This window comes from Diadema antillarum, unplaced genomic scaffold, assembly GCF_040938485.1.
Source record: "Diadema antillarum isolate AM-2024a unplaced genomic scaffold, OU_Dant_1.0 seq00000106_RagTag, whole genome shotgun sequence".
NCBI lineage: Eukaryota > Metazoa > Echinodermata > Echinoidea > Diadematoida > Diadematidae > Diadema > Diadema antillarum.
The window spans coordinates 158,030-279,925 of NW_027271192.1; the positions used below are offsets into that span (position 1 = coordinate 158,030).

Genomic DNA, 121,896 nt, shown 5'->3' on the forward strand with positions numbered 1-121,896 from the left:
ACTGCCGTATAAATCCTGTAGGCCCTAGCTGTAGTCTGTACAATTCACATCTGTTGGTTCTGAGCGCGATCAGTAATTTGATATAGAGAGTTATGATCGATCAGCATGTAAGGTCCCATATCATATGTATTTGTAGTGATGGGGCCTATTTCACGAGTAGATTGATCTATGCCTCTACTAGAGACTAGACAAGTAGACTCGTCTATCGCTAGCTATCTCGCGATACACAAAATACCGACTGTGGCTAAGTCAGTGGCTGTGCGAGCGATGACTCGTCGCAAGAATAGCCACTACCTCAATAATATGCTAAGTCTTTAGATCTACTGTAGTTTGAGTTTGTCTAGATCTCTATCTAGACGTGGAACACCATTCTATTTTTCTAAAAAAACGTCATTTGCATTGCGTAAACCCATCCATTTGTCCATTTGCATTTAACAAAACAAAAAATGACACTGGAGTGGACCGTAAGTACGTAACAGCACAAAAATATACAATTTTTTGGACAGCCATTATGACTGAATTTCATACCGTTTTCAGTATTCACGTTGCGTACATGACATGTCCAGCTGCCCTGAAAACTACCCTCTCTTTACTTGACCTTTTGGACAACCCTTAGATCTATACCATTTTCAGATTTACAGTGGGCTCGTGAATTCCATATAAAATATCAAATATATGTAAATCTTCTGTATCTGTATCCTCTTAAATCATTTTAGGACACCATTTAACTGTTACTGGAAGCCTCACAGTACAATCATATAGACGTCAGCATGGAAGGGCCTCTGGAGAACAAGTCTGATGGTAAGGGTGAAAATGCCATTTAAAATTGATCCATCGTTTGTTGCCGGATATATTCAATTTCAAATGTTAGGGGAGGGGAATGTTATATGACATTTCCATGTCATGATGTATAAGAATGCTATTCGCTCCGTCTTTTAATTTGTAATAATTTTGTAATATTTATAACATTTGTGATGTACTTTAGTATGCAGCTAAGTGGCTAAATGTAATTTAAAGTTAAACGGAATATCTATGTGTTTATTCCTTGGCATGAATGCAGATTAATATCTATTAATTTTAGAGCAAATAACTGAAATGAAGTTTGGCAGAAACTATTAACCCAATTACCGTACTCTAAAAGTACTCAAATACTTGTATGTTTCACTCCTCCAGTTCACCCTGGACCTGAAACTGACTTGTTGATGTATGTTGAATGGAAAAGTAATAAATCCCGCTATTTTTACTTGCACATTCTCAAGTCTGCCTGAGCATAATTATAATACAGGACTAGAGCTTGGTGAAACCTATCAAACTGCTTGTATTATAACTTGCTGAGAGAAAACATTCTAAATATTGCCAGTGTTTTTAGTGATTTATTGCATATTCTTTCAGAAATGAACCACACAGCCCAGCCCAGCCAACTTTTCGAAGGCCCACTTAGGGAACCTTGTACTACCGATGCCAAGAATGAATCAGTGCTTCATCGTGGTGACAAAGACGACAGCAGTGACGACGACGATGACTTGCCCCTAGCAGTATTGATTAAGCCAGGTATATACAGAAAAAACCCCAGCTACGGTAAAGTGGTAGAGAGTAACGTGTTTGTAAATTCCCTCTTAAAAAAAAAAAAAAAAATCATTGACAGATATGCAATTCCATTTTTAAATTACCTAGCTTAATTCTTCAAGGTATGTTGATTACAACGAATTGCAGGATTGGAGTCGATCTCGTCAATTAAAATTTGATGTATAAATAAACATAGCCAACTTCCGTAATGCTGATGAGTTGCCCTTTGGTAGAATTTACTAAACAGGGTGTGTAATATACATAAATTAGCACTTATGTAGAGATAAGTGAGCGTGAAATTGAAAGTTCATTTAATCTACATTATCAGGGACAAGTTCATTATACCATTATTACTGCATATTCTAAAGTCTTCCTGAGCATGATTAAAATAAAGGACTAGAGCTTGGTCAAACCTGTCGAACTGCTTGTATTATAATTTGCTGAAACAAAACATTCTAAAAATTGCCTGTGTGTTTTTAGTGATTTGTTGCATACTCTTTCAGGAAAGAACCACATAACCCAGCCCAGACAACATGGTAGTGACAAAGACGTCAGTGGTGACAGTGGTGTTCACCCTGGACCTGAAACTGACCTCTTGATGTATGTGGAATGGAAAAGAGATAAATCCCGCAATGTCGTCAAACTGAGTGAGGTGAAATGTATCGGACTTCCTCTACCAGGGAATACAATAGAAATGAAATGTGGTAAAAGGAGGAAGGACATCTGGAAGGCGACAATTATAGACACTGAGGAAATTTATGATGATGACTGCAGTGATGATGAAGCCCCAAGTACCAGCTCCTACATCGAAAAAGAAGAGGAGTCTCCTCGTGCTAATTCAACCCAACAAGGTTTGTAATGATTTGTGCGAGATTGTATTGGGGCATCCCATATCAACCAATGTATTTCTTTAAAATGATAGGATAACGAAAACAAAGGATTCAATATTAATGGAACTAATCTCAGTCACCTTCGGTGTGTTGATGTGATTGTAATAATTTGAAATACAACTAGCTGAGACTGAGATGTTGTCACAGCTTGATAAGGAGAGTAAAGTGAGTATTACAATTAATATGTTCAAAACAAAAGTCATCGGCCAGTGTTAAGTAAAAATAAGATTTGAAATGGTAGAACAAGAAATTTAATAAGAATCCAAAAAAGTTGATTGTTAAAACCAGAATTGTATAGTTCGAACAATAACATGTGTAAGGACCGAGTGCAATAATTTCCTGAACAATTAGAACACGTATGGTCTGTGTACCTTGGTTAACGTTGTGCTACTCTGCCAATATTTATTTACACACTTCTCTTCTGATATACTCTTTCAGAAATGAACCACACAGCCCAGCCCAGACAACTTTTCGAAGGCCCACTTAAGGAACTTTCTACTACCGATGCCAAGAATGAATCAGTGCTTCATCGTGGTGACAAAGACGACAGCAGTGACGACAACGATGACTTGCCCCTAGCAGTATTGATCAAGCCAGGTATATACAGAAAAAAAACCCAGCTACGGTAAAGTGGTAGAGAGTAACGTGCTTGTAATTTCCCTCTTTAAAAAAAAAAAAAAAAAAAAAATCATTGACGGATATTCAATTCCATTTTTACAACTCTACATTATCAGGGACAAGTTCATTATACTATTTTGACTGCATATTCTGAAGTTCTTCCAGAGCATAATTATGATAAAGGACTAGAGCTTGGTCAAACCTATCGAACTGCTTGTGTTATGATTTGCTGGAAGAAAACATTCTAAAAATTGTCATTGTTTTCGAGTGATTTGTTGCATACTCTTTCAGGAAAGAACCACATAACCCAGCCCAGACAACATGGTAGTGACAAAGACGTCAGTGGTGACAGTGGTGTTCACCCTGGACCTGAAACTGACCTCTTGATGTATGTGGAATGGAAAAGAGATAAATCCCGCAATGTCGTCAAACTGAGTGAGGTGAAATGTATCGGACTTCCTCTACCAGGGAATACAATAGCAATGAAATGTGGTAAAAGGAGGAAGGACATCTGGAAGGCGACAATTATAGACACTGAGGAAATTTATGATGATGACTGCAGTGATGATGAAGCCCCAAGTACCAGCTCCTACATCGAAAAAGAAGAGGAGTCTCCTCGTGCTAATTCAACCCAACAAGGTTTGTAATGATTTGTGCGAGATTGTATTGGGGCATCCCATATCAACCAATGTATTTCTTTAAAATGATAGGATAACGAAAACAAAGGATTCAATATTAATGGAACTAATCTCAGTCACCTTCGGTGTGTTGATGTGATTGTAATAATTTGAAATACAACTAGCTGAGACTGAGATGTTGTCACAGCTTGATAAGGAGAGTAAAGTGAGTATTACAATTAATATGTTCAAAACAAAAGTCATCGGCCAGTGTTAAGTAAAGATAAGATTTGAAATGGTAGAACAAGAAATTTAATAAGAATCCAAAAAAGTTGATTGTTAAAACCAGAATTGTATAGTTCAAACAATAACATGTGTAAGGACCGAGTGCAATAATTTCCTGAACAATTAGAACACGTATGGTCTGTGTACCTTGGTTAACGTTGTGCTACTCTGCCAATATTTATTTACACACTTCTCTTCTGATATACTCTTTCAGAAATGAACCACACAGCCCAGCCCAGACAACTTTTCGAAGGCCCACTTAAGGAACTTTCTACTACCGATGCCAAGAATGAATCAGTGCTTCATCGTGGTGACAAAGACGACAGCAGTGACGACAACGATGACTTGCCCCTAGCAGTATTGATCAAGCCAGGTATATACAGAAAAAAAAACCAGCTACGGTAAAGTGGTAGAGAGTAACGTGCTTGTAATTTCCCTCTTTAAAAAAAAAAAAAAAAAAAAAATCATTGACAGATATTCAATTCCATTAACATCAGGGACAAGTTCATTATACTATTTTGACTGCATATTCTGAAGTTCTTCCAGAGCATAATTATGATAAAGGACTAGAGCTTGGTCAAACCTATCGAACTGCTTGTATTATGATTTGCTGGAAGAAAACATTCTAAAAATTGCCATTGTTTTCGAGTGATTTGTTGCATACTCTTTCAGGAAAGAACCACATAACCCAGCCCAGACAACATGGTAGTGACAAAGACGACAGTGGTGACGACGACGACGACTTGCCCCTAGCAGAATTGATTAAGCCAGGTATGGAAAGGAAAATTTGAAATAAAAATTAAAACACATTGCACTTTACCAATTTGTAATTGCCTAGCTTAAATCTTCCATGGATGTTGATCACAACAAAGTGCAGGTCTGGATTTGAGTCATTCTGGTCAATGAAATATGATAAAAATGAACATAACCAACTACCGTAATGCTGACGAGCTGCCCTTGGCAGAATTGACTGAACAAAGTGTGTTTATATAAATATAAATTAGCACACACATAAATTTAAATGAACGTGAGAATTTATCTGCATTATTTAAAATACTTTTAGGGACAGGTTCATTATAGTATTCTACTGCGTATTCTAAAGTCTTCCTGAGCATAATTATGATAAAAGACTAGAGCTTGGTCAAACCTATCGAACTGCTTGTATTATGATTTGCTGGAAGAAAACATTCTAAAAGTTGCCATTGTTTTCGAGTGATTTGTTGCATACTCTTTCAGGAAAGAACCACATAACCCAGCCCAGACAACATGGTAGTGACAAAGACGACAGTGGTGACGACGACGACGACTTGCCCCTAGCAGAATTGATTAAGCCAGGTATGGAAAGGAAAATTTAAAATAAAAATTAAAACACATTGCACTATACCAATTTGTAATTGCCTAGCTTAATTCGTCCATGGATGTTGATCACAACAAAGTGCAGGTCTGGATTTGAGTCATTCTGGTCAATGAAATATGATAAAAATGAACATAACCAACTACCGTAATGCTGACGAGCTGTCCTTGGCAGAATTGACTGAACAAAGTGTGTTTATATAAATATAAATTAGCACACACATAAATTTAAATGAGCGTGAGAATTTATCTGCATTATTTAAAATACTTTTAGGGACAGGTTCATTATAGTATTCTACTGCGTATTCTAAAGTCTTCCTGTGACATAATTATAATAGATAACAAATGACTAGCACTTGGTCAAACCTATCCAATTGCTTGTATTATAATATACTTAAGAGGAAACATGAACTAAATGCTAGAGTTTTCTGTAACATTTTTTTTTAAGGAATGGATGACATTAACCAGGCCACTGAGCCCATGCAACTTTCTGAAGACTCAATTGAGAAATCAGTGGGAACAGCCAATGACAAGGATGGTGGAGATAAGTCACCTCTACCAGAATTGACCCCAAAAGGTACTCAATTAAGATTAAGAAATGTTAACCAACATATAACTTGCGAATAGCCTGAATGAGAGATTAAGAGTGGATATACGATGTTCAGAAATTATTATTGACAGAAGCACAACCGTTTCACAAGCATATGCCAGAGTTCCGGGAATTAGATAAATGTAAATGGCTTGAATTCAACTTGTCATGCTGCTTGAATAGAAATTATATATCTATTTCATTTACAAATAGGCCTGTATGACAGTATATGTCTTGACAAGAAAATATAATTGACACAAGTTCGGGTAATTCATCTACAATTTTGTTAGATTCCATTTATGATGATCCATTCGATGTCAAATCTGCAAACCCTAGTGATATAAATGTGATTATTGTATGGAGTCTGGAAACTGAATTAAGGAGCAAGATAGCCAAGCAGACACGATAAAGAATTCATGTATACGTTCTTACAGTTGGAATAAATATCACATGGTTATGATATCACCAACAAAATATTGTTCACATTTTGAAAGACAATGAAAGGAAATAAGTGGCACATGTAATTTTTCGATGGCTACCCCTTTTGTCTGGGGAAAGGGGCTTTCACAATTGGTTGTGCGATCGCTATTGCCATTATTTCTTGATAGTATACTTTGTACAGGATCGCAAGCAATCGCAAGCGATCACATGACCGATTGTGAAAGCCCCTTAATTAGCAGCAGTGCGTATGATAACAAATTGCTAGCACTTCGTGAAACCTATCCAATTGCTTTTATCATAATTTGTTGAAAAGGAAACATGAACTAAATGCTAGAGTTTTCTGTAACATTTTTTTAAAGGAATGGACCACATTTACCAGGCCACTGAGCCCATGCAATTTTCTGGAGACTCTATTGAGGAAGCGGTGGGAACAGATACTAATGACGAGGATGGTGGAGATGAGTCATCTCTACCAGAATTGACCCCAAAAGGTACTCAATTAAGATTAAGAATTGTCAACCAACATATACTTTGCGAATAGCCTGAATGAAAGATCAATAGTGGATATATATGATAAGAAATTATTATTGGCAGAACGCACAGCCGTTTTATGGGCATGTGCCAGAGTTTATGGGAATTAGAGAAATGTAAATGGCTTGAATTTAACTGGTCAGGTTGCTTGAATAGAAATTATATATTATTGCATTTACAAATGGGACTGTATGACAGTATGTGTCTTAAAAGAAAACAAAATCGACACAAGTTCGGGTAATTCATCTACAATTTTGTTAAATTCCATTTATGACCATCCATTCGATGTCAAGTCTGCAAACCCTAGTGAAATAAAATTATTATTGTATGCAGTCCGGAAACTGAATTAAGGAGCAGGATAGCAAAGCAGACACGATACAGAATTCATGTATACGTTCTTACAGTTAAATAAATATCACATGGTTATAATATCAACAACAAAATCTTATTAAAATTTTGGAAGTGAATTAATATGAATAAGTGGCATATGTCATTTTCCAGTGCTACCCCATTTTTCTTGGTAACGACGGTGGGGTATTATTTGTGTGAAATATAATTTTATGTATTACTTAAGCCATGAGTTGGTAACAGTTAGTTAAAACAATGTTGGCTGTCACATTCTACGTAATTACCTAATTCATGGTCATAAGGGAATATTGATTTGAAAGTGTAAGATAAAACAACATACAAGTCCTCTCTAACATATCGGGCGAAGAGGTTATAATTTCATTAGTGTGAAAACATGAAAATGAATCTGTTGTCGAAGACTTGAAGTAAGCCATCTCCAAAATGGAAATGAGCCACGCCCCCTTAAAACACAAGTGAGCAATAAGGCAACTGACATTTGATAATGTGTTTGGAATCATTCAAAGTAATTAGTTGTTTTACTAAAAAGAGGCATTTGATCAATTGAATGGAAATATAAATGAAAAGTTAAAGTGATTGGAATTCGGCAACGAGTGTTAACTTGTTTTCCATTTTAGGTACTTTCTTGGATATAAGTCAAGCATTTCCTGAGTCGTTGTATGAACTGCAACAGGGCCTACCTATGTTCTGTTGTAATAGAGGATGTACTCGTGAAGTTTACCAGGAATGTATGACATGTTGGAAGCTGATCTGCTATGAACATTTTGTCGCAAAGGATCCTTGCAGTTGTCACGATGGCAAAGCTTGGGAGGTAAGAGTTAGCACGTTAAGTCTAAGCTTTAATTTAAAAATATCAAAAAGAAACTAAATACTAACAGTTCACCAATAATTCCGCGTGAGGTTTCACATACTTGACATAGTAGACAGACCTTGACATACTATTGTTATTTTCAAGAACTTCTCATAAAAAATATTGTCATGGTGACTTACAGTAAGCTTGGAGCTCGTTATTCAATATACACATGCATACATGAACTTGAATGTGATAAACATTGCCAGTCAATATTTATTCTAATTCTTCAGAGACTGTACCACAACATATGATTATTTCTAATGTTTCTATGTTGTAATCAAAATCAAACAAAAACTTAAGTCAATGGAAATGAACTAATATTTCTAATATTGATTTCTTCTTGCGAACAAACTAATGCAGATAGCATAAGAACTAAACAAGAAATCTTCAACACTTCGTTCACATGTAAACGGAAATAGTGTCGGAATTGAAACCAGATATGTTTTGATGCATTGTGTGTGACTCGTACTAATTATAGATAATTAAAATTGCGTTTAGTTCTTTATGAGAATTAAATTTCTGTTTGATTCTGATATATATATATATTATATATATATAATTATATATATGTAGGATGTTACAGACTTCGAGCGAGAGCGAAGCGACCGTGAGCAGCAAGATCCAGAGGTCTCACTTAACCATGCAGACTTCGAGCGAGAGCGAAGAGACCGTGAGCAGCAAGATCCGGAGGTCTCACTTAACCATGCAGACTTCGAGCGAGAGCGAAGCGACCGTGAGCAGCCAGACCCGGAGGTCTCACTTAACCTTGATGATGCTGAACAGCAGAAGGTAATACGGATTTTTTTCTTCTCTTTCAAATATAAATCAGTGTGACAACAAGCAATCACACAATTAAAGACATATCGTCCTTTTTGCAGATCAGCAGAAAACCATCCAAACATCTGTAAACCCTAGAGCATGGTGGGCAGGTTGTATATTCAAAATGTGAAATAGTTAAATCATGTAAAATTCAAATAATGCACGTAAACAGTGCATGAGAGATAGTCTTGCTCAGACACTTGGAAGTTTTGTTTCTTGAAATAATAGTTATCTGTGTGTAATTTAAATTACAAAACACATTATGAACATAATGTACATTATAGAAGACATTATTCAATATTTTGTAAAAAGTAATTAAAAAGGACTGTGTCAGAGACTAATATATTTTTTCGAGGTTCGAAAAAATAAATTCAAATTATAACGGTAGTTTGTACTTCACAAATGAAGACCCTACAGGTCTAAAAACTACACAAAGGTTTTTGTAACAGTGTCTTCTTCATTATATACCTTATTGTTTTACACCAATTGTATACACAAATTCAATGCAAAAGGGACATAATGTCTTTAAGGCTCTCCTTATCAATAAGTCCTCTAAATCACAAACTTATTAAAACAATCATATCAATTGTGCTTGTACTAGCATTTTGCTTATTTCTCCTGATGGCATAACGGCAATTGACTAAGCTCCTTCAAATTTAGCCAGGCAGAACGATAGCAGCCTCTTCCCGTGTTTTGAATAAAAGCGATATTTTTTATTCTTAATTCATAGATTTGTGAATTTATAACATAGTTCCCTGAAGACAGCATGGGCTTTCAGTTAAAACTATTAACATGTCATCACAGGCACCTTCAAAGCTTTTGAAAGGCTAATGAAAACTTTGCTAAAAATTTAACCCCCTTTTTGTATTCTCTGTTTCTTTTTGTTTTACTGAGTCCAGTTAGATATTCAGATAATGCTCTTACATTGGCTTCTTGTCTCCATATATCACTCGAAGGATGAAATAAATGAGACGGAGCAAGATCAAGGTGACCGTGACTCCCTCGAGCATCAAGAGGGTCAGCATACCCAACATGAAGATAACATGCACGAGGTTCAAGACAGTCAGTCTGAGGTGATTATATGATATAAAAGGTGTCATGAATTATGATAATATGAGCAGTATTTCAACAACAAAAATCTCTGTCAAATCATTATCTACACTTAGTAACTGCTTATTTCGGAAAGTGTGATTGGCTCTTCATACACGGGTTATGTACTGTAGTTCAATTACAGACTTGCAATAGCTTACAATCAAGTCCATTGCAAACGCGCCAGAAATTTAGTTTCTAAATTCTAAATTCCAAAATTCGCTACAACTTGGGGCACACAAGGATCAGACTGGTTCCACTGTATGGAATAATCTCCTTTTAGTTAGATAAACTTTGCTCTTCATCAGAGTCCTTTAAAAGTAGTTTAAAACTCACTTCTTTAATGCTACCTTTTGATTACCCATGCCTTGTATTAATAATTTACTTTCTATCTTACTCTTCTATTTTCGCGTGGAGCATTCTACAGAGTGGATTTGCCGCATTACAAATCTCATCAATCATTATTATCATTATTACTTACTGTTGCAGAATTTTAGGGAAACTAATATGAGAACTGCCTCGTGCCGTTTTTTCGACCTCTAATTTACATCTGTAAACTCGCTGAAAAACGCATACGTTTTTAGACGCTAAACGGTTCAGTGTAGGACAGTACCTTTGTATTCACGAAACATGGCCCATATCTAATATTGACTTTTCACTTGCATATTGACATGTTTCTGTGGATTATTTTTGAACCTTCAGTATATTCCCACTTTTTTACAATAAACTTATGAAACAAATTTCCTTTTTACATTCTGTGTGCTACTTGTAGCAAGGAGAAAGAAAGAGTTAATCATGTGTTATTTTCTATTTCAGAAACGTGGGAGGAAGAGAAAACGGAATCCAGAAGAATGGAAGAAAAGACAGCAGTCAAGAAAACGTAATCGGGGAGAGGAATATGTTGTACGTAATAAAACAATCCCTGCCAGAAAGATAGGAAAGAAGTGTAACACAAAATGTCCCCATAAGTGCTTCTCTAAGTTCTCTGATGAAGACAGGAAAACATTGTTCGAGGATTACTGGAAAACGGGCTCCTACACCCGTCAGCGAGATTTTATTCATCACCATATTTCTCGGTCCAAAGCAATACCTAGAAAAAAGAGAAAAAGTCAGAAGCGAGTGCGTCACATGTACAAATACCATCTCCCGCTCACATCACAAAGGGAACGAGTGTGCAAACATTTCTTTCTCAGTACTTTGGGAATTGGTTCCAAGCTTATTGAGTATACATTGAAGAAGTATGAAGGCCCGTTTGCACGAGAAGACAGGAGGGGAAAGTTACCGTCAGTGAACAAAACTTCAGAAGAAGATGTTAAAAAAGTATGTGAACACATTGATTCATTTCCTGTTGTTGAATCACATTACTGTCGTGCGTCTTCAAAAAGGAAATATCTGGACCCTTCTTTAAGCGTTTCCAAGATGTACGCAATGTACGAATCGTCTGTATCGAAACCAGTTTCCTTCGCAGTGTATAGAAACATTTTCAATTCCCAATATAATTTGGGATTTCATCATCCGAAGAAAGATGAATGTAACACATGTGCTTCATTCAATAATTCAACTCCGGAAGAAAGGGAAGTTAAAGAGCAGAACTACAAGAAACACATTGCTGAAAAGGAAAGTGCAAGAGAAGAGAAACAAAGAGACAAGGAACGAGCAAAGATCGATCCAATCTTTAGCTCCTTTACTTTTGATCTTCAGCAGGTCTTGACTACACCCTATGGCCAGACATCTTCGTTCTATTACAAGCGGAAAATGTCTACGTATAATTTCACTGTATACAACCAGGCTACTGCATGTGGAAATTGCTTTGTCTGGCATGAGACTACAGCGAAGCGGGGAGCATGTGAGATTGGCTCATGCCTCTTAAAGTTCATGCAGTCACTTGATCCTGATACCACACACATAAGTTTCTTTTCTGACTGCTGTGGAGGCCAAAATCGGAACAGAATTATAGCTTGCACTTTGCTATATGCAGTTCTGCACACTAATGTTGCCATCATTGACCATAAATTCTTGATCAGCGGACATACTCAAATGGAATGTGACGCGATGCATTCCTGCATCGAAAGGAACAAAAGGGGAGTGACAATCCATCACCCCGACCAGTGGATACCAGTTATTCAAACAGCAAGGAACAGGAATCGGTATGAAGTTACCCACATGACGAAAGAGGACTTCCTTGATCTGCGTCAGTTGACAACACCCTGTGTGAAGTACATGAAGAAGGACAGGGCTGGCAATCCCGTCAACTGGTTGAAAATTCGTCAGATCCGCGTACAGAGGACAGACCCCTCTGTCATCAAAATAAAGTATGATTTCAACGAAGACTTCGTAGAAGTTCGCGTCTCGGGCTCAAGTCGAAGAAATGACATGCGTCTGCCTCTGTTGTACAAGCAACATCTCGCCCTCTCAAGGGAAAAGAAGCAAGATTTGCTTAGTTTGTGCAAGGACAACATTATCCCATCGATGTATCACAGCTACTATGAAAACCTCACGACAGAGGTACAACAGTCTCAGAGTGATGAATCCGAGGAGGAGGAAAATGATGGACACATGCATCAAACATCCGAACAGTGAATCATATTGTAGGCCTACTGTTGTGGCTTGAACACAGACGACAGTACAAATACATATACAGCTGTAGTACTCTTGTGCATCGTTTGAATTCTACACATCTTGCGACTTTGACATTTCACAGACATGATCCAAATACTAGTATCATTAGTTGTATACAGTGTTTGGTGTATTTAGGGAAGTCTGCAAAAGGACTTTCTAACTTTAAGGCGGAGATACACATACAGTATATAACATGAGCCAACCTGATGTCTGCATTAGAGCCTATTAGCATATGGAATGGAACTTTAGATTTCATACTGCCTTACTTTGGTAAAAGGAATCAAGAGACATACCATCCAAATTTGAGTAATTGACGTTTTTATATTACACCTAATGTGCTCTTCTTCCAAGTCAAATTTAATGCACAAACACTCACCTTGCTCAGAGATATAATAGGTTATACATTGTGATATTCCATTGATGCCCTTGCAAATTTGAGACACATTTTGGTCATTACAAGGAGTATCACTTTTGTCGCTTACTTCGTTTTGCCCAACTAGGGCACCACATTGAAGGGAGAATGCAATGACTTGGACTTGGACATTACTTAGATTGAACACGTAGGCCTGTACTTAGAAAATACAGTAAGTATGTACACATTTTTGGATAAATTAAAATGTATTCTAGGAATTCTGTTTTTCCATTGGTAATTCGAAATATTCAAAATTAAGTGCAAATAAGGACACTAACAATAATTACAGAAATACCTGGTATAATGTGTGCTTGTGTGACAATTGTATCATAATAAATTACAAAACGAATTGAATCGAATCTGCAAATCCTCAAACCTTGGGAAATTTGAATACATGTCTTCTTGTATTTCAAAATATTCCGATGAACTTGATGAGATTTGGGGTTTTTCGCCCAAAGTGAAGAAAATTTATGCTTAATTTACACCATTATCTTTATTTTTTGAAATGTAAGTATTGGAAGAATGTGACATGCCCTGCAAAATTACAAATGTGTTGTTTGAAAATTGATTTCTAAGTTGCAATTTGAAATGCCACGATTTCACTTTCTTAGACTACTTTCACAACATAACTAATAATTGTGATTAGCATTTGGATATTCTGCGATGCAATGACAGCAAGGAGAGCATGAATTCATATTAATGTAAATAAAGGCAAGAACAGTAAAAAAATGTCAACAAGTTTTGAAAAAGTATCATAGTTAGAGACGCGAGTATATACCTGGCAGAATGTCATCACAAGTCCTGCATAGATGCAACACTGTGTATTATTCGAAATGTATTAATCTAATTGTCGATTTCACTTTCGTAACTATATCTGCACAGCATGAACAAGAAAGTGAATAATATTTTGATATTTAGCATTGTTTCATATTTTATGCCTCCGCCAACGAAGTGGCCGCAGGCGTTATGTTTTCGGGTCGTCCATCCGTGCGTATGTCCGTCCCATTTTGTTTTTTTCAATATCTCAAGAACCGTGATGGTTTGACATCAAACTTAGTATGAGGGTATATGGGGGGGGGGGGGAATAATACTTTGGTTCGATTTTGGGGTCATTGGGTTAAAGGTCAAAGGTCACAGAGGTCATTTTGTGGAAAAATGAGGTAACTTTGAGAAAATAAATAAAATGAATTTAATTGTATTAACTGCCTTAAAGATGGTTCGTTCCTTGAATAGCTATGCAACATCGTAAGTTGATTAAAATGTAATTTTAGACAATCTGAAGCTTTCACGTTTGGAATCTTGATGTATACACGCAAAATATTATGCCGTTAAATTTCAAACGACCTTTTTTCATACCTCGAAACAAATATCAGTCTGTATTACAGTCCCTATTTGTAATTATGTAATGATGTGTGAAGTCCTTATTTTTACCATATTATTACAATATTTTCCAAAATATCTTCTACAATAATGAATAATATGTTCAACATTTGTTTTTTTTTTCAAATTATACGCAGAAACCTATTATTTCAACAAATAAACATGTCAATTGTCTGAGCAAGAACTATCAATCATGTATTGTTTATGTGTATTATTTGAATTTCGCGTGACTTATCGACTTCAAATTTTGAATATATAGCTTAAAAGTGTCATGTCAGGTAGACCGATGCCGCAATTTAAATGTTAATTGGCTGTATATATATATATATATAATAAACTCATTTGAACATACATGGTGTTTGATTTGATTTCATTGTTGGTATTTCATTGGTCAGCTACATTAGACCATTAAAGCACAAAGATAGCTTTGATAAATCTGAAAACCTTTGAAAAATACTTCTCAAAAAATTGTAGTATTAATTTTGATCATGATCATTGTGCCAAGTCATTGAGCAGTAGTAATTGCTCTAAATTTCTTCATTAATTTCTAAATAATTTATGTGAGTTATTTAAGAATGGTCTCGAGGGCATTCGAATGAATACATGCACATTATCAGCTATAGTTTACAAGGTGTAACTATGAATAAATCGTTAGTCTAATATTTGTTCAAAGCGTGAAAATTATTTAGAAACACTTGCGAGAATGTCTTAAGATATAAAGAGCAAGTTCTATTTTATTTTCTGTTTTTCATTCCCAAAACTATCTCTGTGCTTAGTACCAGACCACATTCAAAATTTTCTCGTACAATATACATGTATTATCTATGCGTAACTCTTGATTATTTTTTTCTTTAAAAATTATGAATTATGTACCAAATGAAATAACCAATGCTGCAAAATATTATCCCCTTTTGTCACGGGCAAAATATGTTGAAATAGCTTGCAGGAATTATCTAAAGGCAAAATAAGCTGCAAATCCTTAAATTGGCAACATAATTCTATACACTGTTGTAGGTGCAAATTGGCTACTTTTTCGATTGGAAAGGATTGCCACATGTTTTTATGCCATATTGTATACACAAAGCATACATTTTCATAGAATTGACTTAGAAATGAAGAAATTTATGTTGCTAATTTTAATACTAAAAAGCGATTGATGTCCTCTTAGGAATGTGGTCTGGTATGCATGGGGTTAATGCATTTCTCACAAATACAATATATTGAATCCTATAATTTAGAATTTTCCAGTAATAAAATGGGGATAAGGCCCCACTACAGTATATAAAAGACACGACTGATAAAGCCTAGCAGTTACGTTAAAATCACTATTGGGTACAGACAAACTTAATGCACACATGTTATGGAGTGACAGTACCCTTTCAACACCGTCAGTTCGTGCGATGTTAAATGGCAAGAAGGGGTTATCGACGCGCGCTTTAGCGTTAACCCCTTTTTGCCATTCAAAAGCACGCGAAGATATGGCTGTATTAAGGTTACTAATGGAAAAATTGTAATTACTCAAAGATTTAATGAGGATTATCGCTGAAAGTACGCTTGTAAAGTAATTAATCGTTAATGTACACTATATATAAGAAATGAAGGAATCAACCTTGATTAAACCCAATTTTGAAGCCAAAAAACCTTTAAAGTCGATTATCTCGAAAACTTTTTTCGCGCAGCCCCGCGTAGCTCGGATGCGTTAACCCCTTTTTCCATTGAGGCGACGAAATCAAGGACATCCCGCTATACATCGCAATATCAAAACAATATCAATGCTTTAAATGCAAAATAAATCTTTGATGATATTCATGATACACAAATTCACATTATTTGAAACAGGATGATACCCTTGCATAATAAAGGGATATCAAAATGACAGAATTTCCAACTCAGATCACAATTAATTTTCTTCAGAGATGTTGATAACATTATACTCCACAAGTGGTGAATAAAACTGTGACTTATTCATGATTTCTGACAAATGTTCGTGTGTCACTAGCATGGCTTACCAGGCAACAACAGCAGGCAAGATAACCAGCCACAAACAATGTACTGTACATGTACTCACATTTCACCCGTTTGCTCTTTAATCCTGTGACACCACATATTGTAGCCATCTGTGACTGTAATGGCTGAAGCCAGAAGCATGACTGACATCAGCATCGTGAATAGCCCTGTGATGCATGTCATGAGGAATGAACTGTGGAAGCAAGTCGTTCAAGAAAAAGTTCAGTTGAACTCACAAAACAGCACTTGATATTGACACTCACATGGACACTTAAATATTGATTTAGTTATAACAGTAAATGACTGTCAACAGACAGGGCAATACCAGAATCAATTTTAGATAATGAAAAAGGGAAAATTTTCAGTGTAGAAATTTCTGAGGAAACAGGGCAAAAATACATGCATGCAAATCTTTCGCTTGTTCATATGTAATACTGCTTTATGTTTTGATTCTGCAGAACTAAAAACATGTGAAATTCATCTTACCCAGCCAAGTGAAAAAAATATCATTTTTATATATTTAGTATCCAGAGAGTCATGGCAATACAAGCATTAATAACACAACATCAATGAGGGCATCTCAACTGTGTGCAATGTCATATTAAAACACAAACCTGTCTGTTCCATTGACGGCATGAATGGAAAGACGAATGGCCTGCCACAAGGATATCCCCATCAACCACACACCAACAAAGATGGCGAACCCACACTGGCTCCCATCAGACCAGTTATCTACAATGTAAGTGTCTGTTGTTAAGTTCTTGATTCCGTAGGAGAAGAGGATGCAATGTCCGTTGAATTTGCTCTGGCTGGCTGCTATCGGTGGGAAGATGAAGAGGGAAAAGATGACACCAAAGACGTATCCTGTTATCTGCGACAGGATCATCAAATTGCCCATTCCCATCGTGGTGGTTAACGTGTTGCCTTCCCCCTTTCTCTCAACTGGTGTCAAGTATCCTCAAGGAAGCCAAGTGTCGGTGGTGCCCAAAGGTGGAGTTCAGAGGTTAATTTCCTGCTATTCACATCCTGTAGGCATAAATGATGCAAATTCGCAAATGTTACAGATGCAGATGAGAACATTGTATAAGCAGGGCACAAATGTTCATGGTTATTAGACTTATTACCATACACTTTGGTCTGCTATTAAATTTGAATTTATATGATTGCAAGCTTTAAGTTGCTTAGAATTTGACAGGGATTATACAGCCATCAAATTATCTTAAATGCTAAAAACTAAGAGCTGATGTGGATGCAGCTTTGGTGACAAAGGAAGGTGAAGTGTTAGTTCCTTGGTAGGCCTACATGTAGATGATAGGTATTCCATTTAGTCAAGAAATCTGATGTGGCCCTTGATATATAACTTGCATACATTGTACATGTTTGGCTTTCTGGCCTTGAACTACATGTAACAATACTCTTTATCAAATGATCAATCAATCCATGTTTCAAGATTGCATCATTGCTGGTGACCAAGTGACAATAGACTCATTTATGTTGTGGATCACATTATTTGCACCTACAAACTATACAAAAATCAATATGATTGCTCTGAATGATTTCTAGACTAATAGTAACGCTAGAGTAATAGATTAAATTCTGCATCCATCAAACTCAAAGGGAAGGACATCAGTGACATATGTTTTCAAAAAACTTTGTTTTGAGTTTGTTTGGTTTTAGAATACATACGTCTACTCACATTGCATAATAATAATACATTTATTGTGTTATCAATTTCTAGAAGTCAAGTCCCAGATCGGGATTAAAAAAAACCAAAAAAACAAAAAACAATGTTTTAGCTCAGCGAGAGGTCGTTCTTAAAAGCTTAAATTCCATTTCAGAACCCAGCTTGCTGCCACCTTCCACAGGCCCAACAATACATGTTAACAGTTAGATAGTTCCAATTCAGAGTCTACAAAGCTAAAGAGCGATTTATTCCATTGATTGAATGAATGATTATTCTCAATCATGCAGTGCATACTAAAATATACTTCGTACTGAGTAGTTTGAGATTCATATCATACATGTAGCCTGTCCCAGAAGAAAACAAAAGTTAACCAAGTATCTATGTATTCTATTAGAAGTTGTCAAAATGCCTAATTATTGTTAAACAATCACACACAGTATTTTTATTTACCCTCAGAATTCTGGCGACAGCAGACCCACTTCACAGTATGCCTACTCAGCTCAGTCTCAAGAGTCGGAGCGCGCACGTCTCGATCACCGACAGACAACCCGAACGAACGCGAACCCCGATATCTGTTTACAACAGCGATTTGTTTGTAGTCAGTCAACAAAACCAGACAAATATCCGACGAACGGACGAACGTGTGTCCACTTTTACCACTAAGTATTACTCATGACAACAACTCCATTCAATTGTTTTCCCAAGTTCATCATCTAGCTAGCTCGGCGGAGTAGGCATGCAACATCAGGCAGGCGCAGCTTTCTTCGTGGGGAAAGTGATCATGTGATCACGCCCACCACACACCACCACCACCTAGTAGTAATACACACAGTTGCGTAGCTAGCCCACAGTGACGAGCTAGCAATGCAGCTAGCACATAACCCGGTTCACCTCGGAGGCTGAACAACTCGACCCCGAGACAATACGAACCGAACCCTGAACAGCTCGACTGGGCCCTGTTGATCGCAATGACTGGGCTAATTAAATTTGATGTTTCTCATATTCTCAGACGTATACTTAGCGGTATAGTTTACTTGACTTTAATCCAACGATGATGTAGGACAATGCCTGTTCATTTATCTAAACTTGTCAAACATAGAGTGTGTGAACGGACAGAGGTGTTCACAGCCAGGTACTAAATAGCAGCCTACACTCAGTGGTTCACCAGACAAGATCATGATTTTTCAGTGGACTAGGATGAGGACTTATAATTCTTGAAACTATAATTGTATACAGACATTGCTGAGATGTCATATTCAGCTAAAGGAAACGTTTGTTTTAATTGCATGATTGTGTTTTAGATCAGATGAGTAATGTAAGACAACATTTGGCCGAATTTCTTCTTGTTCTTATTGTTACTTTTGCGAACACATGAACTTCAACCCTATGGTATAGGCTTGTAGCTATCGTAAGTTTAGGGTTTCTAAAAGATGACGACGAACCGTCACATAAATCATAATATGTAGGCCTAGATAGATCTTTATCTCATCCTCTTTGTCATTTCTATAAATATAGTTAGCCCGACCAGACGCCGTGTCGAGCACGGCGTCTGTCGCGTTTTTACAGCGACTGGGCTCATAAAAAAGTAGTGGGATCATTTTAGCAATTGGCATAGACCTTCGCTACAACTTCTCATCCACAGGTCTCGAGCGCCACTGATCCCGATCCCGCACTTCAACAAAACGTAGCTCTGTTGTTGTTATTGTTATTTCTATTTCAAAGACGCGTGTAGGCCTACACTCACATTTTTTTTATATTCAAATAGATAAGAAAACTTCCACGCTGCATAATCACCCAGCATTATCATCGCCGCAATTTTGGAGATTCTGAGAAGACTGTCGATTATCAATTTATCACACATGGACAGTTTTTAAACTCTGCCAGTAGGGGAATATACGGTGGGCGAGGTTATGTTTCCGATATGTTTGTTTGTCAATCTGTCTGTCTGTTCCGGTGTAAAAAATTACTCGAAAACGGATGAACGAATTTTCACAAAATTTGCAGTGCCTTTATAATGAGGTGATACGAAGACCAAAATTTTGGGGGTCACGAGGTCAAAGGTCAAGCTATATAAAATATAGAATAAACTTAAAGGGATGGTATGGTTTTGGTTGAGATGGGGCTTCAGGTTTTCTTCTCTTTTTGTGAGAGAATGAGAAATTTAGTCTTACGAAATATGAAAGAGTAATAAAAGGTGGGACCCACCTTTTATTTGGATCGCTTTGTTTTACTTTGCTCTGGATATCTCAGCCTTTTCAAAATCAATTTTCATTAGATTAACTTTGAATTCCTCTTGGTATGTTCAGTGACATTTCATTAGTGGTTTATGAAATTATCTCGAAAAAAATGAGGGAAATCCGGTCAAAATGATATATGAAGTTAGTCTGATAAAAAAAGAGTGAAATCTTACGTGTTCAACGGTACAAATTTGACTGAAATTGTATGAAAAATAAGGAAGTTATGACATTTTGAAGTTTGTCTAATTTCTGCAAAACAGTTCTTGTACAGTGGATATGGATATGCAGATGAGTGAGCTATAAGCGACCATGATAACCTCACAATTTTCCATTGACTGTGTAGTGTGTTTCCAAAAAAACAAACAAACAAACAAACGAAAATTCAATGTTTCTGCATGTCATTGAAGTCTGAAACATGATGTTATTCCTGGTTGAATAACTTCGGGATAGTGATTATTTAGATATACCAGGATTTGAACCTCAGGCATAACTGCGTTTGAATGAAAAACTGGAAATTTCAAGATTTTATGTGCAAACTATAATGGCATGGTTGTGAGAGGACGACATGCTGCCATTTGCATATTCACAGTGACCGTTCAAGGACTGTTTCCTGAAAAAATAGCGAAACTTCAAAATGTCATAACTTCCTTATTTTCCACCCGATTTCGATCGAAATTTACCGTTGAACTCGTAATATATATTTTACTATTTCTTATCAGACTAACTTTCTCATCTCAACCAATAGGCCATATACCATCCCTTTAATCTTAAAAAAAAAAAAAAAAATCAGTAACAGATGGCAAGGCAGGCATGATTTCACCGAACTCGCAGGGTGTGTTTGTAATGAAGTAAAAAAGAAACAACTTAATTAAGGGATCACGAGGTCAAAGGTCAGAGTGTCATAAAGTACGTAAAATAAGCTTAATCTCCCAATAACTTAAGAATGGATGACTGGATTTTCACCAAACTTGCACAGTACGTTGATGTCCATGATAAAATACTAGAAAGGTCGGATTGAATTTGAACAACGTCATAAAGAGGTCAAAGGGCAAAGGTCATGTAGGGGTCATAGAGGACATAAGAAAGCTATGATATCTCACTATAACTCAAAAGTGTGTCTACCTCTATGGCCAATTGTGTTGAGATCTATACTGCCTACGAAATGGATCATCATGCCAGTGGCAAATCTACGACGTGTGTGTGTGGGGGGGGGGGGGGGGAGGGGAGGGGGCGGGGGTATGGGGGTATTGGGGTTGAGATGATGTGGATAGGAGAGTGACATCTTCCCCCCCCCCCCCCCCCCACTCCCTTTCCGCTGGAGAGAGCTTTGACAATTTTACATTTTGAATGATGCGCATTGGTGCAGACTTCAGGAAAGATTTCAACACATACATACACAAAGTGTGCGTCTGAGAAAATCTCGAAAGTTTGCATGGGCTTGGGCATGTTGAATGTTCGGATGATCAGGGATTTGGGGAACATTTCTTACTCCTTTTTTAAACTTCTGTTTTGCGGTTCATCGTGAGAATTCTGTCACCAGAGTGACACAGTTTCATTTTGATGAATTGCGTGAGTCCTAACTGCATGGGAGTTGACAGCAACGGCGTAGCCAGGATTTCATCTTAGGGGGGGGGGCGGTTAGTCTGCGAGGGAGCGAAGCGACCGAGCCCGAGCGAGCGGAGCGAACGAGGGGGGGAGGGTGTGGGAGGGGGGTGTCCCCCCTCCCACGGTAAGAACTTTTTGCATTTTGATGTTGTAAATGGTGCAATTTGATGCATGTTTTTGCGCGTTTTATCGACATGAAACAGTCCCACTTGTTTAAGGTAGCAGTTTATTTTGATGTCGATTATTATTGAACAATTTGCCTGTAAAATTGTATAATTTAAATACACTTCTTGTATCAATTCTTTTCACTGAATCATGAACGCGACTGAACCCGAGCGAGCGGAGCGAGCGAGGGGGAGGGGAGGGTGTGGGAGGGGGGTGTCCCCCCTCCCACGGTGAGAACTTTTTGCATTTTGATGTTGCAAATAGTGCAATTTGATGCTTGTTTTTGCGCGTTTTATCGACGTGAAACAGTCCCACTTGTTTAAGGTAGCAGTATATTTTAGTGTAGATTATTATTGAACAATTTTCCTATAAAATGGTATCATTTAAATACACTTCTAGTATCAATTCTTTTCACTGAATATCATGAACGCGACTGAACGCGAGCGAACGGAGCGAACGAAGGGGGAGGGGAGGGTGTGGGAGGGGGTGTCCCCCCTCCCACGGTAAGAACTTTTTGCATTTTGATGTTGTAAATGGTTCAATTTGATGCATGTTTTTGCATGTTTTAACGAGTTGAAACAGTCCCACTTGTTTAAGGTTGCCGTATATCTTGATGTAGATTATCATTGAACAATTTGCCTGTAATATGGCATGATTTAAATACACTTCTTGTATTAATTTTTTCACTGAATATCATGAACGCGACTGAACCCGAGCGAACGGAGCGAGCGCGGGGGAGGGGAGGGTGTGGGAGGGGGGTGTCCCCCTTCCCACGGTAAGAACTTTTTGCATTTTGATGTTGCAGTGGTGCAGTTTGATGCATGTTTTTGCGCGTTTTATCGACGTGAAACAGTCCCACATGTTAAGGTAGCAGTATATTTTGGTGTAGATTATTACTGAACAATTTGCCTATAAAATGGTATTATTTAAATACACTTCTAGTATTAATTCTTTTCACTGAATATCATGAACGCGACTGAACCCGAGCGAGCGGAGCGAGCGAAGGGGGAGGGGAGGGTGTGGGAGGGGGTGTCCCCCCTCCCACGGTAAGAACTTTTTGCATTTTGATGTTGCAAATGGTGCAATTTGATGCATGTTTTTGCGTGTTTTAACGAGTTGATCTTACTCTCGATTTATTGAGCGCACTTAACTCGGTGAATCGAGCGTTAATTCAATATTGAGCGTAAGTCCTGTTTCATAAAGACATAGGCCTATTATATGCTTGATATCAAGAAAAATCAAGTGTATCTTCCAGTAGATTGAGCGTTTATTTGCGATCAATCGCAAAAGTTGTTTAAATGAAACGCCATTTGCGATAGATCACAATAGGATAACGTTTGATCTTTATGAAACAGGCCCCTGGATGGCGGAGGTGAGCCTCTTTCCATCATTCTATTATTATGAGGTAATTTGCTACAGCTGATCATATGCACGACAACTCTGCACTTGTTGGTGCAAAAAGTGATGTACCTACTAACAGTGGCTCCGTTTTGCTGGAGTATTGGAATATAGTGATCCGAGCGGGGCCGGGATGAAAGCGGTACGATAATACAGAGTCAATATTATTGTAGTTGTGCGATGCATTCATGCCGTGTATTTCATGGCCCTGCGGGATCGGAGCTGCATTGCCCAAATTCTCCTTGCTGATTTATACAAAGTACGAATTCTACAAATTCATTAGTTTCCATGGGTGGTAAGAGCAGATTGCCGCAGGTTGCCGTTATTATTCCTTGGCATTTCGTTGTAATGTTTTAATCGGGATTCTGTTTTATTATTTTCACTGCAGCTCCTTCACTGCTTGTAGCGGGCACGAGAAAGCATCCAGTTCCCGCGGTCACGCAGCTCGGATGCGCTTGGGAAGGGTACGGCAGTCTGCGAGAGTCGAGTGTGTCCGACTACGAGCCAGCTAGCAGCAGCTGCGGCAGCATCGCTGTCAATATCATCCTCAGTCAGGAGACGCAGGGTGAGTGAATACAATTGGAATCCTTGACCGAAAGATCGGTCTGTATCTGGTCGTCGGGGATATGTTCCGCGGAGACTGCGTCTGGCTTTGCGGATCCTCTCTACGGAGAAGAGCCGATTTAAAAAAAATGATGAAAGGCTCCTCCGAGCTCCGGACAGACGGATTTTTCTGCCGCGTGAAGTCCTTGCCCTTCTTTTAGCTTCACACAATCCTGTCACTGCTTCGATCGAGAGGTGGGTGACACGGATTGCCCGACTGCTGCTTCATGAGGATTCTCACGCATCAGACTCATTTTTATTTATTTATTTATTTGTTTTTTAAGGACAAGTTCACCTTCATAGACATATGGATTGAGTGAGTGCAGCAATGTAGAACACATCAGTGAGAGTTTGAGGAAAATGGGACCACTCATTCCAAACTACATGCCACATTTTTTTTTTTTTTTTGTAAGTTATGAATTTTTGAAGTTTCTGCTCAGGCACTGCATGCTGGATGAGAAGACTAGACTAACTTTGTTACACTGAACAGCTTGTGATGTCACTTGTAGAACAATATAGAATATACCTAAAGAAAATATAAAGAAAATTCAACAAATTTTCTCTTTTCTTGCTGTAATACAAAAGAACACTTGACTTTCCTCTTTCAGAATTTGGCTTGGGGAATAATATTACCCTCAACATACAACCGTGACAAGTCGAGGAAATGTGCACTCTTTTTTGAAAAAATAACATTTTGTAAAGTTCTCTTTGTGTATTTTCCTTGTATCGTTCACATGTGACATCATACACTGTAGCAGAGTGTAGTACTAAGTAGTCTTCTCATCCAGGAGTGACTGCAGATACAAAATTTGTAACTTTTGATCGGATTGTCCGATTTCCCCCCAAATTTTTCTGATGTGTTCTAATATTGCTGCTTTCACTCAATCCACATGTATAGTATATGAAGGTGGACTTGTCCTTTAAATTGTAGTAGGGCCTACTTGTACTCCCCTGAGCAAAGTTTAGATAGTACATGAGTTGTTCTGTGTAAATTTTAGCTCTCTGTCACTTGGTGTCAGTCTGTTTTCTACTGTCTGACAGATGTGCCTGACGAATACACGGAAGTTTCATCATAGACCATTATAAAAATAACAAATTCAGCCGAACTAGCTACTTCTTAACATTTTGTTCATAAAATGTATTCATCTGATTCGTAGTAAGCTAACCAACTTTGCCAAAATTCAATGCCTTCTTGTCATGAGCATTAATTTGCTATTCTTCTGTTTTGAATTGAATGATAGGTTTCAACAACAGATCAAATATGTTTTAAGTTTGGTAGATTTTCTTTCCAAAACCAAAAGAAAATTGTTCATTCCTCTAGTGTATAGGGCCAGGGTTGTTTTTTCTTTTCTTTTTTTTTAAGTGTGTGTGTGTGGGGGGGGGGGGGGGAGCCCAGTTTATATTTCTAGGGCCACTTCTGCATTAAGTCAGTTGACAAAAGAAAGAAAAAAAAAAGCTTACCACACTTTTCTGGTGCCGCCTCCAGCAAAAGAGGCTTATCGGTACATACAACATTGTAAAACAGCATTCTTCTGGTGCCACTTGCATGTAAAAAAAAAGGGGGGGGGGGAGGAGACCCCAAGTGGTGAGGCCCTATGATATGTATTCCTATTTCTTCTTGAGACTATACAAGGGAAACATCATGCATTTATTACCTCCGCCAAGGGGGGAGGTTATGTTTTCGTTACCGTTTGTTTGTTAGTTGGTTCGTTCGTTTGTCTGTGTGCAAAATACCAGTAACTCAAAAAGTAGTTAACGGATTGAGATGAAACTTGCAGGAAAGGTTTTAGAATGACACAAGTAACAAACAATTAACTTTTGGCAGTGATCCGAGAATTTTTGGGGAATTTATGAAGGATTTTTGATATTTTGGCAGGGAGGGTCAATGAACTTTGGAGTTAAGGCTGTGCGTATTTGAGGTTTGCATGCGCGCACCAAAGTGCGTGCTCTAGTTTTTGCCAGGGCGAGGCGAGTGGTGCAGCTGAGGATTTATGACGTAACAAAGGCTGCTACACTATATTGGGAAATTGGGCGGCTTTCAACACACAATGCAGTACGTATGGGTGGAAATCAAAGACGCTTGCTACTGTCTTTGGTGGAAATCACTGATCTCTGTGGAAGACCAAGATCAGTGCGGGTGGAAATGAGCTGCATGCTTGGCAGAGGTCTGCGCTCTCAAAGTGCTTCTCTAGTTGTAGTCATGTATCAACTATATGTACATCTTCGTACAATGAAACACTTTGTGCACATTTAGCTTGTAATTGTCGTGCAGTAATGGGATCCCTACATAAGCAGAACCAAGCAGACCTGCATGCTGGTGAAAGTTTTAATTTGTGTGTGGAAATTTAACACCAGAGAGAGCTAGGCTATAGTCACTGCTATGAGGGAAAGGATCTGTTTCCCCTCTCTAGAAGAAAGAAGACAATTTACAATGTAGCTCATCTGACCAGTTTCCTCCAACTGTACGAGGCAGTAAACAACCAGATTGGTTATTGGTGTAGGGCCTACCTATACCAGACGACATCAAACAGAGATACAGAACAACACAAAGCAGCCAATACCAACACTTCATGAGACTTGCCTCTACCTTGCACAGATGCTTACATAGTACAACATGGTGTAGTAGGGCCTACAAATAAGCTTTTAACCAAGGACAAGCAGAGCGACCATTTGGCTGCTCTCCGTTAAGCAGTGCAGATCAAGAGCCTTAGAAGCTAACTAACCAATGGTAGAGGCATGTTTACCTTCACAATGAACACTTATCATACCTGAAGAAGCACAAAGCATGAATTCCATCTATTGTTCGAGATGCCGCACCACAAACTCTCACCCAGTTGCTGGACAGGCCTTGATAAGAATCAAGCACCATAAAGATGTATTCTGTTGGTTGGTCAATCTAACCTTGTGGTCACAATACCCTGATTTTATTTTTCTTTCTTTTAATCAAAATGTGTGTGGTATTCTGCAAGGAACCGGTTCTTGGTCTTAGCTAGCAAGCTATAATCTGAGCAAGAAATTCATAAAATGTGGGAGGGGACTCGGACACTTTGTGCATGAAGAGTGTTAAGTGGTAATGTGTTAGTGCTGTGCTTTAAATTGTGTTGTTTGGTTTTCATTTCTAGATTTCTGTTTTTGTTTTTCATATGCCTGACCCTGCATGTGCCAGATTTGTGATTCGGATTGCAAATTTACAGATATTGTCATTTCAGTTTTGAAATCAATATCGTGTTTATACAGGACCAATTCTGTAATTTTGATTTACAAGTATCAATCATAAATGTTCCAGTTTCCAGCTCTCCAAAGCTTTTGATTATTATTATTTGGCAAAAACAAAACAAACCAACTTTTGCTGCCTATACATATTCTAATAATGTAAAGCCACACTCTTCGTAAAATTATTACTGTGAAATTTACCTGTATCTTGAAATATCAATATTTGAAATACTTCAGAAATGACTGTACAAGTAAAAACAAAACAAAACTAAACTCCAAAAGATGGAGAAACAAAATTCCTACAGACTGTTCCAAAAATGGCAAAAATCAGATAAGAAGTAAGATATGACATTTTGAAATTTCTCATTTCTTTGGAAAACATTTATTGACAAATCCTAATGAATATTCAAAATTAGCAGTTTGATGATGTCATACCCTCTCACAATTTTTCATGGATTGAAATTCTGAAAAAAAAAATTGTTGTTAACATTTTAGCTAATACAGGGAAATTCCCATACCAGAGCATATCACAGCTAACCCTTTTTTTTTTTTTTTTTTTTGTCCCCGCCGAACGAGTTCGAGCAGGGGACTATGAAACGGGCTCCGTACGTGTGTGTGTCCGTCCGTCTGTCCGTCCGTGTGTCCGTCCGTGTGTCCGTGTGTGCGTCCGTGTGTGATCAAAATCTTCAATTTGCTACTTCTCTGTCATTTATGAGCCAATTTTGATTCTGTTTGCTTTATATGATAGCACTACATGGGAGCGTTGAAACTTTTCCACAGAATTTCAGTCGTGACCTTTGACCTTGACCTTTGACCTATATTGTACATTTTGCTACAAAATGCTACTCCTTCGCCATTTCTAACCCGATTTCGATTCCGTTTGCTTTATATGATGGCACTAGGTGAGGGCTTCAAAACTTCTACACAGAATTTTGACCTTTGCCTTCTTTGACCTTTGACCTTGATTTTTGACCTATATTGTACATTTTGCTACAAAATGCTACTCCTTCGCCATTTCTAACCCGATTTCGATTCCGTTTGCTTTATGTGATGGCACTAGTTGAGGGCTTCAAAACTTCTACACAGAATTTTGACCTTTGCCTTCTTTGACCTTTGACCTTGATTTTTGACCTATATTGTACATTTTGCTACAAAATGCTACTCCTTCGCCATTTCTAACCCGATTTCGATTCCGTTTGCTTTATGTGATGGCACTAGGTGAGGGCTTCAAAACTTCTACACAGAATTTTGACCTTTGCCTTCTTTGACCTTTGACCTTGATTTTTGACCTATATTGTACATTTTGCTACAAAATGCTACTCCTTCGCCATTTCTAACCCGATTTCGATTCCGTTTGCTTTATATGATGGCACTAGGTGAGGGCTTCAAAATTTCTACACAGAATTTTGACCTTTGACTTCTTTGACCTTTGACCTTGATTTTTTACCTATATTGTACATTTTGCTACAAAATGCTACTCCTTCGCCATTTCTAACCCGATTTCGATTCCGTTTGCTTTATGTGATGGCACTAGGTGAGGGCTTCAAAACTTCTACACAGAATTTTGACCTTTGCCTTCTTTGACCTTTGACCTTGATTTTTGACCTATATTGTACATTTTGCTACAAAATACTACTCCTTCGCCATTTCTAACCCGATTTCGATTCCGGTTGCTTTATGTGATGGCACTAGGTGAGGGCTTCAAAACTTTTACACAGAATTTTGACCTTTGCCTTCTTTGACCTTTGACCTTGATTTTTGACCTATAGTGTACATTTTGCTACAAAATGCTACTCCTTCGCCATTTCTAACCCGATTTCGATTCCGTTTGCTTTATGTGATGGCACTAGGTGAGGGCTTCAAAACTTCTACACAGAATTTTGACCTTTGCCTTCTTTGACCTTTGACCTTGATTTTTGACCTGTATTGTACATTGGCTACAAAATGCTACTCCTTCACCATTTCTAACCCGATTTCGATTCCGTTTGCTTTATGTGATGGCACTAGGTGAGGGCTTCAAAACTTTACACAGAATTTTGACCTTTGCCTTCTTTGACCTTTGACCTTGATTTTTGACCTGTATTGTACATTGGCTATAAAATGCTACTCCTTCGCCATTTCTAACCCGATTTCGATTCCGTTTGCTTTATGTGATGGCACTAGGTGAGGGCTTCAAAACTTTTACACAGAATTTTGACCTTTGACTTCTTTGACCTTTGACCTTGATTTTTGACCTATATTGTACATTTTGCTACAAAATGCTACTCCTTCGCCATTCCTAACCCGATTTCGATTCCGTTTGCTTTATGTGATGGCACTAGGTGAGGGCTTCAAAACTTCAACACAGAATTTTGACCTTTGCCTTCTTTGACCTTTGACCTTGATTTTTGACCTGTATTGTACATTGGCTACAAAATGCTACTCCTTCGCCATTTCTAACCCGATTTCGATTCCATTTGCTTTATGTGATGGCACTAGGTGAGGGCTTCAAAACTTTACACAGAATTTTGACCTTTGCCTTCTTTGACCTTTGACCTTGATTTTTGACCTGTATTGTACATTGGCTATAAAATGCTACTCCTTCGCCATTTCTAACCCGATTTCGATTCCGTTTGCTTTATGTGATGGCACTAGGTGAGGGCTTCAAAACTTTTACACAGAATTTTGACCTTTGACTTCTTTGACCTTTGACCTTGATTTTTTACCTATATTGCACATTTTGCTACAAAATGCTACTTCCGGCGGGGACATATATTACGCACCGCGTAATTTCTACTTTTCCTTGTTTTTTTTGGGGGGGTTTTAAGGCAAGTTTTTATTTATACAACTGAAATATGAGATTTTTTGCCATTTCTGGGTATGAAATGAATCAGAAAATGTGAAAGCATGACATCATTAACTTACTGATTTGAATATTCATTTAATGACTTGGCAAGAAGTGTTTCCCTCCACCCCCAAAGAAAACAACATTTACTGTCAGAATGTCATGATAACTTCCTTATCAAGCAGAAAACTTTCATCAGTTGGGGAGATCATACAATAGGAGATTCAGGCTTCTACCAACCTTTAGTGATTCCCCAATTAAAGCAAAGATATGTCAGATCCTTTCAGTTTTATACAGCAGTAAGGAGTGTAGCTGTATTTTTGTTGTGTTTTGTTGTTTTTTTGTCCCCGCCGAACGAGTTCGAGCAGGGGACTATGAAACGGGCTCCGTACGTGTGTGTGTCCGTGTGTGCGTCCATCCGTGCGTCCGTCCGTGTGTCCATGTGTGCGTCCGTGTGTGATCAAAATGTTCAATTTGCTACTTCTCTATCATTTATGAGCCAATTTTGATTCTGTTTGCTTTATATGATAGCACTACGTGGGAGCTTTGAAACTTCTGCACAGAATTTCAGTTGTGACCTTTGACCTTGACCTTTGACCTATAATGTACATTTTGCTTCTAAATGCTACTCCTTCGCCATTTCTAACCCGATTTCGATTCCGTTTGCTTTATGTGATGGCACTAGGTGAGGGCTTCAAAACTTATTGACCGATTCTGTGACGCGCTATGTGTATTTTTGGCATGAGCAGCGCCATACTGGGTGTATCATCCGACCCCCCCTCCGCACTCCCCCACCCCTCTCCCTACATTAGCACGCGCGCAGAATGAAAAACTGCGTTAGCCAATGGGCGTCTCGTACTGAGTGCGCGAATGCTTGCTAGTGCGCGAACCTTTGTTACAAGTGCGTGATAAACATGTTGCCCGGGGGTGGGGGAGAGCAGGGGGGGTCGGCTGATACACACCGATACACCCACTATGGCTGCGCCCTGTGCCGTAAAATGTCTGCTGCCCTCAACGAACCCGAATCGGTCAATACACAGAATTTTGACCTTTGACCTTTGACCTTGATTTTTGACCTATATTGTACATTGGCTACAAAATGCTACTCCTTCGCCATTTCTAACCCGATTTCACTTCCGTTTGCTTTATGTGATGGCACTAGGTGAGGGCTTCAAAACTTCTACACAGAATTTTGACCTTTGACTTCTTTGACCTTTGACCTTGATTTTTTACCTATATTGTACATTTTGCTACTAAATGCTACTTCCGGCGGGGACATATATTACGCACCGCGTAATTTCTACTTTTCCTTGTTGTAAATGATACTTTTAGAAAATTACGTTACACTAATTGAAATGTTCAAGATGAATACTTGGTGTGTTTGCAAGGTAAACAATGTTTATTGTTGCTGTTGTTGTTTGTTTTTATGCCTCCGCCATGAAGTGGTGCCGGAGGCATAATGTTTTCAGGTTGTCCGTCTGTCCGTACGTACGTCTGTACGTCTGTACGTCCGTCCGCATTCGTTTACGCGATAACTTGAGTAATATTGACTGGAATTTTACCAAACTTGGTCCAAGTATGAAGAATGATGGGGCAATTACTTGATTAGATTTTGGGTGAAATCGACCAAAGGTCAAGGTCAAATCATGAAATTTTATCTGTTTACGGGATAACTCAAGACTATAAGATCATGCAAATTTCACCAAACTTTGTCTGAGGATAATGTATGGTGGGACAATTACTTGATTGATTTTTGAGTGAAACCGGACAGAGGTCAAAGGTCAAAGATCAAGGTCAAATCCTAAAATTTATCTGTGTATGTGATAACTCAAAAGTGGATGGAGCAGCTTTCCCCAAACTTGGTCCAAGGATGATGTATGATGGGGTAATTAGTTGAGTAAATTTAAGTGACATTGGCAAGAGGTCAAAGGTCAAAAGATCAAGGTCAAATGCTAAAAATGTTGCTATTTCCCCCATATCCATGCCATGCCCAAAGGTATTTTCTTGAAACTTAGTATAGACATGTACTACTGCTTAAAGATTCTCCAGAGAGAGTTTCATGTTATAAGGTCAAAAGGTCAAAGGTTAGGTGAAAATGTTACAATTTCACTTTTTTCGCAAATGGTTCAATGTACCTTCATGGAACTTGGTACATACGCATGTACTGACTGGCAGGGATTATCTAGGGAATATAGGGGTCATGGGTCTATAGTCAGGGGGTCAAAGGTCAAGGTCAATTCCTCAATATTTTACTATTTCCCTCATATGCAATGCTTGCATTATTATTTTTAAAATTCAATATACAATATGTACATGTATTACCTAATGGAGATTCCCTTGGAAATTTCCTGCCAGAAGGTCAAAGGCCAAAGGTTAAGGGTCAAAGCAAGGTTTTAATGCAAAAGAAAAAATCTATTTTGCACTGTTAAATTACACTCTTTCTTCATACCTGTAAAATTACTCGATGCATAAACTTATCAAAGGGTCAGTCCGAAGTTAAGTAAAAATCCTCAATTCCCCAAATACATGTACCTGAACTCTTTCGTAGACAATTATAGCAAACCTAGTTCAAGGAAAGTGAACATTCAAGATATTTCTGACAAACCTGTCATTTCAATATTTTGCCAGTTATGTGAAACTCTCATCACACATTTTGAAGACATTATCCTATACACCTATTGGGAGAATCATGCATTATGGCGGAGGCATCAGCCGCCATAGCGACATTTCTATTTTTTTGGGGGGGGGGGCGGGGGTTATTGCTTGTTGGACCACATGGTAGGGTCAATGATCCACACTGATGAATTCAGCTACAGCCAATTTCTTCTTTTTTGTACTCTCATGAGCGATATGCCCAAATTTGTCAAAATATCTGTAGGTCATCTCATCGTACCATGGGCCTGGGGTACCAGGTCACTGTTACAAGGACTACAGGTGGTTTTAATGATTAAGATGTAGTCTTCAAAATCAGTTGATTTAATTACCATCCTTTTCAGGCAGCTAGTTCTGTTCTTCTGAATTCATATAAATTAAAATTTTCTCGGCACAGTTCTCCTGTTCCCTCCCCCTCCTTTTTTTTTTCTTCAGAAAGTTTTAGTAATATGTGAACAAGGATTGCTCTTTTGTGTATTTTGGTGGGGCACGCACCTAGTAAAACTCTGCTTATGATTGCAGTCTGATGTATTTGCTTTGTCGGAGTTTACATATGATCAAGGTGCAGCGTATTACTGTGTTTTTTGTTGCAAGTAACAATGATAAATGATATGAATTTGGCTATTTCTATATTGTGTGTCTTGCATACTTTGTTTCAAATTGAAAAAGCACAGAAGCAAAATTAAACCGAACGAAATGATGGAATTATCATATTGTCAGAAATGTGTGTGATGTCATACACGTATCATGATTGGTGTTTGTTGCTCTCATCCTATTGAATGCTTATGTGGGAAAATCTTTTGGTTTTGTTTGTTTTGTTTTGTTTTGAATTATTCAGAACAGTTTTGATCTGCTTCAAAATGGCCTCGATGGTAAGGATGACTGCCAGAGTGTTGGGATCTGCCCAGCAGGCTTGCCGAATGCAGATAATGCCATGGGGCTGCTACCGACGATGGTGGGCTAGACCAAACTCGGCTAGGGAGAATTGGACTGGTATGAAAGGGCTGGCTTTCGCACGGACTCAGTCAAACTACTCATCAGTGGTTTGTATCATCAATTAAACCAAGTTGGGACTGATAAAGATAGGCAATGATACTAACAGTGGTAGGGTCTGAAGTGTTACACAAAGGCACAATGACCTCATGAGTGGTATCATTGTTCTTTGTGACATACATGTCACTAGCATCCATGTTGTAATCTACAAGATTGAGTCTTCACGTTTTTGAAATTATCAATTTCTAATTTTAATTAATGAATTAATTAATGCAAATTAAGCTCAAGATCTTATTCTAGCCTGATTAAAAGCATTGAGAGACTACTTTTTGGTTTGTAGATCTGTTTTGATATAATCAACAATTGTGCATCACAAAAACTTCAAAAATCATTTCAATTCTTAGAGTGGCGGATCCAGAGGGGGGCGCAACCGGCGAAGGCCCCCCTCCCTTTATTTTTCATTAAAAACAAAAGAAATAAAAAGAAAAAAAATGAAATGAGACCCGGAAGTGGCACCAGAAACATTAGTTGCGCCCCCCCCCACCTTTACAGAATTTCTGGATCTGCCCCTGTCTTATGTATTTAATTGTTTTTGGAATTTCTTATGTATTTCTTTGTTTGTTACTTTTTTCTTTGTTTGTAAATAGAAATTGTCAGTGACCACTGTTCTACCATAATTAGTATAAGATTAGTCAAAGTGATTAAAAGTAAAAATAGACTTTTATGAGTTTCATGGCAGTGAACTGTTTTCTATAGAACTGTACGCAAAATCACAAAATTGTGTCTGTTTCGGGGTGACTGACATGCAGGCACAAAAATGGGCGTGGCTTCCTAGCAGTACGCGGGGACGTTGCAAATTTGGTCTCAAAAGTTGCACAAGACTCAAAAAAAGCTCAAGAAGCCTCATGACAGAGCATCTCACGTTGCAGAATTAGTGCGTGAAACGTCAAGGTCCCCCCCCCCCCCCCCCCCCCCCCCCCCCCCCCCGCCCTTTTAGGGTTAACAGACCTCTAGATATGAAAATAATGATGATATGGTCTTGGCTGTTTGGAGAGTCTTATTGGTGTCAACTATTGTCACTTCTCTTTTTCAGGGCACCGGTGTGATTTTTACTTCCAGTGTTGCCAGGTGTCAAAGTTCAAACTAAGGTCAAGACTAACTGAAGAGAATGGAATTATGTTTTGTTTTGTTTAAAATGTCAAAGGACATATGTGCGAGGTAGGGATCAAAACTTAAGATCGACTGGATCAAATGTTTTAGACCTCTTGTGTTCTACCAAATATATGTGTGAATAATGGTGTAGTAGGATGGTCTGTTTGTGCAAGTACATATCAGCAGTTTCTTTCCATTTAGAAATGTCTATCAATATACTTCTTTCAACGACAGTTGTTCAAATCTAAGTGGCTGTGGACATGTATTTCTGCATATTCTGGTCTTTGTAAAACAGAAGAAATACCAGTATGTTTAAAAAAGCTGAGGACAGTAGATATAATACTACTCATATAAAAGTCAAGAAATCAGCTCTTTTGCAGTAGGGTCTAATGTCTGCCTCTACAAAATACAACTGTGTTAAATATCTGATTTAGTTCATATTCTTAGTATCTCCTCAATTTAAACATGGAAACACTAGTCCTATACAGGGGCCAGTTTTCACATTTTGAACTACACTGTATTTGAAAATACTTACCGGTAGTCAAATTTTCTACAAACTTGGGAGGTGTTATTGCTAGTGTGATAGGATACAAATGAGCTCCATGCCCTCCTGGAGGCCCCAAAAGCCCCCCCCCCCCCCCCCCCCAAGCTTGCTAAATTCTTCTTCAGTATTAAATACTGTAAAGCATGATATATTCGTGGCACAAAATTTTCGGGAATTGGAGCCGACGGGCTTTTTCACGGCAAGAAATTTTCGCGAATTGCCTCTTGCGTTCAATGCATATAGTGTAGATAAGAAATTTCGTGTGCATTTTAATTTCGCGAATCTTGGTGCTCGCGAAATTCACGAAATTAAAATGCACGCGAACATTTCTCCTTTTACAGTAGTCTGCAAGAATGCATTGAAGATGAGCATGCAATACAGGTGAGCACAAGACCCACTAGGTCTCTTGTTTTTCCAGAGTACCTTGGGTGTTTACCTCTGCCAAGGTGGTTATGGTTTTACTTATGTTTGTTTGTTAATTTGTCTGTTTGCAAAACAACTCAAAAAGTTGAAAACATGCAGATTGGATGAAATTTTCAGGAAAAATTGACAGTGACACAGGGAACAGCTGATTGAATTTTGGTATTGATCCAGATCATTGTCTGGATGAAGGATTTTTTTTTCAAATTCTTTTTAGATTTAAATCTCTGTCTTTGGAAAGAAGGGCCAATAAACGAGGGAATAAAAGCTGTGCATATTTGAGTTGTACATTACGCCATGCGCACACTAAGCATGTGCACCATGCACAGGAGGTAGCTGAGTTAGAGGTACTGGAAAGGATTCTTTATCATTGGGAGATAGGGCCATTTCCAGCATATGTGTATATTGGTGGATACGAGCTGCTTGACGGAGGTCTGCACTCTGAGTTCTTGTCTAGTTTTTACTTGTATGTACAGTGCACTCTCATTATAACAAAGTCCTGGGGGCTGGCAGTTTCCTTTCATTATATTGATTTTTTTTTTTCTTTTTGATAGCTGAAGAGTAAAGAGTGTAAAGATATGTAATGGCAATTTTGAGACCTGAATTTTTACTTCATCGTAACGAGAATTTTGTTATAACCATGTTCATTATAACGGGAGTGCACTGTACATATTTGTGTGTGTATGATATGAAGGAATACGGAGAACATTCTACAAGCATGCACTGTCATACAGCTTAGTGCAGCAACTCCCCATGTTTGTAGTTACTTGAATTGATGAATTTGAATGAATTTACAATATGTAACCTTAGAGGAATGTGCACTTCTGCCTATATATATGTATATATTTGTTTGTTCTTTCTTTTTCTTTTTCTTTTTTGCTTCAAGTAACTCAGTCACTATGGTAATGGAATTTTCTTGGTAAAAGTCAAACATGATCTTTATTTTTGGACAGGTTTAAATACTAATATGTATGCTGTTTGCTATGGATATACTTTAGACCAGTCTTGACTTGGCCACATTGGGAGTGGTCTGTTTGCATATTATTGTAGTCCAGACCTAGACCAAGCCTTTGTTTGTCACCTGGTGTAAGCTGACTTGAGCTTCCAAGGTCATATTACGAGAGAGCATGTGACATGTTATTGACCTTTGTATGTCTGTCTGGTGTATGAATTTAAGGTATTCCTTTGACTAAATTTTCAGCTTGTAGAATAAGAATATATATCATTTGCCAAGGACAGCAAAGTATAACAACACATCTTAAAACTTCAATTTGCAAGCCTAGAAAGAATGTAGTCGTGAAGGGGTTTGTACATTTCTAAATTGTCCTTCATGTGTACTGTAAAAGTGGATATTTTTGTGTGACTGATTTTTCGCGATCAACTGGGTAAGAAGGGTTTTGCATGTTTAAATTCCACGTAATCAAGATATCAACTACTGGAACATATGGCAAGCAAAAATATTTGCGTGCTTTTATATTCGCGCTAGTTTCTGGTTTGCACGAAATGTGCGAAAATTTCAACACCGCGAAAATTTCCACTTTTACATTATGGCATTTACTTAATTTACTCTTTCATATTTTTTTTTTTTTTTAATTCAAAGCTCTTTTTGTGCCTCTGTCACTAAGTGTCCCCTGAGGCATTGTGTGTGTGTGTGTGTGTGTGTGTGTGTGTGTTTCTCTCTCTTTGTGCCACTGGTTCCACTTGCAAACTGCATGTACTGCACCATTCTATTAATGCTCCAACTGATCATTGGCGAACCTCCTGTACATTGTAGTTGGTGCTAGCTGGTATGACATCCAGATTACACAGTCATGGGTATAGTTACAGTGTGAATGGCATGCTTTGTTCAAGGCTGGTCTCACATTATTGCATGCTACATGACCTTGACATGAATGTGTCTCCAGGCAAATACGGAGCCCAGCTCAAGCTTATTAGACCAGGCCACATGACAAGAAGAAGAAAGGCTTGTGGTTGAGTGATTGAGAACATTAGAGTGCACAGATACTGCCAATTTCATGCAGGCGGTACTATAGAATCGCAGAACTATAGCTGATTGTATGTAAAGATGGTTTGTAAAGCTGTATAATTTTTGGGGTACCGGGTATCAGTATTGGTTACATTCTCCCTCATTCTTGTTGATATATCTCCTTTATTCCTCTCATGACCTTCATTCCTTTCTTGTTCAGATGAGTTCATTCAGTGCATCCTCACATCTGACTCTTTTATTCAACATTCTATGTTGAGGTGTTGACCACAGCAAGTTGCCATGCATGTCCTACTTGCTTCCATTGGTATTTTTTTGGTGAATTCGGTTCTTACATTTCAGTGTACCTCTTCCATTCCATTTACCTCTATTGGTTCACATAGTTAATTTTAATATATAATTCAAATATGCAAATGCACTTCATGCAAATTATGTTCATTGTGGTGAACATTCCTGAGGGCAAGCAGTCCCAGAATAAATCAGTGCACCTCATGATTTCATGCTGTACTTGATGTGTACAGCATCATGTACATGTAGATGTACATAGCACTCCCATAGAACTCATCGCTCAAGCCTGCCATGGTCTCACAATTGTTGCACACTAGGTAATCCAGATATGAATGACAACGTGTCCCAGGGTAAAGACTGTATGAGCCCATCCTAAGCATAACGTCTGTGACAGGAAGAAGGCGTGGGGTTGATACATAGAGAACGTAATGGGTGCACTGATGCAATTTCCTGCAGGTACTGCAGAATCACTTAACTTTCACATGATCGAACCTGTCCCAATTCCCCCCCCCCCCCCCTTGAATTCATTAAAAAAAAAAAATGGCTAAATGGAAGTTGCGTGCGGACTTGGATGTTGGATAAGTTGATGGAAAATCCAGTCCCTTTCACTTTAGATATATGAGAATTTTAATTGCATGAGTCAAAGTGACTGAATCTTCCCATAGATCTCACGATAACAAACATTGCTTCATGGTAGATACAGTTCCAATGCATTCTTCTATTTTTTTCTGCATGTGTTCACATCCGTTATGACCCTGTGTCAACACAAACATTGGCTGCATTTATCATCTTTCCCCTGTTTAAACGGCTTTCAAAAGCTGTTTCCAAAGCCCTTTAGAAACGGCTTCCAAAATAGTTGCGTTTATCAACTCTTCACGAACACGATAACTGGCCTGTCACTGCACAGCTGCATTGCACAATTCGACCCGAGGAGAAGAGGTCATATAAGGCGTACATGGTTGGCAACTGCAGTACAAAGCCGTTTCAAAACAGCTTTGCGTTTATCTCGCTTCAGAAGGCTTCTAGAAAAAACCTGTTTAGGAAACCTGTTTCAGAAAGCACAAATTTGCGGCTTTCGAAAAGGCTTTCCAAAAAGGCTTTCCAAACCGCTTTGCGTTTATCATCTCGTAAAAATTCCCTGAAAGCCGTTTGGAAAACCTGTTTCTGCCGAGAAAAAGAGTTGATAAACGCACCCATAGAGGTATAGAGACAGATATCTTCATCTTCACAATACATTTTGTGAAAATGATCACTCATTCTCGAGTAATTGGGAGATTAAGGTTCTTTTATGTTCTTTTATGACCCCTACGATCTTCGACCTTAGACCTCATGACCCCCAAATTTAGTATTATCTCTCTTCTTTGTGAAAGCACCCTACAAGTTTGATGAAAATTGGATTATCCGTTCGTTTGTCATTGGGAGATCATGGACTTATTTCATATCTTTTATGACCCCTATGACTTTTGACCCCTGACCTCATGACCCCCAGATTTAATGCTTTCTCTCTTCATTCTGAACACACCCTGCAGGTTTGGTGTAAATCTGATCATCCGTTCTTGATGTAGTGGGATATTAAGCTTATTTTGTCTTTTATGACCCCTCTGACCCTTGACCTCTAGCCTTATGACCCTGAAATTTGATACTTTCTTTTTTCATTCTTATTACCCCTTGCAGGTTTGGTGAAAATCTGATCATCTTTTCTTGAGTTATGGGGAGATTAAACTTATTTTTTGTCTGTTATGACCCCTATGACCCTTGACCTCAGACCTTATGACCCCCAAATTTTATTGCTTTCTCTTCATTCTGAACACACCCTGCAGGTTTGGTGAAAATGGGATCTTCTGTTTGTGAGTTTTGGGAGATTAAGCTTATGTTAATGTAATTTTATTACGCTACCCTATGACCTTTGACATTTGACCTCATGTCTCCAAGATTAAATTGTTACTTTCTTATGGGCTGATTTCACTGAGCATGCGAACGATATGCAAAGGATGCGACTGTCAAAATAATGGCAAAGTCCAACATTCAGAAAATTTTTCTCCCATGTGTTCAGCTTATGGAACTGTAAACCAGTTGTGCGCAGTTTGTGCGTATGTAGTTCTCATGACATGCATACATGTTAATGTCGTGTGTACCATTGCTAAACTGCAGCCAGTCACAAACATGAAGAATTACACACGACTTGAATGCAAACTACGCAAATTTTCCAATCACGGAAATAAAAAAAATGTTACCAAGGAGAGTTGATAGCTGTCTTGAGTTGAAGTTATATTTGTTCTCTTTTCTATCTCCTTCCTCTCCTTTTCATTTCTGTCTGTTTTTTGTTTCTTGCATGCGCGCTTGTTGTGTCTGTGTGTGTGTGTGTGTGTGCGTGCCAATTTCTTTTCTTAGAGCCTACCCCCACAGGCAATTTTCTTTTATGTAGGTTCCTCCACACCTCGATTTTCAAACATAATTTTGGTGTAATGTAGGCTGATGTGTCTATGTATTTTACGATTTTGATTTGTAGAAAACTTGATATATGGTGGTATTACAAATTGATGACACTCGTCCATCGGCTTGGCTTGTACATAGCAGCAATCAGTGCGCTCATCTTGCGTATTTAGTGCGGAGCACGTGCTTATTCGGTACGATCTGCATACTCATTGAACAGTTGAACTGAGGGAAGTGCCGAGTAAGCATGGACTATGCACTTACCACGGGCACAACACGCACGTGCTAAGTGCTAAGCGATGGTGGGAAAATTTTCAAAGATTCACGGAGTCAGTGCGTTGTGCACACGTTGACTGTAGAGGGCATGCACGTCACCCGTACTTAGGGTGAATCCATAGCCCGAACACAGTGAAAGTTCCTCGTGTCCTAAAAGTGCTGTGGCATGTCTGCGTGCTTTAAAATCCGTACTGAAGCGGTACTTACTACGTACATTTTTGCAAGTAGACGGCACACACTTGCAAGTACGGTGAGTTGTGACCAAGGCCTGAGGTTTATGAAATTGAATTCATTTGCATTACAAGCTCTTGCTCTGAAGTACATGAGTGGAGTGTATATCAAATGTGTGTATACTTCTAGGATGAAAACCAATTTGCAAGGTCGGTCGAGTGTACGGGTGGGGCGGGGGGTCTTTTCTTGGATAATGCATAGGAATACAAAGATACAATACAAACATTTTTACCCCTGATGTGGCACCAGAAAAAAACAATCGAACAAATAAACATACAAGTGGTTAAGCTTTGTGTGTGTGTGTGTGTGTGTGTGTGTGTGTGTGTGTTTGTGTTGTACAAGATGGCTTAGAAGTGTGGGTAAAAAAAGTTGCGCTGAAGGCCTTTCTTTTGCTTGTCAGCCGGAAAAAACCCGGAAGTGGCAGCAGAAAGTTGCGCTTAAGGCCTTTTTTGGCCTTATTCTCTCAGACAAGTGGGGCTTATTGTGTCTAGATTATCTGTAGTCCTATGTTTGTGCACTTAATGAACCAACCATATACACATCTATTTCAACCAGATTCCACGAAAATAAAAAACTACTTGCTGTCCCCAATATCTTGTTGCAATGGGGTTTCACTGTTTCGTGTATGCAGATTTAAAGAGTTATGGCATACATCATGACTTCATACTCTTGTTATATGATATGTATTTATGTTCTCTTTGAATCACAGAACCTTGATGAGAGGAACAGAGGCAAAAGGCTCGGCTTAGTTGCATCCCTGGATACAGACAATGATGGCAAGATTCTCAAAGTGGGATGGCAGGATGGCTTCAGCAGTAGGTAGGTAGAGTGCGATGCAGCACTCGTTTGCACTGGCGTAATCTATGACCCCGTTTACAGTGTGAGGCTCGGCCGCGGCTCGACCGCGGCCCACACCACCTTCATTTCAGTGTAAACGCCCAAAAGGCCAAATGCGAGGCCAAAATTTGTCTCGCATTTGGCCACGCTCTGGAGGTGGTCTCGGCCGAGCCGCGGCCGAGCCCTGCCTTTTCTCAGTGTAAACGCAAACTGGGCCAAATGCGTGGCCAATTTTAGTCTGGCTTCCAAACCCTCTGCCTGTACTATTTCGCTATTCAGGATATTAACCCCCTCAACGTCAAAAACTAGTATAGTTTAAGGCGGTTTTGTCTTGCAAAGGATTTTTTCCTTCGGCAAAGGCCTTTGCCCAAACGGCGACTTCGTCGCCACGGAATTCAATTGGCAAAGGGTCTGAAAACCAGACAATACCAAATTGCGTTTGTTTACAAGCAGAGCGCCACTACGACAAAATAATGAAAGGTTTGAATCAAAAGCGCGGGCGAGCCCAGCAGTGTAAACGGACAAAATTGCGGGGCTCGGCCCCGCACTGTAAACGGGGTCTATTACAGTACAGGGTGATGTACATGTAGTCCAGCATGCTATTGAGAGTTTAAGAGTTCACTTTTTTTGCCATTTGGTCCAGAGTCCTTGTGATAGAAATTCATAAATACAAATGAACAAAATGAAGTCCTTCACCTTACATTTTAAAGAGGAATTTTACAAATGAATGAATGGAATGTATTTGATAAAAGATGAAATCATATACTAGTGTTTAGAAACTGGGCACCAAGCTTTATTTGAACTTGACACTACTCTTGACAATGTAGGTCTGTGTAGTATATGCATGTGTATAATTTGTTATGCCTTCCAGCTCTTTACTTTTATAACTTTTTTAATTTTTTTTTTGAGAACTAACTGTGATGTAGTAGCACAACAGCGTGCCTTAGTGTTCGATGTGAATAATGAATAAAGTGATAAGTAGAGATGCGATTAATTTTCGAGTAGGTGTAACAATAAGAAAGAGATTGTGTTATCGTGCAAAAATTCATTTTATTTCACCAAATACAATTTCATGCAGTGAAGTTTACAGAAGTAGTGAAATGAGGTTTGTATATCGTATATGATAATGGTACTAAATGGGATTGATGGCACCATCAGCTTGAGATAACAGGCTGGCACAATCAACTTGAAACCCCTCCAACCCCCCCCCCCCAAAAAAAAAAAAAAAATAATAATAATTATAATAATATTGCAGCTAAATTCAGTCCATACTCCTCTGATGATGGTGTAGGTAACCAAAACCCAAATATAAACATGGATTGAGAGAAAGCAGCAATTTTGGTAGAACACATCAGTGAAAGTTTAGGGAAATCGGGCAATCAATTTAAAAGTTATGAATTTTTAGAGTTTCAGTGCCATCGATTTGCGAAAACATCTTGCTGAAATGTCTATGACCTCATTCATGAAAATATGTATACACAAAAATAACACCTCATACAGGACTGTTTGTAGTGGTAGTAGTAGATATAGTATTTCTAATTGTACTGCAAGGATTATCACGTTAATCTTTCTTACAACAGATTCAATACGTCATGGCTGCGATACAACTGCCACTGTGAGAGATGCATTCAGCCACTTACAGGTCAAAAGATTGTGACGATATTAGACTATCCCAACCAACTGACCATACAATCTGCAAGTCTAGAACAAGGTAATGTTTAAAAGAAAAAAGTATAGTACACTTGTAATAGCTACATGTGGGATAAAAGATATTTCCTTCGTGATCTGTCAAATGTGACAAAAGCTGGTTTCTCATTTACCGACAGTGCATAATGTGAACCACGATTCCCATGAAGCATCACTAGAATCATGATTCAAATGACATTTTTTTTGCCCATGTGTATGCAAACTGGAATCATGGAGGTGATTTTGATCATGATTCCACTAGTGATGCAAATGACGATGAGGAGGTGTTTTTCAATCACAATTTTTCAAAATTATGAAATGAAACAGTCGTGTGAGTGGATTGACCTCCAAATCGTGCTTTAGGGGATGGAACTTGTGATGACCTTTTAACCACTTCTGCCGAAATATTGCACCCCTTGAATCCTCACACTTCAGCTAGTCAAAGGGAGTGCTATTTACCACTCAAAAGCAATTAATGGGAACACAGGAAGAAGGTCAACTTCCCCTTGCACTGAAACTCAAAACCGCCGAATCCGCAAAGCCTTCCTTAGTCATGTGTTCGCGCAATAATTCTAATCGTAGCGAGACATGAAAACTCGTCACTTTGAGGACGAGTTAGGTGATACGCTTGTGGTCATCAGATGACAGTCATCTGTGATCGACAAAGAAAAGAATGTGATATAGGCACCTTGAAGTTATATTGAGCGTACATGCGAAACCGTTTCTGTAACCACTCGGCCACGGGTCATCCACGGAAATGGTAAGACAAAAAAAAAAAAACAATGTATAGATATAACAGGGGGAAAGTCAATGCCCACTCAACCAACGTGGCCGTGTGAACATCTATTGCATTGCTAGACGGAAAAGCGGCCTTGTAACGACTGAGGTCGCTATGCCATTTCTGGCAACTTGGGAAAAATACGTCCCGCAGACATAAAACCTATAATCGGCTGGTTTTGATACCTTGCCTTTAATCACAATTTTCAGTGTAATGACGTCATCAAATTACAAAACAATGACATCGTCTTGAAAGACAATTGTTCAAAGTACAACACCTCAGTCGTCGTCATTACATACTATGATCGGTTTGACAAAGTCAACCTGCAAAATTGTGCTGCAGTCGAAGCAATGTGGTCTCCAACACACAAAAAAGAGGGATATGGCGTGTGTGTGTGTGTCTGTGTGTGTGTATAGGTGCGTTTATATACGTACGTGATTTCTACATGGATGAATATGTAATACAAAATTGAAGAAAAAAAAGTAAAATAACTAAGTATTTTGTTTCGTGATCTTGTGGGGTTCCAACCCGCAACCTTACGTCTCTGAGACGTCGCCTTTAGCCACTCGGCCATACGTCTCGACGAGAAAATATGGGGAACGTAAACTTATGTATGTGAAAGATACATGAGGAATCGTTTTGTCCACATTCCATTTTCATTTTCAGTTTTAAACTGCAAAATTGTCAATCTGATGAGGAGATTTCAAAGAATAAAATGCATGATTACTGCAGCTTATTGTCTCAGCTACAACATACTAAAGTTTCAGAGGAAATGAAGCAAAATCAGCTGAGATAGAGGTGCTTAAACGTTGTCGAGTCAATGCATGGTTTTAAAAAAAATCACCTCCCATAGACATAACACGTAAACTTGTCCGATTTTGTGTCTTTACTTTTATCACAATTTAAAGTATGATGACGTCATCAAACTAGAAAACATCGATATGGATTTGAAAGACAGTTGTTTAACGTATAATATATTAATCGTACGTTGTCAGTTTGCTATTGACATGACGGTCAATCACATGAAAATGAGGCAGCTATTAGTACCTGTATGAAATTATTATAGGCATGGTTATCAAATTCCCTTAAAATTTCCTTATTATTGCTTTATTTTTACACACAGTTAAGCTATCTCTTTAAACTCGTCACAGTTTAATGAGAATCATGAACATCATACATTAGTACCATATTCAGTTCCATAGCTGATCGCGTTTGCTAATTAATTAAGATTTATTGTCTAGAATGTGCCATATGGCCAACCTGTATACACACGTGGACACACAAACACAATGCTAAATGTATGTATCAAACCTCTGTAACACAACTTTGAACTAACTGTAGAAAGTATCGCTGCACTTATCATACATACTTTTTATCATTATCTGAAACTCCACAAAAACCACTAATTGACAAATAATCATCAATACAGAAGACTGACTTAAAGGGACTGTACAGTACTGGTTGAGGTAGGGATTCATGTTTTGAACATTCCTAAGTGAGATAATGAAAAGCCTCTTATGAAATATGAAAGAGCATGTAATTTTAAGAAGGGTTCAACGTTTATTTGATGAAAATTGGTTTTAGAATGGCTGAGATATCAAAAAAAAGTGCTAATAATAAAAGGCGACATGCCCCAACTTTATTAGGATCTCTTTGTTTCACCTTGTTTTTGGATATCTCAGCCATTTCAAAACCGATTTTCATCGAATAAACTTTTGATACTCCTTAGAACTGCATGCTCTTTGACATCTCATAGAGTGGTTTCTGAATATCTTGCAAAATGTTAAAAGCTAAATCTACACCTCGACCAGAACTGTACATATCCTTTAAAGGAACAATTCAAATACCTTTTTTTACAATGTATAGCTTCTTACATGTATAAAATCAGCACAAAGTAACCACGACTACATTGTGTTACTGAATTGATATGAACAAATATCATTTTGTTACAATATGCCATGATCAGCTTGAAAAGCTCAGCCTGCAATATTTTGCAGCAGTCGAAGCAATGCAGTCTCCAACGATAAACAAAGGGATACTGTGTGAGTGTGTGCGTATAGGTGTGTTTACATGCGAACGTGACTTCTACATGGACGAAGGTGTAGTACTCCATTGAAGAAAAAAAGTAAAAAAAAATTATTATTTTCTTTCGTGCTCTTGTGAGGTTCGAACCCGTACGTGTGCAACCTCACGTTTCTGTGACGACACCTCTAACCACTCGGCCATACGTCTCGACGAGAAAATTAGAGGAACGTAAACTTATGTACGTGAAAGATGAATCAGGAATCGTTTCGTCCGCATTCCATTCTCATTTTCAGTTTTAAATTGCAAAATTGTCAACCTGATGAGGAGATTTCAAAGAATAAAATGCATGATTACTGCAGCTTATTGTCACAGCTACAACATACTTAATTTTCAGAGGAAATGAAGCAAAATCATCTGAGATAAAGGTGCTTAAACGTTGTCAAGTCAATGTATGGTTTTTAAAAAAATCACCTCCCATAGACATAACACGTAAACTTGTCCGATTTTGCGTCTTTACCTTTAATCACAATTTAAAGTATGATGACGTCATCAAATTTCAAAACCATGACATGGACTTGAAAGGCAAATGTTCAAAGTAAAACATATCTGAATTTGGGGTGATATTAAGCTTAAACAATAGAGATACGAGTAAATGAATGTCAGAAACAGTACCTCAAAAAAATTAATTCCACTTTTTTGATTTCAGATGATGATATGATGACGTCACGAGTTTTCCTGGCAATATTGGTACTTGAAACGTTATTTCCAATTCATATGCTTTTGTAATATGCAATAGAAATACAGGGTCAATGGACGATTTAAAGAGCTATGGCGACATAAACAAAAACATGTTTTTTCACTATATTTGCAGAAAGACGCGCGCGCGGAATTTCAACTTTGACGCCAGTGCATTCCTTTGTTATAGGTCAAAATCGATCGGAAATCAATGGATATTGTTACTCAAAGTATCAGAAATCCAAATCAGTCAAAAAAATTGCATTTTCATGTTGGTTACGCCCTCTGCGCGCGAAATTGCGCGGACGGACGCGCACGCGAGAAAATGTTTGAAACGCTTAGAATTGTCTGAAACTTCGAGATTTCCCGTTGGGAAGTCGTTTTGAGCCTTTTAAAATTTTGACGCGCGCAAACGCGCGCGTAATGATGACCTTGGTAACTAGCGTTAAAACGTAAGATAGAGCCTGACCTGAACTTTATGTTCACCGAAAATGATACAGAAATGATATCTAGTTATGAAGTTATGATCGATCATGTAACAAGGTCCGAAAATCACAAAATGGCACCTAGATGACGTCATAGATATGTTACTGTCATGAAAACCTTATTGTGGCTAGATATTGTTATGAGACATGTTGACTGAAAATGTTATGTTATTCCGTAATGTCATTGTTGAGATATTGACGACACAAAATGTGGCAGAAAGAAAGAAGAATAAAAAAAAAGAGAAATTTTGACAATCACAATAGGTGATACGCTGATAGCGTATCACCTAATTATGATTGTAATTTCTCAACTGGTGTGAAAATGGCCAAAGGCATTTTTACTGTTGATAGATATGATATGGAAGGATTTTTGCATTGCATTACTTGTGTTTCCACTGGACAACTGAAAAGTGAACTCATTGACCGCTCAGTGGCAGGAGAGTGATAGGCACACTACATCCTTCATGGCTGTCACATGAAACTAATGCCACAGAAAATTGTTCAGAGCCATTAGCCAGCACCAAGATGCATACTAATCTGCCTTGAAAACATCTCTAAAGGCACCCACCTTTCAATACAACACTAGGTTACTCACACACTAAAGATGTGGCCACAAAACACACCACAAGTGCATCACGGGCCCAGAGATACTGGTCATGTTTGAATATTGATGAAGTCAGACAATGTTAAAGGGATAGTACAGTTTTGGTTGAGACCTAATTTCAGGTTTCTAACATTTTTTGGTGAGATAATGAGAAACCTCTTATGAAATATGAAAGAGCATGTAATTCTATGAGGAATTCAACGTTTATTTGATGAAAATTGGTTTTGAAATGGCTGAAATATCCAAAAAAGAGCTATTCTAATAAAGTGTGGGACCCACACTTTATTACGATCGCTTTGTTTTGCTTTGTTTTTGGATGTTTCATTCATTCCACACCCGATTTTCATCAAATAAACTTTGAATTCCTCTTAAAATGGTATGCTCTGTACTATATCATAAGTGTTTTCTTGGTATCTCGCAAAAAGTTAAACGCCCAATTCTCATCTCCACCAAAACTGTACTATCCCTTTAAAAGTCAAAAGGTCTGTGAACTCATTGAAAAACACTATACTCACAAATTGTGATATGCAGACAAGATATTGCCTGGTGTTTGCTGTGATAGCTTCTCTGAGATAAGCATCTGTGATATAATGATTATTCATGTGATCCTTACAGATGGTGCTTGCCGCAACATCCACCTGGCAGCAAGCCTAGTATTTTGCAGCACCTACATTAATAGAAAAATAATACATTCAATAAAAATGAACAAAATGGATGTTTTCCCCATGTGTTAATTGACAGACCATTCTTGTCACCTGGTCCCTGCAAATTTCCTCTCTGCTTGAACATGATTGATGAATTCCATAAATTGCTACGCCAAACGAGGTTATGCATTCAGTTGGTTTGAAAACCAGTGAAGTGCTTAACCAGCTGATAAAAAAAAGAAAGAAAAAGAAAAGTGATATGAAGTAATGTGTACATGAGCTAACTCTGAGCTTGCTTACTAAAGCCCCCGTTCCACTTTCACGATCTGGACCCCGATCTGTCCTGATCTAGCAGATCGGGAGAGAGCGGCAAAAGCGTACGGGGATCGGAAGCATCGTGGCAGCAGCGTGTGGAGGTCGGGGTTGGAGTTGGCATTTTTTGAAATTTTGAACTTGTTCAAAATTTCTTCCCGATCTCCCCGATCAAAATTGACCTATTTTTAATCGTACGGCAAGCGGGGAGAGCGTAGTGACAGTGTAAACGCAGCGGGGAGAGCGTAGTGACAACGTAAACGCAGCGGGACGAGCGTAACAAGGTCTTTTTGAGCGTAGTAACATCGGCACAAGAACGGGAAGAAAACTTACACAAAAATGTCTGCCAGAAGAAGATCAAGGAGATTGAGAGGCAGAACTGTTGAGGAGGAGGAGGGCATTGTTGCTACACCTGTCAGGGCAGAACATGAAGAAGAAGGAGCTCAAATTTTCGAAGAAGGAGAACTGATGAAGAAAAAGAAGAAAAGAAAGCAGCAAAGCAGCTACCCAAAAGGCGAAGAAAGAGAGACTGCATGTGATGCTTAAAGAGGAGGAAGAGGACATAGCAGAATTTTGAAGAATATGAAATCATCTACAAGTGGAGGATGACGGACTATAAAAGCAAGGACATCAAGAAAAAGCCTTGGAAAATCAGCACGTCTTTGTTTATAACAATGCGTTGCTGCAAAAGAACCGTTAGTTGAGGAGCCTCTTCGAGGTCCACAGTATATTTCTTCGTCGGGTCTTCATGCTAATAAGTTGACTGACTGCAGATCGACAGTCGAATCGGGGTACATCGGGCACTTTTCAGCTCTCTGAATGGGGTGACAGCGAGATAAGATCGTATATATCGTTCAGAGCGTAGATACAGGGTGCATCGATTGGATAACATCGGCAACATCGCACTGACAGCATAGCTACATCGTTCTAAAGCGTAGCTGCAGCGGCAGAGTTCGTAATGCCTCATTCCCGATTATCGTAGTAAGAGCGTAGCAAGCATGTGGTAGTCGTAACTGCAGCGTACTTCGAGCGTTATTACATCGTACTGTGTCCAGATCGGCTCAGGTTCTACCCGATCCTTCCCGATCTGAGAAAATTGTCAAATCGTAGCGAGAACGGCAAAGTGGAACAGGGGCTTAACGCTCAGATATGTTTGTGGTCATTTGTGACATTTGAAACTGGTGTAGATAATGCTAATATGAAAAGAACAAAACAAGCAACCTCTTTAGGGCTTTTTAACACCAGTGGCCCTTTTCAGGACATGAGTTAAGAGATCAAAGAGCACAAATTGTATGAAATCAAAGTGTAAGGAAGACAAAAAGCAGTGTTAATCACACATTTTATGCTAACAGTAAATACTGACAAATCAAATTTGCTTTGTGGTTTGAAATGCTTTAGATGTAAACATATGTTATACTAGTATAGAAAGGGCAGTACAAAAGGTTGCTATGGTCACTCACCCATATTTTATCTTGCTTGGTCATAACAAAGTCACCTTGAAAGTAGAGTGTACTTGTACTTAGTCCATATTTATTTTACCTGGACTTTGGTTGCTCATGCGTTTTAGTAACACTTCTTTGATCTTTTTTTTTTCTTTCTTTTACTTGGTTCTTCCAGTAATAGTATGGCCTAAATTCTGTATTCCGTAATTCCCCCAGTCTGATTTATCTCAGGACCTGCAGCTGTATACAAGCTTGCTTTTACCATGGAGCTACTAACAGAGATGGAGTAACCATGGAACTACTAACAGCTCCATGCTTTTACGCAGGCCCCATCATATTTCTCGCATCATGACCAAAGCTCAAGTTTAATGTATACAGACCTTTGTGTTAATATTGAGACAAACTGTTGTACCTCTTGGTGAACTTTTATCTAAGTTTTTGTCTTGTACATTATTTTGTATTGTATAATTATTTTCTTTCTGTGCTATTTATAAGAAATATTTAAAAGAAATTGAAATTGAAATTGTAAAAACACAATTGTGAACTTGCCAACTCATAGATTCAACTAATAGGACATTTTTATGGAGATTTGTGGCCATGAAAGATATTAACTTGCCAGCTCCTTTCTCGAACCAATGATGATTCTTTAAGTCTTTAAACCCTAATGGCCATTGTAGGACCTGAGTGAGAAATCTTCCCCTTATAATATCATATTTTAACAATCCAGTGTAGCTAATTCTCAGGTAATGCAAAGAATGAAAATGGAAATGATGATATTGGTTTTTAACATATACTGCACAGACAAACAAATTTTCATGAAAAGGACAATTAAGCGAGATAAAAAATATGTTAAGCACACATCTTTTACTATAATTTTGTCTTGGATGCAAATATGTGGATGTAAACAAATGTTATCGGCGCTGTATGAAGGACAGTGCAGAAGGTCACTGTGGTATAGAAAGGTCACTGGTGTAGAAAGGTCACTGAGGTATAGAAAGGTTACTGCTGGACAAGGATGTCATTTCTGCTGTTTGACCCTTTACACCACTCATAGATATATTTGACAACTAGTGTACGAGCTGAAATTTTCACATACAGATATTTTCGCGACTTGCCACTTGGAGGACATTTTTGCGTGTTGTTAATTTCACGGTTATGAGGGTCTAACTGAACTTGGTTATTCACGCGTTATTTTCGCGGTTCAAAGGCGATTCGCGAAAATAAAACCACTGCGAAAATTTCAGCTCATACAGTATCATGTCAAGACTTCTTATGGACTCCAGGGTGCAAAGGACAATATCTGTGTAATCTTTTGCTGGATTGATGCTCTGTAACAGTAAATCACCTGATGCAATTGATGTAACATAGAGTAAAGTATCACTGGCTCCTGAATGCACCCAGTCATAGTACACAGAATTTATGTACTTCATAAATTCTGTAAACAGCATCAATTATTTCCTTGTTTTCTGTTCACAGAAATCGTAGCAATGCTGTGGATGTTTATCAGCATATGTTCACAAAGGAAAAACAGAATTAAAAAAACAAGTCTCTCCAAACACAGCATTCTCCTTTGAATATTTAGGGTTAATTTCATTTGAAAAAAATTACTCTCTCTCTCTCTCTCTCTCTCTCTCTATATATATATATATATATATATATATGTATATATATATATATATATATATGTATATATATATATATATATATATATGTATATATATACATGTGTGTATATATACATTATGTGTATGTCCATATCCTATGTTTGTCTGTACAGTTTACTGTGCCTGTGTAGAAATAATTATCTCCCTGCTTTTTTTTTTTTTTGGTTTTATTTGTTTATACATTTTCATTGATTCAGATGGTACATATATTGTGATCCAGTTCAATGAAGAAGACGATCACGAGTGTGTCCTGCCTGTAGAGTGGTTAAAGCAGCATAGCTACTCGCCTGAGGACATTGAGCGCAATGCCAGGCTGAGAGATGTCAAGTACTTGGGCGTGAGTCACATCTCAAAGTCTCCCAGATTCCAAATGCTTCAGCTGAGGGATTACAAAATAGTGTTTTCCATCACTCTAGTTTCTAAGCTAACCGACATGTAGTTCTGTGGATTATTGTAGTGTTTAGGTTTCCACCAGTTATTAGAAAACAAAACAGAACAAAAGAGGAAAAGACAAATGTTCCATAATACATGCCTTCCATGTTTTCCATGAAGTTTAGATTAGGACTTTATCTTAAAGAAGCAATTATCAGTTCAGCAGTCATTGAAGATGGTCCACATGAAAAAGAGATTTTTTATGCCTCCGCCACGAAGTGGTGCCAGAGGCATGATTATGTTTTCGGGTTGTCTGTCCGTCCGTCTGTCCGTACATCCGTCTGTCCGTACGTACGTCCGTCCGCTTTCGTTTACGCGATAACTTGAGTAATATTGACTGGAATTTTACCAAACTTGGTCCAAGTATAAAGTGTGATGGGACGATTACTTGATTAGATTTTGGGTGAAATCGGCCAAAGGTCAAGGTCAAATCATGAAATTGTATCTGTTTACGCAATAACTCAAGACTGGATCAAGCAAATTTCACCAAACTTTGTCCGAGGATGATGTATGGTGGGACAATTACTTGATTGATTTTTTAGTGAGATTTTTTAGGACAGAGGTCAAAGGTCGAAGATCAGGGTCAAATCCTGAAATTTATCTGTTTACGTGATAACTCAAACTGGATGAAGCAGCTTTCACCAAACTTGGTCCAAGGACGATGTATGATGGGGTAATTAGTTGAGTAGATTTTAGTGACATTGGCAAGAGGTCAAAGATCAAAAGGTCAAGGTCAAATGCTAAAAATGTTGCTATTTCCCCCATATCCATGCAATACCCGAAGGTATTTTCTTGAAACTTAGTGTAGACATGTACTACTGCATATTTCTCCAGAGTTTCATGTCATAATAAGTTCAAAGGTCAAAAGGTCAGGTTAGGTGAAAATGTTACAATTTCACTTTTCTCGTGGAATTTAGGGGTCATGGGTCAATAGTCAGGGTCAAAGGTCAAGGTCAACTTTTCAAAATTTTACTATTTCCCTTATTTACTAGTATATGCAATGCTTGCATTATTATTTTTAAAACTTTATATATATGTATTACCTAATGGAGATTCTCTTGGAAATTTCCTGCCAGAAGGTCGAAGGTAAAAGGTTAGGGGTCAAGGCCAGGTTTAAATGAAAGAAAAAAATATTTTATACTGTAATTACACTCTTTCTTCATACCTTGAAAATTACTCAATGCATAAACTTATAAAAGGGTCAGTTAGAAGTCAAGTAAAAATCCTCAATTCCCCAAATACATGTACCTGCACTCTTAGACAATTATAGCAAATTTTTTTACCTAGTTCAAGGAAAGTGAACATTCAAGATATTTCTGACAAACCTGTCATTTCAATGCTTTGCCAGTTATGTGAAACTGTCATCACACATTGTGAAGACATTGCACTATACACCTATTGGGCGAATCATGCATTATGGCGGAGGCATCAGTCGCCATAGCGACATTTCTAGTTTAGTGTTTGCAGTGCTTTGTTGTTCCAATACCATGTTAATGTCATTCAAAGAATGCATTCTTTTTCCCCTGTCTGATTCCATGTCAGTACCATTGAAAGTAGGGAGAACAAGTTAAGATTTATAATATCAGCAATCGACAAAGTATGCCTGTATTTCAATAGTATACAAAGAATGCCCTACATGAGCAAAAAGATGTGGCAGCAACAAGCAAAAGAATCATCTATACCAAATTAGTGCATGGTCTCTTACTCTCCCATTCTAAGGAGTTTATGACAGAACATTTACATAAGCATCTGGTAAAAACAAGAAAAAGAATCATCTATACCAAATTATTGCGTGGTCTCTTATTCTACCATGCTAAGAAGTTTGTGACTTTCACTTTTGAACAATACATGTACTTCCATCTTTGCCCAATGCAGCGTAGTATTGGCTCCTTCGATTGGGAAGACATCAATGAGTCCGAGGATTGCTTCTTTGAGTAAGTGAAAGTGGTGAAATATAACCGTGTGTTACAAAACCAACAAAAACTCGCACTCACTGATTTTGTGTGGGGACTCAAAATAGGTGAAACTAGTCATTCTTTAGTTTCTCATATTTTCTGAAAGAGCGCTTCTACATTATTGTAAAGGTCGGGATCATAAAATGAACGGGAAAAAGTGTTTTTAGCAGTTTTTCTAGAACACTTTTCTTGTAGAATAGTGTAACTAGGTGTGTCTTAGAGTCCCCTATTTTTCTTCTTTAAAAAAACTCTCTACATACTCTTCGCTTTCAACTCTTGTAACTTTTGAAAGGGTGATGCTACTGCTTTGAAAGTTTTTATTAGTCATGGATAGAATGTGATAAGAGAGCATGGTCAATTTTAGCTTAATCTGATAATCCCTTCATTGTTGTTGCTGTGATATTTTACATCCTGTTTTTTTGTCCCATTCAGGGCACAGAGCACGGCTTGTATACTTGTATACTTGTATACTAAGTATACTTCAGAGCCTCTTTTCCTAGCACATACATTTGCAGAATTTGTGCATTCTTTCTAATATTTAGATAGGTTAGAAGAGTCCATTTGAATTGAGTTATATATAATTTTAAATCTGCTCTTAGCTAAACATCCATGTCTGGTAACTTTTTCTTGGGTATTGTGTTGCATGGTCACAAATGTCCAAACTCTTCCCTCATTGGTAGAGGACCATTTCTTGATATGTGTGTGTGTGTGTGTGTGTGTGTGTGTGAGAAATAACACATGATGCCAAGACTACTATATATGCCATTTATTTAGCAAGTCTAATTTTTATCGAGCCCACCGGAGGTGTGGGAGACTAAGGGATCGCCTGCGGCGTCTGTCCGTCTGTCGTCCGTCCGTCCGTTGTCTGTCCGTAATGCTACAAAAACTTGAATAACTCTCTACTGACGATATCAATTTCAATCAAACTTGGAGGGAAGAGTGGTAATACAAAGTTGCACATTTTATCAAACATGAAGGGCACCTCAAGGTCAAAGTTCACAGGCAGAGGTCAATGAACTTTAGGGCCCAACGTTAAGTTTTTAGGGCGCATTTTGTTTATGGCTCGTAACTTTTGATGTATCTGTCTGTTTGTGACCAAACTTAGATGGTAGATGTCCCTTGGGAAGTTGAAGGTTACCACAAGGTCAAAGGTCACAGACAGGGGTCAACAAACTTTTAGGGCCCAATGTTAAGTTTTTATGGCGCGTTTTGATTATGGCTCGTAACTTTTGATCCCTTTGTCTGTTTGTGACCAAACTTGGATGGTAGATGTCCCTTGGGGAGGTGAAGGTCATAACAAGGTCAAAAGTCACATACAGGGGTCAACAAACTTTTAGGGCCCCAATGTTAAGTTTTTATGGTGCGTTTTGATTATGGCTCATAACTTTTGATCCCTTTGTCCGTTTGTGACCAAACTTTGACGGTAGATGTCCCTTGGGGAATTAAAGGTCATGACAAGGTCAAAGGTCACAGAAAGGGGTCAACAAAATTTTAGGGCCCATTAAGTTTTTATGGCGCATTTCGATTATGGCTCAGAACTTTTGATCCCTTTGTCTGTTTGTGACCAAACTTGGATGGTAAATGTCCCTTGGGGAGTTGAAGGTCACCACAAGGTCAAAGGTCATAGGCGGGTCAATGAACTTCTGGGAGTTTGAAAAATATTAATTTCTTGTACGCGAATGGGCGAGACACAATTTGACACTTGCCTTGTTTGCAGATTGGGACTTCCCGACAATTTCGCAAGTGGTTAAATTCGTGATTGTGGAGTACAGTATTGAACAGAGGAATTTATGCGTGCACGTCACATTCATGTCGGGATGAGAGTTTATATTTTCGCATGTTTTTCAATTCTCGAATAGCACCGGACTTGTGAAATTCACGAAAATAAGCCTCGCAGAATATTTGGCATATACAGTAGGCGTACCGTAACCCTTTGTGTGCTTGAAAGCCAGTTGGCCCAGAAAGAGTTACTCCACTAGACCTATAAAAGCCAATGAATCGTGCAACAGTTTTGATGGACAGTGTATTGAAGGTTCCATGATATTTGCTCCTGCTACAATTCCTCCCATGAAATATCTGCACACTGAACGAAACATGACCTCTACCCACAAACATAACCCTAACCCTAATCCTACATTCCTCGCAGAAAACAAGACCAGAGCAATTGTCGCTGGACCAAATGTCATGTCACCATATTAGCATCACCTGACATTTGTGGTATGAGGGTTGCAATAACTTGACCACCTATATCAGTGGCAAGATGTTTTATGTTTTTGTTTTTGTTTTTGTTTTTTACCCTTTGAACATCTCTGTTGGTCTTGTAACAGGAGTAGAATGATTGCTTTGTTTGGCCATGTTTTACATTTTGTGTGACATTTCTCTTTGGTAAAAAAAAAAGTAGTCATGGCAATCTCACCCGCGTCCTGGGGACCGTTTCATGAAAGTTGTCAGTCTCTGACAATCACCATGGTAACAGTCAGTGACCAGAGCTTCTCAGCCAATCAGATTTTGCTGAAATTGTCAGAGACTCACAACTTGTCAGCGCTGACTAAATTGATGAAACAACCCCCTGTATTGTATACCAGAGTTGTCTTAGATGCTTTCTCCTGTATGAAAGTACCGTATCTTTAAAATGGGCTGTGAGTGCTCGAACAGATGTCAAAACAAATTCTGTGGTTTATACAACCAGTAGCTCTTGAAGCTACTCTAACAAAATTTGTCATGTGTTCATCTTGAGGTGCAGCAAGACACAGGTTATTGTTGGGTTGTTGGTTTTTTTTTGGGGGGGGGGTGAGATGGGGAGGGGGAAGTAGTAGAAATTGCATTGCTATGTTAACGATGTAATATGTCAAAAGATAAGTGGAAACTTTATGAGTAACTACTTCCATAGACCAGTGCCCTCATTGCTCCTACAAAGCAGTGATACAGCTTGTTTGCAAACCAATACAGGTATATCCTTAATCAATATGCACAAGTTGAACTAACAAAAGCGATTACTTTGTCAAATTTGTTTACAGATGGCTGGATTATCTAAATGCTTATGGTGTGGCCATTGTGAAGAAAGTGCCTTTGTCCCCTGATGCAGTCACAAAGGTATGTGTTTGTGGCATGGAAATTCTTTCTCTCTCGATTTTTAAAATTTTTTTAAAGACCCCCCCCCCCCCCCACACACACACACACACACACAAACACCTTTATATGCTACTAGCTAGGTTGAGTTCCTATAAAACAATTATTCAGTGGTAGAACTTGTCATTGGCAAACATTGGCACTACTTTTATTGTTGAGGGAAAACTTTCGAAAGAATGGTCAATAAATGTCATAATTCAATACAGCATGCATTCTTTCAGACTTGCCCTAGTATACCAAAATATTTGTGAGGATTGAACATATGCTAGTTGATTTGATTTGATTAATTAATATCTGTAATGTCTTGTAATTATTATACTTTAAGCCACTTGCTCTGATTGGCCCAATTGTTGGATGAAATATCATTTCCCAGAATTGAATCAGAATATGATCATCAAATTGTATCATTCATGAAAGGGAAAAAACAATAGTTAAGCAAACTGCATTTCCTGTTTAAGAAAAAAAAAGCAGCTATGAAAATAAAATACAATTTGTGTGTCATTGGTTGGTGTGCAGCTATTGGAGAATCCAAACACATGGTCCTCATCGACCATTGTTCAAGATTTTAATGAAGTTTATTAGCAGATCAAGGTTAAAGCCTCCTGTCAGTTCCACACAGTCACTTTGGACTAGAATGTCTGAGACCGTGTTTACAGAAAGTGAAAAGGCCGGGTTCGGCCGCGGCCGAGCCCGGCCTTCATTTCACTGGAAACGCGCAAAAGGCCAAATGCGGTACCAAAATCGGCAGCGCATTTGGCCAAGCTCTGGAGGTAGTCTCGGCCAAGGCCGAGCCCGGCCTTTTCTCACTGTAAACGCAAACTGGGCCAAATGTGGTACCAAATTGTAACCGGCGCGCTCCCAACAATAGTCGTTTGTTTACAAGCAGAGCGCCACTACGACAAAATGTTGAAAGGTTTGAATTAAAAGCCCGGGCCGAGCTCTCCACTGTAAACAGACAGAATTGCGTGGCCAAGTACCGCAATTGAGGCCGGGCTCAGCCCAACCCTGCACTGTAAACGGGGTCTACTAGTCTCTTGATGTCCAACACAAAAATAGTGGAAAGTCTTGTGCAAGAAACCTCAAAACAGACCAGTTACACACGTGGAAAAGAAAAGAACAACAAAACAAATTTGAAGAGGAAATTGTGAAAGAATGAAGGGAATTTCTTTTTTCATGGTAAAACCAATGAGTATTCAATCATATTTACAGAGAGTAAAAGTGAAAAAAAAAAATCTCTGTAAAAAAACTGTTTCGTCTCAAAGGACATGTCAGATTCGATCTACAGCTTATATACAGCCTCTTGCGATTATTCAGTGACTACACTAGTGAATCAATACATTATCAGGGTTCATACAGGTCATGGAAAACCTGGAAAGTCATGGAATTTAGCCTAGTCTTTTTCCAGGCCTTGAAAGTCATGAAAAACTGATATTTCCATCAAAAGGTCATGGAAAGTCATGGAATTGCGAAAATTATAGAAGTTTATCTGTTGTTTGTGTGATATGTGTATGTATTCCTTTTCCTTTGCTTTGATTTGAGATCAAATTTTCAGTTTAATGTGTTAAAAAAAGAATTGTGTGAAAGTCATGGAAAGGTCATGGAATTCTGGCTAAAATGGTCATGGAAAGTCATGGAATTTAATTCATGAGAAAGAGTATGAACCCTGATTCTATGCATGATTGCAAAATGTTTAATGAAAATATTCTCATGATGAAATTTGCATGTACGCTTGTATCTGTTCTCCTCCTGTAGGTCGGGGGTCTTATTGGACCAATCACTGAGACTCTGTATGGTGGGGTAAGTTTCAATGAAATAGCACACAATTTATACCACATCAAACTGTGTAGCTCCTCCTTGCAACCTATTGTTGTTATTCTTGTTGCTGTTATTATAATCATTTGTATCATTATTGTTGTTATCATTTTTATTGTTATTACTATTATTTTCATTATTTTTATCATTACTATCATTGTCATCATCATCATCTCTATCATCACAAGATATATCTTGGAGATCAATATCACATCAGGCTCCATCCTTGAACTTTAGACTTCTAACAACTTTTCTGAGGATTCTTGCCGTTCCTAGCAATGCTGCTTTTTAGAGCGCTTGCAGTCAGTTATTAAGAGTGCTCCAACTAGGGGAGGGGTCACATTCACTCTTTAATCCCATAGGCAGCAATGATCTCTGTCCAGGTCTTGGTACTTTATATATTTTCCTTCTCCTTCTCGGCTACTGTGCTGTCTCCTGGTACCACGACATCGACGATCGTGCACATTTGTTGAGCCCTTTCTACGATGATGATATCCAGACGCATATGCTGGATGATGTTGTCAGTTTGGACATCGAAATCCCACAGGATTTTAACTTGGTCATTTTTAGAAACTTTCTGTGGTTCGTGCCTATACCATTTGCTCTCACATGGAATTTCATGTTGTCTTTTGTACTCTTTTTGTGCCTCTTTACTACAGTCACATACAGGTACAATATGTTGCACTGTCTCATCTCTTTCTCGGTGTATCCTGCATGCGGCATGAACATCTCTCTTCTGTACCATGGCTTTTAGAGCATTCATTGACAGTGCTTGTTGTTGGGCAGTGATGATCAGTCCTTTCGTCTCCTTCAGTTCTCCTTTCTTCAGTCATAACCTTATGTCATTACTGCTGATGTTCTCTGTGTCTCTGCAGAACTGCCTGTGTAGCTGCTTTTCTCTCTACTTTGCAGATCTTTCTGCCCGTTTCTAGGTCTTGAAAGTAAGTGGATCAATGGTATTAACATCTTTCCACATTCCACTTGCTTGGCTTGAAGGAGTTTTTCCTCACTGCTGTGTATGTAATCATTGAGGCTGATTTGCTCCATCTCCACGCAATCTTGATGCTCTCACGAGCCATCGGCCTCCTTCTTTCCTTGACAGGTACAACCTGTCGACATCAGCGCTCCTTTGGTGTGTTTTGTAGATTGAAAACAATTTCGATCCATAGCAGCCAGTTCCACCTTCGTCCATTCCACCACTCCTCCTGTGTATCTCAAGACTGCTACCGCCCAGGTGTTTAGAGCTGTGATCACATGCCCGCCAGTTAGGTGTAATTTTAGTACTCTTTTCACTCGTGAGAGGTACTCCCTTGTAACAGACTCTTTGATAGCATTGTTCAAGACATCATCAGATTCCATCACACCCAGGTATTTGTAATTCTCTCCTTCTTCCAACCTCTGTAACTTTCTTCCATCAAGAAGTGATATTCCTGCATTCTTCACTTGTCTCCCTCTCTTCATAACCAGGGTAGCACACTTATTGCTGCTGAAGTCCATTTGGATGTCTTTCCTGACGAGACGGACCATTTGAAATAGTGTGTCGTACTACTTCTCGTCTTTGGAAAAACAGCTTCAGATCGCCCATGAACAGCAGGTGATTGAGAGAGCCATGATTTCCTCCGAGGTCGTAACTGGTCGAGACATTTTGTAGCATGACAAAGAGAAGAGGTTGCAGTGAATTCCCTTGAAATATTCCTCATATTCTCACCTGACCAAGATCCTTGCCAGTCGACAGGGTTGTGCACCATGTCTTCATAGACTTTGTCAGCAAAGCTTGGATGTTATCTGCAAGTCCAAACATCTGCAAGCAATCGTCAATCCCTGAGTGAGGCTCCATATCATTTGCCTTTTCGTAGTCGATCCAGGATACACACAGGTTGGTCCTCCTTCTCTTGGAATTTTTCATCACCATTTTGTCAATCAGTAGTTGGTCTCTAGTTCCTCTGCACCGTCACCTCCCACCGTTTATTTTCAAGAGGGAACAAGTCCTTCCCTTCAATGAAGCTATAGATCTCATTCGCTATGATGCCAGTCATTAACTTCCATATCATGTCCAAATAAGTTATGGGTCTGTAATTGGAGGCAACATTGCCTTTGGATTTGTCTTTCATGACAAGTGTCGTCCTGCCTGTGGTCATCCAGTGGGAAACCTCTCCTCTCTCCAGGGCAATCTGTACTTGTTTTGCTATTTTCTCAACCAGAATCCACTATTGTTATTATTATCATAATTATTATCACCATCATTATTATTATTATTATTATTACTATTACTATTGTTATTATTATTATTACTATTATTATTTTTATTATTATTATTATCATTATTATTATTATTATTATTATTATTATTATTATTATTATTATTATGATTATTATGATGATGATTGTTATTATTGTCATTATTATTATTATCATTATTATTATCATTATTGTTGGTAGGAGTAGTAATACCTTTCTCTCTCAAAACAGAATCAACACATTGCTGCGCTACAACTGCATTTTCGCAAATGCATTATGACATGGCTCAATATAACAACGATCCTTTGCCAAAACAAACACCTATGAAAGGGAAGAAATGTGTAGGCCTTGGGTCCAAAAGGCTAAATTCAAAGCTGTTGACAGCAGCCAAGTAGCTCAGCATAAATTCAACAAAACTTGTTCAAAGTATGCATATTTGTGTGAAGTAAATGTAAAGGTGCCATACATCATGAAGTGAATTAGTTTGAAAAGGTTATGCATTAGCTGAATATTGCATGAGAAATAATAATCAAGATACTCTACGCTTTTCATGATATACTGTCATGTTGAAACACATTTCCATTTGTATCCCTACCCAATTTGGCATAATAATGATTTTTTTTTAAACAGAATCCCATATACCCAGTATTAAAATTAAAGTATCCATACCATATTGTACACTGTATGTGATTACAACAATGTGAGCAGTACTACAACTCCTACCCCATAAAATTTAACAAATGAAATGTCAATATCCTCAACTGAGATATGATTTTGAATTCGTTTTGAGCAACTAAATCCTGAGACTACGTGTTATTCTCATTTGACACCTTATTGAAACGCTATTCATGTATCTGTAACATTCTTGCCAGTTTTATCATTCCCATAACATTTGGGTCAGCACCCACAAACTTTACCTTCCATAAGAAAGAAGGTTCGAATGGGCATAACAATTTGTCAGTCCTACAGGAAGGCCATAGTCGCATAGGAGTGATGGAGGGGGGGGGGGAGAATTATGTAATATCTATTTACAGTTACCAGTTGACAGTTGCCTTCCAAACAGTGCTAATCTGTGTAAAAAACACAGTGAAAGTTGAACTATTTGTTAAGTTTTATAATATTTCCCTGAGATTATCTTCAGTCATCTATATGTTTCTCATTTCACTTTTTTATTCTCCTATGGGTCAGTAAAAAAAAATAACTATAGAGAGTGAGTTTCAGCGATATCAATAAAATGTGAGTAAACATGTCATCTTTGGAGCTTGATCATACTGGCATAAGTTATGCATTTATCTGAGAATGTCTCATCACCTTTTGCTGTCTGTCTGTCTGTCTCTTGTCTGACTGTATGTGTGTACTAGAGCTTTTCTGTGAAGGCTGATCCCCAGCCCATCAATGCTGCGTACACCTCTGTGGGCCTTGACCTCCACCTAGACCTGGCCTACTATGAGTCCCCACCGGGTTTGCAGCTGCTCCATTGCTTGCAGTAAGAAATTCACTTACAGTTGAACCTCTATTATCCGTCCTCCCTTTATCCGGATCTCTCTATTATACGGACGCACTCGCCGTGATTTTTAAAAAATAATTACGGGAGGAAAGGGGGATTCCCAACTCCTTGAGAACTCCTACCCAAACACACATGAATTACATATTACTTCCAATATGATTAACATACATTACATCAAATTTCCTTCCAAATTGCTTACCTTCAGACATTTCAACATCCCCAAACATCCCCAAATGTAACAATGAAAAGGTTGCAGTATACACATTACTACATGTGGTACTACAATGGGCTACATCAGTACATGTGTATGTATATGTACATTTTTAAAGCATTGAGTCTCCCGTATCCGGCCAAATCCCTTATCCAGATGAACCCCGGTCCCGACTTGTCCGAATACGAGAGGTTCAACTGTACTTCGCTCTCCTGAAGCCACTTAACCCTAAAACAGCTGGGATGGGGGGGTTGATTCAACCCCCCCCCCCTCGACATTTTCCACGACCATTACGCTGCATGAGATTTTTTGACCAAGCTGCTCGCTGACTTTCGCAAAAATTGGACATACCATTGCGATGCTACATGACCTTTTATACATATGCTTGTCAGACAAAAAAAAGGCTCAAAAATGTGATTTTGTGTAAATAGAGTTTTCTCACCTTTTTCAAAAAGATGTTATTACTTTAACTTTCAATGGCTGAAATCAATTGATTTTTGCATAATTATGCGTAGAATAGGTTCTGTAATAAATTTTGTGGAAAAAAAATGAAAAAAAACCCAGAAAGTTAAAAAACAAAGAAATACATCAAAATTTCATAAAACAATAGAATACATAAGAATTTTTTTTTTTCAAATACATTGTTAGGAATGCTTCAAAGAATAACATCACCAAAAATAGGATGCTATTAGTTTTATTTTCTGAATTAGAGCAAAATTTATGATTTCACACATATTAATTAATATAAAATATAAACAATGAAAATTTTGATTTTTTCTTTTAAGCTTGGTAGATTAAACCACAGGTAATGTATATGCGAATTTTCATGGTGATTGCGCAATCGACAGCTGAGATCTCGAGGGGGGGGGGGGGGTTGAATCTACCCTCCCCTGGCTACAGAACAGCCCAAAAAGCCCAGCCTGGTTAGGGTCAAGGGACATGTCCACCTTCGTAGACATGTGGATTGAGTGAATGCAGAAATACGGACAATCCGTTCAAAAGTTATAAATTTTTGAAGTTTCTGCTCAGTCACTGCTGGATGAGAAGACGACTACCAGATTGTGATGTCACATGCCTAGAACGATATAAAGAAACTATGAAGAAAATTTTTTCATGTTTCTTGCGTAATAGAAGAACACTTGACTTGCCTCTTTCAGAAGGCAGGGGGAATAATGTTATCCTTAACATACGTCAGTGACAGGTCTAGGAAATGTGAACTTCTTTCAAAAAATAAAATTTTGTGAAATTCTCGTTATATCTTCCTTATATCGTTCTATGCATGTGACATCACACACACTTAAGTAGTCTTCTCATCCAGCAGTGACTGCGCAGATACTTTAAAAATCTGTAACTTTTGAATGCATTGTCCGATTTTCCCCAAACTTTCACTGATGTGTTCTACTAATATTGCTGCATTCACTCAATCCACATGTCTATGAAGGTGGACTTGTCCTTTAAAGACTTCGTAGGGTGGGGATAACCATGGGAATGGAAAGGCTGGTCCGGCTCGGATATATTCAAGAATCCCCGTAGTGAAATGTGTACAGCTTTCTCACTGATCTGTATGTAAGCACACACAGCCAAAGAATCTCAACTGGAGTCGACCGTTTCTGATGAGCATACGCTTCAATGTCCACATTCGCTTTTTTTAACCACTACTATTTGTGGTTTTGAATGTACTCCAGTGGGCAGCAAATGAATTGGGCCACCTTTGAATCCCACCACTACTGGGTTTTTATTTTGCTAAAACATGCATTTAGACACCTGTCCGAGTACAAGGACTAATCATCAACAGGTTAAAGATAAAACATAATTTCCTTGCACCTGAAAAAACTTGTCAATCTTTGCTCAAAAATGGACACATGCATAAGAAATGTGTAAGATATGCTGTGACATTAAACATGTTTTCAGTTGGGCTATGATGAAAGTGAGAAATATCCGTTAAAAAGGTACGGCAACAGTATCGCAATCAGAGAACATATCTGATCGTGGTTACTGCATACATTGTAGTATTTTATGATTGACCACAAATAGGGTCTTAAAATAGTATCCATCAATCTTTTCGACAAGAATGAATCACATGCAGATTGTTGGGACATACTACTGCTAAGGCACTATCGATCATCACATAATATTAAATGGGTTAGTCAAATACCGGTTAGTGATTGGTTAAACACAGTCACGTGATGGAGGCACATTGGTTATGTTCACCCATGGGCAGAACATTTTTGTAATGTTCTCCCATGGGAAAACATTTTCACGTAACAAATGACAAACGATTCCAAACGATTGAACGATCATAGTTTTCACGCAATCGATAGGATAAATTTGACTGAACCATATAAAATAACAGATGATGATTTTTGTTGTTGGGAACATGTACCAAACGTTCCATCCTCAGGGTTTGAAATGCTATTTCGGGAGGCTATAAGTCCCTCGACTTCGTCTCGGGACTTATAACCTCCCTCAAAAGCATTTCAAACCCTTTGGGTGGAACATTCGGTATGTTCCCTCCCTTGCCAGTCATCTATATAATGTTCTACCTACCCACTCACTACGTAACGGGAACGGTGCTTATTAGGAATGAAAGTCGGGTGCTTTGATTCAAATTATTTATAACTTTTGATCACAAAATACTCCAAAGCTACTCATCCTGGCAAATCGCGTCAGCCAGATAAGTTTCTGGGGAGACCATTTTGATATATTGCAAACAAATTCCAAATGGTGGAAGGTGAATATTTAGCCCTTCTGAGAACCATGTTTTACCTTTAGGTTATTGTTGAATCACTCTTGTTATTATACCCCCGCCAAACGAAGTTTGAAGGGGGTATATAGGAATCAGCGGACGGTCGGGCGGTCGGTCGGGCGGTCGGGCGGTCGGTCCGTTGCAAATCTTGCGTCGCGAACTACTTCCTCAGTTTTCAACCGATTCCCATAAAACTTGGCACAGATGTGTGCCTTGGGTTGTAGATGTGCAAGACGTATTTTTTGACAGTATCCAAAAGTAAGTTGCCATGGTAACGGCATATTATGGGCAAAAATGGGTACAAATCTTGCGTCGCCAACTCCTCCCACAGTTTTTGATCAATTTTTATGAAATTAGGTACAGATGTTCATCTGAATATGTTAATGTGCAAGACACATATTTCCGCAGTGGCAAAAAGTGCGTTGCCATGGTAACAGCATGTTATTGGTAAAATATAGGTCAAAATGCTTCATGGCAAAACTGCTTCATCAGTGTTCTTCCAATTCTCATGGAATTTATATTGAATGTTTGTCTTAGGATATAGGTCAGCATGACACATTTCTTGACAGTGACAAAAAGTATGTTGCCATGGTAACAGCTCACATATTATGAGCCAAAATGATGGAAAATTTTGTGTTGCAAACTACTTCCTCAGTTTTTGCCCAATTTCCATGAAACTTGGTACAGATGTGTGCCTTTGGTTGTAGATGTGCAAGACGCATTTTTTGACAGTACCCGAAAGTACGTTGCCATGGTAACGGCATATTGATGGCAGAAGATCAAGGAAAGATCTTGCGGATTTAACTACTTCCTCAGTTTTTTGACCAAAGCTTATGAAATGTGGCACACACCTTGATCTTGGTGGGAAGATGTGGAAGACATATTTTTCGGATGTGTCGGAAGCTGCGTTGCCATGGTAATGGCATATAAATGGCAGAAGATCAAGGAAAGATCTTGCGGATTGAACTACTTCCTCTGTATTCGACTGAAGCTCATGAAATGTGGCACACACATTGGTCTTGGTGGGAAGATGTGCAAGACATATTTTTTGGACGTGTCGGAAGCTGCGCTGCCATGGTAACGGCATATTAATGGCGGAAGATCAAGGAAAGATCTTGTGGATTGAACTACTTCCTCAGTTTTTGACAAAAGCTTATGAAATGTGGCACACACAATAGTCTTGGTGGGAAGATGTGCAAGACATATTTTTCGGACGTGTCGGAAGCTGCGTTGCCATGGTAACGGCATTTAGATGGCAGAAGATCAAGGAAAGATCATTCCTTGGGTAAGACTGTCGTCACGGGGCGGGGGTATTAATCACCTTCAGTGATATTTCTAGTTCTTTGTATTTTTTTCTTGTGTGCTATTTTTGTAAACTGCATATCTAGATTCCTCTCTTGTGGCCTTTTTTTTTAGATTAAAAAAAAAAATCATGTTGCCTTTGTGTATGACATTTCTTCTTTTATGTTGTTTTTAACTTTAAATCTTCGATTTAATTGACAATCATACAGCAGCTTGCATGGTTCTGTCACTTACATTGGTTGTGCCAACTTGATATTCTAAATGTGTACTGGTGTTGCATCTTTCTGTTTTGATTTTGTTTTGCCGATTTTGTTTTTGCTTTTAGTTTGTTTTTTTTTGTGGAAAAAACAACAACATTAAATTGTGAGTGAAGAACATCCTTATTTCATGTAGCATTGATTTTTAATTTTGACCAGGTTTGATGACGTTGTGACAGGGGGAGACAGCATCTTTCAAGATAGCTTTTACATCGCAGAGGAATTCCAGAAACGCTACCCAGAGCTCTTTGAGGTGCTGACCAGAGTACCTGCCACTTTCAAGAAGTTTCACTTTGAGAGGTGAGCTGGTTACCATGGTGAATTTAGCTTCTCAAAGATGGCATAAAATACTATTTGCAGATATAGATCGAGGGGGGGGGGGGGGGGACAGAACTAGTTACATAAGGAGTGGAGCACATACAGAAACAAAAGTAGATCAATCCCACCTGTCGGATTTTACTTTGTTTGGTTTCTAAGGAGGTCACAATCAAATTTTTGTCTGCATAAACTTCCTGTTAAGTGGAAGTCTCTTCTTAAAGCTTTACCAGTCAACCCAAACGTTCTCAAGACTGAGGTTAATTCACTTCCATTCAAGTTCATTTCTTTACTTGGTTGCATAATGAAAACTTTGTTCAGGTATTGCCAGCGATTGAAAAGAGAAGGTAGAAAAGGTGTGAAGTGACATTGTATGACCATTGCACCAAAAGCAACAGTATGAGATTACCCAAGTTGGCCTAAATATACACAACATGCTTGATTTTGATTACTGGCAGAAGTGAGAGGTAAGAAGAAAGATCTAAGACTAAGAATATCAGAAATTGGTAAAAACTAGAACACTGACTGCTAATGTTCAAGTCAAATTTCTGATATTATTACTTCTGCCTTTACAAGTGACAAAGCTCCTAAACTATAGAATCTTTAAAAATCATCTTCTTTAGAACCAGAAGTGATAAGCAAAGTTTGTGTTACAAGTAAGTATATTGGTGACTGCAGTATCAAGTCTGTTCATGGCAGTTCTTGTTGTAGTTGTTGTTGTTTTTGTGGGTTTTTTTTTTTGGGGGGGGGGGGGGATGGGAGACCAAATTAGGGTCTAATTTGCACATTTTCTTTTTCTTGAAAACATTTAAAATCTGTCACCAAACTTGGCAGGCATTATCACTATAGAGTTAACGATTAATACAAGGACCCCAGCAACCCCTATTAGAGAATCTATTTAAAAAAGAGTCTTGTTTAAAACTAGAAATATTCTGATTTAATACATTAGTTAATGCACTTTCCATGTTATTTGTGGTAGATCCAGTGATCAGGCGGGCCACTTTTCAGGGCACTTTTTACATTTTGAGCTTTCCCTTTTTTTTAAAGCTACATAATACAATTTTGTAAATACACTGCACTTGGAAGGTATTTTAACCGATGTGATAGAATATACAAATGGACATCATATACCCCACTAGAGGCCCTCAAAGCTGCCCCACCCCCAAGTTTGATATGTTATCAGGTAATGCCATATATTTAGCGAGTCTAAATCTTCGCGAATCGCTACTTCCCGACGATTTCACTAGTGGTTAAATTCGCGATCGTAGAGTACTATACTGAAAGGACATGTACATGTACAATTGTATATGTGTGAGTCACATTCATATCGGGTTCAAAGTCATTACTTTCGCGAATAGCACCTGATTCGCAAAATACGCGAAAATAAAAACCTCGCAAAATATTCGTCGTATACAGTAATAGTCTGCAAGAATGCGTGCAAGATGAACTTGTGGTTCTCTGGTGAGGGCCAGACCCCCTGGGTCTCTTGTTTCTGGTTTGCACCAGTCCATTGTTCATGTCTCATCCAAAAGGTTGTCTTTAAAAAAAAATAGACAAATAAATAAGTTCCTTCCTCTCCCCCATATTCCAATATGAGTGGCTTCACCTTCTGATGGAAACATGTATATGTAAATATACATATATTTCTTTTATTTCAGCAAACTGCTTTAAAAATTACATGAAAGTTTATCCATGATCTGGATCTTGCCTGAAGAATTCACGTAGTTAATTCATTGAAACTCATGTTTGTAACTCTCTCTGAGCAAAAAAAAAGAAAAGAAAAAAAGAGGTTGTTAATTTCAGAATTGATAAATCTCTCTCATGAAAGTTGATCCTTCTCCTTTCCTCATCATGTTTTGTTGTCCCCCCAATGACCAAGGTTTTGTAAGTCATTTGACTGCTATGGGAAGGTCACATACTGTTTGTTGTTCTTTATCTGTAAGTTACTGCTTTCCTGCCTTGCTGGATCAACAGATTTAAAAAAGGAAGGACATTCTCACATGCATCATTTGTCTACCTAGTCTAATATAGCCCTTTTTATACTTTTTATGCTGATTTATATACTGACCCAGGACTATCGTTGGTCCCGTACCAATTTTTTCAGCTTTTTACACTCACCAATAAATCCCGTACTAAGCTCTTGTCCTGGGCTAAGGAGAAAACTGACCTTTTTACACTCATATTTCTTAGCCCCGTATTTTCCACATGAATATTCATGATTACGCTGTGCACTGTACAAGTACACGGACGCACCGGCAGCACTTAATTACCTTGTTTCTGATTGGTCAGTGGGGGGTCGGACTTTGTCTCCGTCGCTTAGCCCCGGATTATTTTTTTCTTCTGTTTACACTCGCTTGCTTGGCACCGCAATTGCGTTGCTAACCCTGCTATTTTGCAGGGCTAGATAGTACGGGACTATCGGTTGGGCTAGCTCACTTTCGCAAAAACAAGTGTAAACAGAAAGTGGGCTAAGGAAAGTCCGGTACCAACGGTGGTGCTAAGGCCCCCCTCTTAGCCCCACCGTTGGTACGGAACTAAGCAAAAATTTGCATGTGTAAAAACCCCTTAGGTGTCAACTCAGCTCTGGTTGCAACACCTTTAAAGGAGACCTCCGGATGATTTTCAGACTTTTACATTTGAACACCGATAATCGGTTATACTGAGTACAGAGTTACAGAATTTTTAGTGATTGGGAGAGGAATAAGAATGCTTTTAAAATCTGTAACAAATCACAAAGAGCAAGGATGATTACATGGCAGATTCACCTTAAGAATGCATGAGTGTGGGTTCAAGGAAGCAAAACAAAAGAAGAACACATACATGAATTCTACCCAGGTGAACTTATTAAGCAAGCAGTATATTGTAGTGGAATTACGCTGCTACATTTCTGAAAAATGTGAGCCTCCTATGTCATTGTCATCATCTTTGTTCAGAGTAATTTGTTTCGGGTATTTTTTACAGTATTGGTTTATCTGCTCAAGGACCACAATAAATTCCACACATCTATATATGGAGCTGCTGATTTAATAACAACAAATCATCTGGACTTCCCCTTTTGTGACTGTTAACAGCTGGATAAAATCTGCAGTGCCTGCTATGCCAAGTATATCTAAACTCAGGTTGCAATACTTTTGATACTGTAAATGGATGTAATAAAGCTGTTGCAGTGCTCACTATGCTAAGTATGTCTAAAACTCTGGTTGCAATACTTCAATATTGTAAACAGCTGTAATAAAGTTGTTGCACTGCTCCCTGTGGTAAATACAAGTATGTCTCAACTCGGGTTGCAACACCTTTAATACTGTAAGCAGCCATAATAAAGTCTATGCCAAGCTTGAAAGAAGGACGTCTTCAATTCTGTATTTTTTTTTCTTTTCTTACCACAGAGCAAATCCAGCTGCTTACATCTATCAGAGGCCCCACATAAACGTGAACAGAAATAATCAGGTTAGTGAGCCGTAAGTTAATAATCCCAGTGACGCAAGGCCCCATCATTTTGAAAGCAATGCTGCTATAGAGTGCGTGGCCCAATACTGTGAAATCATTTTTGCACTTTAATGATGAAGCCCATGATTTAAATTTATCATGGGTTATAGAAAGGTAAGTTGAATTGAATTGAATTGAAATTGAATTGACGTAACTCAAGCCCGTGTTCAAAGTAACTTTAGTAAACAGATTGAAATGAAATGAACGAAAATAGGTTAGGCAAGTAAAAATGAAAAATATGGAAATGTATGTGTACTTGCCCTATTGATTGAAAAAAAAAAATCCCAAAAGCAAGCCAGTTATGTGTATAATTTGTTGAAATTAAAAAGCCAGTTTTATCTGAAAAAGCGAAGCTCGCACGACCACTAGCAAGTCCAGGAAACAGGAAACATACCAAATGTTGTATGAGTAAGGAGACAGTGCATGAGTCTTGATGGCCCAAAATAGCAGCATTTGGTAGCAGGCAGCTATCTTGATGTCTGTGCAGCTAGTGACAGAACAGACTGAAAATGTGTACTGGATATTGAGATATTACGGCAATGCAAGTGTGTGCGAACATGTTGTGTATGCAGGGCAATCACTTTCAATTCAAAGTTTATTTCATTTTTCGACAAAACATATAAGTTACACTTCTTTTGACAACAGAGAATAAGGTAAACAGAACCTTATGTATCGAAAAGAATGTAAAACAATTGAGGAGGACCTTATAGTAATTATACATTATAGTAAAACAAAACAGAAGTGACCGAAATAAAGTACATGTATAACTTTGCTTTTAAAGTGCGAAAAATGGAGAGACCCACTAAAAAGACAGAGCTTGTAGAATGTGGGCCCCTCTTGGATAATAACATCAATGGAAAGATCGAAGCATCATAAATACAAAAGGAGAGAAAAAAAAAGAGAAAGAAGTCTGGAAGGCCACCTGAGAATTAGATTCACAGATAAATACACTTACTATCATAGACGTGAACAACATATGACAAGACTAGACAACAAAACAACTGCTGGAGAAAAGGCTGTACAGGACAAAACTTTACGACTTGGCTAAGATTGGTATGAACACAACAACGATCGGGTAATCAGGAAAACAAAAAAGTTAATGAGAGGAAGAAATGAAATTGATTGCCATTGTTGTTCTCTGTTGATATGTAGTTATAAGATTTAAACGATTAAGCATTTAATCTTTTGTGTCAATTTCTTTTCTGTGTTGGTGATCACTAACAATGTTCATATTTTACATCTTCTTTTTTTTCTTCCTCATAGCACTGATGATTTGAATCTCATAGTGTTTTATATGTTCGAGTATATTCAATTAACGATATAAACACCATACTGAAAGTCAATAATTAGTAGATTATTCCTAATCACAGTCATGGATGTCATAACCAGCTAGGCATCCTCCTCTTTAACATTTTCCTGTTAAATAGCAAAAGAAAAAGTAGTGAAAGATATATTTACAGACTTTTGGGAGATGTCCATAAGAATCACCATAATGCTCATCTTTCTATTTTTGTTTCACTTTTTGGGGCAAAATACTTAGATTCGTAATGAATCATAGTTCGTGCAACCCCAGATCAACAATAACAAACTTCAAATATGCTATGAAAAGAATTTTCACAAGTTATGTCAGTGGTATGATTGTTTAATATACCATAAAAGCTGTTTTTTCACGAGGGTTTTATTTTCATGAATTTCTGGAATCATTAAAAACACATGAAAACATCACCATGTACAGTAAAGTGACAGAGCAAGCGCCTTGGTGTCAAGTCATGAAAACATCATCTTGCTTAAATGTCTGTGACCGCATTTGTGAAAATATCTGTACACAAAAATAACAGCATTTACAGTATTTGGGGGTTCCAGTAGTGTGTCATCATGCCTTGTCTTGAAATAGAAACACAAAAAAATAAAAAGCAAAATACAAAAAGGGGTGTAGACAGGCACAGAGTGATCTCTTTGAACAGTAAACAATGAACAGAGACACACGTTGAAAGCTCCCGGCATTTATCAATGTTTTGTCTCATACAAAGAATAAATGTCATTTGTCACTCTGCATTTTTCACAAAACACAACTTGAAAACATGCCAGACTGTCACTTAGATGACTGTAAAAAAATATGCCAACGCAATTGCTTCATGTTCACCCTACAAATTTTGTTCTGTCATTGTGGAAATATTGTGGTTACATTTTTATTATTTTTTTTTTTGTATTGCATTGTTAGGTACTGCACATGTATACTGTAGGTTTGCTTGTAACCTTAACTGCAACCACAGTGGATTATTGTTTGCTGGTTTTTTGTTGTTTTTTTTTTCTATAGAAGTGTTCAGAGGTTCCAATAGGACCTCTTTGTTTTTTGATATCTCAGCCATTTCAGAAGTGATTTTCATCAAAAATATTGTGATAACTTTTAATTCTTTGTAAAATTGTGTGCTCTTTGATATTTCATAAACCTGGTAAATGATTTCTAATTACCTCGCAAAAAATTAAAACCTGAATCCCCATCTCAGCCAAATCAATACCATCCCTTTAAAATGAAACCTTAAAAGGGCTTCCTGTATTATACACTGGTCATTTCCTCTGACTGTGGGAATGTATTCTTGGAAAAAGATGGTGTAAATGACAACAAAATATTTCCTAGTGGTGATGCAGAAGTAATTAACATAGTGGAGTAGGCAAATAGAACCTGATCTCCCTTGCAGCACTGTTTTTCTACAATTATCAACTCTAATGTTGCACAGATTATTTGTGAGCAGAGATGAATGTCCACAATGCATAGCTGACTCATATAACAATTACGTTGTTTTGAGGCATTCTCTACACAATAAATTAGTCAGTACCCACAAGGAATGGGTCTGGACTTAAGACAAACTAGATGACTTCTGTGAGAAACCGGATGCGATACCACAGTATTGCCACTGGCTGTCAACGTCTCGTTGAAACATGATCTGTGGTTAGACCATTCAAACCAGTGGTCAGATCAGTCGGACACGTTCCTCCCTGATTATATTCTGTTGGGATTCCCAGTCAAGTATGCAACACTCAGTTCAGCCCATTTGAGACTGTCAGAGGCTACATCAGGAAGTGAAACAACCACTTTGGTCAGAAGCAAAGAAAATCCCCCATCCTCAAAAGAAGGAAGAAAGAAGTATGTTTGTTTGTATGCATGTGTGTGTAGGTTAACATGTAGTATGAATTAAACGCTCTATACTGTAAAACCAGAAATGTTCGCGTGCAATTTAATTTCAAAAATTTTGCAAGGGCAAAGATTCACGAAATATGTATAAATACATATATTTATATATATATGTATATATATATATATATATATATATATATATATATATATATATATATATATATATATATATATATATATTATATATATATATGACATACATATAGCATCCACAGTACATATACATGAGGATCATTCTTGGTCATTTAATTTGCATATATGTGAAGTCAACCACTATATGTGTATCTTTCCCAAGTAGGATGATTTTGCCATGCTGTTATAAATTTGTCACTATGTTAGGATTGCCTTCAGGAAACAGGTTAAATTTTGACCATTTACACCTCTTTTAATGACTTTTAGATTATTCATATTATAACTCTCTCAAAATTGAGGTCATTTCCTTTTTTCCCCTCTGTGTACTGTATGTACCATATGTTTAGCGAGTCTAATTTTCTCAACAATAGAGCGAGTTGTTAAATTCTCAATGGTGGAGTACGGAAATTATCATCTACTTTGTTCATATACTGCACACTGTGTTCCAGTACATGTATGCATTCATGCTGCATTCGTGTTTGGATTAGAGTTATTTTTTTGTGTGTGTTGCTGAATTTGCCAAAAAATACAAAGCTGGCAAAATTTGCAAAGATAAAAACCTCACAGAATATGTGGTGTATACAGTATCACTGAAGCATTCCCTTTTATCGGATCTTGTTGGTGATGAAAACAGTGAGCAGTGTGCTATCCTTACAAAAGTAAAAGGTAGGTTAGGCCCTACTTCTGGTTTCGCTACTGAACATAAGGCTGCAAATGACCATGTAATAAAGATGCGGGTTTGAGTACGGAGATGAGTGTAATACGTTTAAAAGTGCTTTGCTCGCAAGGCCGTGACACACTAGATGTGTGATATATGTAGAGTAAGTTTTATGACTGTCCCCAATGTACCATCAGATGTTATGGACAGCCTTTACAACGGCTGGTAACACCTTCTGTAATGAATGATTGATGGTGATTTAGCCATCGCGATAGAAACTATATATGGTACCCACTCAAATGGATGGAAATGCACGATATGAGCAGCATATAGTCGGCTGTTCCTTTTTATACCCCCGCCAAACGAAGTTTGAAGGGGGTATATAGGAATCAGCGGACGGTCGGGCGGTCGGGCGGTCGGTCGGGCGGTCGGTCGGGCGGTCGGTCGGGCGGTCGGTCCGTTGCAAATCTTGCGTCGCGAACTACTTCCTCAGTTTTCAACCGATTCCCATAAAACTTGGCACAGATGTGTGCCTTGGGTTGTAGATGTGCAAGACGTATTTTTTGACAGTACCCAAAAGTACGTTGCCATGGTAACGGCATATTATGGGCAAAAATGGGTACAAATCTTGCGTCGCGAACTCCTCCCACAGTTTTTGATCAATTTTTATGAAATTAGGTACAGATGTTCATCTGAATATGGTAATGTGCAAGACACATATTTCCGCAGTGGCAAAAAGTGCGTTGCCATGGTAACGGCATGTTATTGGTAAAATATAGGGCAAAATGCTTCATGGCAAAACTGCTTCATCAGTGTTCTTCCAATTCTCATGGAATTCATATTGAATGTTTGTCTTAGGATATAGGTCAGCATGACACATTTCTTGACAGTGACAAAAAGTATGTTGCCATGGTAACAGCTCACATATTATGAGCCAAAATGATGGAAAATTTTGTGTTGCAAACTACTTCCTCAGTTTTTTGCCCAATTTCCATGAAACTTGGTACAGATGTGTGCCTTTGGTTGTAGATGTGCAAGACGCATTTTTTGACAGTACCCGAAAGTACGTTGCCATGGTAACGGCATATTAATAGCAGAAGATCAAGGAAAGATCTTGCGGATTTAACCACTTCCTCAGTTTTTTGACCAAAGCTTATGAAATGTGGCACACACCTTGATCTTGGTGGGAAGATGTGGAAGACATATTTTTCGGACGTGTCGGAAGCTGCGTTGCCATGGTAACGGCATATAAATGGCAGAAGATCAAGGAAAGATCTTGCGGATTGAACTACTTCCTCTGTATTCGACTGAAGCTCATGAAATGTGGCACACACATTGGTCTTGGTGGGAAGATGTGCAAGACATATTTTTTGGACGTGTCGGAAGCTGCGTTGCCATGGTAACGGCATATTAATGGCGGAAGATCAAGGAAAGATCTTGTGGATTGAACTACTTCGTCAGTTTTTGACAAAAGCTTATGAAATGTGGCACACACAATAGTCTTGGTGGGAAGACGTGCAAGACATATTTTTCGGACGTGTCGGAAGCTGCGTTGCCATGGTAACGGCATTTAAATGGCAGAAGATCAAGGAAAGATCATTCCTTGGGTAAGACTGTCGTCACGGGGCGGGGGTATTAATCACCTTCAGTGATATTTCTAGTTATATCACAGGATGTGTTTACATCCCCACCCCCCATACCCTCAACAAAATCATTCAGGTTTTTCATCAGTGTTGGTTCAAGAGTATTGAATGTATAGAGGTTCAGCATAAGATAGTCCAAATTGAAGAGTTTCACTGTTTGTTCAGTAACTAAAGATTTGAAAACAGTATGACAGCTACGACAATATAGTTTGAATTTAGTACTAAATCCCAAATATCACTGTTAATGTAATAATCCAAGAGATCATGGAGCTACCGTGAAGACATGTTTGGCATTGTTTCACTGACTATCCTGCTTTTGCGTAGGAACAATGAACCATGAACAGATGAGCATTTGAATCAGTGAGAACTAATGAAATTCATAATTTCAGAAGTTGTTATGTCAGATTTAGAATTTAGATTGACTTCGATGCTACGAGGGATCAGAACCATTACTGACTGTTGGGCGGAAGCTTGGTAGTCTAGGGGATGTGATGCTTGTCTAGTAGTTGGGAGGTTGTTGGTTTGCTTTCCACCCATTATGTCTGCTTGTACTGTATTGTTTGCTTATTTTACTATAAATCGTATCTTGTCAACTTGAACAGGGTGTGGACTGGCACTTCAAACTTTTCAAAGTGCAGCATGTCATTCCCGGGGTGTCAAAACCTCATATCTCAATCAGCATAAAACCAAACTCAAATTTGAATGTTACTCATACTGATTTGAGTTCTGAGACAAAACAATTTTCGATGTAATCCAAAACAATGTCTCCATTCTTTGACATGAACATTGATGCTTTATGTTGTTTCAATGTTGCCAAATATGGGAAAAAAAAGAGAATTTTGTCCCCTGAAGATTGCTGATTTTTAATGTATGAGACCATGTTACCTCAAGGACAGTATGTACTTGTGCTTTCATTTGAAACAAATCTCTCTCATGTGTTATCTGCTGTTCTCAAACCTCTTGAGGACCATCATCTGTGAATACCAGCTGCATTGTATTCAAACACGTGGCCATTATCGGTGGCAACGTGTTCTCCCGATGACACCCATACATGAATAAATGTTCATCTACAAACTACACATGTCTGCGAGCTCCCTCTTGCGATGATTCATGCCATGCATTATGTATAGAGACCTGTCAGCATATGGCAGTCGGTCGTACAGATGTTAAGAATGCTTAGGTACTTGTCATCAGTTTCGATTAGGATGAAGCTGTGAAAGCTTTCACTGTTGTTTTAATGAAAGTCGCAGCTATCAGGGGCAAAGCATCATTGCTTTCTGTAACAGGAAGATATGAGAGCCCCCTGGACTGGTGGTTATCACTTTGGAGGTGTTTAACAACGACCTTCGCAGGTACTTTATGTGTGAATCCTAGTCATGCTCAAGTTTAACTTGAGTAAATAAAGAAAAATCAGATTGATAAAATTGTAGAAGTTTCATCAAATTTGACAATTGATGGAATAGTATTTGGCGGCATGGAAGTTACAGTTTCACATGTTCAATAACCAAGAAATGATGTTGGTGGCAGCCAACCTCACAAGCAATGATGTCATATCATATTACAATTGTCATTTTCTTGTATTAAAAAAAATAAATATTTTAAAAACGATATTTCTAATCAGATATTTATGAAGTGCAACTCTCCTCTACTCTGCACAAATGGATGCATCTTATTGAACTACTTCATTCCAAAACAAAACACACAAAACAATATAATGCAACTCTCTTATGGCATGTCTGATTTTGTTGAAACCTTTAGCATAAGGTTCATCTACTTTATTTTTTTACTCAAAGCCAGGTCCACCATGACTGGCATGGTACTTGCAATAATGGTTACATGGCAAAGTCATCAATGCATGAGTTCATTTTTAACTCTCTTTCGGTCTTAAAGTTCTGTTTCACAATTGTAAAGACCCGAGTCATACATAAGTGCCCGAAAGTCATGCGCACCTTGCCACGAGGATTTTACTAGCACTTAAATGTACTATTAAAGTCATGCATATAAGTGACTATTAAGCAGTGTCACTGTACGAATTGCCTGCCCCTATAGATAAAAAGAGTTAACCCATTGAGGACGAACTGATTTTGCTATCACATGTTTCCTGTAGACACCTGCCTGTGAATACTTGGTACTAGTCTTCAACAGGTCAAGGCCTTCTCTGTGAACATAAACAAAGAATTTCTGTAGTTAACTCAATGGTCAGAGTAGCATAATCCTACAAGCATGATTTTCCATTGCTTGTTTTATTGACCTGGTGTACATGTATGTTTGTTTTGTTTGCTTTTAACCCATTGAAGACGAGTCCCGAGTATACTTGGGCAAGTGTCTGTGGGAAATGCATGTTGTAGCAAAATCAGCCTGTTCTCAATGGGTTATAGTGTGTTTTATGTGTATTATGTGTTTGTCTTGCTGATGAGAATCTATTTTTCACATTAATTTGATAGTTGCCAATTACAATTCCATTGTGCTACAACAGGGTAAACAGTAATTACAATACTCTTTGAAACTTCATTCTTCTATTTTAGTTAAAAAATGAAAGAAATAAAGTATAACTCATCAATACAATTTGCATTGCATGGTGCTTTGGTGTGATTGTTTATCATGTTGTGCTCAATAGTTATTATGGAGATATACAGCACAGCTGTTTTCACTAAAACTACAAATTAGCTGCTTTATGGTGTGTAGTCAAATATCATAAAAGTAGTTTACTGTGCAGGGAGATCAAGATTTCGAAGTGGGCATTTGCTTCTTATGCATACACTTCATGAATAAAATTAATTTTGTACTTCTTGTCATTTGATGCACAGCTTTCAATTTTGAACCTGTATTTTTGTCATGGCCCAGTGATTAAGACTTGTATGCCCTTCCAGAGGAATGCAGCTAAACTAATTATAGATCATTGTAATAACATGTTTATAGTTTCATTTCAAAACTATCATGTTTGGTTAGTGGTAGATTGGTCATTGAAATTCTGTATCCAGATTATATATGTTGCTATACATTGGTATTGGATGAATAAATGATCGTAATTCAACTTGAACAAATCAATTTAGCATCATGCAGTGCTTGCTAGATTTTATATTTGATACAGTGTATTTGGTAAGCTGCAATATTTCACATGAGACATCCTAAGAGTAATGTCATTTCATGGTAGGTCGATGCTGTTATTCATGATATGTTTGGCCAGGTAGAATATAGTTATTAATTTTGATGCCCAAGTACAAGGAAATACAACTGGAAAATGATTCATGACCTTGTCCCTAACAATTGTGTCTTCTAACGAGACTGATATTTGACCCTTATTTTAACCAGTGAAATCATTAAGATTGCTGACAAAAGGTAAAAGTGATCACAGGATGGCTCATATTGGGCTCTATTGAATAATCTTTTTCTTTGGCTAAAGTTATGATTTCATTGATTGTAATGACATCCTTTCTTCTATCCATTGAAATTTGTGGGGTAGTCTTGAAAATTCATGGTGTAATGCAATTTCTAAGGTCTGTTTTGTGGCAACTACTATGGTAGCAGGAATGAGTGGGAGTGGGAATTCCCGACTAGAGAACTATTGCGCAATCCAATAAAGCCTTTGCATAGAGCGTGTTTCTACTGAGAGCACCTCACATCCCTGGCATCGCCACGAATTTTGTCCAACGCAGCACCTCGTATTTTACGACCACTCGAGCTGTTTCTACTGAGCGATAAAATACGAGGTGATGCAAAGGTGACGTGCAAATGCGGCGATTCCGGAAGTCAGGTGGGAGGGGAGCATTCCATTGTCACAGGTAGATTGAGTGGCCCAGAGAAGCTGGCACGTAGGCTAACCCCTACAATTCAGGGGGAATTCCAGGTGTATTGTTTTTAGTCTCGATCTGCTTTATAGGCGTGAGACTATCGGTCACGCGCGCACTGCCTGTTAATACGATCCGAACCCTGCCTGCTTTGCTACAACTGCGTCGGCTATTTTTTGATTAGCCATTTCTCTTCGTCTTCCCATCCAATTATTATATTCAATATACCCCGAACTAACATACTGATATCCTGCCACTGACTGATGAGAAATCTTTGGAGATCGAGGGTCCAGTTGAGATTTTCTCAAGGCTGCGACATACTAATGTGGTACTCTCGCGATTCGAGACAATATAAAATGAAATAACGCGGTGTAAAATCAAGTAAGTGATGAGGGCTTAGTAATGCAATAAGTTAGGCTGTTAATCACGCGAACAATAGACGATGAATGCCACAATTCACATGTAACGTAACGTATACACAAGCGAGTTGGTACAAACAAAGCATGATGCGAACACGGTTGCTGTGTGTACACACATATTTTGTACACATGTGTCGAAGGAGTGTGTGCGATGAACTGATTGAAAAGCGCGGGGAGAAATTCTAGACGTCCGATACACCACGAATTTCGCTACCCGGTGGACGTGTTTCTACTGAGAATCGTCCTTCGCGTCACCATGCATCGACCACCTCAATAGATGGACGACGGAGCACCTCGCATCAGCCGGCATCGGCCACTACCCGATCTGTTTCTACTGAGGAAAAATTCGAGGTGTCACCACGCATCGGCCGGTATCGGCCGGCATCGGCCGGTATCACCACACATCGGCTGGCATCACCTCGAATTTCCGTCGCTCAGTAGAAACACGCTCATAGTTCAGTGTTCAGTTTAGTTAGATACCATGGACTGCATCAAATGTGGTAGTACTTATTTTTCTTCAGGGATAAGGAAGGAGGGTCTGTAAGCATTGCTAAAGAACAATGAACTGTGAGCACACGGTCCTATAGGGAGAAAAAATAGAAAAGTGCGAACAAAGGAATTTTGCCGACATTGCTATGAAGTGAAATAAATCAATCACTTGGCAGGGTCTCAGGAAGCTATACAGCTGGCCTGGAGTGAGCTAGGCAGAGGAGGATTGGTATTGTTTGGACTGGACAGGGTCATATCAATTGTGTGCATGCCTGTGTTACTATATTTAGATGAAGACATGATAAATCCAGTGGATGACAGTATCAACTGGACTTGAGCTGTATACAAAATGATAATTATCCAGGCGCCCTGAGTTCGAGGACATGATATAGACAGAAGGCATGGAAATCAGTCAAACATATGTCTTAATAGCGACCACATGTCTATAGCAGCTATATGTCTTAGCGACCCATGTCTATAGCAGCTACCTGCTGTATATGGCCACTAAAAGCAATTCCTTCTGAGAGACAATGCATTTTAAAGAACCTGTCTATAGCGGCCACCTGTCTATAGTGGCCATGCAATTATTTCATCTCCCTTGGGGGCCGCTTTTTAATTACTGTAAAGTGGAGAAAGTCACTACCTGAAAGTTCACTCACTATCATGTTTGTTCCAATTAGAACACCCCTAACCTAAAAGTCTGAGTGAAGTTGCTAAAAGTGATGACGTAGTAATGGGTTTAATATGTTGTCTCGTCATATTATACTAGTAGGTCAATAAAAGTACCAGTTTATGAGGCTCAGTTGCACTGAAATCTAAAATGTGCATAGATATATGGCATTGCTAGTGGTGGATGAAAGAGGAGTTACAGATATTACAAGATCTATTATAGGCAGACAAGAAATCAGTCTTTAGTAAAGTGGCAGCCAGTTTTTGTCAGCACACAGACTGGGTGGTGGCATATCATGGCAAACACAGGTCCAATGTTAATCGATCCCCCACCCGTCAGCCCCCACTCAGGCAAATATTAGACAGGGTGTCTCTAAAAAAAGTAAACCCAACTTCAACAGCAAATTTTCAGAAAACTATAAAATGTTTGCACATTATTTTTTCGTGGTTAGATAGTCCAATAAGTCCTCTATCCAATGATACCACGTAGGTTATGTAATTCTCATGCATGACTGAGCATGATTCAACTTAGTGAATGGGTGTGAAATCATCACTGTGGCAAGTTATTTCTTGCTATTGTCATGCATTCAGGGCATATTTGAAGTTAAATTTTTGTCACATGTTAGGCCTATAATTACATAACAACTTCAGCAAAGGTTGTTCCTGACACATTCACACTTCACATGCTTTCCAAACATGATACAGTTGACAATTGAGCAGAGAGTATTCCTGGTAACTCGATACCAGGAAACAAGAAGTTTCGTGGAAGTTCAAGAGGCTTTTCGGGTGCAGTTCCCCGACAGGCGGCCTCCAACAAAAAGAGCCATCTGGTACAATGTAAGAAAGTATGCTGATCACGGAACTTGCCACAGTGATGATTTCACATCCATTCACTAAGTTGAATCATGCTCAGTCATGCATGAGAGTTACATAACCTACATGGTATCGTTGGACAGAGGACTTATTGGACTATCTAACCATGAAAAAATTATGTGTAAATATTTTATAGTTTTCTGATAATTTGCTGTTGAAGTTGGGTTTACTTTTTTTAGAGACACACTGTATAGCTCTAGGCCAACCAAACACAAGAATTATTGATTTTTGGATTGCATGCAGACATAGATTTTATTTGCAGCCATTCGGGGGAAAAGAAAGAATTGCATTGCCACAAGTGAAGCACTCTTTATCTCCATACTGGGCATGCCAAAGCAATGATCCGCAGTATGACCTTAATAATCACCCTTACCCTGGCATATTGCACCTAGTTGAATTATTGTTTCTTTGTTTATATTTTATCCATTTTATATTCAATTGGATTTTCGCCTTGGGTTGTTGTTGCGTGCTGTTCACACACACTGCACAGGCAAATTAATCACAAGGATTTTTACAACAACCCAAGACAGACAAATTTTTCGTAGCAATGTAAATTGTGATAGTGATTTCTTGTGTGTCCACACTCGAGAATTAGTGTAAAACCTAAATTTTTGCTTTATATTTCACTCCCAGCCAGGTAAGGTGAATTTCACATTCTTTTCTCTCTGCAGAATCGAAATATAAAGTAGTATTACATATCATACCAAGTAAAAATTCTGCCTGCTTTCATTTTTGTGTTAGTTTCATGTCACATAAAATGCACAAAAACATTTACTCTCTGTTTTTGCATTGCATTGCCAAAACTGAGCTTTAACCCACTGTTAATTTGAGGTGGGTGTGAACAGGTCGTCTAACAACAAGACTGCATGGAAGTGGGTGTGTCGATTGAAGGATGTAGGTTAATATTAAAGACAGGCTGAAATGCCAATCTGCTATTTAGGTTACTTTGGCGTAGGCCCAAATGCAGTAACAGATGAGGGTATATAAATTTCATAGAAATCTGTGAAAAGTTGAGATATATGGTTAGATGTATTAACTTTCGCAGTATTGTGTTGATCCCAGCAGTGCACACAACATCTGCCATTTTTCTGGGCATGTTTACTTGGACTTGCATTGTTCAATTGTACTTTTTTATAAGACAGTGCAGTAGTTGAAAATAAAAGAGAAAATTGAATATGAAGGAGAAATAGCTATGAGGAATGATCCAATTTTTATTCAGTGGGGTAAAAAAGGAAGAGAAAGTGGATAAATTTAACCTAAACTTTACAAATTCATAACTGCTTTACAGATCGTCTGACAGAATATGTTTATCTTAGTTCTGAGAGAATTGAATCATGGTAATTGTTCTTTGAAGAAGGAAAAGGAAGAGGAGCTTGGTGAAAGAAACATGGTGATCGAGGGGAATGGAAAAAAAAAACAGACACAGTCTGGGTGATGTCGGAGGGAAGACAATTATTGGCAGTGACCTTATCTCCAGTACCAGCAAGTATTTCATTCTTACCTGAGACAGGTCTGAGGTATGCCATGTCACTGCCTGTATTGCACGATACCCATGTGAGGAGAGGATCACATAAAATTACAATGACACAACATTCTTAAGCTTAAAGTTAAACTCAAAGTTTCGAACATAGATGATAAGCTCGGAGTATTCTCTGGACCATGTTGATGCACTCAAAGAGTAATAGCTATCTGAAAGATTACGCGATGAGAACCACAAGATTTCTCAGGGTGTCTGCCCCATTCATGAACTGCAAGGGTCCCCAGGCACTCATATAGGTTGCCATCGAGTGGATAGGATAATTGACAAACTCAAAATTTAGCATGTCCTCTCAGTGAACCTTATTCCCCCTCGGCTTCAGGTCAACCTTCAGAGCATGTTGTACACTACTGTATCATTGCACCAGGATCAGGTTTATCACTAGTACTCCATGTATGTATTTCTCCCGCTTATGTGGTTTTAATCATTAAAGTGGGACTCTTGTCCAAAGTTCAGTCTGTAAGATTAATCAGGTGTCTTGTGGATGGGTGTCATAGTTTAGGGGGCAAGATCTTATCAGTGAATAGCTACCATCGATGATTAGCCGCCTGTGAACGTATCTAATAATAGAGAGAAGGCGGAGAAGATAGCACCGTTTGGCAGCGATCAGGGCATGAAATGGAAGAGAGGAAGCAGAGGGCGTTGTGGATCGATGCCCCAAAGTTTTAGAAGTGGGAAAGAGCAGTTAACCCTTTGTGTGGTCTGACTACTAATTGGCACAGATAACACTTATCATTATGCACACTGTCCAAAGTCCATGGCACAGAAAGGGTTAAAGGCAAGGGAGAGCACATTAAGTGCCAGAAACCATATTTTTGTAGCCTCTGTCTTCAGACATTTTTTTCTACTCAGATCATTGGATCCCTTTGTTGTTAAAATGTATTTTTTTTTTTTTTTTTTTTTTGGGGGGGGGGGGGGCTTTGCTGGCAGATAATTAAGCAAAAGCCTCTGAATTGCTAAAAACATTAGGCCTATATTACTGATTCTTAAAGGGATCATACAGTTTTGGTTGAGACCTAATTTGAGGTTTCTAACATTTTTTGGTGAGATAATGAGAAACCTCTTATGAAATATGAAAGAGCATGTAATGCTATGAGCAATTCAACGTTTATTTGATGAAAATTGCGGGTTTTGAAATGGCTGAGATATCCAAAAAAGAGCGATTCTAATAAAGTGTGGGACCCACACTTTATTACCATCGCTTTGTTTTACTTTGTTTTTGGGTGTTTCAGTCATTCCAAACCCGATTTTTGTCAAATAAACTTTGAATTCCTCTTAAAATGGTATGCTCTGTACTATATCATAAGTGTTTTCTTGGTATCTCGCAAAAAGTTAAAAGCCCAATTTTCATCTCCACCAATACTGTACCATCCCTTTAAGTAGTTGCCAATGTATTTTTGACATATGACAGGGAAGTTCTTCTTTCTGAAAGTGGCAAATGTTAGAAGATTTATTTATATATCTATGTATTTATATATTCATACATTTATATATTTCTATATTTATACATTTATATATTTCTATATTCATATAGTTATATATTTATACAGTTATATATTTATATACTCATATATTTACACATTTATTTATTTATTTTTCAAGAATGTATACATTTCATCATATCCTTCTCCAATAATAGATAATGCAATGAAAGTCAATAGTACCAATTTAATGATGATAAAATCATTACTTCAGCTACAAATTGCCCAAAAGGCCTGATGGTGAGTTATGACAGTTCAAAGTAGAGCACTTTGCAGTGCAATGATTACAAAAAGTCAACATTTATGATAGATGAGGGCAAGAAGTCAAGAGATATATTTATAGATAGATTGAAGAGAGAGAGTTGGGGGGGGGGATGGAAGGGTGCTTGCCTGGGAATTATTCATGAAGTTGAAAAATATTTGGTGGGAAATCCCATGCATGGTTATTGGGAGAGATCAGGAGCAAACAGGTGACACACAATGTGATGAGTTACCTGTCCGGGCCTGTCTTGGTCGGAGGCAATGAATCACAGGAACAAAAGGTGTTATAGAATGGGTAGCGAGAATCCTGCGATCTCATTGGTCGAGAACTGTGTGTGAATTTTCTACTGGCCACACGCTGCCTCACAGTGGTAAACCTGTTATCACGCACTTGTAGCAAGAGTACGCGCACTTGTAACAAAGGTTCGCACACTAAGCAAGCGTTCGCGCACTCAGTATGAGATGCCTATTAGCTGAAAAATTGTGCATCCAGTAATTACTGAATGCATGATTTGGGGGCATTCGTCCATGGCAAGCCAAAAGGAAATGCATCCAGTAAATTTGCCATCAGGGAACATGACCGAAAAATTGATTTTTGGCGAGAAAATTGTCCCCATTCTATAACACAGATGACGCACATATCTTTTCCTACATCAGTCATATGTGGAATTTAGCCTAAACCCACTCGGCTTCGCCTCATGGGTTAAGCATGCCATAGTTACCTTATGCACATAATTCCGACTGACGTATTGAGACCTGTTTGTTTTTTTGTGTATTGATAATTTCACAGCGTTGCTTTGTTGTTGTTGTTTTTTTGTGTATTGATAATTTCACAGTGTTGCTTTGTTTTGTTTTTTGGTTTTGTGTTTGTTTGGGTTTTTTTTGCTAGAAGACCCAATTCTTCCTACTGAATGTGTATTCTCTTTAAGTGCTGAGGGCAGTTTAGTTACTACTGATGCTATGGGAGCAACAGCTTTGTAACAGACAGTCATTTATGATCATATTTTTGTTCTCTGGGGTGACAAAACCTTGTATTTCAAATTTTGGTGACAGTCACTTTTTTTTTGGTTGGGGGTAGGGGGATTAATTGTCAGATAATCAGTTGAGTGATGTGCTGTCCAAATCCTAGCTGTCTTACCCTCAAAATGAAGCCACCACGGCATGACACAGGATTGGTGATCCCACTTGATATAGTACTTTAGCTGCTATTTTTTTTTTCACAAGGTTTTGCTGCCCCAACAGCAATTTGGTATATGTTTTGTAGTTGAGACTGTGTTATGAGTTTGGACCAATGACAAGTGATTTCTTGTTCTGCAGGTGGGGCAAAGTACATATCAATAATGATTGTATCACGTGTAACAGCAAGAAACGCTGAATACTTGTTTTTCTGTGTTTTCATGATCGCATCAAAAATACCTTTATTTAGTATGTTTTATATTTTTAGGCTCTGCTCAAGCTTACTGTTGTATGGCCACTGGGCATCTGTTTCTTTTATTCTAGTCTTTGTCAGAGGCCCTCTTGTTGCAGTACTTGCGAGAGAGGTGAGCAGATGGTGTTCACAAGAGGTGGAGTTAACCACCAATGAGTAGAAAGCTCCAATATGAGAGGGCGCTTTAGGGAGGACCTGTCCAAAGTTATTGACTACCCCTTTGAATTACTGAAGTTTGCTACCAACCAATCAGTAGATCTATAGAAAGAGGATTATAAATGCATATACAACGTTTCACACTGATGGCCATTAGACAAGTGTAACAATTTCATTGGTTGAATTAATCTATCGGCTCAATAGTATTCGTGTTTGCAGGTCTCAAAGGGCCCTCAGGCTGATGTGCTCGGCTGCAACAATTGTCCACACTAACAATTGGGGTAGGATCTTTTAAAAGTTTAAGGGGTATAGTGGGAGGGGAGCATTCCATTGTCACAGGTAGATTGAGTGGCCCAGAGAAGCTGGCACGTAGGCTAACCCATACAATTCAGGGGGAATTCCAGGTGTATTGTTTTTAGTCTCGATCTGCTTTATAGGCGTGAGACTATCAACGCGTTGGATTCACGCAGTAGAGAATCTGTCAACCCTGGAAAAACAAATAACATTTAATGGATCCTTTTTTGAGAAATGAATATAATAAACTTCACAAAGAATGTTTTAGATCATGAAGGAATGTCACAGTCTCAATTAAGATTAGTGTATAATGTTATTTAATGCAGATATCAAATGCTTAACAATGGACGAGCCTTGTATAACTTGGCTTTGGAGGCAGAGCTCTAGATCATGTTGTAATGCCTTTTGTTCAGTATCATATTGACAAAGATTCTAAAGGCCACATAGCCATTTCCTGCCAGCCATGCATTCCCTGATAGATGATTCTTTGTTAAACTGTGATTATGTAGAGCTGCATAAGTCAGTGCTGGATGGACAGATACTCGTAATCTACAGATACTAGTGATGTCACTGCAATTTCCTGCAAAACAACCAATGTTCAGTAATATATATTCTTGTTATTAACTTTATGTGGGGGCACTGTGGCATAGTGGATAAGACTCCCAACTTTCGATCGGATGACCCGAGTTTGATTCCTGCCCAGTGCTTACGTCCTTGGACAAGATGCTTTTACGCACCATGTCCCTCTCAACCCAGGTGTATAAATGGGTACCTGGCAGTGCTAGGGTAGTAGTAATGGCAGGGCCCTCTGGTAGAGCAGTGGAAACACTGAAGAGGCTACCCTGGATAAACAAGACCTTATAATAATAACTTTTATTAAGTCGAGGTTTCTCAGTTAGTCCTAAATGTTGAATGGTAGATGTGTAATTTACCAGAATGGAAAATGTTCAAATATTTTTTTTTTTTCAGGGATCAATTCCAGGGATGCTGAGTATTTACTATATTTAAGAAAAAAAGGACTGCTCTATAGACCATAAACCATTGTTTTTGTAACATCATATATATTATATATGTATATATTTTGCAGGGTTTTTATTCTCATGAATTTCGCGGGCCTCATGCTTTTCACAAACACACAAAAATGCCAGCTCTGCCTCCAATGTGAATGTGATGTGCATACATGCATTTCTCTGCTCATTACTGTACTCCACAATCATGAATTCAACCACTGGCGAAATTGTCAGAAAGTCCCAGTTTGCAAAATATTGGACTTGCTAAATATATGGGGTATATAGTGTACTGTCGTAAATTTAAGCTAGACCTTAGTGGGGAATTGCACACTGAAGATCTGCTGTTTGTGTAGCTCTAGCTTCATTCCAAGTTCCTTGTGTGCATCCTTGAGTATTATGTGTTCGCTTGTGCATATGTGGGAGTATATAATGTGAGTATAATGTTGAGGTAAAACGTGCATGCGTTACGATATAGTTCTATGATGGTGATTGATGGTGGGAGAATTTACTTCGCCCTCGCCAAGCAAGAGGATGTGGTTGTAATGAATGCTTGATGAGGCAGATGATGACTCTGGCTTGGTTTTCCCCAGTTATCTAGTGCCATAAAAGAGAGCTCGCTTCAGATAGGTAAAAATTCATAGGATTTCACAGAAAAAAAAAGTACAACAAAGGACCTTTGAAGATTTGTTGTGATTCTTGGCTACTCTCTCAATAATAGTCACTTTCTCTCCTATGCAGTCATTCTATCCACATACTATGGACTGCATCCAGAACGTGGGCTAGCTGTCTGTTCAGTCTGATTTCAAGTCCGCTCTAGTGGCATTTCGTCAAAAGACCAGGATGTATATCCATTGACCATACTTTCTGCTCTCATTTGATTTACGTATTTGGGTCATCCTTCACTGAGTGTATATTTTTGGCCTTACAAATTATTGAAAGAAAAAGTGTCTCAGAAATGGAAAATCTTTCATAAAGTGGGAAAATCACAATGAATGTTGACTTCATTTAATACGGGCGCAATCTTTATGGGGTGTTTCCTCATTTAAAATAACTTCCAATTTTTGTCTCGCCCACCGGAGGTGAAGGCGAGACTAAGGGATCCAAATTGGGTCCGTCTGTCGTCCATCCGTCATCCATCACAAATGTTAAAGTTTACCTGCAAGACGCTCTTATGATGCATAACTTGGCAACTGTTACAGCAATGGCAGCCACTCTTGAGTGATAGAAGCACTAGGGGTATCTTCATGTTATGGTGTTGTCGGAGGTCATGTGATGATGTCAAAGGTCATTTGAGGTCATATATTAAAGAGTACATGTGCAAGACTCTTTTCTGTGTTAAAGTTTACCTGCAAGACTCTCTTTTGACAAATAACTTCACATAAGTTGCTTTGATTACAACCTAACTTGGGTCATAGATGCACTAGGGGTACCTCCATGTTATGGTGCCGTTGGAGGTCACAGGATAAGGTCAAAGGTCAATTGAGGTCATACATTAAAGTTTACTTGCGAGACTCTCTTATCACACATAACTCAACACATGTTGCTACAATGGCAATCAAACTTGGATGATGGATGCACTGGGGGTACCTTCATGTTATGGTGCCCTAAGAGGTCACATGATAAGGTCAAAGGTCATTTGAGGTCATACGTTAAAGTTTACTTGCAAGACTCTCTTATCACACGTAACTCAGCACATGTTGCTAAATTGGCAATCAAACTTGGGTGTTGGATGCACTTGGAATACATTCATGTTATGGTGCCGTTGGAGCTCACATGGTGAGGTCAAAGGTCATTTCAGGTCAATGTTAAAGTTTACCTGCAAGACTCCCCTATGATAGATAACTTTGCAACCATCGCTCCCTTTTCAACCAAATTTGGGTTGAACATGCACTTAGGGGACCTGCATATTATGTTGCCATCAGGGGTGACATGGTAAGGTCAAAGGTCATTTGAGGTCATATATTGAAGCTTAGAGGTCACAGACGGGTCAACGAACTTTTAGGGCCCAATGTTAAGTTTCATGGCGCGTTTTGTTTATGGCTCATAACTTTTGATCCCTTTGTCCGTTTGTGACCAAACTTGGATGGTAGATGTTCCTTGGGGAAGTGAAGGTCATCACAAGGTAAAAGGGCACAGACAGGGGTCAACAAACTTTGAGGGCCCAATGTTAAGTTTTTAGGGCGCGATTCCATTGTGACTCATAACTTTTGATCCCTATGTCCGTTTGTGACCAAACTTGGACGGTAGATGTCCCTTAGGGAATTAAAGGTCATCACAAGGTCAAAGGTCACAGAAAGGGGTCAAATTTTTAGGGCCCATTGTTGAATTTTTATGGCGCGTTTCGATTATGGCTCATAACTTTTGATCCCTTTGTCCGTTTGTGACCAAACTTGGATGGTAAATGTCCCTTGGGGAGTTGAAGGTCACCACAAGGTCAAAGGTCATTGAAGAAGGTCACCACAAGGTCAAAGGTCATAGGTCAATGAACTTCTGGGAGTTAGAAAAATATCAATTTCTTGTATGCGAATGGGCGACACACAATTTGGCACTTGCCTTGTTAGTGTTGCAGTAATAAATATATGCAAAATGTGACGTGATGGAGATGACGTGATGGAGATGACATTTTGTAATCTAATATGGCATAAAGAAATTTAAGGATAGATATTTAATGCAACTGAACCAAAAAAAAAATAACAGTGGTTAAAGGACTTCCAATATGATGAACGTAATACATTTTTGATATCACTTTATTGTTATTTTGTATTAAAGAAAAAATTCCCTCAACGTCATCCCCGTCACTATTCGTGACAGAGATGAAGGGTCCAACAATTAATGGCCTCATATCATCTTCCTAATCCATTCACCTGCGGTAAGAACTGTGTGTACTGATAAAGGGTATGATCTTCTCTCCCGTTATGCCACCAAAGTTATAAATTAATTTGATTTAATATATAATCTTAAGCATTCGGAGATGACGCTTAATAAAGGTACGACATGGCTTTTGTCACAAATTATAAAAAAAGATTATAACTTTCTTGATTAAAATAGGGGAAAAACCAGGTGAGTTCTTCAACTTCAGTATGTAACTGTCATGTAGCACTAAAATTGATACTTAGGGTACTCAACATTTTTCGTTAATGGCGCCCTAAATGTTTGTGACGGAGATGACCCAAAATGGCGGAACACACAATTTTGAATTATTAATTTCATTTTCTCTTAAATCATTTGATATTGGTAAATTGTAGTAATAATTTGAAAGTATGCTCTGAAATGAAATAAATAAGCATTTAAAAAAGTTTCAACATGCTTCCATCTTGAAATGCGACATAAGGGTATCTATTTGTATTGTTACTGGGACATGAGGTTTTCAGTGGCACGGATACGGGAAAATTAAAATAATAGGTCAGGATAAACAATTCATCCCTTTTTTGTATGTTATCTTAATTATATGAATGTAAGTCATTGTAAACAGAACAGGAAGTAATAAAATGACCTTTTATTTTTGTACATAATACCTTTAAACTATAGAGGGACACAGAAATATACACTTAGCTAAGAATGACCCATATGTTTGTCCTTCCATTGCCATATCCGGTCATGAAATAATGGATTCTACACCCATTCAGAAATGTTCCATCCTTATGATAAATGGCCTCTCCCCATGCTAAATAATCTAATGTGTGTTGGATCTGTTTGATGAATCATATGGTTTCTTGGTCATCGTTCAGATTGCTCACGGTCACCTGTTGGTTCTCTTGCTTTCTTTCTTGCATTTGGTTCAATCAGCTCCTAATTTCCATACAAGTTCGACAAGTTGAGATAACAGTGTGGACGATCAGTCGTGGAAAAAAAAAAAGAATAAAGATTGGCAACTGTCCCCGTGATGAGGGGTCCAATGTAAACACAGGGAGTGTGTTTTTGTGGGGGAGGGGTAAGTTTGCAATATGAGTCCACATACAGTAGGTGTAGGTGGTCAGTGGGTGTACATAAGTGGTCAGTATTTCTTATCTAACAGAAAGAGATATCTCATTGTAGATTGCTAGGTGATGTATTCACACTGAAATTACTTAAATGCATTTATTGACTCTAGGAGTTAAAAGGGAAAGTTGTTTAGACATAACTATAGAAAATAGATCTAATGGCAAAGACCAAGTTGCAATATTCTGCAGTAAGTTTTAATAGTGCTGTGTCTGATTCTGAGAAAGACTTGGTAGGGGTATTTGGGTTTGACAGCTTCTCTAGCTGTAGTGAAACCATTCAATATTCTTGTGTTCTGAGTGAAAAAAACAAACAAAACTTTTTATATGTATTCTACTCTCGCCCACCGGAGGTGAAGGCGAGAGTAAGGGATCCAAATGGCATCCGTCCGTCGTCCGTCCGTCATCCATCACAAATGTTAAAGTTTACCAGCAAGACTCTCTTATGATGCATAACTTGGCAACTGTTACAGCAATGGCAGCCACACTTGGGTGATAGAAGCACTAGGGGTATCTTCATGTTATGGTGTTGTCGGAGGTCATGTGATGATGTCAAAGGTCATTTGAGGTCATATATTAAAGTTTGAGCAAGACTCTCTTTTCTATGTTAAAGTTTACCTGCAAGACTCTCTTTTGACAAATAACTTCACATAAGTTGCTTTGATTACAACCTAACTTAGGTCATATATGCACTAGTGGTACCTTCATATTATGGTGCCATTGGAGGTCACAGGATAAGGTCAAAGGTCATTTGAGGTCATACGTTAAAGTTTACTTGCAAGACTCTTATCACACGTAACTCGACACATGTTGCTACAATGGCAATCAAACTTGGATGATGGATGCACTGGGGGTACCTTCATGTTATGGTGCCGTAAGAGGTCACATGATAAGGTCAAAGGTCATTTGAGGTCATACGTTAAAGTGTATTTGCAAGACTGTCACAGACGGATCAACGAACTTTTAGGGCCCAATGTTAAGTTTTTATGGCGCGTTTTGATTATGGCTCATAACTTTTGATCCCTTTGTCCCTTTGTGACCAAACTTGAATGGTAGATGTCCCTTGGGGAGGTGAAGGTCATCACAAGGTCAAAGGTCGCAGACAGGGGTCAACAAAGTTTTAGGGCCCAATGTTAAGTTTTTAAGGGAGCGTTTCGATTGTGGTTCAGAACTTTTGCTCCCTATGTCCGTTTGTGACCAAACTTGGACAGTAGATGTCCCTTGGGGAATTAAAGGTCATCACAAGGTCAAAGGTCACAGAAAGGGGTCAACAAATTTTTAGGGCCCATTGTTAAGTTTTTCTGGCGCGTTTTGATTATGGCTCATAACTTTTGATCCCTTTGTCTGTTTGTGACCAAACTTGGATGGTGTATATCCCTTGGGGAGTTGAAGGTCATCACAAGGTCAAAGGTCATAGGCGGGTCAATGAACTTCTGGGAGTTAGAAAAATATTAATTTCTTGTACGAGAATGGGCGAGACACAATTTGGCACTTGCCTTGTTGAAGTAAGATTTATAGTTTCACTTGATGACACAGCTCAATCTTTAGATAAAAAGTTTACTTTCTCTAGCACCAAAGCCCCACCTCTTTGAAAAGAAGGAAAACGATGAGTTATCATTGGAGGAAAAAGGCAATACTGTGTATCCTCTGTTAATAGCTGTGCTTAGCCCAAAATATATCAAACCATGCAAGTTTAAGATTTTTTTTTTTTCTGAAGACTTTTTGACAAGCCATTCCATCAACCCATTTAAATTAGTATAGACCTACTCATTACCTCTTATTATGGAAAACCAGATCTTAACAATCAGTACATAGTTGCTTTGTGGAGCAAGGCTTTAATAGGCAAACTTGTTCTGGTTATCGGAAACACTTTTGTCTGTATTTTTTTCATGCCTCTGCTACGAAGTGTCCCCAAAGGCATTATGTGTTTGGGTTGTCCGTCTGTCCACCTGTCCGTCCTTCGGTCCATAATAAATTTTGTAGACAGCATAACTAAAACTCTGTTTGAGGTATTCGAATGAAAATTGGCCTGTATGAATGGGCAAACTTGTGCCTTTCATCTTCGGGTGCACATGCTCAAGGTCAAAGGTCAAGGTCAAATTCTCAAAATTTCACTCTTTTCCCCATAAATCTATGCAGTGCCTGAAGGAATTTTCTTGAAACTTACTGTATACGTGTATTGCCTGATCAAAATTTTCTAGAGAAAGTTTTGGGCCATATTTCATTTCCAGTCAACAGAGAGCATCTGAACAATGTTAAATAAGTCTTAAAAAGAGTGGAAACACACACATACAAACATGATTGCAAAAGAGATTTTTTTCTTCTGGTAAAATATTGCAGACTTTCGTAGAGTTTTCTTTTTGTGATTTGATACCCAGGTATGATATTGACAGAGGTTTATGACTGTGCAGAATTCATAGTTCACTTTCCTTTGTGCTTTTGTCCTCCAGCAATTTCCTGATTACACTGATAATCAGATCTTAATTAAAATCATCAATGTAAAATTTACTCAAATTTCGAAGGAGAGAAACAGGAGTCTTGGAGAAGACATGTAACACACATAACTAGAAGAAAAGATGCATGAAACTGCAAGAAATCAAATGCCTTCATACTAAATAATATATGCTCATCAGCTAGGTCACCACAGATTTGAATAAGCCTCAGTCTTTAATAGCATTTCTAACATTATCCCTTTGAAGGAGACGTGTTCTTTTTCACTGTTGTGTGCCAAATGTGAAGCACTGTAGGGCACTATTTTTTATTATTTTGCTTATGAGTGGATGGACATAAACATTTTTTCTTTTATGCTTCCAGAGCAATCTTAGTATTATTTGAATCTGTAATGTGAAATCTCAGTACTGTGTCACTGCTAAATATAGCTACAGTGTATGTGTATCACATATGCATTATGGCGAACAAACACCATCATGTGTGCGACTTTCATGTTAAAGCTTGCCAGAATTGGATAATGAATATCTGCTGGTTTTTCCCTTTTATATATATTATTCATAATTCAAGTTTACACCAGTGTGCAAAGCTAAAGCATTAAACAGCAAGAAGTCTCTGAGACATCCTTCCTATTTGTGGTATTTGGTTTCTGAATGGCTAGAGGGAAAACAACCCCAGACATGTATCATGTGGTTTCAGCAAATGTAGAAACGCTAGAAGAGTACATTTGTGAAGTATGAAGTGAATCAGACAATGCATTCAAAAGTTACAGAATTTCAACAATTTGTTTAAATCCATGAGTCATCATCACTTTATTATAAGAAATCTATAAATAAGCCACATTCTCACGTACAAAATAGCGAGATGCTGATCGCGTTCCAAATCTCAAGATTTTTTGCAAGCGTTCATATGCCCAGAAATGGCAGGTTAGCAATCACGCTCCAAAGCTCAAGATTTTTTGCAAGCATTAATTCACAGATACATAGATAGCCCGCTAGTTGCCGATCGATAAATTAATAAATCTATTGTTCTTGCGCCTTACAGTGGTGTGGTGTGCACACTGTATATTGTAAATAGTGATGTGCACTTTGAATAATGGGATATAAAAACTTGAGCCTAATTGGTCAAGCGTTCACGCCGTCACAGAGGGGCACGTTGGCGTGCTAATTCAGAAATAAGCGCAAGATTTCTTGGGTATAGCATCCACTGCTGACAGTGCTAATTAGTGAGCTTTTGTGCCCACACATGCGAAAAACATGAGCTTGCAATTGCAATGCAAATATCAAGATTTATAGCCCACTAATTTAGGTACTTTTGAATTCCCCTATCGTGATGGCAGAGCAGTGGAACAGTGTAGAGAAAATGAAAATAAAATTGCACAAAATCAAAATCTTAATGAAAAATACATTTACTTGACTTATTAGTGATGTGTCTAGGGTGATATTCTTCCATCTGCATTCTGAAGGAGGTACCAGTATTTGATAAGTCAATTGCTCTTTCATCAGCCCAGAAAAATGAATATATGTTGAAATCTCTATATGTTTTCTTTATATTATTCCACTTCTTTGATGTTACAAGCTGCTAGCCTTCTTGCTTATGCTGTGCTAAAGCGAATACAAGAATGCTATCAAACCTCATTTTTTTTTTGTCAAAGACAAGCTGGAGGACATCTGCTCCATCAACATTCATGTTGATTTCATCACATTTGATAAGATTTGCACATTGTGTGTGCAGTGTTGACATTGAAATAGAAGAAGTTACACCTTCATATGAAGTAGGATTCGAACCTGCATAGGTGCGAATCCTGCCCGAGTATGTGTGCCCATGATTTCTTTTGTCATGGCTACTGCTAAAACACTGATCAATTCAGTACTTGTTTACATTGGTGTAGGGCAATTTGTCAATCAGCTGCAATTAAAAAAAAAAACAACAACAACAACTTGAGGGAAGAATTATGTGACTTTGAATTTGTATGAAGTGTTAAGAAAAAGATATGTATTTTTCACCAGTTACCCCATTCATCTATCCATTGTCCTTTTGTTATTGGTCTTCCTTAGATAACTGCTGTCACATGGTCACCACAATTTGAAGGCCCCCTGTTTGTACCAGAGGTGAGTCTTTTTTTCTTTTCCCGTTGACTTTTTGCAAATTTTTAATAGCAATTTTAAGAAACTTAACTCTCAAATAAGGCAGTCTGAAAAAGAGCAGTAATATGAAAAACTACACTTGAACTTTATAACTGAGATGAGTTAAAGTATGTACTTGATACGAAAGATCTGTCATCGGTCGCTAATGATCACCATCTTTGTAAAGGGCGATAGGACATGTAAACCAAGATACAGAATTAAGTATTTTCGACATTTAACTCTTATTTATGCAGTCAGGATGGCATCTGATGAAGTAGTTGTTATTTTAAGAAACAATCCATGTAACAAACAATGTAGGTGATGTGTATGCAAAATATGGGGGCAACAGGGCTTGGATCAACCAGGATAGAAAACTATAGATATTTTTTTTTTTCGTAATTTCCACAGCTAAGATGACGAGAGATTAAGAAGTCGTTACTTTAATGAAGCATCAAAATGTTCAAAATTTGTGGAAGATAGAGCATGTGTTTCCAAAGACACTCTGGAATATGTTCTAAGGTACAGAAGTGAGTATTTTTTACCTTTGACCCCCAATTTGTATAGCCAAGATTACATCTGATTAAAAAGTTGTTCTTTCACAAAAAGATCTATATAACATGATCTGTCTATACAAAATATTGAGGTGATAGGGCGTGAGAGATGGAAGCTTACACACATTTTAAGAGTTTCATCGTATCCAGTATAGTTTCTCCCCAAGATGATCTGAAGTGCTCTCTTCTGTACAAATTAAATTTTGTCAGCTTGTGCTTTTGTTAGCAAAGTGTGCCAAACTGGCCATGCTCTCACATTTACTTAAAGGAAGAATAACCCTCTGATGCTATGCAAGACAAGTCATGAGATGTGTTTTTCCTCTGATGACTATAGTCACAAAATTTATGAAACCATGTGCCTTTAAAAACAAGTTACAAATTTATGAATAGATGCTTCAAGTTCTTACTGAAATATAAACTTTGGATAGAGATTTTCCTCAGAGTTTTTAAAACATGTGCCTTTCTGCAGAAGGCATGCTAATACTCAAGAACCGGAGGGATGATAATTGTTTGGTGTATGTGTCCTAGCATTTATGCCGTTTTGCCTCTTGAATATGTGACCCATCATTACCTTACTTTGTTAAAAGTCACAAAGCTAAAAAAAAAAAAAATGGAAAGAAAGTACTAGTATAACAAGTTGTCATGATTTCAAATGGAATGCCTACAGTCTAGAGAATTCAAATAATGGCTTCCGTCAATGAAAAGCAGTTGCTTGTCTTGGAAGACATGTTTCCTTCCTACCAATGTGACCTTAACATATCCCATTCACTTTGTTATTTCAATGAGCAAGTATTTGTTGAGAGAGGTTTAAGTGCCTGGACTGTCACATTCTGTACAAACACACGCACACGCGCGCACACACACACACACACACACACACACACAAATGAATAAAGCAATTGAAGCTCAAAAGTTTTAGATCATCAGGCTCATCTCTTTGTTTTAACACATCTGCTGAAGCATTTCTTAATATTTATGAAAGTTCCCTGTGAACCGTTTAGAACCAATAGGGTGTTACAACTCGCATATGAAGTGCCAGTTGAGATAGGACCAGTATCCACCTATTCAACTGATGATGATATCGGGACATATATCTCCATAATGTTCTCTTTGTCTTTGAAATGAAAGCATACTTTCTTCCCAATTAAGAATGAATCATTATCCCTCAGACCCTCACCCTCAATGACTCTTGTAGCCACAGCCTCCTTGCTTATGACTTCCTTAATCTCTGATGCATCTGTCACATGTATAATCTTGTTTGTTTCTTTCTTTGAAAAGCTGCACGATCTCTTCTTGCTTGTGCTTGTGTCTGTCTCCCCTTTGGTGGAGCTTAGCAAAGCTTCTGCTTTCTGAATGCCTAGCTTGTGCATGAATTAATCTACATGGTTTCAAAGATTTTGCATTGTTTTATTTAGTTTTTTCGCTGGGATTTTTGCCCCACTAGCTTTGATGATTTTCCAATTCTGGACTCAGCAGTGTACACAGATTATTATTTCGCTTTCAGCATGTAAGTGCGGACACATTTCCATCAATTTCCATCTTGCTGTGTGAACAAAGCTCAAAATTTGTTACATTTTGAATTAAAATGGAGTGAATTCACCATTCATGGCATCATCTGCCTTCTGTGGCATTAATATTGTTATAACTATCATCATTATCATCATTATCAATTTTTTAATGTATCAATTGCACACTTGTAGTCTTTAGATATTAAAATGCAATCATTTGACAGAAATGAATATTTTACTGAAGGATTATTGGATAACTTAATCATCAAAATGCAATCATTTGACAGAAATGAATATTTACTCAAGGATTATTGGATAACTTAATCATCAAAATCATGGACATCAAAACCAGGGCTCTTTCTTCAGACTTTCCTTTCAAAAGAAAAATGAATAAAAATATCAAAAAATGTCTGTACAAATTATCAAAGCACCTACCAGTCTGTTCTGTTGCACTTTTTTAGCTGAAGTATTTCAATTCATAACAAATAATACCTTGTGCAACCCCAGAATCTAGATTTAAAACTTCAAATGCCATTAAAAAAAAGCCTCTGTTGCTAAGAGCAATGAGAAATGATAATTTTTGATGTTTGTTATTCTTAACATCATTCAAGTAGGATTTCTTTTAGGGCGAATGGAATATGAAAAGTAAGAGATCTGCTAGCCCAATGGGCATATTGAAATAAAAGTTAGTGTAGAGTCCTGTGGAATATATTTGTGAATCTAAACCTGTGTATGGTATTGTGAATTCATCCTCTCTCTTCTGTGTTCATTGTGTTCATGAGTTCCAAATCACCCATGGTAAAAACTTGTCCTTGACTCTATGTGTTTAATCCCATTTGGTATTTAACAAAAGACTGCATCATGCACCATCAGGTTCACTGTTGCTACTATTTGCAAGGGCCAGGAATGTTCAAACAAAGTTCAAGTTCAACTCTGTGAATTTAGGGCAAAGTTACACAGGAGGATGAACAAATGTATACATATTGTAGGTTTTTCACGTTTCAGTTTGCATGTGAGTATTGGAACTTATACATGCTTGGTAGTCTCAAGAAAATGCGCTGAATCTTTTGGTGCCATGCATAAGGGGACTTTGGTCACAGTCAGTGGAAAGGAGTTGAATTTTCGCATAACTCAGGACCATTGTTACCATGATAAAGTCCTACACATAAACTGGGAAAAAAAAAAATCAAAATTTTTAAAGATTTTTAGAATGAAAATTGTCAAAGATTTTAAGATGAAAATTTGTAAATTTGTAACAGAAATTGAAAGTCCAATACTGTAGAAGTGGATATTTTCGTGCGTGTAATCTTTTGTGCTCAGCCAGGTAAGATTGGTTTCATGTGTTTTTAATTCCATGGAGTCAAGATATGCGCTACTGGGACATACAGCAAGCAAAAATATTTGGGTGCTTTTATTTTCGTGCTAGTTTCTGGTTGCGCAAAATGCATGAAAATTTCCACTTTTACAGTATCTCAGATACCTCCTGTTTTAGTTTTAAAGTTTGAGATATCCTTAAACCATGAAAGTGTTGGTTTTAGGAACAAGAATGGAACAAATTATTGATCATTTGAATGCTTCGAATCTTTACTGAACTTTATGTAATACCAAAATCAGAAGATAATTACATGGCAACTTCAACATCAAGCTAAGCCATAATGTGTACATTACATGTCGAGTATACAATAATTTCATAACATGGAAACGCTTGATACCATTGCATTCTTCCACCTCACAGCAGAGAAAAAGAAAAGTTATTCATCAATAGAATATGGATTTTCAAGTTAATACAAAATAATATGGTGACAGTTCCTTTTTGGTTGCTGTTCTCAAATTATGAAAACCGCTACCACAGCATATCTCCTACATTGGTTCATTCTAATCTTTTTTTGATAAGTCTTTATATTGATTTGTGAATTTATTTTTTTTCCATGTTACCTAGATCAAAGCATATACAGCTTATGTTGTGTGTTGTATATGTTGTAAATATGCTATATTCATTGTTATTTTGAATTTGATTTGTCATTATGCCATGTGTTAGTGTTTGAGAACCTGTCTTACACCATTTCATATTTGCTTGCACCATCTCATATTTGCTTGCAATATATCGTAAGGGTCTAACAAGAAACATACCTGGCTGACGCGATTTGCCAGGATGATGAGTAGTTCTGGAATATTATGAGATTAAAAGTATAGAATAATAAAAGTTGGTATAAGGACTTTTATGCCGTGAAGGATCCAGGCTAAATCGGACTCACAGACAACTCGGCCCTATTTCAGACAATTTACACGCAGTTCATGATTGCCATTTTTGTCGAGCCCACCGGAGGTGAGGGGAGACTAAGTGATCACCTGTGGCGTCTGTCCGTCCGTTGTCCATCCGTCCATCGTCCGTCCGTTGTCCGTCGTCCGTCCGTCGTCTGTCCATAACGCTAAACTTCAATAACTCTTTACTCTGTTCTTCAATTGCGATCAAACTTCGAGGGATGAGGGGTTATACAAAGTTTCACATTTTACCATATATGAAGGTCACCACAAGGTCAAAGGTCACAAGCAGGGGTCAACAAACTTTTAGAGCCCAATGTTAAGTTTTTATGGCGTGTTTCTATTATGGGTTATAACTTTTGATCCATAGGTCTCTTTGTGACTAAACTTGGATGGTAGATGTCCCTTGGGGAGTGGATGATCACCACAAGGTCAAAGGTCACAAGCAGGGGTCAACGAACTTTTAGAGCCCAATGTTAAGTTTTTGCGGCGCATTTCTATTATGGGTCATAACTTTTGATCCATAACTCCATTTGTGACCAAACTTGGATGGTAGATGTCCCTTGGGGAGTGGATGATCACCACAAGGTCAAAGGTCACAGGCAGGGGTCAACGAACTTTTAGAGCCCAATGTTAAGTTTTTATGGCGCGTTTCTATTATGGATCATAACTTTTGATCCATAGATCAGTTTGTGACTAAACTTAGATGGTAGATGTCCTTTGGGGAGTGGATGATCACCACAAGATCAAAGGTCAAAAGCAGTTGTCAAGAAACTTTTAGAGCCCAATGTAAAGTTTTTATGGCGCGTTTCTATTATGGGTCATAACTTTTGATCCATAACTCCATTTGTGACTAAACTTGGATGGTAGATGTCCCTTGGGGAGTGGATGGTCACCACAAGGTCAATGGTCACAAGCATGGGTCAACGAACTTTTAGAGCCCAATGTTAAGTTTTTATGGCGTGTTTCTATTATGGGTCATAACTTTTGATCCATAGGTCCGTTTGTGATCAAACTTGGATGGTATATGTCCCTTAGGGAGTGGATGGTCACCACAAGGTCAAAGGTCACAGGCAGGGGTCAACAAACTTTAAGATCCCAATGTTGAATTTTTATGGCACGTTTCTTTTTTGCCATAAATTTTTACCCTTTTTATCTCTTTTTATCTGTTATATCTCTTTTTTTATCTGTTATATCCCATTCGCATACAATTTCTTGTATGCGAATGGGCGAGACACATTATGGCACTTGCCTTGTTTATACATAGGCGCACGTTCATTTTGTATGCATGCCAAAGAGGTTCTCTTCTAGAACCTCTTTGATGCGCGCGTTGTATCAACTCGGTCCCTTACTGCAACCAGCTAGAATGCGAAGCACTCCCATAGTACAAGTGTGCAATTCAGATAGACAACTCAGCCCCACCGTCAAAGCGAGGCCGAGTTGTCCTCGAGTCCGAGTTAGCCTGACCCCGATCGGGTAAGTGCTGAGATTGCAACTCCAGTGAGCCTTTTTGGTTGATGTTTCGCATTTTCATCGTTACCCAACAAATGTCTTGTTTTAACAGCGTTATTCCACACATTTCTTAGGCATATATGTACATTTTAGAGCAAAATTTAGCAGTTTGAAAACTATGTTTTACTTTTAATATCTGTTCAGTAAAATGCACATTCATACATCACACAATATGATCATCTGCTGAAAGTTTCACAGCTCTTGTCTGTTATCTGTACTACATCATGTATCATTTGTATTCTTGTCATTATTGAACAGTGGTACTCAGTGCGTAATGGTATTGGTTTGTTCATCAAATAATGTGTATTTTTGGTTTCTATTTATTTTTTTGTGTGTGCATTTCTTATATATGTGTGTGTGTGTGTGTGTGTGTGCACTTACCCATGGTGTAAAACGAGGACACACATATGAACTTTACTTTTAAACCGAGGACACAGAGAGAACTAAGGACGTCCTCGGTATGCAGACCATTCCAAATGGTCTGCTTTTGCGTGCTTTTGCATGTAGGGGTACATGTTTGTAGGTCCTCGATTAGCATTATTGTAATGAGTCCTCGGTTGGACGGTAATATGAATGAGTCCTCGGTTGACAAGAGTCCCACTGACACACAGGTCCTCGGTTTTGTGGCAAAATTCTTATGGGTAAAACAGGTCCTCGGTTTCCACCATAGACACGTATGTGTGTGTGCGTGTGTGTGCTCTGATGATGACTTCTTCATTGTATGATCATCCAAAGTACAGTTTCTCAGTAAAACCTGGCGTGTGTGTGTGTGTTTGTGAATAACTATACTGTTAGATGACAATTTAAGGCTTGAGACGATGAAATCCAAAATCACAGGGTAGAGATTTGTGAGGCCAAATTTTCAATTCACAAGCTTTAAAGGGAACGCAAACCCCAAAGAGCAATGTGGATTGAGTAGAAGCATAAACATTAGCAGAATAAATCAGTGAAAGTTTGAGGAAAATCGGACAATCGATGCAAAAGTTATGAATTTTTGAAGTTTTGGTGTTGGAACCGCTGGAATAGGAGACTACTAGAGGTTATGACTTATGAGTGGACAACAATATAAAGAAAATATAAAAGGAATTCCACAAAAATTCACTTTCTAGCAAAATGAAAGAGTACTTGACTAACCGCTTTCAGAAAGAAGGAGGAATAAGTGCTACCCCTTACATATGTCAGTATCAAGTTGATGGAATGTGTAATTTTCATAAAAAATGATTTTTTGTTGAATTCCCTTTATATTTTCTTTATATTGTAGTCCACTCATATGTCATAACCTCTAGTAGTCTCCTTACCCAGCAGTTCCAACACCAAAACTTTAAAAATTTGTAACTTTTGCATCGATTGCCCAATTTTCCTCACACTTTCACTGATGTGTTCACTAATGTAACTGCTTTCACTCAATCCACATTGTTCTTTGGGTTTGCATTCCCTTTAAATCCCCAAGCATTTGATGAGATTCAGTGCTACCTTGAGTCATATGTGTAAATCTAGTGGAAAGCAAGGTAAATTTCTAAAACATCATTTCCATAACTGCAGGAACATTTCATAACACTTGACCAAACTTGGTTAAATAAAATTACATCATCTCAGATTAATTGAAAGAGCTTTTGAAAGAGCTGATTATGGTCAACTTGTTTAGTGGTCAGACAAGTTCAGAGATTTCATTAAGATATCGTGTTGGCACAGAATGTGTAAAAACAATTCATTTCATAATCTTAGAGTCACTAAGCAAGGGTATGCCAAGAAAGCTGCATCTATGAGAATTTCAGAAACATTAAAAGACAATATCTATCTACCTATCAGAAGAAGAAGAAGAAAATAAAGATACCAAAAAGATATTGGATACCAGTATAGCTGTCTTGAAGGTCTGAGGTGTAAGTATTTCACACCAAACCCAAAAAAAATATATAAATAAATGAATAAATAAAATAAGACAAATAAAAAAATAGAAAAGAGGGGAAGGGGTCAAATATACTGACTGCTCCTTATTTTGCACTTCTTTATGGACTTCATTATTTGTTTAACTAAATTGTTACAAATGTCTACCCTGCTACTTTTACTACTTTCACTGCAATGACTGATTTGTTAGCTTTTTACTCAAGGACACAGTGCCATTTCATGATTTGCAGTGTACTTTAATGCAGAACTCCATGATTCTGCTGATCCTGATGCGAAAAATTCATTCAGTCATGTATTTATTACTGCGTTTAATATTTCACTTTGTCCTCTCCTACAGGAAGATGTAGAGCCATACTATGAAGCGTATCGACAGTTCTGCATTGAGCTGCAGGCACCCGACAAAATGGTAAGTTATGCTTATCGCTTTATTTATTTATCTTTTTTTTTTTTTTTTATTTACAGTTGATTCCAAATTCCTGATATTTCTTTCAGTGTACAGGATTGTTAAGCTGCCCTTTCTCAGAATATTTTCAGTTTTGTTCGACAGAAATTCAGGAAAATTTGTAAGTTTCCTTTTGTGAAAAGTGCTGAAAACCGAAATGGAATATGGCTTAGAGCAAGATGCCTGGAATTTGAATACAGCTGGAAATTTTTTTCTGAGAGTCCTTGTTTTGCTCTATAGAAATTTGGTGTGTTAGAGTCAAAATGTAATGTTTTGTGTTCATTATGTTGATTTAAGTTGTAGCAATGTATTTGTATGTGCCCAAATGAGAAAGAATCCAGAGGGCGTAAACACTCCAGAAGTAAAAGCAGGGGTGAAATGAGGCTGACCCTGTATGAGATTGTAGTGTAGAAATAGGAAAAGGAAGGATGGATGCAAACTCTGGTGAATTAAAAAAAAATGTTCGAATCATGCAACAGGTTTTTATTTTCATGTAGTTTTAAAGGTGCAGAACACAACTTTCTGGATAATTTTTGTCAACATCTTCGTGAAATGAAACATTAAGAATGACATGTTGAGTTGAATCCCTTCTGAATATGGTATTCCATACAGATATCTTTGATTCAGTTGTAATTGGGAATGTGTAAATAGTCTGCTGCAAATTTGTAAAAGCTACCTGATTGTATAAATTAGTGTAAGTTTCTGTGGAAACAAATTTTGTCTGATTGTGTGCTTGGTGAAATGTCAATCAGCTGTGAGTAGCAGAACCAATGTGTAATGCAGTCACGTTCACACTTGTCCTGATTATTTCATACCTTGTGGGGCTTGTCTAAAGCTGTGACATCATATCATGAGCAGGCATGAAATGATAAACCAAAATTTCATTTCCGCTGAGAGGGGTAGTCCCAATGTGCACACGTGTCCTGATTATTTTTCATACCTTGCGATGCTTGCCTACAACATTGACAACATAACATGAGCAGGAATTGAATGATTAACCGAAATTTCATTTCCGCTGACAGTTGTGGCCTGCTGAGTAAAACATCTCTTAATGCTGTGGCATCACTGACTTTTCATGACAGCTTAGTTTGAAATGCCTTTCATTCAACTTGCAGAATAGACCACACAGTGAAAGTGAATTTTATGCAACTCATCTTTGCCAAATTTAGCACTTGGTAGCTTAAAGTTACCTGCGTAGAAATATCTGAACATAATGTTTTATGAAGGACATTAGAGAATGTGTCATTGTTACTGTATGTATGATTTCAGCAAAAAGATACAGTGGTATTAAACCTGTTTCCGCTTTCAATCAGCTGCAACAAAAGATACATTAAAGTGTTATGTCTTGCTTGTTCTTCAACGTTGTCCAGCCAGAGTTGACTGTGTATAGAAAATATTTTGTATGTATGTGAATCAGTTAAGAGTATGTTTGGAAATAATATGTGTTTACTTGTTCCATATACTTATTATTCTATGATATTCTTTGTAACTTTATGGTAGGAAGATGACGGTGTAGTTTGAGTGTAAAGTGCGTAACACTTCCTCATGCGTACTCAGTTCTCTTTGGTTTCAAAACAAGGAGATAATCCAACATCCATTCTGTTTTACACACACAATGTCCAGACTGGAGCATCTAAGTTTAGATATCATGAGACCCATTACTCTTCTAGTTTGATTTATGACTGTCAGGATGAACCAGGTATTCCAGGTGCAAAGAAGATGATATCGTAAGGACCACTTAAAAAGAAGAAAAAAGTCTAGCTAAGACCATAAAGTGTTTTGTTTTGTTTTGTTTTGGTTCTTTCCACCGACAGATTTGCATTTCTACCTTATATACTATGATGGTTATTTGTTTTTCTTTTCATCTATCCATTTTATTAACCCGTTGAGGACGGACTGATTCTGCTACAACACGCTTTTCCCATAGACACTTGCCTGAGTATACTCGGGACTCGTCCTCAATGGGCTTAAAGTCACTTCATATCTGGTGGAAAGATGCAGTAATATCAACTACAGCTTGAGGATTGCCAAATGGCTGAGTTCCTCAAGAGACTTTGTGGGAATTCCTCACTGCTGAAAAAATGAATGGGCACATACAAATTTTATGATCAGAAGTGACGTACATAAGAGATATATGAAGGCGATGGTGCCAATATGAACGAAAATGAGAGTCAGAAAGACTGTAATTGAGCATTTAGGAGACTTATGACTTGTGGTTTGACTCACTCTTTATCATACACTGAACAGAAAAATGATTGGCAACTCCATGCCAACAGCTAGAAAGCGATTATCAGATTATCTTCAAACTTATTTTGATAGTCTGTTCACTCTGTCCCCCATTGCCTTAGCCAAGGAGGCTGTGTGCCTGCCAATATAAGTGTCATTCTCATTGCGAAAATTTCCAACTGTGGGTCGCAATCAGGGTCCGTGTCATTTTTGTCGAGCCCACCGGAGGTGAGGGGAGACTAAGGGATCGCCTGCAGCGTCGTCCGTCCGTCGTCCGTCCGTCCGTCGTCTGTCCGTAACGCTACGAAAACTTCAATAACTCTTTACTCTGGGCTTTAATTGCAATCAATTTGAGGGAAGAGGGGTTATACAAAGTTCCACATTTTACCATATATGAAGGTCACCTCAAAGGTCAAAGATCACAGGCAGGGGTCAATGAACTTTAGGGCCCAATGTTAAGTTTTTATGGCGCGTTTCTATTATGGGTCATAACTTTTGATTCGTAACTCCATTTGTGACCAAACTTGGATGGTAGATGTCCCTTGGGAAGTGGAAGGTCACCACAAAGTCAAAGGTCACAAGCAGGGGTCAACGAACTTTTAGAGCCCAATGTTAAGTTTCTATGGCGCGTTTCTATTATGGGTCATAACTTTTGATCCATAACTCCATTTGTGACCAAACTTGGATGGTAGATGTCCCTTGGGGAGTGGATGGTCACCACAAGGTCAAAGGTCACAAGCAGGGGTCAACAAACTTTTAGAGCCCAATGTTAAGTTTTTGTGGTGCGTTTCTATTGTGGGTCATAACTTTTGATCCCTTTGTCCGTTTGTAACTAAACTTGGATGGTAGATGTCCCTTGGGGAGTGGATGATCACCACAATGTCAAAGGTCACAAGCAGGGGTCAACAAACTTTTAGAGCCCAATGTTAAGTTTTTATGGTGCGTTTCTATTGTGGGTCATAACTTTTGATCCCTTTGTCCGTTTGTGACTAAACTTGGATGGTAGATGTCCCTTGGGGAGTGGATGGTCACCACAAGGTCAAAGGTCACAGACAGGGGCCAACGAACTTTAAGGGCCCAATGTTAAGTTTTTATGGCACGTTTCTTTTTTGCTATAAATTTTTACCCTTTTGTATCTCTTTTCATCTGTCATATCTCTTTTTTTATGCCTCCGCCAACGAAGTGGCCGGAGGCATTATGTTTTCGGGTCGTCCGTCCGTCCGTCCGTCCGTACGTCCGTCCGTACGTCCGTCCGTCCCGTTTTGTTTTTGTCGATATCTCAAGAACCGTGTAGTGGTTTTACATCAAACTTGGTATAAGGGTATATCCTTGGGGGATAATACTTTGTGTGGATTTTAGGGTCACAGGGTCAAAGGTCAAAGGTCACAGGTTATTTTGTGAAAAAAAAATTGACATTTCATGTTTTTCTCCATATCTCGCAAATGGTTCAAGGTATCTTCATGGAACTTAGTATATATGCTTGTACCGATGGGCAGTGATTATCTAGGGAAGTTGGGGGTCATGGGTCAAAGTTCAGGGGGTCAAAGGTCAAGGTCAACTCCTCAAAATATCACTACTTTCCTTATATTTATGGAATGCCTAAAGGTTTTTTTTTTTAACTTGATGTATACATGTATTACCCAATATATATTCTGTGGGAAGTTTCTTGCCCAAAGGTCAAAAGGTCAAAGGTCAAGTGAAAGTGCTGAATTGCACTTTTTCCTCCATATCTCAAAAGTAACTCAGGTATCATCATGAAACTTACATATTTATGCATGTTCAACCTAACAGTGATTCTCTTTGGAACTGTGAGGTCAAAGGTCAAAGGCCAGGTTTAGATAATGCTATTTTCCCATTTGATACTGAAATTATATTTTTTCTCAATACCTTGAAACTAAATGCATTTAAACTTATAAAAGGGCCAAAAGTCAAGTAAAAATCATCAGTTCCCCAAATACCTGCACTCTGACATTTTAATCATTCATCAAATTGAACCTAGTTCTAGGAAAGTGAACATTCAGCACATTAAATGTGTCAAACCGGTCATTTTAATATTTTGCCAATTGTGTGAAACTGTCATCACACATTGTCAAGACATTGTACTATAGACCTATTAGGAGAACCATGAATTATTGCGGAGGCATATCAGTCGCCATAGCGATATATCTAGTTTTAATCTGTTATATCCCATTTGCATACAATTTCTTATATGCGAATGGGCGAGACACATTATGGCACTTGCCTTGTGATTCAGTGTTCTCACTGTAAAAAATATTGAAACTTTTTGGGTGGTGATTATTTGCAAAGACCTGACTTCTGCATGTTTTGAATGGTTTGCGTAATCAATGTCACAAAGCCAATTCAATATACCGTGGTGTGCCACATCTGGTTAAAATAGCAAGGAGTGACACATGTGGTGCATTGGTACATTGTATATTGACATTTTTTGTGGTCACCATTCTTATTGCACAACTTTATGTCGTTTTGCAAAAAATAATCATACAAAGTATTGCAATTTGGATCGCAACCCACATCTCACAAAAACAAAAACAAACAAAAAGATTATCATATCTGTTCTCGCTGTAAACATTTCTAAATTTGGGTCACTATTCTGATTGCGACTCAAAATAACACATTATTTTGAATGCAATGAGATTAGGTGTGCCTCTGTAGGGGAGCTTTTTTAGAGCTGACACAGGAATTGTTTACACCCTCTCCCTGCCAAGGAGGTCATGATTGTTATACCCCCGCCAAACGAAGTTTGAAGGGGGTATATAGGAATCAGCGGACGGTCGGTTGGGCGGTCGGTCGGGCGGGCGGGCGGGCGGGCGGGCGGGCGGGCGGTCGGGCGGTCAGTCCGTTGCAAATCTTGCGTCGCGAACTACTTCCTCAGTTTTCAACCGATTCCCATAAAACTTGGCACAGATGTGCAAGACGTATTTTTTGACAGTTACCCAAAAGTACTTTGCCATGGTACCGGCATATTATGGGCAAAAATGGGTACAAATCTTGCGTCGCGAACTCCTCCCACAGTTTTTGATCAATTTTTATGAAATTAGGTACAGATGTTCATCTGAATATGTTAATGTGCAAGACACATATTTCCGCAGTGGCAAAAAGTGCGTTGCCATGGTAACGGCATGTTATTGGTAAAATATAGGGCAAAATGCTTCATGGCAAAACTGCTTCATCAGTGTTCTTCTAATTCTCATGGAATTCATATTGAATGTTTGTCTTAGGATATAGGTCAGCATGACACATTTCTTGACAGTGACAAAAAGTATGTTGCCATGGTAACAGCTCACATATTATGAGCCAAAATGATGGAAAATTTTGTGTTGCAAACTACTTCCTCAGTTTTTGCCCAATTTCCATGAAACTTGGTACAGATGTGTGCCTTTGGTTGTAGATGTGCAAGACGCATTTTTTGACAGTACCCGAAAGTACGTTGCCATGGTAACGGCATATTAATGGCAGAAGATCAAGGAAATATCTTGCGGATTTAACTACTTCCTCAGTTTTTTGACCAAAGCTTATGAAATGTTGTTTTGACCAAAGCTTATGAAATGTTGTTTGGCGGGGGTATAACCAGTCGCTGTAGCGACATTTCTAGTTATGATTTGTGTGTGTGTGTGTGTGCGGTGTGTGTCCTTGATTGTTTGTCTGGCTGTCCGTTTCTGGCATGAATCTCTGTGGGGTAATTTCAACATGTTTCATTATGAAATGATTGTGTATCTCCTAGAAGGAATACCCAGAATACTTGAGTCATAAAATACAGGGCAACCTCGCAGCTAGCCTTTCGTCAAGGCCCTATGGTGAAGAGAGCCCAGCTGAGTTGGGTTGCGTGAGGGCCTTTTGAGGTCTGCTTTGCATTCTTTTGTTACAGCCCTATAGACAACCAACTTTTGCTTCCCGAATTGGGGAGCAAAAATCGGCCAATCTGTGTGTCTGTTTGCCCAAGCCCAATCTTCATGCAGCGAATGCAAAAACATGCCACAAACCTCCACTGGTGGGCAGTGATGCATGCGAACAGACCGGACAACGCGAAGTTGACAGAGGATGTGGGGAGCGTGCCGCTCCATTGGTCGACCAGAACCTATTAATATGACTCTTTAGTAGGGTTCATGTGTCATGAACACCAATGTGTGAAGCAGATCTCAAAAGGCCCTCGCACTGTCGCGCTCGGCTGATGGTCTCGTTTCGCTCGCCTGTTATAGCCATCTTAAGGGCTTTTTACACTTGTACATTTTTGCTTAGCCCCGGACCAACGGTGGGGCTAAGGGGGGGGGGGGGGATAGTACGGTACTATCTGGCCCTGCAAAATAGCAGGGGTTAGCACCGCAATTGCGGTGCCAAGCAAGTGAGTGTAAACAGAACGAAAAAATAATCCTGGGCTAAGCGACGGAGACGAAGTCCGACCCTCACTGACCAATCAGAAACGAGGTAATCAAGTGCTGCCAGTGCGTGCGTGTACATGTACAGTACACAGCGTAATTATGAATATTTATGTGGTTTGGAAAGTCCGGGGCTAAGAAATACGAGTGTAAAAAGGTCAGTTTTCTCCTTAGCCCCGGACAAGAGATAGTATGGGACTAATTGGCGAGTGTAAAAAGCTGAAAAAATTGGTACGGGACTAACGATAGTCCTGGGTGAGAGAAAGTCCGGGGTTAAGAAACACAAGTGTAAAAAGCCCTTTACAGTGAGAGGGCCTTGACAAAAGGCTACCTCACAGCAAGATCTATGATAGCATGAAAGGTTTGACCTTGATTCTGGCAATATTCTGGATGTGGCATTCAAGAATGATTAGAGTTACTGTTCAGGAAACACATTCTTATTCTTATTATACACATTCTTAAATCATCATCAGTCGCTTAGTATTTTTGAGGAAATTAATAACCTGCCTGTGCCAAAGTCTATGTAAAATCTCTTCAGCACTTCAATAGCTATGTGAATTAATCACTGTGACTGTTTGCAATATTACTTTCCTGACTGCATGAAGAGTTTTTGTTGCAATTTTGAATAAAGTTACTTTCAGAAAACCAGCTAGTGGGAAGATTATTGGGTATGCTTAATGTAAAACTTAGGGGTAAAATGGTCAATAAAAACAATAGTAAGTACTTTTGAGTAGATGATGATGTTATGCCCTCAAATTTCAGATTTAGATAGGCCTATCTGATAAAGATTGTAATTCAGAACATCGCACAAACTCAGCATAAACCCAAACCACATACTGTAAAACACAATATTTTCGTGGCATGAAATTTTTGTGAATTGGAGCCAACGGCCTTTTTCGTGGCATGAAATTTTCACAAGTTGCCTCTTACATTCAGTGTGTATAGTGTAGACAAGAATTTTTATGTGCATTTTAATTTCGCGAATCTTGGCTCTCCAGAAATTCACGAAATTAAAATGCACGCGAGCATTCCTCGTTTTGCAGTAGGCCTATATGATTGTATTATATATTTCCGGTGACCCAAACCACATATTTCAGGCCTACCAAACATTTCAACCCATACAAGTCTCTCTTGGTCTTTTCTTTTTGTGAGCTTTCATATGCTCATTTATTTTCAGTGTCTGCCTATTTGTCTGGTGTAATAGACTAGACTTTTTCTCACTTCCATCAGTATGGAGAGAGACAATAAATTTTAATCAAACTTGGTTTGAATTCTCAGGTTATTCAGCTAGACCAAGGGCAACAAGTGCTGCCTTAGTCAAGTACTAAAAAAAGACATCGCTTGCTTTCAAGATTCCTTCTCTTAGACAATGAATATCCACTACTGTACAATGATAGGAACTAGGGGCTTATGTTTCTGTGGTAATCATACACTTGGTTGTGTGAAGAATATAGGAACATTGTTTCATGGAGTTTCCATGACAACCCTATCTATTCAAAGAGATAGGTACCAGATATGGGAATATTTCCTTTGAAATCAAAGGGGGACCTATTTTCTAAAGGTACTGCACTTGTATATTTTCTGTTTTTATTGTGCACGTGTAAATTTTTTTGGAGTCTCACGTCTTTAAGCTAAGTCTTTTGTTAACTGCTGCCTTTGTCCATTATTTTTGTTCCAGGTCTCATGCAGACTGGAAGAAGGTGATTGTGTGATCTTCAATAACAGGAGGATCCTTCATGGCCGCACCCAATTTGAGCTGAATGGTGGGACCAGACTGTTACAGGTAGGCCACTGTAATCATGATTGTTATGTTTGATTTAATAGCAGGCTATTGGCTGTAGAATAGTTGTTGTTGTTTTGTTTTTTTAGGTTTAAGCATGTGTCAACTTTTCAAAGCCTCGGAAGTTTTATGAGAATGAAAGACACTTTGTGAGAGCAAATGTTAACCAGGTATGCTTTTTATTCTAGATGCTTGAGATGTTTATGGAATAAAATTTGCAAAGATAGAAACTGCATAAAATGCCAACTTGGGCATTTAGCTCATGGGGTGGTGTGAGACAAGTGACATACTCTTCCTTCTACAAAGATTTTTCCATCTTTATTTGTATGAACATATTATGATCTTCTTTTGTTCTAATAGGAAGAAGTAAATAAAATTTCAAAGTCTTTGTAAAATTGCCAAACTGTAAGTTGGTTTATGATTTGGAGTAAATGACTGTAGGAACTACATTAAAAGACAAAATTTATCATACAATGTACAGTCTTTACTAATCAAAAGCCACATGTACTCTTAGCTCAGCCTAGGTAATTGAATGCTCGTAAAGTATTGGCTGTATACATTTCAGCCCGGCTAAACGCTGTATATTGTGCCTTGTCAAAGTGGCTATAGAGTGTTTATGATTTATAGCAATCTATCTTTCTCATGCTGTAGTGTTTTCTCATTTCCTTTCCTCCTTTTTAGGAGGGAGAGCTTGAAAGAAGTGTAGATAGGTGTAGTACAATAAATTCATGCTTATCCTGTCTGAACTGTCACATATTGAGTATCAATATGGACTGTAATTTATTTGTAATGAGGTTGAGGACTATAGATTTGATTTTTAGGCAAAACTTGAATCAAATCATCATCCATTATATGCAAGTTCACATTTATGTTGAATTCTGTGGAGATGTACAAATGACTCGTGATACTGGTGATAGTAAGTTAAAGTGGTGTTATGATTAGATAATTGCAGAAACAGTCAGAAATTATAACTTGTGAAGAAAACATGAACATGAAAAAAATTGCAAATAAGATACAAATAGCACTTATATCTCTACAATTTACTTACCTTGAAATCAATGATCAATAACAAATAATACATATAAAAGAAGCAACAACAAAAAAGAGCGTGGGTTTATTTTTGCACCATTTCATGTCATAAAATGTAGAATATGCAAGAATTTCCAAACCGCAAAAATTCCCATTCTTACTGTAAGTTCTTTTGTCCTAGAATGCTTGGATTGCACTGACAATATTGTGCTTAAGATTTTGCGTAAGGAAATCAATTTGACTACAAAATGAGGTTACAGTTTAGGCATTTTTTTTTTGGGGGGGGGGGGGGGGAATGAAAGAAAACTGGGCATTTGTAGCCACATGTATATCTTCTTCATCACAAAACCAAAATGTATTGCAGCATGAAATACATGAGGGGAGAAGTACCAGATATTGTGAGTTATCAGATGAAGAACTTATGGTGGCATCTCTGTTTTGCAAGTGCCAGACTGGGTCGACTGAATGTTGCTTCAGCAGCAAAATGCTATAACAGATGGATGTAATTTCTATTGCAGCCCGAATGATAACCTCAAGGGCATGTGCAACGTAGGGAATAAAGAACACAACTTAACAGCAGATACAATGTGGCATTAGTACATATGTAGTGAGCACAACAAAGTGTACTTTGGCTATGTAAATGCGAGTAAGGTGAAAGAAGGTTCAAGCGACAGTAAAATGGGTGTTTGGGATCATTGCTGAATACCAGGGAAGGGGGCCCTCAAGGTGATGACCAAATCAAATGATTGTTCAAAGTACAAAATGTCTCTGCTCACAAGCCCATTCTTTTTGTCGCCCAAGTCAGAATTGCATTTACAAAGAAAGCAAATAATAGTATGCATTGACAGAAATATGAGGCGTAGAACAGGGGCGACTTTAATCCTGAAGATGTGTGTGAGTGATAAAGGTTTCATTGATAAGATTTAGCAAGAGCTAAGCATTATGCAGCAGGTCAGTGTATTTAGCACTACTGTAAAATGAGGAATTTTCGCGTGCATTTTAATTTCGCGAATTTCGCGAGCGCCAAGATTTGCGAAATTAAAATGCACGCCAAAGTTCTTGTCTACACTATGCATTGAATGCCAGTGGCAATTCGCGAAAATTTCATGCCGCAAAAGAGGCCGTCGTCTCCAATTCGCGAAAAATTCATGCCGCGAATATATCATGTTTTACAGTATTTTGATGTTAATCTGTTTATTAACCCATTCACTCCATGACTATTGTGATTGCCACTGTTGTTGTACATGGCACACCCAGTCCGTGTAAGAAGTGGGTTAATGTTGTTACCAGTCTTTGCATGGTAAGGTGTAGCATTTTTAAAACTGAATCATTTGATCTGTTGCATACTAAATGTAATATTTTGGATTATATTCTGATAAAAGATATATTATATATGTATTTTCTCACACACACACACACACATACACACACACACACACACACACACACACATAGAAATATACAGTCAAACCTGCCTTAGCGGCCACCTGTCTATAGCGACCACCTGTCTATAGCGGCCACTGAAAAATCCCCCCCCCCCCCCCTCCCCGTAAGAAATGCCCTGTTAAAGACCCTGTGTATAGCGGCCACCTGTCTAACGTGGCCAGCAGCCACAAATTTTGTTTCCCACGGTACATTTTAACCTGTCTATAGCGGCCAAAAACCAAATGGAGCCGTAGCCAAGCCAATAATTCAGGGTGTTTGTCTGTTTTGTAGCCGTGGGGGCAACATTCAGTGATCGCCACCGCTGCATTCATCCCTCATTCAGTCATAATAATGCACTAGTGTTAAGCTTTCTTCACGACAGTACACATACTACTGTGCAACAATTTCATGTACACCGGCATGGTTAAAGGTCCTGTTTACCTTTGGGAACAGTGATTTTAAAAAAATTTCAAGATATGGCATTTAATGCATATGTGTAGGCATGGCTCGACACTAACTTTTTTGTTTGGTGGCCCGATGGGGCCACCAAAATCCTAAATTTCAAATTTTTGGTGGCCCGAGAGAAAAATTTGGTGTCCCAAAAAAAAATAACAACAATAAAAAACATTAAAAGTCCTTTTTTTTAATGAGTCAAATATTTAAGATTTATGATAGTAAGAATTAGAAGTTGGACATATCTACTCATAAATAAACTTCAACAAACTTGCAACACTCACTCTCAGGCATTCATTCAGTCCTTTTCATCCATCCTTTGAACAAATTTAACTAATTTCCGGCGCAAAAAGTTACGAATTTATTGACATACTTTTCAAAAAATTTTGGTGGCCCGACCGCCCGAGGCGGGCCACCAAATTTGCCCTTTTTTTAAAATTTGGTGGCCCGACTTTCATTGTTGGTGGCCCCGGGCCACCGGGCCACCGTTAGTGTCGAGCCCTGGTAAAGGTATGTTGTACCACAAAACATCCTATCATATAAAATTTTCGCGATAAAGCCTAAAATATAAGGAGATATCTGTATTTTTCTCAATAAACCGTAACTGTAGACGGTTTAGTGTGGAAACATTTTTATTATAACTATTGTTCACATTTTGTATATTTAACAATACTTAACATTGATTTTACCCATTCATATTTTTACAGTGGTTGTTTCTATCCCTAACTCACAATTTAGAACTATTTTAAAGCACTGATGCTGGGTTTTTGTTTCATTTGCAAATGGTAAATTATGCCTTCAAATGCATGAAACACATGGTGTGCATACATACACACATACATGTACATGTAAGGATTGATACAACGATGATACATGTACTCTACATGTAAGCAAGGCACACAAAGTTGGATTACCTGTCTATAGCGGCCACCTGTCTATAACGGCCACTTTTTCCGTCTCACTTGGGTGGCCGCTATAGACAGGTTTGACTGTAGTTGTATGGTCCCTGCAATGAACAACCCTGGATGAATTGGGGATTCCCCAGTCATTTCCTACACTGTGGAGTGTGAGAACGAGCTGCTTAATCTTTGTTTGCCGGTGCTTACCATCTGCTCATATCAGTGAAGGATGCATTTGCAAGTCAGCAGCTGATACCCGGTGCTTATTTTGATTGAGGTGATCAGGTGCTTGAACATTGAACATTCTGCTCACCACAAGAATAGATATTTTGTGTTGCCAATGCAGGGTAGTGGGAATTCAAAGTGCACTGAAGCTGGTAGATCAAATTGTCATGAGGATTTAGTCTGAACAGGGAGCTGGTTTGAATGTAATTTATGTCTAATGGCTGAAGTTTAGATTGATTATAGCTGTGGGGTTTGTAGATTCTCCTTTAAGTGCTTCAATGAAGAAAGGCTGATTCAACAAACTTCAAGGAAGGAACCTTCTCACATATTCCTGCATGGATTCTTTCTCCTCAAATAATAATTGTAGCTTATACTGTAAAACACAATATTTTTGTGGCTTGAAATTTTCGCGAATTGCAAGGAGCCGATAACCTTTTTCGCAGCATGAAATTTTCACGAGTTGCCTCTAACATGCAATGCGTATAGTGTAGACAAGAACTTTCACGTACATTACAATTTTGCAAATCTTGGCTCTCGCGAATTTCGCGAAATTAAAATGCACGCGAAGATTCTTTGTTTTACAGTATTGGGCAGGGTTGTAGAGCATCAACATGAATATCCAACAACATTGACCACCCTAACCCCTCCCACACACTCACACTGAAAGGACCTTGGGTGGTATTCTGAAAATCTTCCTAAGTTTCTTCCTATGTCAGAAAGTTAGGAAGTGCCTAGGAAAGACCAAATTGGTATTCTGAAATGTCTTTCTAGGAACTTCTCTTTTACATGCAAATTAGGTCATCCTTATCCCCACCCAATGATTTTTTTATTATGCCAATATGAAACGTCATATCTTAATGCAAATCAGGTCATTCTTATCCCCACCCAATGTTCTTTCATAAGCTATATGGAACGTCATATCATGAGGAACCAACCAATCACAATCGTATATTATTACATGTATGTTATAAGGTTAAATACAAGTGTTGTCCGTGCTCATGCTTTATGCGCTGGCAAGTCCTATTTTTCATGCCCATTTCGCGCATATAAAGTGCTTATTGCACACAGTCTATGACAAGCGTCCATCACAAAGTTTTGCATCTTATCGCTACAGTGTATACAGTATCTAACAACATACTTAGGACAGGGTTGGGGCTTTCCTAATAATCTTCGTAAAATATTTTCCTAAGTGCATTCTAGAATACCAACTTCTTCCTAAGTCAGAAATGTGTATATCTTCTCATGATTCATCCTCATTTGCATATATGCCTTAGTTTCTTCCTAACTTTAGAAAACACTTTAGGAAGAACCTAAGGAAGAAACTAAGGAAGATTTCAGAATACCACTTAGGAAAAAATCCTGACTTATGAAAAAGAAAAAATCTTCTTTGGAAGGATTTCAGAATGCCACCCTAAGTATCTAACACATGTCTTGCTGTGCTTATGTAACAATTTTCCCTGAGAGTCCCTTCTTTTCTTTGTTTCTCCATCCAGGGCTGTTACGTCAACGTTGATGACTTCAGGAGCAAGGTCCAGTACCTTCATGAAAAGAGAGGATTGGGTCAGATGGCAAAGCGTGTCGGCAACCAGTGCCAGCTGTGAGAGAAATCCCGTGGGGTGTTTGAACCGAGCACCTACACAGGCTTCCGTCTCTGTCTTGGGGTGACAGCAAACCTGCCACCCAAAGATCATCGTGTTACTTGACGAAAGTGTAAAACTTGCCTTTAAATCATGATCTCCCCTGCCTGTTTCAACATTTTATGCCAACAAAGAGATCTTGTATCAAATTATCAATGAATGAATGAATACGGTGCACTCTCGTTATAACGAACACAGTTATAAAAAAAATCTGGTTACAACAAAGTTAAAATTCAGGCTGCAACATCATCCACCCTATGTATTTTTATTTTTCATTTTGTTTGGTTATAACGAAATTTCGATATAACAAAAGAAAACTGCCGCCCCTGAGGACTTTGTTATAACGGGAGTCCATTGTAGTTAATACAACGTATGTATATCTATGTTTATTTGGAAGTTTTACGCATGTATATGTAGGTATGTAAGAATATGCTGTGAAAGATTTTATTACTCTCCAGTCTTAATATGTCCAGCTCATGCAATGTTAACTCTGTATATTTGCCTACATTTAATATTGTATGCTCCTGGAGTTGTGTTTGGGAATGTTTGTTACACGGTCATTATATGCTTGCAGACTTTTAACCTTTTGTGTGCTTTTAGTGCTGATTGGCACAAAGTACCCCATAGCGTTGCACTCATTTTTGCAAAGTCCATAGCACAGAAAGAGTTTAAAGCATTTCTCTCTGTAGGTACATAATGGAGACTTTCATTACAACTCTTAATAAACCTTCTGTTGTTCATGGCCAAATATTCTTGAAATCATTGATGGCATGGCTGGGACAGTATTTACAGTAAAAGCTGATATTTTTGCATACAGATATTTGCACATATGAGGAGGAGGTCATGGACAATTTCTTGCGATGTTTTCGCAGTTCAACACCGCAGCTATACTAGTTCATATGCTAGCATGCACATTGGACTCCAACTTCAGTAATGATAAACAACTTTCTCTCAGGCTTTGCAGAGTAAAGCTATAATATGTGCCTAGCTGTGAAGGAATTTGTATGTTAATAATAATAATAATTAGACAAATTTGTATAGCTACTATGTAAATATACTCTACTGCGCTGTGATGTAACAGAGCTCCTAATATTGTCACTGATTGGCTGCTATGTATCCCTTACATCGGTCATTGTGTGCCTCATCAGTATTGAAATGCAATACATATATATACAGCTTGTATTCTACAGAAAGGGTATGTGCGACCCTGCAATACAGAACTTACAAGGTGAAGGATGGGGTGATTTGCTTGTAGACCTGAAAGTATGCATTCAGGGTCAACTTGGATAGGTAAAGATTTAAAGGTAAGATGTAGTCGGTATA

General features: G+C 38.3%; 3 protein-coding genes and 1 long non-coding RNA gene across 4 annotated transcripts; all 4 read left to right on the forward strand.

Moving 5' to 3' along the window:
• The first annotated feature begins 598 nt into the window (after positions 1–598).
• On the forward strand, positions 599–3,085 carry LOC139726960 (uncharacterized). The gene is made up of 4 exons (XM_071637948.1): positions 599–801; positions 1,393–1,551; positions 2,070–2,417; positions 2,895–3,085. The coding sequence occupies exons 1-4, from the start codon at positions 771–773 to the stop codon at positions 3,083–3,085; spliced, it is 729 nt and encodes a 242-aa protein (XP_071494049.1). The 5' UTR covers positions 599–770.
• A 2,109-nt stretch (positions 3,086–5,194) lies between these two features.
• LOC139726965 (uncharacterized) lies at positions 5,195–10,514 on the forward strand. The gene is made up of 6 exons (XM_071637953.1): positions 5,195–5,311; positions 5,778–5,906; positions 6,719–6,850; positions 7,874–8,067; positions 8,683–8,898; positions 9,885–10,514. Exons 2-6 carry the CDS (start codon positions 5,780–5,782, stop codon positions 10,011–10,013), a joined length of 798 nt encoding a protein of 265 aa, XP_071494054.1. The 5' UTR covers positions 5,195–5,311; positions 5,778–5,779; the 3' UTR covers positions 10,014–10,514.
• A 13,398-nt stretch (positions 10,515–23,912) lies between these two features.
• Positions 23,913–43,685, forward strand: LOC139726957 (uncharacterized). The gene is made up of 4 exons (XR_011710724.1): positions 23,913–24,089; positions 33,655–33,859; positions 41,847–41,956; positions 43,555–43,685. It is a non-coding gene; the product is annotated as an uncharacterized lncRNA (long non-coding RNA).
• A 7,924-nt stretch (positions 43,686–51,609) lies between these two features.
• LOC139726961 (2-(trimethylamino)ethylphosphonate dioxygenase-like) lies at positions 51,610–120,750 on the forward strand. Its single transcript, XM_071637949.1, has 12 exons — positions 51,610–51,637; positions 52,547–52,686; positions 54,657–54,715; positions 57,754–57,829; positions 59,618–59,662; positions 63,277–63,401; positions 68,098–68,238; positions 71,640–71,700; positions 98,257–98,310; positions 106,401–106,469; positions 114,804–114,908; positions 120,430–120,750. Exons 1-12 carry the CDS (start codon positions 51,610–51,612, stop codon positions 120,535–120,537), a joined length of 1,011 nt encoding a protein of 336 aa, XP_071494050.1. The 3' UTR covers positions 120,538–120,750.
• Positions 120,751–121,896: the final 1,146 nt, after the last annotated feature.

Bases quoted from the DNA above. Each gene is read 5' to 3' on its own strand.
- LOC139726961 (XM_071637949.1), top strand. From the start codon at position 51,610: ATGAAGGACAGTGCAGAAGGTCACTGTG. The intron at 98,311-106,400 runs GTGAGTCTTTTT...CCTCTCCTACAG, and splicing joins GCCCCCTGTTTGTACCAGAG to GAAGATGTAGAGCCATACTA. The intron at 106,470-114,803 runs GTAAGTTATGCT...TTTTTGTTCCAG, and splicing joins TGCAGGCACCCGACAAAATG to GTCTCATGCAGACTGGAAGA.
- LOC139726960 (XM_071637948.1), top strand. From the start codon at position 771: ATGGAAGGGCCTCTGGAGAACAAGTCTGATG. The intron at 802-1,392 runs GTAAGGGTGAAA...ATATTCTTTCAG, and splicing joins TCTGGAGAACAAGTCTGATG to AAATGAACCACACAGCCCAG. The intron at 2,418-2,894 runs GTTTGTAATGAT...ATACTCTTTCAG, and splicing joins TGCTAATTCAACCCAACAAG to AAATGAACCACACAGCCCAG.
- LOC139726965 (XM_071637953.1), top strand. From the start codon at position 5,780: ATGGATGACATTAACCAGGCCACTGAGCCCATGCAACTTTCTGAAGAC. The intron at 5,907-6,718 runs GTACTCAATTAA...ATTTTTTTAAAG, and splicing joins ACCAGAATTGACCCCAAAAG to GAATGGACCACATTTACCAG. The intron at 8,068-8,682 runs GTAAGAGTTAGC...ATATATATGTAG, and splicing joins ACGATGGCAAAGCTTGGGAG to GATGTTACAGACTTCGAGCG.